This window comes from Barbus barbus, assembly GCF_936440315.1.
Source record: "Barbus barbus genome assembly, chromosome: 1".
NCBI classification, from domain to species: domain Eukaryota; kingdom Metazoa; phylum Chordata; class Actinopteri; order Cypriniformes; family Cyprinidae; genus Barbus; species Barbus barbus.
In genome coordinates this window covers 7,003,224-7,125,137 of record NC_136729.1, presented here as the reverse complement: position 1 = coordinate 7,125,137, position 121,914 = coordinate 7,003,224, and the positions used below count along the sequence as shown (strand labels likewise).

Sequence of the window (121,914 nt, the reverse complement as noted above, 5' to 3'; positions counted from 1 at the left end):
CATTGCTTCCTCTATCTATAATTTTGCTTTCTCCTGTGAAAAGATCATCCTGTTTCTATTAGTAGAGAAAAATGCACAGATCAAGCTTGGTTTACAAGCGGAAACAGTCCAAAATAGTTCTAAACAAATATGTTGGTGGATTTTGATGTGAGACAACCACAGGAGATGGACGTCTTCACTGAAAAAAGCGTTATTATGGACTCATATTTTGGTCTGAAGCGATGGTTTAATGTTAAAATGCCTTAATGATGGATTTGTTTCTTTCTAACATGGTTTTCAGGGTAAATCTTCAGTGATCTTCATCATTATTTACAAAACCTACTTGTTAACCTATTAGTTAAAGAACACTTATCATGCTGTTACGAAACATCAATGAAATCAAGCAGGAATGACAGTGAATGCAGCCTTGCAGACTTGATGCGATTGACCTCTGCAAAACATCTCAAGTTTCTCTACTAAACATCTGAGCTGTCGTGCGAGCATTTAGACAGTCTAATCAAAGAGCATCAAGATCCAGTGGAATGCTGAAGACATCTGAAAAGAACTTCTGCATTAAACCGAGAGGCACGCAATGAACGCGATTTAACAGATCTGATGTTTACGCTTCTAGCCAGTCAAGTCATGTCATGCTTCACCCAGAAGGAACTTAACGTGAACATTTTTGACAGTGTACAGAAATGCAATTATATGACAAGCCGATATGGTCTCTTGGCTTCATGCATGTAGAAGAAAACCTGACTTGCTCTCTTCAGGTCATGTCAGAACGGTCATATACAATATGAGCGTGTGTGAATGTTGCCACATGGGTTCCAACATACCATATTACATAACTGGAAATTGCAATTTTCTTTAAAGGAATTCACCCAAAAATGACAATTTACCGTTCCATTTTAGATTAACTTGTTTCTACATCAGAATAGATTTGGAGAAATTTAGCATTCACGTGCTCAGCAATGGATCCTCTGCATAAATTAATAAATTAACCGGCAACAAGTCTCAATCTCTCCACTGATGTTTCTTGGAGCAGCAATAAATTTGTATGTATACAGACCATATAATATGGTACATGTAACTCTATGATTGCTGCATGTATAGGTAAAATGAGAATTAACTTGAATTTTTTGGAAGTAGTCGACATGAAATCAAAATGGATAACAGCCTTTCCAAAACACATCTACTGTATGTGTGTTGAAAAGTTTCATGCACATTCAAGACCCTAAATGAAAAATATTCACCAAAATTCATGAAATTCCCTTTAGTAAAAAATAAATATACTAAAATGAATTTGAAATACTTCCATGTTATGCTAAGTACAACCTGAATTCCAGAAATGTTGGGACGTTTTTTTAAATTTGAATAAAATGAAAACTAAGAGACTTTCAAATCACATGAGCCAATAATTTATTCGCAATAGAACATAACAAATGTTTAAACTGATGCTAAAGAATGCGTAAAAAGATTGTGGAATACTTTAAAAACAACGCTCATCAATGTCAAATTGCAAAAGCTTTGCAAATCTCATCATCTACAGTGCATAACATCATAAAAAGATTCAGAGAAACTGGAGAAATCTCTGTGCGTAAGGGACAAGGCCGAAGACCTTTGTTGGATGCCCGTGGTCTTCGGGCCCTCAGACAACACTGCATCACTCATCGGCATGATTCTGTCATTGACATTACTAAATGGGCCCAGGAATACTTCCAGAAACCCCTGTTGGTAAACACAATCCGCCATGCCATCTGCAGATGCCAACTAAAACTCTATCATACAAAAAGTAAGCCATATCTGAACATGGTCCAGAAGCGCCGTTGTGTCCTGTGGGCCAAGGCTCATTTAAAATTGACTGTTTCAATGTGGAAAAGTGCTCTACGCTCAGACGAGTCCAAATTTGACATTTTTGTTGGAAATCACGGACGCCATCTCCTCCGAGCTAAAGGAGGGAGGAGAGAGACCTTCCAGCGTGTTTTTAGTGTTCAGTTCAAAAGCCAGCATCTCCACTGATATGGGGATGCATAAGTGCATACAGTATGGGCAGCTTGCATGTTTTGGAAGGCACTATTAAATGCTGAAAGGTATATAAAGATTTTAGAGCAACATATGCTCCCCTCCAGACGACATGTATTTCAGCAGGAATGCAAAACCACATACTGCAGCTATTACAACAGCATGGCTTCATAGTAGAATAGTCCGGGTGCTGAATTGGCCTGCCTGCAGTCCAGATCTTTCACCTACAGAGAACACTTGGCGCATCATTAAATGAAAAATACGTCAAAGATGACCACAAGCTCTTCAGCAGCTGGAAACCTACACTGTAAAAATTTTTTGTAAATTTACAAGGAAATTTAACAGTAAAATGCTGTTTTCATACAATAACAGTACGTTACTGTTTTTTGCAATGCATTGTGGGACAAGATGACCAGCAACAGTAAGACACTGTTATTTAACAGCATAATACCATATTTTCCCTTGTACGTGCGCATAGGACGACATCTTAGTTTATCAGCATGAGGTAATTTTGCAGCTCTGCCTTTTATTGTTTAATTTCTTTCACCTAAAAATTCTACATTCACCTAAAAATGGTTATCTCATAATTACTGAACCTTATGCTGTCTCAAACTCTTAGGACTTTTTCTTGGAGGACAGATGAAGATATTGTCATGGAGAAATGATGTCTGTTCTGACCATACAGTGGAAGACCAGTGGGAACCAAACTGTCGAGCTCCAAAAGGAACATAAAGGTATGATTAATCACCAGTCATTTTGTCTGATATCAAAATATCAGACCAAAGGACCACAAATTAGAGAATGGAATTGCAAATACAGTGAAAATTGTTTTCACCCAATTGAATCACTTCAGAAAACTGGCTAAACCATGTGAGTAATAATCTTTATCCTCCATTTACTGTTTGTCTGTTGCTACTTGAAAGTTTGATCCCCATTTTCTTTTGCATCGTAGGGACAAACAGGCATATCATCTTCATTAAAAATCATCTATTGCATCATCAGAGTTTAAATCAGCATACAGGTGAGTAAATGATCAGAAAATTATCATTTTGATTTCCTACTCTGAATCTAAGAGGCTGTAGAATATTGCAACAAGTAGCACATTGTTTTTTGTTTTGTTTTTTGTTTGTTTGTTTTGTTTAGTTTTTTAATTTGTCATTTGCAGATACTGTGAGCCATCTTAAATTGTTTTCTTTACTAATAGATGTCTGCCACTCCTTCTGACCTTGAGAATATGGGTAACCTGCCTTTGATTCCCTGCTTGATCCTTCTTGGTAAGTATATCATATTAGATATGTCTGCATTTTGTTTCACTAAAACAAAGCTCACGCTCCAGACTGACACTAGTTTCTATTATCAGCAAAATATCTACCTTAAAGGGTTACTCCACCTCAAAATGAAAATTTTGTTATTAATCACTTACCCCATGTTGTTCCCGTAAAAGCTTAGTTCGTCTTTGGAACACAAATTAAGATATTTTTGATGCATTCTGACAGCACTCTGACCCTCCCATAAACAGCAATGTAATTAACACCATCAACATCCAGAAACGTAGCAAGGAGATCGGTAAAATAGTTCATGTGACATCATAGCTATGAGAATACTTTTTTGTATGGAAAATAAATAAAATAACGACGCTATTCAACAATTTGTCTCCTCCACATCACTGAAGCACTATTTTGGAGAGTATCTACTGAACGCAAACAGTATATGCTGTTCTGTGTCAGCTGCACCACGTGGATACGTTTTCTACATTTATTTACGCTTTCATTTGAATGAAAACAACGTATCCGTAACTTCGCACACTTACGGTTGAACCCCTGATGTCACAAGGATAATTTTACTGATGTCCTTGCAACTTTTCTGGACGTTGATTGTGTTAATTACATTGCTTTCAATGGGAGGGTTAGAGAGCTGTCAGAACGCATCAAAAACATGTTAATTTATGTTCCGAAGACAAACAAAGCTTTTACAGGTTTAGAACAACATGGGGGTAAGTGATGATTTTCGTTTTGGGGTGGAGTAACCCTTTAATGTGCCTCATATTAGAAACCACTTATTATAAATGCAGTATGTATGACTTATCAAAATCATACACTGGAAAACGTTTAGAATTGAAACTTGTCTACTCTTATTCTTTAGATACTTTGCTGGTATAAATCCAGAAAAATCTTTGAAGATGGCGCCGGTGAGATCGGCTGCCGTCACGACTGCTCTGACCAAACTTTGTCTTCTTTTGGTATTTTTTCGTATTGTAAACTATAAACACCGGTTTCTTTTTGTAAGATGGCCATTCTTACATACGACAGGGCCACTCTTATTTCTATTGGTGCACAATGCACTAACCTTTCGCCGTTTTTGAACCCGGACCCATCCTGGCCGAGCGAGATCCTGAGGAGGAACAAAGGACGCGACCCGTACCGGCGTCCTCGAGGGAAACGAGCCGGCGTCAGGAACAGGTTGAGGGCACGCGCACACCGCGCTCCCCTACCAAGTGTCCTGCTCGCCAATGTCCAGTCGCTGGATAACAAACTCGATGACCTCAGGGCAAGAGTCAAGTTCCAGAGGGACATTCGGGACTGCAACCTTCTCTGCTTCACTGAGACATGGCTGAACCCAGCGGTACCAGACCACGCCATCCAGCCGGCCGAGTTCTTCTCGGTTTACCGCATGGACAGAACGCTGGACTCGGGGAAGACTAGGGGAGGTGGAGTATGTCTGATGGTGAACAAACACTGGTGCGACAGCGCGAGCATTGTACCCCTCTCACGCTCCTGTACACCCAATCTTGAACTTCTGACCATCAAATGTCGCCCTTTTTATCTCCCTCGGGAATTTAGCTCGGTCATCGTCAGTGCCGTTTTTATTCCACCTCAAGCGGACACGGACACTGTGATATGGGATTTACATGAAACACTACACCTTCACCAGACACAGCACCGGGACGCCGCATTCATTGTTTTGGGAGATTTCAACAGTGCCAACCTCAAGCGTGCACTGCCGAACTTCCATCAGCACATCAGCTGCCCCACCAGGGGCGAAAGGACATTAGATCACTGTTACACCCCATACAAGAACAGCTACAAGGCACAGTCACAACCACCGTTTGGGAAATCGGACCATGCCGCCATCTTCCTCATGCCTGTTTACAAACAGAGGCTGAAACAGGAAGCCCCGGTGCAGAGGGAGGTCCAACGCTGGACGGACCAATCGGTGGCCGCTCTGCAGGACGCGCTAGATGACGCAGACTGGGACATGTTCCAGCGCAGCTCTGATGACGTCAGCTTGTTTACGGAAGCGGTTGTGGGATTTATAGAGAAACTAATGGATGATACGGCGCAGAAAACCATCATCAGGACGTTTCCCAACCAGAAGCCGTGGGTGGATAAAACCATCCGCGACGCCCTGAGATCCCGCTCCGCTGCCTACAACACAGGGCTCATCACCGGGAACATGGATGATTACAAGGCTGCATCTTACAGCGTGCGCAGATCGGTGAAGGAGGCGAAGCAGCGCTACGGGAGGAAACTAGAGTCGCAATTCCAACATGGCGGCTCTAGGAGCCTGTGGCAGGGACTTAGAACCATCACGGACTATAAAACACCACCCTCCAGATCGGGGAATGCGGACGCTTCTCTGGCTGACGAGCTGAACACTTTTTATGCTCGCTTCGAGGCTGCAGCTAATCACGCTAGCGGCGCTAGCAGTGCTAACTGCATGCACGCTGAGGAAGCCGGTGAGGACAACGTGTTCACCATCACGGAGCATGACGTGAGGAGGGCATTCAGGAGAGTGAACATCAGGAAGGCAGCAGGACCAGATGGCATCACAGGTCGGGTTCTGAAGGCCTGCGCTGACCAGCTAGCACCGGTGTTCACCGAGATCTTCAACCTCTCCCTGGAACAGTCCATAGTCCCCTCATGCTTTAAGCAGTCCACCATTGTTCCTGTGCCCAAGAAACCCCAGCCCACCTGCCTAAACGACTATCGCCCTGTAGCCCTCACATCAGTGGTGATGAAGTGCTTTGAGAGACTGGTCAGAGACTTCATCATTGCATCACTACCAGACACACTGGATCCACTACAGTTTGCATACAGGCATAACCGCTCCACGGAGGATGCCATCTCACACCTCCTCCACACCACAACAAGTCACCTGGACTGCAGAAAAGGGAATTATGTAAAAATGCTGTTTGTGGACTACAGTTCAGCGTTTAACACCATAATTCCCTCCACACTCACCTCCAAGTTGGAGGTCCTTGGTCTCAGCACATACTTGTGCCAATGGATCTCCAGCTTCCTGAAGGACAGACAGCAAGCCGTACGGATGGGTAAACACACCTCATCCTCCATCACCCTAAGCACTGGAGCCCCTCAAGGTTGTGTTCTGAGCCCCCTGCTGTACTCACTGTACACTTATGACTGTGTGGCCACTTCCAACTCCACCACCATCATCAAGTTTGCTGACGACACTGTTGTGTTGGGCCTGATCTCAGACAACGACGAGACGGCCTACATACAGGAGATTAAGAACCTGGAGAGTTGGTGCCAGGTGAATAGTCTGCACCTGAACATTAGCAAAACTAAGGAGCTGATAGTGGACTTCAGTACGAAGCAGAAGCGGTCATACCAGCCGATCACGATCAGCGGGACTCCAGTGGAGAGAGTGGACAGCTTCAGATACCTGGGTGTTCACATCACGCAGGACTTGACTTGGTCCTGTCATACCAGCACCCTGGTGAAGAAGGCCAGGCAGCGTCTGTACCATCTGAGACGCTTAAGGGACTTTAGACTTCCCTCTCGGGTGCTTAAGACTTTTTACACCTGCACCATCGAGAGCGTCCTGACGGGCAGCATCACTTCCTGGTTCGGGAACTGCACTATGCAGGACAGACGAGCCCTCCAGAGGGTGGTGCGTTCAGCGGAACGTACCATTCACACCGAGCTCCCTGACCTGCAGGACATCTACAGCAAGCGGTGCCTGACCAGGGCCAGGAAGATAGTGAAGGACCTCAGCCATCCCAACAATGGACTCTTTTCTCTGCTGCGTTCAGGGAGACGCTTCCGCTCCATGAAGGCGAACACAGAGAGAATGAGGAGGAGCTTCTTCCCGCAGGCCATTCGGAGTCTTAACCTCTCTCCACTCTAAGCACATCACCCCACACTTCCACTTTGCACATTTTCAATTACAATCTGCACTAATTTGTAGAAGGTTACGTAAGGATAAATGAGTGGGACTTACATACCATTTGTCTTTAGTATTCCTTTTACTCACTTATACACTTTACTGCACTGCACAGCACACGGACACTTTATCACTGACATACACTTACTTTTTATAGAATCTATATAGAATCATATTCTATTTTTTATTCTTCATATCTTTTTTTATTCTCATATCTTTTTTTATTTTATTGCTAGTTTATTTCTGTATATATGTTTACTGTACTTTTTCTATTTGTATTTTTGTAAATTTGAGGTTTTTCTTAATTTTTTTGGACAATTTGTTGGACAGTCGTACAATACATTTCACTACATGTCGTACTATGTATGTATATGTATGTGACAAATAAAATTTGAATTTGAATTTGAATTTGAAAAGAGGATCAAAGCTGCATGGAGAAAAGAAGTGTCTTAAATAACTGGAAAAACTGCAGAAGAAGACCCAAGATGACGAAGACGACCATCAGTCCAGAAGTATCTCATCCTTAACTCAAACCTATGCTGTCTCAAATCTGTAGTTCTTTCTCTTGAAGGACAAATTAAGATATTGTCATTAAGAAATATTTGCCCATACAATGGAAGACAAATGGGAGCCAAACCTGTCAGCTCCAAAAGGAACAAAGTTATGATTAATCAAAGACACCAAAATATCCGATCAAAGGACCACAAATGAGAGATTGCAATTGCAAGATGTACAGTGAAAAGTGTTTTCACCCAAACAAATTGAATCACTTCAGAAAACTGCCTAAGTATTTGAAAGTTTGATCCCCATTTTCTTTTGCATTGTATGGACAAACAGACATTTCACCTCCATTAAATTATCATCTATATCAGAGTTTAAATTGGCTAATGCTGAAAAAACATTAGCTGGTGTTCACTGAAGCTTGATTTGAGAGTATATTTGCATTTTATGAACAAAGACTTTATGTACAGTATGTTTGGATGCATGCCTGTTTTAGGGCATATTGTAAAAGTTTATGTAGTGTTGTATCAAAATAAAAAACAAAACATAACTTGACTTTTTTCTCTTTTGTAATACACGGTCAAATAGAAAATGCAGGGTATAATCTGCATTTAAAATTGAGATCATGGCATTATAAGTAGTATGTAATTTAACAGATATATGCTGCTAAATTACAGTAGTATACTGTAGATGACAAAACAGAATTTTACTGTTAATTTAAAAAACAGTAGCACACTGTATTTTTACAGTATGATGCTGGCAACCTCAGCTGCCAGTAGATTACCGTTTTTTTTACAGGGAAATTTTTTACAGTGATCGCACTTAATGTACTCTAATTGTGAGGAAGTAGTGCTGAAGCCTAACTAAAGATACACTGAAGTATATTTGATTGTGCTAAAGAGGAACTATTGCAAGTGTACTTCAGATACACTTTAAATATCTTGCACTTAACGATAGATATTATTCAAAGATCACACAATTCTCATCAATAGTGACATCAAAACTTAATATTTTAATATAGGCTTAATATTAAGAAATGTGCATTGTACACAAGTGATACCACAAATAAAGTTTAATTAGAATTTTAGAAAGTCTTGAGCGATATGTCAGTAAATATGTTAATAGATTTGAACTATACTTAGTATTAAATGTATTTTAAATATATATATTTAGATTTAGCAGCACAATGAATACAGCACGCTCAGTTTGATTGAAATCCACATATTCAATGAGAATTTATTGTCACAAGCACAATTTCTCATCATAAAGTTACACAAAAATAATGGAACACATTTACACAATTTATACAAACCTAAACTCATTGTACAATGGAGACGCTAACTAAATACCGAGAGTTAAATATGCACTCACATTGCACACAATGATATTAAACCTACACAAGTATATATAGCTGTATGTGAAATAAACCGTGGTCCGACATAAAAAATCACATTATTTACATTAAACATCCATTTGCTTTCCAAAAATGTTTCATGTCAAGGTCTTTCCATCAGTCCAGAGTTGTGTCATGATCATGTTTCCACGTTATTAGTCCAAAATGTAATAGTAAGAATCGCAGCTGCCACAAAGATTACAATGAACAGCGCGAAATGCTTGATATTTATGCTGCATCTGCTCATATGAGGCTGGTGTCGATTACTTCACAAACTGACACTGTTGCTAGTGTTTTCGTAAGAAAAGTCAAAGTAAAAAAAAAAAAAAATTGCAAATGAAAAATTTAAATTCAAATCAAATACTGTTTTTGTCTTTACATCCGTCTACATTTATTATTAGTTAAGCTACGTTATAGACATCACTACATAGACTACATTTTACATTTGCGTAAAAATATCTCAGCGTTGTTTGTCAGCGAGAAAAATGAGGTGCAACACGTGAAGAAAACAATCCTTCACTTCTCGAAAAATCGTGAAAATACTTCTGTACGATAAAAACGTCAAAAAAAAGGAAATCTCATCATTATATTTATGTATGTGTGTGTGAAAACAGTCTTGACTTGAGGTTGCTGGCTGAATCCTAACTTTAACAGTAATTTGACGTCACATTCACATTTCGCCCCAAACCAAACATTATTTTGCCTGCTTTCTATGAAAATTAGGCTTATTATTGATGCTGCATTATTACAAGTAAATTACGCCTTGACATAAATAATCTTGCACTTTTACTGCTCACAAAAGTGACTGTAAATGCAAATTTATTTTAAAAAATGATGTTTACTTACTTTTTTTTGTGATAATGGCAGCAGTTAATCATCAAATGACGGTTAAATGAGGAAGAAGAGCATCAGACTGGGAATTTATTTATTTTGCTCTTTTGTTTGTGTATGAGGGATCAAGGCAAGTGAGTGTGTGAATGCAGAAATGTGTTTCAGCAGCGTCATGTGCATCACATGTGAGATGAAGATACTGCAGTCCGAGCAAAAACAAACAAACAATTAAACAAAAGAGTCTCCGATTACTCAGAGAATGGCGGAAACATGCCGAGGTCGGCAAAGTCTTCGATGTTGTAATTGGTTGCTCCTTGGGTGGGATCTCCCGGCATCGGCAGCATATCCTGCGGGACAGAAACAGAGCGTGATGTTGAATCAGATGCTCAGAAGTGTCTGTGAATGTAACTATAATAGCCGATTCACATCAAGAGATGCTACAATTTGCACAACTAAGAGAAGGTATTAGAATAAAATAATAATCAAATAATGCAAACAAAATTCTGGGGGAAATTTAAATATTTCTTTCTCAAATGGTTTTTATCACAGCTCAGAAATAATGCACCATATTTGCAAATGAGATTTAGGAGCTACAACTGAAGAGATGATTTTCACCCAACCAATGATTTAAATTTCTGTCTCTAAAACAAAACAATCATATGATTTCAGAGGAATTTTTGATATTGTTAACTAAAACTTAAAATAAGGCACAGGCGCTTTTATCCAAAGTGACTTCCATTTAAGGTACAATACATTTAATCAATTCTAGCGAGAAAATAAATATAAGTACAATATAAATATTATATTAAATATTCAATTAATAAATATTGGAAAACAAATGAAAATAAGAAACACTGCCTAGACAACTGACATAAAATATATAAAATTAATTTAAAAAATCTAAGTAGAAATATAAATAATAATAAAAATAAAAATAAAGAAGAACACATAGCAAAATTACAAAAATTTAAAAATACTAAAACTAAAATTAATAAAAAAGAATAGGCAAACCAAAATATGAATAAAATCTAGAAGATTCTATAATAATATTCTATTAAAATAACGCTTTAATAAAAAAATTATTATAATAATACAAAATTAATCAGAGAATAAATAAATGTATTAATTAAAAGACATGAAAATATATAAATGAAAGTATATAAAAATAAAAGTTAATTTGAACTAGTACTTTGAATCCTTAGTTCTTATTCTTTAGTTTTGTTAACTGAAGCTTGTGCTTTTGCAGGTCCATCAAAGACCCTCAAATGTTCAATTTCCCATCAACAGCCCTCTACTCTGTACTGCAGACAGGTGGATAGTGATAGTGCTGTGTAAGACAGTGTGCTCACCTGGAACACCTCGGTCTGGCTGGACTGAGGATGAGGATGAGGGTCTCCTCCCTGCTGGCTGTGGTGTTGACTCTGCCACTGAGACCAGACCTCAGATGGCCGGCCCTGGAACTGCCCTCCACTCTGGCTGCTCTCACCCGACACATCTGCACAAACCAACACAGACGCGTTCACAACGGCTTCTTGAGCTTAAAGATCAATGGACATTACAACGGAAACACTTTTATGGTGTTTTGGTTCTTTTTACAATCCCAGTGAACGGTTCTGGTTTGCAAAAGAGCTGTGAAGTGTTATTATTGTTAAATAAAACTTAAAAATCATTTGTTGATTGAAAGTTGAAATACAATACAATAGAAATATTGCATTAAAAACGTAAACCTAAAAAATTAAACAAAAATTATAAACTGAATAAAATAAGTTATTATTGTCATCATTTGTTAAAATAAAATAGCTGAAATATAAATATATAAATAATAAAAAAAATGTGTTATTACTGTCAGTGTCAACTATTAAAAACATTTGTTAATTAAATTGAAGTTTAAATAAAACACCAAAATTAGATGAAAAAAAAAATAAATTATACAGAAAAATAAATAAATAAAATGTGTTATTATTGTTAACTAAATCTATTTTTTTAAATCATTTGTTGATTGAAATAATATAATGATCTCAAACAAAAGACAAACTTAAAACAAATTATGAACTGAATAAAATGAAAATAAAATAACTGAAAAAAAGCTCAAACTAAATCATTTATTGATTGAAATACAACTGAAATCTAAATATCAGACGAAAAAAAATTTATATAATCAGAAAAAAAAATAAAAACGGAAAATAAAATAAGCAATAAAATGACAAAAACAAAATTGAAATAAAAAATTAAAGCTAAATAGAAATATTAAAAAAGCTAACTAATAAAAATGTACATATAATTACTAAAACAAATTAAAATAAATCAAAAAAATAAAAATAAAGATAATCCAAGATATTTAAAAAAATAATAATATAATAGTAATAGAATTAATACTGAATCCTTAGCCATCTTCAAGAATCGGCTAACACATCTCCTCCATCTTTATTTGACCCTCTAACTCTAGCACGCTCTATTTTAATTCCATTCTTAAAAAAAAAAAAATAATTAAAAAAAAAAAAAAAACTTGCTCCTTTTAGACTTGCACTTTATTGATTTACTAACTGCTTGTATAAAAAAACTAGCTTCTCTATTCTTTTTCTATTCTATCTGTTTTCTTTTTAATTATTATATAATTTTAAAACCCTTGCTACGTGTACTACATTAAACTAACTGAGACGTGTTATAGTACCTGCATATCATTGCTCTTTTGTTGATTTTGATTGCTTCCATTGTCCTCATTTGTAAGTCGCTTTGGATAAAAAATGACTAAATGTACTGCAACCCGAATTCTGGAAAGCCTCTGCTCATCTTTCCTTCTAGAGAATCTGCCTCTCTGAGACATCCCTTTTATAGCCAATCGTGTTACAGACCTGATGTCAATTAACTTAATTAGTTGCTAGATGTTCTCCCAGCTGAATCTTTTCAAAATTTCTTGCTTTTTCAGCCCTTTGTTGCCTCCGTGCCAACTTTTTTGAAACCTGTAGCAGACATCAAATTTGAAATGAGCTCAATTAGTGGATAAAAGTGTAAAATTTATCTGTTTAAACATTTGTTTTGTTTTCTATGTTCTATTGTGAATAAAATACTGGCTCATGTGATTTGAAAGCCTTTTAGTTTTCAATTTATTCAAATTTAAAAAACGTCCCAACATTTCCAGAATTTGGGTTGTACGACTAGTAGTAATAAACTACTAGCACTACTACTAGATGGTAATAGAAATTATAATATAAATAATACTTGTATAGCTGCAAAAAAATCTTTCTGTATTCTAGAGTAAAAAAAAAATCGGGGTGAATAAACGATGGCAGAATATTGTGATACGGGATTCTTCGCCACTTTTCAACAAACATGTTTAGACTTACGGTATCAGCTTCCACATTAACTCCAGCACGTCTACTTATGCAGCATCTCAATTGAGCGTGCGTGTAAAACACAAAGCGTACGACCTCCATTTCGCTCAATTTGTCGCACGGGGGGAGAGACATTTACTACAGGCTGACAGAATCATTTAAACGCATACATCCAGTGTGTCTTCACCCGCGGGGCGTGAGTCTTAGCTTAGGAAAGAGTGAGTGGAGCAGACTAATGCACGGCATGGGTGGCTGTTTCGCAGGATGGCACAGCAGCGCCCTCGGGCTGTTTCTCATATTCTCCATGTGGATGAGGCAGTGATGTAAGGTCAAACTTCTCATTTCCCTACTGTGTTAGCGCATGCCGAGAGTGGCCCTCCTCTGGCTCCGTTTCTGCCCGTCTTTCCCTCAAGATTCGGCCATTTGACGTGCCTCTTAAATCTCTCTATAAATTTTTCTATTCGTCTTTGGTCGCGTTTCTCAGCCCAAGCCATCTTCCTCCGTCCCCATCAATCTGAAATCCACGTACTTCGTGTTCTCCCTCGGTGTCTGTAACACTTATGTAGCGCGTATCCTCCGGTTGCTCCATCAAACGTGATTTTCAAAGATGTAACGCTACAAAAAGTGTGTGAGACAAAAGCAAACGGCATTCAAAGAAAGAGCCGGGCTTTGCTGTTGTTCCCAATCGCTCTTCAATCAATGCGAGGACTGAAAGCCCGTACTCTTGCTTTCATAACGATAAATGCAGCTTTTGAAAGCATGCTGGATTTCACGTAGGCTACACATATAAAGACTGCAATTAAGGCACAATGTAACATTTTCTCAGCATGAAACGTTTGAATAAAGGCGGTGTGATTATTGTTTATGCATTGCATTTGCTGGGAAATTAAGACTACGTTGTACAAACTATGAAGCACAAATGCAAAGAACCTAAAAGGAGCTGTTTTATCTGCAAATATAGAACTGTATTGATTTTGTGTATATTTCTGTAATATTATTTTATTTATTTATTTTTGTGGGGACTGAAAACGTGCGGAAAATTTTTTTATTGGAATCAATAACTAGCAGTCAATTAACTTTCAGCATATACAAATGAAGAGAAATGAGATTTTCTGAAGTTTGTAGCATTTGATAATGACACCTAATAAATCTGCCCTCATTATGTGAAAATGTTCAAATTAATGACATTTCTGATCTTCAAACCGCTGCTCCCGTCACTTCTCATTTCCTTCAAAACTTAATATGAAAATATGGTTTTTAAAGTTCTTTGGGAAAAGTGCAAAGTACAACTTTCCTCATTTTAACACTTTATGAATTTATCATAGAGAGAAAGTTATTAAGTACATTTGACCTAAATTTAGCATTTGAGACTTTTGAGAATTTTATACAGCAGTGTGTGTTTGTGTGTGTACACAAACACACACATATACACAAACACACACATATACACACATATACACAAACACACATACACACACACACACACACACACACATATATACATATATATATATATATATATATATATATATATATATATACTGTTTATACATATGCTGTATAAAATATTTAAGATAAGCAAAATTTTATATAGCATAAATATAATTAGACCTTTCTGTTTTTTTACTATCATTAGTTTTTATTTAGCAAGGATGTATTACATTGACAAAACATGACAGTAAAGACTTTTGCTTTGTTACAAATAAACTATTTCAAATAAATGCTGTTCATTTGAATTTTCTATTATCAAAGAATCACAGTTTCTACAAAAATATGAAGCAGCACAACTGTTTTCAACATTTATAATAATCAGAAATGTTTATTGAGCAACAAATCAGCATAATGATTTCTGAAGGATCACGTGACACTGAAGACTGGAGAAATGATGCTGAAAATTCAGCTTTGCATCACAGGAATAAATTATATTTTAAAATATATCCAAATAGAAAACAGTTATTCTAACTTTAAATATTATTTCACAATATTACTGTTTTTACTGTATTTTTGATCAAAGAAGTGAAGCAAAAGAGACTTAAATTACTTTTATTTGCAACTTTCAACTCAGTTTTTAGGCCAGTTCTTGTTTCTCTTTGGTCACAGTTGTGACCACGAATAAAGCACATACTTACACTAACTAAAAATTAAAATACATGCGCTCAGATTGCTGAAAACTGGGATTAAATGATTTGATTCCAAATACAGAAAAAGACATTGTGTCTTCCAGCAGCCTCAAAGTCCTTCCTACCATTGCGCGTTTAAGTGCCGTCCACGTGAGGAGGCGAAGATAAATGTTCCATTTTCTTTAATGACAGCATATTAAAAAAGAATTATCTGGACACGGCTTCATTTTCAAGCAGCTGGCAGAAGTCTTCAGGGCTCGTAAAGCCATTTGGAGCCTGCTACACTTGAAATGGAAGTGGGTTTTTAATGTCACCTGTTTAACATAAATTACTTATTAAATGGACACACTAATCACAGGTTCAAGGTAGAGAGTTTCCCTCGAGGGACACAACAATGGGAAAAAATGCCATCCTGTAAAAATCTCCATACGCACGCCTTGCTTCAAATTAAATTCGGTTCGTAGACCTGAATGTGATGGAGAAATCTGAGGCGGCTTTAAACAGATGTAATGCAATAACAACGATTCTATAGTTTCTTGCTTTAAGCCGTTCAGCATGTTCTGCCTTCGGTCGAGGAATGTGAAAAGTTGCACAATTGTGTTTGTGTATCTGTGCCCTTCGTGACACGCTGGTCAAATTCCTCACTTTAAAGTGTCAGGATACAGAAACCAGATCTCTCTTGCATGAGTTTAAAAGGTGCAACGTATGACAGATTAATTAAACCCACTGCAGGCTATTTTAAATCCTGACAAAAGAAGCGCATGTCAAGAGCAAGAGTTTGACTGTTGTTACATCAACGTGATCTCCAGGATGGGACAGGAGTGGGCGATGGCTTATATCATGATATGAGGAATTTTATATTGTGAAAAAAGTGAACGCATTAATAATAATAAAAATATTTAATAAACATGCAATATTTAATATGTATTTTTTTCCTGTAATATAAATAGTAATATATTTATAATAAAATTATTTATTATATTACTTTTCTTAATAATTATAAAAAAAATAAATTTATATTTAAAAAATAGACATGTGTAACATAATAAAAAAAACATAATATTAATATGTAATTTAAAGAAATAGTTTAATTTAGCTCAAAGGGAATCATTTATGATTTTATAGGGATTTGAACAGAATCAGTGTTACGGCGATTCACTGAACGAGCCGTATGACAAACTCTGTACTGGATATTAAAATCCAAAATATAGTGAAAACTATTAAATAGCACAGTAACAAAATCGGCAGATTAAGACATTAACTTGTGAGCACAAAACACAAGATACTTCTCTTTTCAATATAAATCAGATTTTATTTATATAAACCTAAGACATAAACTAATCTAACACATGAACACAAGCATTCACACATTCACACGTTGCAGAAAGAGAGAAAGTGAGGAAAGGATGAGTTTAAGAGAATGGAAATGTGAAATCCCAAGTTTACAGCAATATGTTCAATTGCATAGACCTGAACAACCATCAATCAATGGTTTTCTTCTCATAGCAGCTGGCACGTGGGCCAGAGCACGCTCAAAGAGCAGCATCAAAACGTGGTGGCAAAAGAGAAGAAGAGAAGGGTGACCAAGAGAGCATTTTTAAGAAGAAGAGAGAGTTTGATGGTGTCCTGAGTTTTTAAACTTTAGCTAGGGGTGTTCCTTCCATCATAAATCAGCATGTTATCAGTCATATGGTCCAAATTTGACAGGCTCTTGCAAAGTATACTTTTGGACATGATTTCTATAACACGACTATGATGCATTTGACAAAGAATTGATGGGAAGAAACATTTAAAGCATGATTTTTCACACTCATACATACCAAACACGCATCTTGAGCTATTCAATAGTGATTAAAAAAAAACATAATATTTGATTAAAACATGATAATCTAATGTGTAGGTTACAAACATAATATAGGTTATTTCTATCAAGAGAAATAACTCATAGGTCCTTTTAAGATGATTTTTAGTACATATGAACAGATTGTCTCTAGTGTGTAGGTCTATGGATAATAAGAGGCATGTTCTGAGACGACCAGAGAGAGGTTAATAGGTCTCCTTAGGAATTCAAGTCTTTGTCTTGTATGGGGGAAGACCTTTCCAAGAGAGTCTGTAGCTCGTGATTTTCTATCACAGGTTTACATGTGACCATCAGTCTTGATTACTTGCAACAGATTTGACTGTCTCCTTCCTGAATTGGAATTATCAATAAGTGTTCTTTTGTCTCAAGGTTGTAAGCTATTCTGTGAAAAAGGCTTGCTGGTTAGTTTGCTTGCTTCAGACTAGTTGGAGCTAGGAATCTAATTTATGACGTCCTGTTTCCTTGGGCCTGTGGGATTCCAGCTCCTCGTGTTTCAATGTTCTGATCGCATCTTAAATTTGTCTGATTCAGTCTCTGATATCTTACACATGCAATATTTAATTAATCTAGATTTTTGTTATATATATATATATATATATATATATATATATATATATATATATATATATATATATATATATATATATATATATATATATATATATATATAAAAATAATAAATATTTGATCTAATATTATATATTAGAAAATAAACATGCAATATTTAATTAACCTAGATTTGTTTATATATATATATATATATATATATTTATATTCTGTAATATAAATACTATTAAATATTCTAATATAATTTTCTATCATATATATAGTATTCTATCTTATCCAATATTATATATTATAGTTATTTTATTATATTATGTTTATCAATAAATATAAAATATATATATCTATAACATTATACAATATATTTATAATAGTATATATATATATATATATATATATATATATATATATATATATATATATATATAATTAATATTAACAATATTCTAGAAAAATACTATATGTAATACATAAAAATAGTAAATTATAAAAATATCCTGTAAAACTATTTACTGAAAAAATATACTGAATATAATTAATTATGATCATCATTACTAATAAATTTAATTATCATCTTTACCATAGTAAAATACTGTAATGCATGGCCTCACTTGGCCTATTGTATTATATAATTGCTCAGTATCATTTTGAGCGACAGCATCTTACTTAGTTACATTTAGATAATAACTTCATTAAAAAGTAATTTTCCAAACTCATTGAATAAGTTATGCGCATTGTTTAACACTTTCATTATTAATGGTCACTGTTGAGAAGTAATTTTGAGGAGTTTGTAAAACTACGAACAGAAACATCTAATTGCCTGCTGTCCAACAATTGTGATCATTCAAACCACAGAGATCTGTTTTTCCTCACACTGTCTGCTGTTCATGACACGTCTTTCTGTTGAAGACAAAGCACTGTTTCAGTCATTGTCCGTTACTGTCTGTGTTTTATATGGAAATTTATAAATTGTTGTAGATGCAAAAGACTGTTTATACAGGCATCTGAACAGGCTCACGGGAGGACTGGTTTCCCAGAGGTGCTGTAATGTGGCCTCCATATGAAGGTGTGTTAATCTCAGACTGACGTCAGGCTGGATCGGATCACGACGGATCTTCTGTCAATCACACGGTGAGATCATTCAACCGATTCAGGTATAAACAGAGCTGCAGGAGTCTGAGGTTGTCACAATGATCAAATTTCGCTAGCGGATATCAATACTTTAAGATTAGCAGCAGCAGTTGATAAAAGACAAGGAAAATTAGCGCAATCAGAACCAATATTTTGGAACAAAACCAATGTTTCCATAAATGACCATCATTGAAAAAAGATTTAGTTGAAAGTTGTAATAAAGTTTTTTATGTTTCTGTTTATAGTTGTTTCTATAAACAACTATAAACAGTTGTTTATAGTTGTGTTCTTTATAATTTTCTTTATAATTGCTTGTGAAATTATAAATAAAATTGTTTCAAAGTAAAAGTCCTACACAATTTGCGTAAATATTACATTATTTGATATTAATTAAAACAATAAATATACCAGCAAATGTACCAATGAATGTACCACAAGGAGTTGCAGGAGTACCAAAACGTTTGACATGAAAGACTGAATGAACGAATGAATACATGCAGCAAAGCTAGCACAATAAACAATATATGCACCAAAATGATGCAACTTAAGGCACATTAACACCAAGAACGATAACTGTAACTACATTTGTGTCCAAACCAATGCATGATAATGTTATCTTTATTATAAGCATGTGCTGCAGTTTTGTCATCTGCCACTTTAAAGAGTTAGTTGACACAAAAATGAAAATTCTGTCATTAATTACTCACCCTCATGTCGTTACAAAACAGTAAGATCTTCGTTCATCTTCAGAACACAAATTAAGATATTTTTGATGAAATCCGAGAGCTTTCTGACCCTGCATAGAAAGCAATGCAACTGGACTATTTTAACTATATCCTTACTACATTTCTGGGCTTTAAACGTGTCAGTTGCATTGCTGTCTATGGAGGGTCAGAAAGCTCTCAGATTTCATCAAGAATATCTTAATGACAGAATTTTCATTTTTGGAAATGCTCGGAGCTCTTTAAAGTAGGGCAGATTCTGATTAGCCGTCAACGTTTTTAGCATTCATCAGCTGGAAGACAAATGTTCCTCTGTGCTGTTATCAGTATAGATGTGTTGCTATTTCTTTAAACTTAGAAGGCTTTTTAGAACTATCTCTTTATTTTTATTGTTATACAACCCAAATTCCGGAAATGGTGGGACGTTTTTTAAATTTGAATAAAATGAAAACTAAAAGACTTTCAAATCACATGAGCCAATATTTTATTCACAATAGAAAATAGAGAACATAAAAAATGTTTAAACAGATAAATTTTACACTTTTATCCACTAAATGAGCTCATTTCAAATTTGATGTCTGCTACAGGTTTCAAAAAAGTTGGCACGGGGGCAACAAAGGGCTGAAAAAGCAAGAAATCTCTGTGTGTAAGGGACAAGGCCGAAGACCTTTGTTGGATGCCCATGGTCTTCGGGCCCTCAGACAACACTGCATCACTCATCGGCATGATTCTGTCATTGACATTACTAAATGGGCCCAGGAATACTTCCAGAAACCCCTGTTGGTAAACACAATCTGCCGTGCCATCTGCAGATGCCAACTGAAGCTCTATCACGCAAAAAGGAAGCCATATGTGAGCATGGTCCAGAAGCACCGTCATGTCCTGTGGGCCAAGGCTTATTTAAATGGACTGTTTCAATGTGGAAAAGTGTTCTATGCTCAGACGAGTCCAAATTTGACATTCTTGTTGAAAATCACGGACGCCGTGTCCTCCAAGCTAAAGAGGAGGGAGACCTTCCAGCGTGTTTTCAGTGTTCAGTTCAAAAGCCAGCATCTCTGATGGTATGGGGGTGCATAAGTGCATACGATATGGGCAGCTTGCATGTTTTGGAAGGCACTATGAATGCTGAAAGGTGTATATAAAGGTTTTAGAACAACATATACTCCCTTCCAGACGAAGTCTATTTCAGCAGGACAATGCATAACCACATACTGCAGCTATTACACCTGTAGCAGGCATCAAATTTGAAATGAGCTCATTTTGTGCATAAAAATTGTAAAATTTCTCAGTTTAAACTTTTATGTTCTCCATGTTCTATTGTGAATAAAATATTGGCTCATGTGATTTGAAAGCCTTTTAGTTTTCATTTTATTCAAATTTAAAAAACGTCCCAACATTTCTGGAATAAGGGTTGTAGTTATTGTCCTTGGTGCAAACAAGCCTTTATTGACATAAATAAGCAGGTCTTACCAAAAGCAGTGCTGCGGTTGGCCAGGTTGGAGTAGGCGTTTCCAGAGGGCGAGGAGGTGGCGGGGCTGGACAGAGGGCTGTAAGAGGACGGGTCGGCCTGGTAGCTGTGACCGGAGCCGATGCCAAACGGTGACGACTGGGCCTTATTGGACTGAGCGGGAATCTGCTGTTGTGGTGAAGAGACAGGATACAGGACGATGATAATATACAGGTGCTGCTTCACAGGCAGTCTCATTGGTCCAATTGCTGTATATTCAAGTTAATGCAAAAGGTCTTTTTAAGTAATTAATTCCTTTATTCAGCAAGGACGCATTGATAAAGACAATCATAATATTACAAAAGATTTCTATTTTGAACAATTACTGATTTCTTAACTTTCTATTCAACAAAGAACCCTGAAAAAATTTATGACAGCTTTCACAAAAATATTAAGCAGAAACTGTTTTGAACATTGATAATACTAAGAAATGTTTCTTCAGCAGTAAATCAGTATATTAGATTGATTTCTGAAGGATCACGTGACACTGAAGACTGGAGTAATGATGCTGAAAATTCAGCTTTGATCACAAAAAAAAATCTAAACATTTTAACATATATTCAGATAAAAAAAAAAAAAAAACTTATTTGAAATTTTAATAATCTTTCACAATATTTCTGTTTTTACTATATTTTTAAGACAAATGAGATCATAAAAGAAATGTTTCAAAAATATATATTTTTTTTAAATCTCACAATATAGTTACAATCTAACAATACAGTTATTTTAGCTGCAAATTAAATGCAGAAATGTTGTATTTTTGTTATATAAACCTCATTTTCGGATAATTCAGTAAAATATACTTCGTCCCACTTCATTATTTTACAGTTCTGCAAAGTCTCTAGCTCTCTCTCTACTTCAGTTTTCCCTGGAAACTCTGTTAGGACCGAGCGTCTGTATCTGCTTAACAACAAATAGGACTTTAACTCAAAATTAGCAGTAAATAAGATCTTACAATCGGGTTAAAAGTCTTCACACAATTACAGCTGCAGACAACAGGCTTTGCTTTTAATCAACGGAGAACCGCAGAGATACTTGTGGACCAGCATTTCTCTGGTCTTCTGCATAACAATCGGCTTTACATATGTTATTATTTAGGATATTATAAATGTGATATGACTGGTGGAATGTTTTTTTATAATATACATGCATTTTATTGCTTACTAAAGAAATACAGATGACAGACCATAAACCACATACACACACACACTCAGTTCAGAACTGATTAAAAACACACGCCATCATGAACGCCACACGCAAGGCTCTTGATGACCCCGGTAACCCTTTCAAATATATGCATTAAGCACAGCCCGATGGCCTAAAAGATAATATAAAAGCGAACACGTCCTAGATTTTTCCCTCTCTTATACTGGTTCATATTACTTTAATTGGACATTATGTTGCACCCACAATTTGTAAAGTTTCCATTCATACAGCTATCCAGCTTTCAAACTTTTTTGTATCTGGAATAAAATACATTATTTTTAGTCAATTCTCTTTTAATTATTATTATTTAATAATAAATAAATAAATAAATAAATAAATATGATTTCTTATTTTATTAAGTATATATAGTTTCCTGCCACTTACAAAAATGTTTCAAAATATATATTAATATTTACATTTTTATACTAATATTGTATACATGTATAAATGTAATGTTTTTACAATTATGTAATATGTAATAATTTTACAATTATTTTTATAGAAATGATACTTGATTGTTATTTTTGTTATTAATAAATAAATAAATAAATAAATAAATAAATAAATAAATAAATAAATAAATAAATAAATATATATATATATATATATATATATATACACACACACACACACACACACACATATATATATATATATATATATATATCAGTGATTCTTGGGAATTTGGATAAAACAGGTTTTCATTTTGAAAATAAAAGGTTATTTAAATTACAAAATCTGAAGATATATCATTATAGACCAAGGTCTTGGCTGTTCAGCAATGTATCGGTGCAACCTCCTCATTTTGTATTTTTTTTCATAAAATAGGCATTTTTCCAGTTATAACTTTGTTTTTTTCAACACCGTCAGACACAATAAAAAGCAAATAATTTTTTATTTATTTGGTCTAATATGTATTTTGAGTTTTTAAATCATTATCTGGCATTCTTAGTACACATATATGCTGTTAAATGTTGAATATTCACTTTTGTTCATTTTTTATACAGTTTCACGTGCACTCCTTTAAAAGATCTAACATCATACAACGTTTACTTTAAGCCTAAATATAAAAAGTAATGTTTTTTTATTTAACAAACATATTTTTGTATTAAAAGAGATTATTTCTTTAATGACTCAACAGCACTGAAGAAACATATTGTAAGCATATTCATTTAAAACAAATAAAACTCCCTCTGACGGTGGTGACAGTGGCCTCATTACAACATACAATTCCGAAATGTATACCACTCAAGTCAATGGCTTCTTGCTTAACAACTTTATTTAACTATTTGGTCCAAAAAATAACAATCCTGAGCACTGTGATAAACATGTTTCAAGGAATATAAGCTACAATTAAGCAATATCTAAAAGTACCACATCCCCATATCATCAAATATAAAAAAATAAGTAAAAAAAAAATCATAGTAAAAAATAGTCATTACCAGTAGGAATAATGATGCATTACTGACATCATCTTAAACTGTCATCTAGTGCCCCCTACTCATAAAATAACTGGACTGTAAACTGTACTGTATATTGGACGTGAAGAACAGATAACAACAATTGTAACAGCACTGTGGCAAACATTCAATAAGAAACATATAGGTTCAATTAGCAATAGGCTATCATTAATAAAAGTACCCCTTAATAATCATCATAAGTACAAAAATAAATCATTACAAGTAGCAATAAGATTTATCACTGACCTCAAATTTAACTGTCATGTAGTGCCCCCCACTCATAAAATAATATAGTCATATTCTTCTGTAAACTAGACTATAAACTGAAATAATAAATGAATAACTACGTCTTACAGTCTCTTTTCCATAAACTGAAATGTTGCAAAATACAGAAAGCATTCTGTGTAAATACCACAAAACACACCTGGCACAATAATAATAATAATAATAATTCAAATGTGAACTCATGTGAGTATTCCCTGACTGATTTACATCACTCCACCACTCATTTAGCTTTATCAGGAAGTATATGGTGTATATGTTTCTCCTCTATGAAGTCCATGACTTCAGCAGACAGGTTGTATATCTCCCTCGTCCTGCTTGCACGACCTGGTGATGACGGTTCCACAAGTTTGACCAGAATATGGTCAAATGGTATGAAGCACATATCCTTTCCCCCTCCTTTTGGATAGAATCGTGTGTTGGGCCCATGAGGGTGGAAAAACTCCACTTCCACATCTTGATGATGAGCGTCCACAGTGACAGCCTTTGCTAACCACCAGTTCTGGTCATAAATGACTGCAAGCCAATCTCCGCAATGAACTACATCAGCAGATAGATCTGTCACTGTCCCGTCAGGACCACTCTTGGTCAGTGGTTCTTGCTCCATTGGCTCTTGCTCACTTTCCTCCCATTCCATTTCCTCCATCAACATTGTCAAAGGACCCAGAGGGGAAGTCGTGGCCTAATGGTTAGAGAGTCGGACTCGTAATCGAAAGGTTGTGGGTTCGAGTCCCCGGCCGGCAGGGATTGTAGGTGGTGGGAGTGAATGTCCAGCGCTCTCTCCACCCTCAATACCACAACTGAGGTGCCCTTGAGCAAGGCACCGAACCCCCAACTGCTCCCCGGGCGCTGCAGCATGGCTGCCCACTGCTCCGGGTGTGTGTTCACGGTGTGTGTGTGTGCATTTGTTCACTACTCACTGCTGTGTGTGTGCACTTGGATGGGTTAAACGCAGAGCACCAATTTCGAGTATGGGTCACCATACTTGACAATACGTCACGACTCACGACTTTACTTTACTTTACTTAACCTTTCCTCTTTTGCATTGGTATAGGACTATCATCCTCGACCTGTACCCTGGGTGTGTTGGCAGTCAACTGGAATATTGTTGTGCTGAAACACTCGCACATCTGTGGCTCACTGCAGAAACAGGACAGTGATCTGCAGTGGATCTCAGAGTCGTTTCGGTGTGTCGGTGTGACCTGGTGGAGTTTCCTTTTTGCTGGTACAGGTTTTAGTGGTTGAGAAAGGAGTGCATCATATGGCTGCATGTCAGCTTCAGTAATGATATAGAGCTTAGTGCTGCAGAGGCTTCTGCCAACCATCTCATGGAAGATGTTCCCATTCACAATGTCATTCCCCCGCAGTATAAGGCTGTCTGCAGTCCTTTTCACAGTTCCTCCAATGCCGTGTGGGGCTCCCTTCCCATGTGAGGCGGGGAAGAAGTTCCAGGTTGTTCTCTTGAAACCTAGAGTTGGAGGGACACTGCAGAGGAGAGAAAAGTTCTTCTTGTTCTTGTATTGCTTGCTGGGGCCGTCTGACCAAAAGTGAATAGTATCAACTTTTGGAAACTTTAAATGAATATCTGTCAGGACCGGTTCCATGTGAGTCCAAATGGCAGACGCATCCTGTCGCTTGGATTCTGATACTGTGCAAAAGCCTGTCTTCTGTTCTTTTGTATAGTACATGCCAGTGTGCAGGTTGAGCTGTGGGAGGTTCTGACCAAAGTGGCATGACTGTACCTCAGAACTATACTTGCATTTCCACGCCTCGGAAAAGTCCACATGCACAATTACTGTGCTATCATTGCACTTCCTGATCATGCTCCTGTACTCTCTTGTCTGGTTCTGAACTGAGCACACGTGTGTTTTTGTTTCGGTCTTCAGTTTGTCTTCATATTATTCTCTCCCAGTGTGCCACTGTGCATCACACGTCTTGTGTTGAAGTGGAGCCCATCTGCTCTTTGATCCTGAACTCGTTCCCATTGCTGCCATTCAACATTGGTCTGGTCTTGCTGTGGTGTGGGAAGTGTATGTTTGTGGAGACACCGGGTGCAGGAGCGCAGAAGACATGCCTCGCTTGTCTGTGAACAGCAGACAAGTTCAAAACTATCCTCCAGTTTGCTAGACTTGACGACACCATTTTGTCTTAGGACTTCAAGCATCAGCTTAGCATTGTCATGGTACTGACATTGGCATGTCTTACGATCGGACGATCTTGGTGCTGTGACATAGAATGGACGTAAGGCACAGAAGGATGAATAACTCTTGGTTCCTTCTTGGTGAACTCCTTGTGGAGGTTCAATACTGTATCAGTCAGAATCATTCTCTGATGCTTTATTTTCTTGCGTGTGATTGTGTCCTGTTTGTCAGTTGTCATTCGTGCTGCATTATGGTAGAAATCCTGAACCTTCTGAGTAATTGTTTGAATGTATGCAGGTTTTTTGTCAGTAAGCCTCCTCTTCCGCAGTGTGTTATATGTTATGCCAAATTGCCTTGTCTGGCGAATGAGCCGATATTTTTTTACAACCTTGCCTGACAGAGTCAAGTTCTTGTGGGCAGACTTGTTTTGTTTCAATTCATGAATGAGTGCGTTGTGGAACAGCAGAGTTTTCTTGATGGAGGGGTTTTTGAGTTGGCTTCCCCGCAGCAGCTGCTCTGTTTTTTTTCTTGGTGATTCTTGTGTTTTTTTATTCCAAGCTTGTTCTCATACCCAACACTTTTTAATTTTGTTTCTATCCTTTGTTACCTCTTGAAGTTTATTTGTCATAGCTTTCATCTCTCTAGAGTATCTTGCTCTTGTTTTCTTTCTTTCCCTTTCACCTGCTATAGCCTGCCTACTCCGAGCTGGCTTGTGTATGGCCTGATCCACTGGACTGTCTGGGGGAGTTTCTGGGGGATTTGAGCCCTTTCTCTTATGTTCTCTTGATACTTGTTGTCTACGTTTCCAAGCCTTTCTTTGACTTCTCTTTTCCCTTTCATTCAAGTCATTTATATTTTTCACTTTCCCTTTCTCCACCCTCTTCTTCCATCTTTGCCTTTCCGTTCTGAGGTATTCCTCCTTTAACTTTGCCTCACTGTGTATTTTCTCTCTCCTCTTCTTTTGATATTCCCTGTTTCTTCTCCTTCTCTCCTCCACAGATAGCTGCTGCCTAGCCATAACTTCCTAAAATACATTACAGGTCATATTGGTATTTATTGTGATCAACAATTATATTCTAGCCTCCATTGAGGACCATTTGGAGGTTTTTGTTACCCCCGTCAGACTGTACGTCACCACCGTCAGACAGAAAACCTGACGGTGGTGACAAAAACCTACTCTTTCACATGATATGCATGAGTTGTTCACATTAGCCATCTTGTTTCCCCTCTGTTGCTAGCTACTTCAGACCTCTTCTTAAAAAGTATACATTTATGTCATAATCTAATCTAATATTTTTTATACAAAATAGACGGTGTTGACATGTTATGGTTGTGACGGTGGCGGTGTCCAAAAATATGAACAAGTTTATGAGAAAATAGCGAACTTACGGGAGCTTGAGTGATCTTGATGCATGCAGTAGAGCTGAAGGTTTGAAAATGGGGTCCTCAGGAATGTAGTCGACCTTGTAGTTGCCTGATTTTATTGCTTTTTATAAATATCTGACGGTGGTGACGAATATGTGGGACACATTTTGAGCAACCACAAAATAATAGTAAATATTGTTCAAAACCCAGTGTTTGTAGTTTTTAATACATAATACAATGTACTCTTTCATGTGGTAAAGATATTATTCAATTCAATTATTACTTTTAGTTTTTTTTAAGTTGAAATGATTACCTCCTATCCGAGGACAACTGATTTTGTAGGCAATGGGCCAGCATATAATCATTAAATAAAAAAATAAAAAATTAAACCTATAAAAGAACCTTACATATTTGCAAAGGACCCCCTGATTATAACCTTGATTCTTTTTATGCATGACAATTGAATTAGCACTTTTCTTAGTGGGACATGTTTTATCCAAATTCCCAAGAATCACTCACACACACACACACACACATAAACTTTTCAGCCAATTTCTGTCTTACCTTTCATTTCAAGTTTTGCAGAAAATTGTACTGAATCAGCTTCAACGTTTTCTGAGAAGTAACTGTATTTATGAGGTTTTTCAATCTGGTTTTAAGTCTGCTCAGCACTGAGTCCGCCCTTTTGAGAGTGTTAAATGATATTTACCTCTCCACTGATTCCGGAGACTCTGCGGTTCTTATTCTTTTAGATTTATCGGCCACTTTTGATAGACCACTCCTCACTATTATCTAGATTGGAGTCTTGGGCAGGTCAAAAAGCTAACGTTCTGAAATGGTTTCAGTCATACCTGTCTGACAGAAAGTTTTTAGTGAAACTGGGTAATTTTACCTCTTCCCCTGCACCTCTGACCTGTGGCCTTCCACAAGGCTCTATTTTAGCTCACTCTCTATTTTCTCTACACATGCTACCTCTGGGTTCTATTCTACGAAAACATGGCATGTATTTTCATTTCTACACAGATGATACTCAAATCTATCTACCAATCAAAAGAAACAATTCCACTGCAATTACTTCTCTTCTGCAATGTCTAGAAGAGGTTAAATTATGGCTAGCCCAAAATGTCCTCTTCCTAAATGAAGACAAGGCAGAGGTAATTGTTTTCAGTCCAAATGAGAACTCTCAAGTGTATAAGCCCTGAGTTAGAAAGTTTATCCATTTTTATATCCTCACGGGTGTGGAACCTAGGTGGCTCTTGTTGACCAGCATTTAAAATTTGATAAACATACCTCTTCTGTTATCGGATCCAGTTTCTATCAGCTTCGTTTACTGTCCAAAATGAAAAACTTTCTCACTCCTAAAACTCTAGAAATGGCTGTTAATGCGTTTGTTACGTCTCGTCTAGATTACTGCAATTCTTTATATTGCAGTATATCTAAGTTTCAAAATTGTGCGTCTTCAGCTTGTTCAAAACGCTGCGGCCAGACTTCTTTTAAAGTGTTGTAAACATGAACACATCATTCCAGTTCTTAGATCTTTACACTGGATGCCGGTTTGTCAGAGAATAGACTTTCAAATTCTCCTCTTTGTATATAAATCCCTACATAACCTAGCTCCTGTCTACCTCTCTGAACTTCATCTCTACACTCCGTCTAGAAGCGTCAGATTAGATTTAAGCGTAGAGGGGAGCGTGCATTTGTAGTGGCAGGGCCACGACTTTGGAATACCCTGCCTTTAGAGATTAGAATGGCCCCTTCGCTGTCTGTTTTTAAGTCCTTGCTAAAAAAAAATTGTTTTCCTTAGTGTATTGACTACTATGATATGGTAATTTGTAATTTTTAAACGGGTTGTATTAAATTTTTTTCTGGTCTGTTTTCTGTGTATGTGGTATAATCTTGCTCTTCTGTAAAGCACTTTTGTCAGCATGGTGGCTGTTGTAAATGTGCTACACAAATAAAATGAACTCGAACTTTCCCCCTTAAACATACCAAAATGTGTTGCAAAATATGGTAAAACTAGTGCTTGTATGTATGTATGCATGTATGCGTGTGTGTGTGTGTGTGTGTGTGTGTGTATGTATATATATATATATATATATATATATATATATATATATATATATATATATATATATATAAATAAATATAACATCTATCTATATCTAACACTAGCGTTCCCTGTTCTTTTTCTATTTTATCTACTTGTTTATTTTTATCATATTTATATGCTGCTATATGTATGTATGAACAGATATTTTTATGCAAGTATGAACTAATTACTGAGCCCTGAATGACCTTTTTCAGCCATTGCGCCACGTCCAGACATGGATCTGGATCCGGTTCTCTCATCACACCACTAAAGAGGAATAGTCCATTACTGTAATTAAGCTTATGGAGACTAGAGCGCCAGTGGGCAGCACAGTCACACAAAGCCAATGATGGGATCGTTCTCACCTGGCCGGAGAAGGGAGGTCGGCTTCCTGTCCAGGACACCTGGCCGGCGTTGATCTGCCGGGAGATCTGGGTCAAGTTCTGTCCAGCTGAACTGGCTGTCGACTGGATGTCATTGACTCCTGGGACGTGGATCACAGATGAGCTGAAAGACACACGCACATAATTATCTGTAAAACATCTGAAGCCATTTTCAACCAAGTACGATGCTTGATTACAGACCCATTTACACCAATGCTATTTTAGCATCTTTGATATGCTATCATATTAATATTTTGAATTTGATATTTTTTTATATTTTCTGTCTTCATTTTAATGTTAGAAGTTTTGACATTTTTATCATTTTTTATTAATTATTATTCATTAATAAAATAATAATTATATTTCTATATTTAGCTATATATATATATATATATATATATATATATATATATATATATATATATATATATATAAAAAAGCATCTACCTTAAAATAAGCCCCTAAATCATGACAGGCCTCGACATTTTGGTGGCAGGTGGCATTTTGAAGCCCGTCTAAAGTATGATGTGAGTGATGTAAAAATGAACTATATTTACTCTGTAAAATGTCTTCTTCAAAATCACATAGCGTAAGCATTTTAACGCAATGACGACACAGTTTTATGGGCAACAAGAAAATTGTGACTAACAAATGTTCTCAATTCATCTACCATTCACTCCAAAGACATATTTTGTAGACAGCCATAATTAACATTCTTCTGTAATATACTGTATAATATATCATTCCAGGAAAGTAACAACAAACACTACATATATTTTAAAAGTTTATTAAGTATTTTATTAAGTTTAAGTACAAAGACACAATAAAAACAATAATATTCTGAAATATTACTACAATTTTCTATTTAAATATATATTCAAACGAATTAAAATTATTCCTGTGATGCAAAGCTGAATTTTCAGCATCATTACTCCAGTCTTCAGTGTCACATGACCCTTCAGAAATTATTCTAATATGCTGATTTTGAGATGTGCTGCTTAATATTTTTGTGTAAACTGATACATTTTTAAAGATTCTTTGATGAATAGAAAGTTTAAAAGAACAGCATTCATTTGAATAAATATGTATGTCTTTACTGTCACTTTTGATCAATTTAATGAATCCTTGCTGAATAAACGTATTAAAACAACTGAACCCAAAGTTTTGAACAACATCGTATCAGTAACGTTTTTTGTGATTTTGCATGTAAAAACTGTGCTATTCATAACTTTCAGTCACGTCACCGGCTCGAAGACCTGGAGGGCAAAACATTCATAGAACTGCAGCACAAGCCTGTCAATTTTCCATCTGTTTCACAGCCGCAAATATTTAGATCACCTCTCAAAAGAATAAAAAAAAAGGTATGTGAACAAAATGCAAGTTTTGGTCTTTTGCAATCCATATTAGACACCAGCGGCAATATTTCAATAATTAAACAGTGCGACAAACACTTAAAGTGTTTGTAAAAACACTTAAAGTGCCTTAATATATTTAAAACAGTAATATTAAAATATAAAAATTCCGTAATCTCTACAGTTAATGATGCATAGTTTACAAAGGCAAGCAGATGAGGCCGGAATATGAACGCAATCCGCTTAATGGTTCAGTGTTTTCTTTCTAATGGTTTTCAATGGGAAAACCATTTAACGTGAAACTTTGCACATTGCGTTTATATTCTGGCGTTATCGGCTTCCCTGTACAAAATATATATCATCAATAAGATGTTTAGTGAATCTCGCCTTTAATATCTACGTTTTACTACATTACTACTTAAATGCAATCTACATAAAAATAACTGGCGTTCAGTGGAGCAAAGCTTCATTTTGCCCTCCAGGTGGCCGTTCCTATAAGGGTGTGACGTCACGTGAAACCTATTAATTGGTGCGTCTAGAGTTGTATTCTGCATTAAAGCAATCAAATGATCCATACCTGAAGCTTTTGCCGGAGTGTCCTGGCTGGAACGGGCTGCCTTGAGAGTATAACTGCTGGCTGCCAGCAGTGGACGACGGCACCATCATCTTCTTATCAGCTAAAGAAAACCCCCACCAAAAAAACACAGATCCTTATCGAGCTCACACTGAATGACTATATTTAAGAAAGACGACACAGTCACACATCACAGCAACATCTTTAAAAAGAAAAGCGGAACAGAGTCAAACTACAGACCAAAGGCATGTAAACTTATCAGAATTGCCCAGATTGAACCAGCTAATGACCCTAAACAACTGGCTTTGACCAGCTAGAAATCTGGGCTTCATGTGATTATGCTGGAATTTCTGAAGGTTGTCATAATATCTACCAAATGCACCAATCACAGATTGTATACACTTCATATCAAGCACTAAAATAGCGTACAAACTCAAGTTGGCAGACATGTGCGGGTTGTGTAATTACATTAAGCAAAATTACAGTAAATTGCATGTTTAGATTGAAATCAGTGTGTTATGCAGTGTTACTCAGATGTGATATCTGTGTTTACATACATCCAGAGATGCCAGTGTACATGTCGCTGAAGCGTGGGTCTCTCTCCTGCGAGAAAAGGGAATCGGTTTTGTTAATGGTCTTTCCTGCCTCGTGAACGCCGGCTGGGATGCTGGCAACTGGCACCTGTGAACATCAACAAGAGCAGGTCTGTTTGTGATTGACATTTCAACTCATGAAAACTGATTAAAAATGCTAATAAATGCAAAATTAGAAATTAAATAAAAGCCACAATGAACACAAACCACAAAACTTTACTTAAAGTATGAAACAGGCCTTTAAAAAAAGAACATATTTCCTTACATATTAACAATCGGTATATACAATTTATCGTATAATGAAAATATCTAGAATAATATGTTGTGTTTATATATTACATTATATTGTATACGTTGAATAATACACAAGGAACTGTTTTTTTCATACTGAAAAATGTGATATTTACGTACATATATTAATGCATATTCAATAATACACTTAATAATAAACAGATGTACATGTAATTAAATATGTTCCGGTGTGTATAAATATTAACAAATATGTAGTGTATGTGTGTGTATAAATTATATTTTCCACATAATTGTGCACATATATTGCACATATGTAATATAATCCTAAAATGTTCATATTTGTTTCCAGTAAATTATTTTTTCTTATATACCATCACACACATTCTCATATATGAAATGTGTAACTATTCAAACAATAAAGGGAAATAAATGCTTATTAAGTAAACCTATGCATTAATTTATGAAAGAGAAATTAATTAACTGAGATCTTCAATAAAGCCATTACATGTAAACATTTCTACCCACTTCAACATAAAAACTTAAGTTCAGTTGCTGCTTTAAAGTTTTAAGTACAGTCTACTTGGTTGTACAAGTCATTTCAAACTTAAATTACATTAAATCGACTACATTAAATCAAGTTAAATTTCATAAAACATATAAAAAACATAAGTTGCCATGATTAACTGACCATATCATTCTTATTAACAGTGTACATGCAAAAGTGCCATCTGAAATGTTCTTCTAAAAATAGCATTTTTATCAGGCACCTATATTTATGTTCAGTTATTTCACTTTTATTGCATAGAAATTGATCTATACATTGCCATTACAGTAAAATTACTGAACCTAAACATAGGAGCCTGATAAAAATGCTCATTTTAGATGAACATTTCAGACGACACTTAGACGGCTTTTGCATCTGAACTCTTCATATATTTTTATATGTATCATCCATGACTTATGCATATACTGCAGTGTATTGAAAAATACAAGCACTAGTTTCCCATATATGGAAATGTATTATTTCATATAATCACATTATATTATTTTCCAATATATTCCCATATATTTTTGTTTTGTAAGGGCAAATGCAGGAATCATTAATGACGGTCACTTTCTAACACTTTCTAAATTGCAGACAGGCGTTAAACACTCACAGACTGTAAACGCTGATGGGTGCTACCCAACATCCCATGTGTGAGACGTTGTCTGTTTTCAACAAACAATCCTCTCTGCTTTATTAAGACTGACTCAAATGAACCCTTTAACAAAAACAACATATGATATAACATAACAAAATCAACACTTATGACTAAAAGCAATGTGTGTTAAGTTGTAAAAGTTGTTAAAGAAAGATAAAGACGGAGGGCATATACCAAATGTGTGACTTCACCTCATAACTATGGCCTATTTTTGTAGCACAGATCCACAGAGGGGGAGTTAACGCTCCATGGCTGAAATGACTACAATTATGCAGATTCTCTATCGCATTTATCAGTCATTAGCCACGGTAGCATACAATGCCGTTTCAGCATGCATCTCATCCACAAAGCATCAAGTGCACAACAGTGACCTCACACTTAGCACTGGAATCGATTCTGGATGATTAAGAATCATTTTTTTTACAGGGTTTACAGACTTCTGAAGACTCAGAACGCTGCCTTTAGAGTTGGAGATGAGGAGGGCCTGAAGACAGCTAGGGCCAACCTTTCCCGCGGCATCAGAGAGGCCAAGAGACAGTACTCCAGGAGGATAGCCCATCGTTTCAGCGACAGCAGAGACACTCGGAGCCTGTGGCAGGGGATACAGACCATCACGGACTACAAGCCCCCACCACAGACCTGTGACAGCACCATCCACCTGCTGAACGAGCTGAATGCCTTCTTTGCTCGCTTTGAGGCACAAAACAGCACCACTGCACAGAAGACTCCACCTCCTCCCGGCGACCAGGTGATGATGCTGTCCCCGGACAGTGTGAGGAGATCCCTCAGCAGGATCAACGCACGCAAAGCTCCGGGTCCTGACAACATTCCTGGGCGTGTACTGAGAGACTGTGCAGTGGAACTCACTGATGTCTTCACAGACATCTTCAACATCTCACTAAATCAGGCTGTTGTCCCCACATGCTTCAAAGCTACCACCATCATTCCAGTCCCGAAGAAGTCATCTCCATCCTGTTTCAATGACTACCGTCCAATAGCACTCACTCCTATTTTCATGAAGTGCTTCGAACGGCTAGTCATGCACCACATCAAGTCTGCCCCCCCCCTCCCTGGACCCCTTCCAGTTTGCATAAAGGTCCAACCGCTCGACCGATGATGCCATCGCCACTGCCCTCCACCCAGCCCTCACACATCTGGACAAAAAAGACTCATATGTCAGGATGCTGTTCATAGACCTCCTCGGACCATCAACGGTGCGACTGTGGAGAGAGTGAGCAGCACCAAGTTCCTGGGTGTGCACATCACAGAGGACCTCTCCTGGACTAACAACACTGTAGCACTGGCCAAGAAAGCACAGCAGCTTCTCTACTTCCTCCGCAAACTGAGAAGAGCCAGAGCCCCTGCCCCCATCATGTGCACCTTCTACAGAGGCACCATCGAGAGCATCCTAACCAGCTGCATCACTGTGTGGTATGGTGCTTGCAACGCATCCTGCCGCAAGTCACTTCAGCGCATAGTGAGAGCAGCTGAGAAGATCGTTGGTGTCTCTCTCCCCTCCCTCCAGGACATTTACAGCACCCGTCTCACCCGCAAAGCCCTCCGCATTGCAGGTGATCCCACCCACCCGACACACAGCTTCTTCAGTCTGCTGCCATCAGGGAGGAGACTGCGGAGTCTCCAGGCGAGGACCAGCAGACTGAAGGACAGCTTCATACATCAGGCTGTCAGGAAGCTGAACTCCCTCCCGTCCTTGCCCCCCCCCCTCCCCTTTTTTACCACATGCAACATTGAACTCTGACACTATGAGCCCCCCCCTCACCAACTTAAAAACTGTGACCAGCACCTGTGACTTGTGCAACATTGGACTGATCACTACCTCATCCAGCATTGACTGCAAACTACCTCTTTGGATAGTCTGATACAAGGACTGTTCTCCCTACTGACAAGCTCTTCTTGCACTACACATATATCTGCACAGTTTTTGAATGGGCCGCCTCTTGTTTGACATGTTGGTCAAATGGCCTCATGGATGGGCCTTAGCCAATAAAAGCGGCCATCTATTCCAGACCTTCAGCTGTCAGTCTGGAGTCTACATGTATGCGAGACTACATAGCCTCTAGACCTCTGTTCTCATGAAAAAAGACAGGACATTTCAGTTGACAATATGGGACCTGTAAACATTACAAATTCAGATTTGAAGCAAACAAGCATTTGAAAATCTGGAAAACAGACCTAAAGTTGGCATGAAATGGAAGTTGCAAAAGACTTTATTTCTAGCTTAACAAACAAGAAAATAAAAGTAGAGCGAAACTTCTTTCGTTTGTTGATTGCTATGTAAACAGTGAGCATTGTATACCGGAATAGAGGCAGAAATTACTGCAATTTGCTTTTATATGTCATCAAGTGAACATAGGATGAGCAAGTTATGACTATTTGAATGAAGATGACTTTTTTTTGTCATAAATGCATAAATGCATGGATGAATTGTTGCATGCAAAAAACATTAAAAAATAATGTTTAATTTTGATTTCATGCTGGCTTTGGATTATTTTATGAGATAATGAAATACACATCCCATGAAGCATTGCAAATGACAATTTAATGAGAAACAACAGTGTACAATATACAATAGTGTAATATAACTGTTTATCTTTTCACTTATTAGTATAGAAAGAATGTATTTTACTAGTTGTCTAACATGTTTTTTGTTTGTTTATTTTTAATGCCACACCAGCTTCTTTGCATATTTTCATTATAAAAACTTGGGTTGCTAAAATTACAATTTTAATAACTTTAAAGTATTAACTTTAATGTAAATAAAATATTTAAGAACATGTTTTTCTTAAAATGTATAAAATTGACTGAATGAACCTTTTCAAGGGTGTCAACAGAATAAAACATCTTTGATACACAAAACAGAAAAGCTAAAGGATCAGATCAGGCTAATGCTTGTGAAAAAAAAAATGATGTAGCATCTCAATATATCAACTGTTTCTCCTAGACAGCAATGAGATTAAACAGAGAACAAAACGGAGACTTCTTCAAAAAGAGGAAATTAAATTCATTAAAATAAATAAATCAATAAATAAAATTAAAATTAAATTCAATTCAATGAAAATAAAAATAATCATTTAGATAATGCAATAGTCATCCCTACCATACACAGGACAAATGGTTTGGAGAATCAAATATTTGATCTTTTTTAGCACACAATTATTTGTTTTGATTTATTTATTTTTATGATTTATTTAAAAACAGAAAAATTGGTGTACAGTTTTTGTAGATTTAGAGAAACATCACAGATCTCAATATCAACACTGCTCATCAAATGAAGACCAAATAATCTGAGCTGCTATTCACATTCATTTCATAACTCTATTTAGTACAGAGTATATATAGTATGACAACAATCATCTAAGACAAAGCCGATGAAACACATAGTGTTAACTCCATTAAGTCTCTGGAGCTATTAAACAGCACTTCTGGAGAATAAAATGTTCCTCTGGGAGCTTCATTGGCTGATATTCAATTTGAAGTATAAATCTAAAACAGCTTCAGCTGTGACACTGATTTAAGAGGGACTTGCATTTAAAATGAAGGAGGATAAATTATACGTACTACACCAGCTAAAGAGAGTAATGCACCTGTAAGGGTTAGGAGACTAAATGATGGACTGAGAGAAAAGTGTGTGTGTGTGTGTGTGTGTGTGTGTACGCACCTGCGAAAGGTCATAAGCAGTCAGTCCGTCTCTCTGGTGAACCTCCAGCTCAGCCTGCTGTTGCTGCTGAAGCTGCCTGCATTAAAACAAACACAACACACAACTTTAACATCAACACCTGCTGTTTATCACACTCCCCAAGAGTAAAAGCATCATTAACTGCTCATGTAGATTACACGCATATATACCAGTCAGATAAACGACCCCAAATGAATATTTGGTTTCAGTGAAAACAGATCAATCATTTGCGTAACACTCCAATCCATATTCTTTATACATTGCCTAAGTTCATCAAAGCCAAAAATCAGCCTTGGTGAAATAGTGTGGTAAATTACATGACATTATGATGAATTTAGCACATGCTTTTTAGCACACACATTTCACTACAGCAGAACACTACTTCTAGAGTTTGAACCTAAAACCTTTGGGTTGCCAGACAGAAAATTGTATCACTAAGCCACAGAATCTATATTCAATCATAAAAATAATCTATTTACAATAATATAGTACATAATAGAGTATTACATAATATACATGATCTACTGTCTACGTATGCAGCTGTATAGGCAGCAAATAGAAAACTGTGTGCATGATTTTAATAATACTTGCTTTTACAATGTAGCTGTGGTAATGACAAGACCAATAAGCACTAAATAGATAAAAATAACATTATTTATTAATATTTGTAATAGTATTATTATAAATAATAATAATAATACACAGATACTCGTAAAAATTGTTATAATAACATTCGCTTTTAGCATGTAGCCATGCTACTGATATCATCAGTAATCATCATCATCATCTTAATAATCATGGATGTAATAATATTTCATATAAAATGTAAATTTTTTATTATTAGTTGTATTTGTTATTGTTGTGTTTGTTAATAATAACAACAACAACAACACCCAATCTTATAACATGAATACATTAATAATAATAATAATAATAATTATTATTATATAAATAATTATAATTATAATTGAGTACGTTTAAATTAATAACAACAACAACTATCCCTATTCCTATAATATTAATTTATAATTTTTAATTTGTATTATAATTACTATTGTTATAGCACTAACTATATTATATAATAATAATAAATAATAATTTAATAACAGTTTAAATTAATAATGACAAAAACAAACAAACAATTATTCAAATGATTACTGTAATAATGAATAATAACAATATTAATAATAATAATAATAATAATACACAGCACATACAAATACTGCATTGTCCATTTTAAATTAGCCCGAGCTTGAAAAGAATATATTTCCAATCAACATTTCTCGCACTTCATCTGCCATCTTTGGTGGACTAAAAGACAGTGAGCATGTCGCAGTGCACTATAAGGTTGTGCTCTCCACAAAGCAGACATGCACTGGTTTCTCAGCATAATCACACAGCCTGCCTTTTGAGTCAAAAATGCATCTTTGATGCGTTAAAATCCTGCCTACGTGGGCAGCTCACTAGGTTTGGAACCAAGATTTTAAAACCGATTCTCTGGCCGCTTTTGAGCTGAATGGAAATTCTCTTTTGAGAAGCAACGATGTCTTTGTTCAGTTTCACTATCAATAAGATGTGCCATTGAGCTTCAAATATACCTGCAAATTAAATAAGGGCTGCTTTCCTTATCTAAAGGAAAGCATATTACCTCAAAACAAAAACAAAAAACCTATTAAATCAAGAGCTGGTAGGAAATTGCCCATGAAAACACACACGGAGGCAGACATTAGCGGTCTGAAATGCACGCACACATTCTGGGATCACACCAGGACACCTGGAGCAACAGAGGATTGAGATGGATCAAACTCAAAACATTGAACTGCATTTGAACTTCTTGAGGACAGAAAGAACGGAGGGGAAAATCTGAAACAAAAATGCAAAAAGAGCAAAAACATCCAAGCATCCAAGTTTCCAGAGGAACCCAAACTCTCCCCTGCCTCCCTCTGCAATTAACTCACTACGTCTCTAAATGTGAAAAACCATTACAGAATGCCACAGCGCTCTCATCTCAGCATGGGAAATCATGAGCCGGTAACGTGCCACCGGTGATGTTTCTGAATGGGAAGAGTCTCAGAGGACGCGAGTGTGAGAGCGAGACCTGGCCAAATCCCCGGAGCACCTACGGGACAGATCACGGTTGTCATGGTAACAAAGGAGACGTGAGCAGCGCAAAACTGGACCGTGCATGCTGAGAGAGATGGATATAAATGGAGACAGCGGAGAGACTGAGAGAAAATAAGAGACAAGAGAACAGCATGTACCGACTGATTATTTCCAGAAACTCAGCATCTTTGCCGAAACACACAGAGACCAACATGAATGTGTGTTTTGAGGGAAATTTTTCCTGAATTAGGGTCATACCCAACAAACACTGACATTTTTTTGGTAATATAATACAAAAAACAGTCTTCTACTACTGAATAAAATGAGAAAATGAAAGGAAATAAAATAATAAAACATATGACAAAAGATTTGGAGAATGGATGAATTATATTAGGATGAATAATCTTAATTTCTATACACAGGAAAATGTATTTTTATTGCACAAAATTAAAAGATAGAAAAACTAAATAAATGCAAAAATGGATGGACGGATGATAATCAGGCAAAATCTTATTTTTTATAAACAGAATTATCTTTATTGCTTAAAAAGTCAAACCAAAACAACAACAACAAAAATCTGAAATCGGCTCCAGCATCCCCATAACCCTGCACAGGACAAGAGATTTGGAGAATAGATGGATTATAATTAGACAAAATGATCTTAATTTCTAAAAAAAAAAATTATAATTAACATGGCTGGTGAAGCAGACTCAAACGCATGCTCTTTCTAACCATTCTCAATGGTTAAGCAAGTGAAACAGTTCTGCACACTCACATCCAAAACACAGATGCTGTTGGTCTTGTGGAAGTGACTTATGCTATAATTGGGCTGCATAGTGAGACAGAGCATCACCTTCCCTTCATTGGCACTTCAACAGAACAAACTTTCATAACAGGAGTTCCATCTTTACTAAAAACTGCATCTGGATCAGTTTCTGTCTGTCTGAAGGAAGAATAAATAACTTTGGCAAACAGTATTTTAGTTGTGAAGCTGGTTTTCCACACAAAACTGTATTTATGGTTTCATGTCAGCCAAGTCCATTTCAAGTGCATTTGTCTTTCTAGGCTGTACACTCTTTACTTTCATCCAGCAGCTTTGACGGTGGCGTGATCTGTGTGTCTGTCTGGCGCCTATAACAAAATATTGAATCTTTTGTTTCAGAATTGCTAATGATCTGTCTGTTTGTTCTGGGGATCTAAAAGCTGTACGTCCTTTATATGGAGACGTCTGTAGATGGATATCTAGGTTTTGTGGTGGTGTGGCATTACACTTAAAGCACACAAAGACTGGAGATTCAAACCCTAGATGAACCCCAGTGATTCATTACCATCCCCTTCAACAATACGGCTTACAAGACAAACACGGCTGGTCATTTTTAGGCCAAACAATAGAGCTACAAACAAATCTTTATTTTTTTTTTAGCCTGTTGTTGAGATGGACCCATAATTTCAACAATCAGACTCTGTAAAATAGTAATAATATGCACTACATGCAATACCATCCAACTGGTAAAAACGTTAAAGAAATGAATGATTTTATTGATCACAGATGCATTAAATTAATCAAAATTGACATTAAAGACATTTATAATAATATGAAATATTTTTCAAATAAATGCTGCTATTTTGAACTTTCTATGCATCGATAATAGTGATTTTTTTTAAATAGTTTTCAACACTGATAATAATCAGAAAAGTTTCTTGAGCAGTGAATCAGCAATCATCACGTGACACTGAAGACTGGAGTAATGATGCTGAAAATTCAGCTTTGATCAAAGCAATAAATTACATTGTAAAATATATTTAAATAGAAAACAAATATTTCAAAATGTAATATTTTTTTCCTTTTTTTTAACAGTATTTGTGATCAAATAAATGCCAGCCTTGCTGAGCATAAGAGATTCTTTCAAAAAGAAAACCCTTTTGAACAGTAGTGTATATTTTCACTAAAACCTTTCAAAGCATGCAGCAGCATTCAGCAAATAAACCACTGAATCGATATTTCACTGAAATGCACAGTTCTAATATAGGAATTTACAGAAATGAACTGAGCTTCCAGACTATATCTGCATTTTTTATACCGATTTTATATAGTGATAATCTTCCCTTTCACAGAAACTCCGAAATCTCATGTGCAGTTGCATCGAGACTGACATAATTAACACCAAACATCATTAGTTCTCGTCTATGATCAAATATATAGAATGAAGAATGAGATTTGAGAGCCACCACACAAGGGATTCTCCATAAATAACCTAAATTAGATGTCAGAACTTGAATATAGAGCACATGAACTACTTTTATGGTGTTTTTGGAGCTTGACAGATGATTATAAATGGTCATTGTGCAGGAAGAGCTGCATGAAGATTTACATGGAATGACAACATAAGTGAAAGTAAATAATGCCTGAATTGTCATTTTCTTAATCAATTCCTTTAAACGGCGCATGTCAGTCTGTAACACTGAGCATTTGGCTCCGTTTATGCTCTTTACGTCTTATCTGCTTACCTACCACTCGGTCTATCTGAGGGGTGAGTGTTTATCGCTCTCTCAATGCCCTCTCTCAGCCGCAGCGTCACTGTCTATTCTGCAGGCAGTTTGCCAGTCTCATCTCACCAATACCCGCTGGTCTTATTATTTACCCATAATCTCAATACGGAGAGAATGACATCTAATGTGAGAAAGCTTTGTTTATTTCTGCCCATTTTTCTGGATATCCGTCACGCTGGGATTTCTTGGCTTGTGCGCTGCAAAAACTCATTCGCTTAATCAGTATTTCTGTCTTGTTCTCCAGTAAAAATATCTAAACGCCCCTAAAACTATATTTAATAGATTTTACATTTAACAGATATTAAAAGTCATTTTCAGAAAATGTATCTTGAATTAAGCTTGTTATTCTTATGCGATTGGTGAATTGTTTTTTCTTGTTTCTCCCTCTGAATGTTTATGATACAATGCACAAAAAAGTAAATCAGAGTCAAATCAATCTGTCATTAGCCAAACACAGTATCAGTTTAGTTTAATTTAGTGTTATTATAACTATAACTTTAATAAAAACTAAAACCATAAAAGCATTTTTTATCTAACATAAAATGCACAAAATAAAATACATTTTAAACATAAATGAAAACATATTAAATTAAAACATAAAAATAAAAATTATAATTTCAATCATGTTTAATTTAATGTACTAAAATAACTAACATTGAAATAACAAAAACTTTTGTAACATTATAAATGCCTTTACTTTAGATATATATCATTCAAAAATGACCAAAAATTACTGCATATTTTTGTAGAAATCGTGACTTTTTAGGTGTCTTTGATGAAAAAGTTCAAAAGAACAATGTTTATTTCAAATAGAAATGATAAATTGTCATTATAAAATGTATTTACTGCCACTTTCAATCAATTTCATGCATCCTTGCTGAATAAAATAATTTCTTAAAAAAAAATGTAATTAAATCGTACTGACCCCAAACTTACAAAAACTATATACACACATTATATTATTATACACACAAAAAAAAAAACTACTAAAAATCCCCAATATATATATATATAGTGGCGGGAGGAGCAAACGACAGACAACGTGGGCGTGGCGTCAGACCTCGGAGAGGTTTTTATTAAACAATAATCAAAATAAAGTGTCCAAAGGGGGTAAAAAGTGTCCAAAATAAAACAGGGAATCAGGGGGCTGTTCCATAAAAGACACTAAGAAAAGCGGGGATTAAAGTCCAAAACCTGACTTGAAATAACCTAACAAATGAATCGGGACTAAAGCGGTTCCATAAACGACAATTCAAGTTGACGCAATCTGACTAATGCTATCCAGGTTCAGTGAGTCAGGATAATGTGACATACACGCTTAATCTGAAGCAGCCCTTAATGTCGATCATGGATCAAATCGATCCACCATAGCAAACAGCGAATATTTGTGCTGTTTAACGCATTTGAAACATTGTGTTTTCCTCAGTGCATAACCGATACATCACAGGTATATTTTTTACATCTGTAAATGTCAGAAAGCCATGCAAATATATCCATTTAGCTGTCAGGAGTGGGCGGGGCTTATGCGAGAGAACGAGCGCCGCGGCGCGCATGCGCGCTACACAGACGGAGCAGAATAGAATACTAGCGCAAGAATTCTGAATAAAATATACATTCTGCTAAAATATTTGTTGTTGGACATTAAATGTGAAACATAGAATTTTACTACATATAAGTGTATTTTTATGATAGCAGCAACTGTTAATCACTAGCTCAAATGAGTTAAATGTGTGTTCCTCTTATCAGTTAAAATGTACTCTGATTTCTATTATAAATTTACATTTTTAATTCAGTGATTTGAACTTTTGATTGTGTTTTTATGCTTTAATGCTTTAAAGAGACATTTTAGATTGTAGTGTTTTAATGTTCTAATAACCATAAAAGGTACAGCTGTCATAAATTCAGATAGAAAGGCTGCATGGCTAGAAACTTCTGATCAACTTCTGATTTAACCATGTTAAAATGTCATTCGCCAACATTTTGGGCACAATACATTAAATACAGTTGGTTGTAGCCTATTTTTTATTTATTTGATTATTTGAGGTGTATTTTCTGTATACTTTTATTTTTGGACTGATAATAAATTAAACTGACTGTATGTGAGAGAGTCAGTGGTAATATCGATGCGTTCCTATTGGTCAGTGTTAGAGGAGCTCAGCTTAGCCGGACAGTTAGCCTGCTCCGGACCAAGTTAGTTTGCCAGCATAAGTTGCCGGGGTAACTGAGTTTGAACTTTTTTAAGTTTGATTTATGAAACCGAATCTACCAAAAATAAGCCTGACTAACCGAAATAAGCCTGGCTTATACTCTAATCTTGGTTTATGGAACAGCCCCCTGGTGTCCTCGTCGTGCTACGGGGTTCGTGAAGGAGGGCAGTGTTCGGGAAGGACGGGTCCAGGTAAGGGGCGGAGTCTGGTGGCCGCACACGCTCCCCTCTCGGGACCGGGGCGCGTGGGTCGGCGGCTTCTTCTGAGCGGCATCATCCATCCCTTGCCCGCGGCGCTTCCGGGGGATAGAACGGCCCGGCATCCTGGCCCGTCAGCCGTCAAACGGGTGCGGAATTCCACCCATACTCTACGGGTCCGGCAGCTCACGTCTCCGGTGGTGCGGGAATCCCTCAACGCTCCCTTCCTGGACCCGCGAGGACACCAGCATGCATGCACGGGGAAGAGACCGGTCTCCCGAGGAGAGGCACGCTCGGCATTTAAATGGCGGCGGTGATGAGGCTCTATTCACATCAGGTGCGCCTCATCACACGCCGCCAGCCCTGGCTGTTTCAGCGCCCCTCCTCTCACACACACCCACTCCCGTCTGGAGCCTGGTGAAGGGCGGCGAATACGGGACGGGGCGGTGATGATAATAAGGGGGGAGGCAGCCGACTCGTCACAATATATATATATATATATATATATATATATATATATATATATATATATATATATAAATAATATATTCACACAGGGCCATGTGGGTTTGGATTTTGTTTTCCCTTCATAATAAAAAACTTCATTCAAAAACTGCATGCTGTGTTTACTTGTGTTATCTTTGATTAATATTTAAATTTGTTTGATTATCTGAAACATTAAAGTGTGACAAACATGCAAAAAAAAAAAAAAAAAAAAAATCAGGAAGGGGGCCAACACTTTTTCACACCACTGTACATGTATATAACAGTATCTCAATGACACTAAAATAACATTACACAACACCTTTCATTTTACTGTTACTCGCCTCACATTCACGTCATGCCATAAAATCTCAATGAGAACACAAACTCAAAAGAGACAAAAAAAAGACTCCACCTCCCTCTGAACCTTCATCTGTTGATATTGCTTTCTGAAGATGATTTACACACAATTTAATTTCTTATTTTGCAATTCTTGGGTTTTTTTGGTTTATTTTTGTGAAACTAATCATTTTCTCATCCAATTTTACTTAAGGCTTTTGTTAGGCTGCATTAATTAGATCAACCGGAACCGAGAACACTCCCCATAACACGATGTACTCGTTACATCATAAGTAACTAATATTTGTCTGTTTCTATTCTGTTTCTCAGTCCGTGTCCGGATCAGATGGTGGATCGGCGCCGGGAGCATGGTGCATGTGGCCCTGATCGTCGGCGGAGGCCGGACACCTGGATGAGCCCCGGGGACATATCCCCAGTCACCGTACCCACCCGATCCAGTCCGTATCCAGCCCAGATGGTCACTGCAGTCACCAGATCCAGTCTGTATCCAGATCAGATGGTGGATCAGCACCCAGAGATGACCTCTACAGCCCTGAACGTCAGCGGAGACCAGGACTCCGAGATGAGCGCCAGAGACAGATCCCCAGTGAGGACCCCGCCACTTAGACAGCCATCGGGAAAGACCACTGGAACCAGTTGAGCCCTTAAACTCTGACTTCGCTGCAGTTGGAATTGAACTGCTGGTTCATTTGGTCTCGACTGAGCCTGGTTTCTCCCAAGGTTTTTTCCTCCATTCTGTCACCGATAGAGTTTTGGTTCCTTGCCGCTGTCGCCTCTGGCTTGCTTACTTGGGGACACTTAATTTCCAGCGATATCGTCGACCTGATTGCAAAGACACTATTTAAACTGGACTGAGCTGGATGATGGCATCACTGAATTCAATAATGAAATGCCTTTAACTGAAAATCTTTTTTAATCTTTTCATTTTTACATTATTGACACACTATTTTCCTTTTTTGATATTGTGCAGTTGCTTTGACACAATTTACATTGTTAAAAGCGCTATATAAATAAAGGTGACTTGACTTTCTAGCTTCCTCAGAGAAAACGCCCCCAGGGCGACTTATTCCGGCATTCTTCCATGTGTCATGGGCTGGGGAGTCTGGGATAGATGATGCCACGTGTGATGAATGTCTATATATCCCATATATTCACACTCTCCCAAAAGTAAAACATGCGCACACACAATCACTCAGGTGTTTCCAGGCACACACACACACACTCGGTGTTGCATCCACACACACATTATTCCACCAAAGTCAGACTCAGACTGCCCAAAAATGCCTTGAATGAAAACAGGTGTGGTATGCAGTACAGTCTAAAACCTTAAAATTGGCTTTATATATACACACGTTTTTATATCTATATCATAAATTTGCGGTCTGTAAGGTCTCTGATGCTAACTAAGGGTGGATCTATTTGATACAGAAAAACAGTAACATTGTGAAATATAATGACCTATGATGAACTATTTAAATATATTTAAAAATGTAATTTATTCCTGTGATTTCAAATCTGAATTTTCAGCATCATTACTCCAGTCTTCAGTGTCACATGATCCTTCAGAAATCAGTCTAATACGCTGATTTGAAACATTTCTTCTTATTATCAGTGAGAACAGTTGTGGTGCTTCATACATTCGTGGAAATGGTGATACTTCTTTTCTTTTTTGATTCTTACATAAGTAGAAAATTCAAAAGACCGGCATTTATTTAAAATAGAAATCTTTTGCATTATTCAAAAGTTCACACTGCATAATTTTAGCCCCGATTTTCACTCGCCGACAGGTTTTTCAAATTTGCCACCAAATGCCTGAAATAAGAGGCAAATCGGTGCTTGTTCACGCAAATGACAATCACACAGTGTAAATTATCAAAGATGTGATCTCAGAGAATAGCTGACACCCATGAAATATTATGGCATGCTAAATATCTGGACCTGTCGGCGATTCAAAATCCTGCTGTGTGAAATGAGTTCTGACTGAAAAATACATTTGCGATGACCTACAGTCAATGAGAGAGCAAGATGCAGGGCAGCAGGAAGTTCGGGGAGGAGTTATATGAAACGTAGTTTGCGGACCAGACAGAATTGTTGGCGATTCTCCCCATTTTAAAGTCATAGGTGTAATCTCCTGTCGCCGATCAATCATGCAATGTGAACACAGCAGCAACTGAATGCTACCCCAGATAGTCGTGCAGTGTGAAAACAACGATGATCAGTTGACTTTGAAAATCGTGCAGTGTGAACTCGGCATTAGGGGTGTTCCCAAAGCATGAATCCGTATTTGGTAAGGCACGGAAACTGCATGAAGCATACTACAGAGCCAGTTACATTACAATATATAAAATTTCACTTACCACATAAACGGAGTAAGGACAGATGACTGATAGGATGACAGAAAATGATTTGCAGATCCTGAGCACCACTGACAAATATCTAATCTTGTCAAATGTGTGGTAAGTACGTGTGATCGTGAATCTTGGAACTGAATGTAAAAAGCGAGCACACATTCAAAAGTAATTTCAATGCCCTGCATATTAATATCAACTCCCTGATGCCTGCAATTTATTTACAGTATAACAACCCACTGATATCACGATTCCGGCTCATAATCGTGATATCTGTCAGCCACCGGCGATGAACAACAACAATGTCTATCAGCCCAACCCTATTTCAACCCCGACCCTTTGGACAATACTGTAGGATTGCATCACAAATCACAGCAAACAGTGACATAAGTCCTCATAAATATAAAAAGACATATCAAAATACTGTAGCCACTCAATTCCCAGAGTTAATTTCAGCAACCTGATCTCACGAACATAACTTTTCATAATATACGCAACCTAAAAGCAGGTTCTCGCAAGGACGACATAATTGTTTTCTCCATGTTCAGTAGCGTGGAAATATAGAGCAGTATATGAACACTTATTCCACACACAAAACAAACACGCAGTGAACATAATGAGAGCTCAAACATTACAATGTGCAAAGACTCCCTTGTTTTTCATTGTGTGAAGAGAATTACTGGTGAGGAAATTATGAAATGATGCGAAAGTTTATTGACCATGGAAGAGGGGAATGTCCGCTTTGTAACAGACCCGATTTTATTAGCATTCATTAGCAGTGTTGCGGAAGCTACTTCGAAACCAAGCTATAAACTTCCTATAACACAAATTAGACAAGCCATATTTTATCTACCCTTTAGATGTTCCCATGCTAAAAATACAAAAACAAATAAAAATAAATAAAAACAGAACAACCCAACTAGCTTGGTCTGGGAGACTACCACAGTTTATATAATTGTTCTATTGTAACTACAAAAAAGTCAGTACTACACTAAAAAGTCACTAAACTACACTAAAGCTATCATTTTATTTATTAATGTAAAAATCACCCTGAAATTTTGCAGTTTGCCATGCTACATCATGACTCGGCTAATCACCGGGAAGCTATGTTAAATGTTACACAGCTAGTGTTACTGTTCAAATAAATGACGTTAAGATCAATATTATTTTCACACAGGGTTTTTTCCTCAAACTGATTCTGGATCTTAAATTAATCATTAATAATAATATCATAATTAAGAATTGTTTTAGTCAATAATTATATCAAAATATTGCATTGTTAGCTTAGAAACACTAAACTAACAATAAAGCTAAAAAGGAGTCTCTCATATGATTCAAATCAAATGATTTTGCCAAATCAGTCACTTATGAGGTTTAATTTCAGTTAGATGCTCTCTTAATCCACCTTTTCCAACAAACAACAGATCACAAGTCATTTATTTCAAATGGAGAGACATTTGTGGCTAGACTGCGTGCAACCACCACGCAGGATGTGATGTATGCTAATCAAAATGATTTGCATTAAAAGTGAGAATTTGAATTTTTTACAACAAAACATACATTATTGGGCAGTCGTGGCCTAATGGATAGAGAGTTGGACTAGTAACCTGAAGGTCGTGGGTTCAAGTCTCTGGCTCGGTCTGGCAGGGATTGTAGGTGGGGAGTGAATAACCAACACTCTCTCCTCCCTCAATACAATCACTGAGGTGAGACCCTTGAGCAAGGCACCGAACCCCCAACTGCTCCCTGGGCACCGCAGCATTGGCTGCCCACTGCTCTGGGTGTATGTTCACTACTGTGTGTACACTTGGATGGGTTAAATGCAGAGCACAAATTCCGAGTATGGGTCACCATACTTGGCCACACACCACTTCTCCCTTTCTTCTTTCTTTCTATTATTTCTGCAAAGGGGCAGTATGTCTGGAATAATTATTGTATAATTATTTACATTGATAAGCCCTAGAAAACCTCTTTTCTTTCAAACGTATTGGTGGTCAATTGTTTTGTGTGGATACATGCATTCATTCATTATTTATTCATTTTACAAAGTGGAGGAAACTTCACAACTAATCTGAAAGCCGGCATCAGAAGGCAGCTGCCTATATAGGCAGTAGACAACTAGTCAGCTCTATAGGTTTTGTAACAGTACACTGACAGATTAGAATAGGGTAACTAAATATGTACTGTGAATGGTCTCATTTGCTATTTTCACCTCCCTGGACCATATCCTTAGACCCCACCATAAAAGACAAAAGAAATGCACCCAAAGTTGCACCTGAGGGCAAAGTAAATACAGCCTGCTTTAAATGCACATCTACAAGTTCACAGGACCTGTGTGGGCATAAATCAAGACCATTCTGCCAACACCAGATGAACAGGCAAATACTTCAGAAGTGTTAAACAGAAGGAGAATAAATGATATTGATTTCAGGCTCAAGGCCACAGAGGCCCAAACATCTCGAGGCAGGTCACATGGTTGTGGCTGACTGGTGCTAATTACAGAAACCACCCAAAACCATCAGTCATAAAAGAGCACTTGTTTGCATACTGCTATTAAAGTGTGCAATTAGTGATGCACTAAAATAGATTTTTTTTTTTCCTTTAGCAAAAAACCAAAATCAAAACCAAAACTAAAGCGAATATAATAAATCAAGTGATTGCATTTATTTAATAATCAACACAATTAAAAGTATACCTGTATATAGAGTCGTATATAAAATTATATAATGACATGATTATGTTTCTACTCTAATTTGCTAAAATATAAACATTTAAATGGCGGCTGTAATAAAAACTTGTTTTCATGACAGATTCATTCAGACTTGCATTAAATAATGACAACTAAGGTTAAGGAAAAAAATGATGTAATACAATCCATACTGGAGTTATATACTTCTCTGGAGTTATTTTTTTCTAGCTCAGTACTGAGTTTGTGTATGTTTATGTGATCTCGCTGAGGTAAATGTAACATTCCATGACATATTGTTTACAAGCTCTTTATTGATTTTTAAAAAAAAAAATCAATCTTTTTAAAAACAAGAAACCCCTTTTCCTAAGGTAGAGCCTAGTTTCAAACCGGTTCTTTGTCTTTCGACACTCAAAGCACCAGCTCCGAACCAGGAAAAGCGGTTCGTAGGTAGCACCAAAACATTGCTGGGCTAGAAGGAAGAAGCGCTTGCATCAGGGGCTGGGGGTAGGGTTACCGTGACCAACAAGACGACAGAAACTTTAGACCGCCATATTTGAAATAGAAGTTAAATACGAACACGTTGGATTCGCCGTGTTTGGATGCCAATGTAGGTTCGCAAAGACATGAACATCAATAGCAACGCAACGTCCACCATTGTTGATAGTTTGTTTAGGCTTGCTTGGGATGGATCGGCGCTGCGCGGACCGGTTGTTGCGAGGCATCGGGGTGCTGCGGGAGCGATTGGAAAGCAGACGGCTCTTTATGCTTTTGGATCGCTCTCATGGTGCTTTAGTGTGTTATGTGCTGATCGATCGATCTGTCTGTTGTGTTTGACGCTGCCACGCTAGTAAACCGAAACATGAAACGTATTCAGTGACTTAAGACCTGGCTCTGTATTGCTCTCTGCCTGTGGAAAAGCAACCGGTTCTTAAAGCGCTCGCCAGTTGAACCAACTAAGAACCTGCAATAGCACTGGCTCTGAACTAGCACCTGGTTCCTGCTGGTGAAAATGAGAAGGTTGTGCATACTTGACATTGGTGTTGGTGCAGATGATGTATTCGATCTCATCTGAATAAGGGTTCTGGAAGGTGAAGCTGCTGGTTCTGAAGAGCATCCACTCTCGGTTCTTCATCCGGAAGCGGTACATGACCGAGAGAACCTGCCCTTTGAGCTTGACCACCTAAACACAACAGAAGAACACAGTTCATATCACATGCATTTACATCGTAGAAATTTAAATCTAAGAACCAGCAAATACAAACAAAACTAAAAACAAGAAGTCTAGTTACACCAACAAGCAACAGCATAGCCTAGTTACGACATAAAGCCACAACTTGCACACTACTAAATATGTTTGCATTGCATTATTAAACATGAAACATCTATTTATAAACAATATATGTACAGAAGCTTTTCAACCCCACTGGGGTCTTTATTTTAATGCTTGACAAGAGTGACTGTAATCAGTGAAAGAATCAGCAAAATATGACCAATCGGCTCCTACAGCAAATTCCAAAGCTATTATCAAAGTCCCCCACTAGGATATAAAATTAACGCTTGTCGAGTGCCAAATGTGAACACAAATTGGCTTTAGGAATTAGAAACATGAGGAATATTACATGCTTTATGCAAGAATGGTAATCTGTCCCTCATTGATGCTGGTGACATGAGTGATTCAATTGAGAAAACAATCAAACCCGATGCACTACAGACACCATCAATGACTAACAATGTTTAGCTCAGTGGAAAATCTGCCATCATTGGTTTTTCTAGGATGCATAATGGTTTTTCCCTTTCAGATCTAGCAATATTCCTTACATTACGATGCAAAAAATATGTATGAGAAACAAGATCTCAATTGGTCTTCATGCTTTTGTGTCAAGTAAGACTGGCTCAGACTCTGAACCCATCCACATGCTCTCCACACAGTCACCTCTATTGTCACTTAAAGCAGTTTTCGCCCATCCAAATACAGAGATTGCTTTAAATAAAAAAAGCTGTGTTCAGACAAAACAACTTCCCACTCAACAGAGACAAAAATGGCTCTCTTAAACAAACAGCACAGACAGTCGCACTTCGAGTAAAAAAAAATACAGCGAGTTAAAAGAAAAAGAGAGAAACTTGACTTTTTTGGATGTATATCCTGCTTTGAAAGAGGAGAGAGGATATGGGATTTTATTCTTGGCGACAAGAGGCCACTTTCCTTTTCAGCTTGAGAAAGGACCCTAAGATCTCAGGAGGGAAAGAGACCAACATTTTAACTTCTTAAACAGATCCCAGAGTTCACTGGGTCTCAAACCCGAAACTGAAGTCACACGACTCACATCAAGGCTTTAATGCACTTCTCAACAGAATCACCTCACAATGCTTTGACGTGAAAAGAGCTGCAAACGGAGTCACTGAAGGGCAACTGGTAGTAAGAAACTGAGAACTGAGTTAACATAATTAAACAGTAAACACCTGAAATGGAGCTGAGAACAGAAAAACACCCTAACGATTGCTTTTTGACATCACAGAAAGGATAAAAAGCTCACTGACAGTGTCCTCGAAACTCACAGAGCGCTACAGAGTTAAATATATTAGAAAACATCAAGGTAAATCATATCTCAACTTTTCGTTCTGTGATAAGATTAAACTGCAAACCATTTTTTACTTTATTGTAATCTGATGTAATTCTGAGAAACAGAATGTAAGGACTCACAAATATAGAAATTTTAGCCAATACTGATAATTATTTACATTTTAAAGCCAATACCTGATATATTGACAGATAACAGATACCAATCTACATTGTGAGACTAAATAACAAAAATATATGCTCAAGTTCAGATCTCATCAGTGTCATTTTAGAATTATTTCTACAATACTATAGTATTTATTAATATATTGAATTAGCTTTTATTTTTAAATCAGTTTTTTTTTTCTTTTTTGCTTTGTTATGTGCTTTTGTCATTTTTATTAGCTTTTGGATTCTTAAATATCATAAATAACTTTATTTATGTTTTAGTAATTGTAGTACATCAGGTTATTTTATTTCAGTTATGTGCCAAGGCAACATTTCCAATTTCTGTTTAGCTTTTATCTAATATTGTGTTATCTGATATTTACACTTATATTTCAGCCTGATTTCAATTAAACACTGAAATCCATTTGCTTCTAAATGACCCCAAGCATCACGAAAAGAGAAAAACTGCTTTTAATTTACAACAGGTGCAACTGCAGAAAAGTATTAATTTAGCAAATGAATGGATCTATGGCAATACAAAAATAGTGCATGCATGTGTATAACAAAGAACAAAAATCATTTTATTTCATTTATGTTTAAAACCAGCAGGCCAACTAGAATTGATGTAGGTCTATAACTTATTGGCTTAAATACACCCATTTTACTGAAGTTACAAGTCACATGACCACTGATATACTGCCATTGTGCAACCCTAGCTGTGATTTATCCATCTGGAATTGATTGGATTGTGAATGAAGCTGGGCGGTTGAAGGGGAGACACTAAAAAACAAAGAGGGATTTAGGAAAGTATTTTTAATGGTAAAGCAAGTTATTAAAGATTCAATTATAAAAGCAGGAACGTGTATTAAAGGGTCAATTTAAAGTTTAAGTTGACTTTAGACAGAGAATTTGGGATTGTGAAATCAGGGCAGTATCTTAGATTTATATCTCTCTATGGTTTTCTTTTTCCATTCTTTTATGACAAATGGTCTCTTCATCTTCACGCGGTAAAGAATCTGTCAAGTAAGAATCCAGTAGTCCGCAACATCAAGTGATTTCGAGCAACCCCGTGAATGTATATTGTTCTAGCCTCTGACATCTGCCGGGACTCAGCATCGAAACTACAAGCCAAGAATAACACGCTTTCACGGTCTCGCTACGCATAAATTGTCGGCTTTTGTTCCACTTGGCTTCAAAAGTACAAGATAAGACGCAGATAAGACTCAGAAACAGGTGTGTGTTTGCGGACGGCGCCACGCGTGTGTGTGGTCTCGAGTTTTGAAGATGTCCAGTTATCTGAAGGCTTTTCTGGATGTCAGCCAGAGGGGTCTTTATCAGCCGTCAACAGACGTACGCAGCGAAACAGGCGAAAGTACTTTGACAAATCTCTTTGTGGCGTACCTGACCACTCAACCTTGGCCTTCCGGGAAAAGCGAGGCGGAGGATTTGAGGGGCTTTTAAGAAGCGAAGCACGTAATATAGAGGGCACGATCATCTAGGGAGTAAAAACACTGCACCCACCCTTCAAGTGCCCACAATATCATCCCATGGGGTGGAATACCAACACACACACGGCTGGCATAAATGTGTGTGGATATCAGGATGTGAAGAGAATACTAATGATAGCTGTAAACTCCTAGACGGGAAGTTGGAGACAAAGAAAAAGGGGCCAAAAAAAAAAGAGCAAAAGCTGGGGGAATAAAGAGCAGGATAAAAGAAAATCAGAGAGTTTTTGTAAAAAACCAAAGATAAGGAGACAGGATGAGGTAAAGAGCAGGAACAGAGGTGATGCGACAGAAGCGAAAACTAAAACATTTAAAATGAATTTTCACTCACTTAAATAAAGATTAAATAAAATAAAATATAAATATTAGATGGAAAAACTTGAAACTATTTAGTTGCCTGTTTAAATTAAAATAGCAAAATTACTAGAATTGAAACTAAAATCAAAGCTAAATAGAAAAATAAAAAAACAAAATCGCAAAAGTGAAAAAGTGAAAGTGACGTGACATACAGCCAAGTATGGTGACCCATACCCTGAATTCGTGCTCTGCATCTAACCCATCCAAAGTGCACACACACAGCAGTGAACACACACACACCGTGAACACACACCCGGAGCAGTGGGCAGCCATTTATGCTGCGGCGCCCGGGGAGCAATTGGGGGTTCGGTGCCTTGCTCAAGGGCACCTCAGTCGTGGTATTGAGGGTGGAGAGAGCGCTGTACATTCACTCCCCCCACCTACAATTCCTGCCGGCCGGAGACTCGAACCCGCAACCTTCAGTTTACAAGTCCGACTCTCTAACCATTAGGCCACGACTTCCCCCATAAGGTGTCATTTGTTAACATTAGTTAATGTATTAACTAATAATAACAAACAATGAACAATACATTACACTATTTATTAATCTTTGTGAATGTAAGTTAATAAAAATAGAGTTGTTCATTGTTTGTTCATGTTAGTTCACAGTGCATTAACTAATGTTATCAAGCACAAATCGTGATTTTAATGCATTAGTAAATGCTAAAATTAACATTAACTAAGATTAATACTGTAGAAGTATTGTTCATTCTTAGTTTGTGTTAACTAATGTGAACGAATGAACCTTATTGTAAAGTGTTACCAAAATTTATATGGAAATTGAACATATAAAATCTAATTATAAAATATTAAACCATTAAAAAACACTACAATAGTACACAAATAATATGATAATAAAATAAAAAGAAACAAAACACCAGAAAAATAAACTATTAAAAATGATTGAAAACTTAGTTGCCAATGCAACATTTCTAATTTGTTTAAATCCAAGTAATAAAATTACTAGATTGAAAACTGAAACAATTTAAATTAAACCTAAATAGAAATATATACAATAAAAATTTTAATAGAAAATATAAAAATAAAATATCTGAAGAAACACTATAATAGCATATAAATAATACAAAGAAAAAATACCATTAAACAAGGAAAAAGGGTCTAAAAAAGACCAAAAGCATGAGCAATAACAAGCAGGATAAAAGAAAGATTTTGTAAACAACCAAAGATATAAACAGAGGTGACCTGACATGAAGAGCAAAAGCTAAAAATGAACAAATAAAAATGACAAAAGCAAAAATTTAAAATATAAAAATAAAACCTACATATAAAATATTAAAAATATGAATAAACACTATAATAGAACATGAGCAACACATAACACAGAAAACAAAGAAACAAAATGCCAGACGGGAAGTTAAGAGTAAAGAAAGGGGGCTGAAAAAGACTGAAAGTCAGGAAAACAAGGAGCAGGATAAAAGAAAAACAGCAGGTTTTTGTAAAAGACCAAAGATAAAGAGATAGGATGAGGTAAAGAGCAGGAACAGAGGTGATGCGACAAGAAGAGAGAGAGGAGGAAGTCAAAAGAGCTTCTGAAGAGCACCAGCTTGCGGTTTAATTGGCGACGGGATTCAAAAACAGAAAGACAAACAACAATAGCTGCAACAGAGAAAACCTCTTCAAATGTCCAAACAGAAGACTGTGGAAGTGACCAATCAACCACTCTTCACCGTTCTCCACAGGTACTCGACGGACTCGGAGAAACTCTCAGCGGTAGCCAATCAACACCTACTAACCGATGGAGACAAGTTCACTTCCTAGCACTGACTGTAGTGGGGAAGCAAAGGATTGTGGGGCGAGTTGAGAAGAATTTGTTTTTCTTGGCAAGCAATGTACACATATTGTCACCCCAGAGCTCCGAGTTTGCTCTTCCACAGCTCTGGAGTCTATCGAGTTCACTATGTCACCTTGTCTTAGATGTTTCTCCTAAAATTCCTGAGAAGAAACAAATATAGTTCACATACAGTGAGACTTGAACTATAAAATTAATGTGGTGACCATCTCAGATCAATGCGCTGTGATTTTTAATGGTTACTTTTAAAGAATCTGTCTGTTGTATTCATTTGTGCTTTGTCTTTATTCTGCTAGATTTATTAAAAAGTTTTAGGAAGTTTGTACAAATGTTCCCAATTACAAATAGCCTGACTATATGGCGCTTTTTGATTAAAAAATGGTATCATCTGATCATATGATGATTCTTAATTTATAAAAGGAAGAATATTTTTCTTAAGAATGTTTTGTAAATCCAGCCCAAGTAGACTCAATTAGCTCTCAGTTCTTCTTTAAGAGAAGAATGGTCATTTATGATGTTTCTTTCCTACAGGATCACGTGCTGATGAATGTGTGTAGGACTGGATCACAGCTGGCGGCTGGGCTTGCTTTTGTTGTTGTACCTGTTGGAAGCTCTCTCGCAGGTGGCTCTGGTCCTCCGGGTGGCAGAACTCCAAAATGTCTTTGCCAAGAAGATCCTGTGCAAACCCAAGAAAAGGAACAATCATATGAACGCTTGATTCATACAAACTCTTTGTACTTGTTAAACCGAGCACAGACAGCATCAGGGTCATAATGAATAATAACTGGAATATGTTGACTATTTCAAGAATATGCCTCAACATTCTCTAGTATTCAGAAAACAGCCTGCCTGACTTGTCATGAATCTACGATTGAAGTCATATCTGAACTAAACAAACAGGACATAAATATCATCAATACATTGCGTTGGCTACTGTAACTGTGCATTAAAGGTGCAGTATGTAATATTGACAGATGGCGGTAGAAATGGATACTGGAGTCTAAACTCAAAATATTGGAGTGAATTGTTTCTCCCACCCCTCCTCAGACTCGAGGCTCAAATGGGTTGCCAGATTAAGGACACGCAACAGGAACGAAAGCAACTGACAACGGAAGGCAACAAGCCTTACATGGTAAGCTAATGAGTTGATTTATCTGCAGTTTAATATGCCTCTGGTCATAGAGATCTTTACATGGATACTGAGGCTTTTTAGGTTGCAATTTCTGACACAGTTTATTGGCTGCTGTGTTTTCTGACAACTGGCAACCCGGGGTGTCGAAATACTATTGGTTAAATTGGCAGAGGGCGGAATTGCAAAGACAAAAACAAAAACTGATATTCCGACATGGAATGAACATTTCAAAGTAGAATAACTAGTTGTAGCCTTGTTTTTCGGAGAAACACGTTTGTGAACTTAGCATGTTTCCTAAATATCTGCAAACATATTATGGAAATGTTATGCTTTCGCACAGTTAAAAAATTACATAAAGCACTTTTAATATTAAGCTGCACAGTCAGTGAAACTGACCTGAGGCTGGTAGCCAATCACGTTGATGCAACGAGGGTCCACGAAAGTGATGATGCCATCTGAGTTGTGGCGGGACAGGAACTCCGTCGGCACAGAGAGTCCGTTCATATCCATAGAAACTGGAGAACTGGTCACCTGAGAGACGAGATAAAGGGATTTAAATGCAAGACATATAAAAAAGACATGAACTAGACACATTTTGAAACATTAAGCATTCAAAAGTTGCAGAAGAACATTCTAACAACTAGAACACCCTAGCAACTGCATGGCAACATTCTAACAAATAGAACACCTTAGCAACCGCTAATTCAACATTATAAAAAAAGTACCTTGTCAGCTCTCAAATAACAAACTCACTTTTTACACTCAGGGTGACTATTTAGACTATATATATATATATATATATATATATATATTATTGCACTATTTATACTACAAAACGTCATAGAATACTGCCTAAGTACACAATTTGGGACAAACCTTAGGATGTTCTAGTTGTTAGAATGTTGCTATGCGGTTACTAGGGTGTTCTAGTTGTTAGAATGTTGCTATGCGGTTACTAGGGTGTTCTTGTTGTTAGAGTGTTTCTATGCGGTTACTAGGGTGTTCTAGTTGTTAGAATGTTTCTATGCGGTTACTAGGGTGTTCTAGTTGTTAGAATGCTGCTATGTGGTTACTAGGGTGTTCTAGTTGTTAGAATGTAACCATGAGGTCATTGGGATGTTCTTGTTATTAGAAAGTTGCTATGCGGTAGCTAGGGTTTTCTTGATAATTGCTATGCTGTTCTGCTTGTTTGCTCAAATGTTACTATACAGTTGCTATGGTGTTCCAGGGAGTTGCAAGCATGTTGTCATGCAGTTGCTAATTTTGTTGCCATACACATCAGAGATCCGGACATACCTGCAATCTTCCAATCGCAACCAAGCAGTATTTGCTGGTTTGACCTGCTTCCGTGTCTTCATCCGGAATGGTCATGCCTGGAAAAGACACAAAAACAGTCATTTGTCCGAACAGCAGACTGAAAACATGTGGAGATTCTGATGACTAACATGTTTATTCCTACCACATTTTCTAATGAGACGCTCTGTTGCAAGAGTGCACAAGGACCTGTTTGGGAATCTTTGCGCAAAAACGTGTTTGATCCCACTGATAGCATCTGCTCAATATTTTTGTCCACGTCTCCCTGACTCACCAGGAGTTTGTTCATGCATAATGATTTAGTTTAGTCGTCTAAAACCAGTAGCAAAGCAGTTATTGTTCCTGGATGTTGTCGTGCCGTGTTTATGTGGAGTAAATGGGACATGAAGTCACGCCAGATGGGAATCAGGGCAGAGGAGCGATTCCTGTCCTGGAGTTTGTTTAAGCAGGAACATGAAGCGTTTAATCTCCTTTTAATTACATTAACAATTTCTCTTTGACACACTTCCTTCTTTGCCTTGACCTCATTATGGTTGGTGGCTAAAAAGCTTTTCAGGATACAATGATCTTTGTGAATGACTCGAAGAAGAGAAAAAACAAATGAGAAAGAGAGAATAAAAGAAATAAACCATACTCTCACAATTTATAAGAACTGCTATAAAAAGTTGTATATGTTTCCTAAAGAATTATTTTATCTTACTTGATCCTTAAAAAATATTTTACAATACAAAAAATTAGCTCGACCAATCATGTGAGTGAGGGGTGTGGCTATTGGTTTGCTCAGCCAATAGAGTGCAGCAGTCCCAAAAGTATCTAGTCCATATCATTTTCTTCATAGAGGAATTAATTTTGAACAATAACTTATAAACCTTGAAAAACAGACCTACTCTGATCTCAGACATTGTTAAATGATGGTTTATGCTTTTATTGAAGCCATTAACCCACGTCATTTCAACTTATTGTTTAAAGAATCATGTCTTACAGCTGAATTCCTGATGAAAAACTACATTACCCATGATTCTGCAGCGATATCTCCACCAATCAAAGAACTGTGACAAGAAAAAAACACCAAAAGAACACTTTTCCCTATTCTCTCAAACTACTTATTTTGCATTAACAAAATATATTGATTACCTATATATAATCAATATTTTTAAATTAATAGAATCAATGGAAAAATATAAAATCTATCAATGTCATTCACAATGCTTCATGGGATTGTAGTTCTTTCCTTACCCTCATTAAAGCTTGTATACAGTCTTGTACCCTTGTCTTTTTGTCTGGTTTTCATATACTTTTGTGTTTTAATTTAAGGTTCATAATGTTGCTATTCACCTTGTAAATGGTTGGTTTGGTTCATAACTATTTAACAAAGTTTTTTTTATAAAATCCTATGGGAAAAATGAATGAGAAAAATACACCCAGAAACAAGGGAACTGAAAAACTGAAAAACATACAGCAGATATATGCAGTACAGAATAATACAAATACAGAATAGAGTGACATATGGTCAATTTATTGTCTCATTGTTATTATTTCATGGTCTGTTCCCACATTCACACTGCAAACTGTCACCTCAAGTAAAATACAACTCAATTCATCAGCGGCGGATGGCTGTGCAGGGAACACTAGTTTGCAAAACGAATTACTCTGTGCTACAAATAAACAGGAATGGTATATCACTGCATAAATGTCACATTCAGGGGAAAAAAACTTCTCTGCAAACAGGCTGCATACTATGGACAGATGCACCGATGGCTTGAATTAATTTACTGCCTTTAATTTGCACAACCTGACATTATACAAGCAGATAGAATTCATTTGGTCGCATATCAAAGTAATAAAGAGCACGTAAAGTCTTATTTGTTTTGCAAACGCTATGAAACTGATCAACAATGCATATCAGGGCCATCTGGTGTGGCTAGAGCTCTTTCTAACCGTTAATGCACTGATTACCATTCGGTGTGATGAAAATGATGCGAGATGTCTTTGTTTAGATCACTGCACTCCAGTATGACACCATAATGGCTGACAATCAAGCGTTGCGGGTTATTTATATCCGTACTTTGTGCCATTATGCAACAAACAGGATGTCCAACATTGTGCAATTAATTTTTACGACACACACATACCTGGACAACCTCCAGCAAGGCGAAAAGTTCAGGTTTTTGAGTTCAGGGTTGCTCAATTTCTTCCTTTCTCACTGCACACATGCTGTTGCGCTAATAGTAATCGCAGCGGTGGGGGGGGGTCTAGCGTGCCGGTGTAATATGGGAGTCATCCAAAACTCCAGACAGTTCTGCAGACTGAAGGATTTTAACGGAATTCCAGAGTTCTGATAGTTCAAGAAGTTCAAACACATGTTCCAAACAACTTGTTCCATTAGGCTTCGGAGTGTAAGTTGAAGGTTACGTTAAGCAAAACACATCCATAATATTGCTTCTCTTTATCTGTACTTAGAAACGGAGTAAAAAAAAATTAAACTAATATTAACAAGTGGAACCTTGTTGTAAAAAAGTTACCGATACAAAAAAATTAACTGGTTCCTCTGAATCATTTGCATCAGTACATGTTGATGTTGAATGTAACTTAAAGGGATAATTCACCCAAAAATAAAAACTGTCAATATTTAATCACCGTCATGATGCTCAAAACCCATACAATGTTGGTTAGTCTTTGAAACACAAATTAAGATTTTAATGAAACCTGAGGTCCAGAATCAACGAGCACAGGATGCATGGATGAGCTTCAGTGTTGTCTATATGCGTTTATTCATTAAATCTGTTCATCATATTAAGTGACTGTATCTGTTCACTAGACTTGGATTAAACCACTTGATTCATATGGATTCATTTTATGGTGCCTTTATAATTTTTTTCAGAACTTTTAAGTTTGGGTGACCTTGACTTACAAATCCTCAGACATTAAAAATGTCTTTCGGCGAATTGCAAAGGCCGATTCCAAATCATCAGTCCTCATTCTGCTGGATCTTTCTGCTGCTTTTGACACTGTCAATCATCAGATTCTCCTGTCTACCCTCTCATCACTGGGCATCACTGGGATTCCACTTCTCTGGTTTGAATCCTATCTCACCGGTAGAGCTTTCAGGGTGGCCTGGGGAGGGGAGGCATCCAAACCACATCAACTGGTCACTGGAGTACCTCAGGGATCGGTTCTTGGACCCCTCCTCTTCTCCATATACACTACATCACTGGGTCCCATCATACATGCACATGGCTTCTCCTATCACTGCTACGCCAATGACACACAGCTCTCTCTCTCTTTTCAACCAGATGACCCAACGGTAGCTGCACGGATCTCAGGCTGCCTGGCGGACATCTCGGCATGGATGAAAGAACATCACCTACAGCTCAACCTGGCAAAGACGGAGCTTCTTGTCTTCCCTGCCACTCTGACTCTACAGCATGACTTCACGATTCAGTTAGGCTCATCATTGATTACCCCATCAACTTCGGTCAGAAATCTTCGTGTAATCTTTGATGACCAGCTGACCTTCAAAGAGCACATTGCAAAGACTGCTCGATCCTGCAGGTTTGCACTACACAACATCAGAAAGATCAGGCCCTTTCTGACAAAGCATGCTGCACAACTTCTTGTCCAGGCCCTTGTCATTTCTAGGCTGGACTACTGCAATGCTCTTCTGGCTGGTCTGCCATCAAACACAATCAAACCTCTACAAATGATTCAGAATGCAGCGGCACGACTGGTCTTCAACGAGCCCAAAAGAGCCCATTTTACACCTCTCTTCATCTCCTTGCACTGGCTACCAGTGGCAGCTCGCATCAAGTTCAAGACACTGATTAGCTTGTCCCTTACTAGCTTGTACTTATTTGAACAATGACTGAGACTTGGTGTTACAAGCACTTCCTCTGTCTGACTGCCTCTTCAAGATGAATCGCTTTTTGTATTCCCCTATTGTAAGTCGCTTTGGATAAAAGCGTCTGCCAAATGACTAAATGTAAATGTCTCAATTTGTGTTTCAAAGGTTAAATGTCTTTGGAACAACATGAGTGTAAATAAATGATGACAAATTACAGTTTTTGGGTGAACTTTTCTCTTTAAATTTCATTTAGCATCAAAATCACATGCAGTGATTCAAATTATTCAATTAATCTTTTTTGGAACCAGCTAATTTCCATGCATCAATAATAATAACAAGTTCCACTTGCTAATGCATTATTACATGTAATAAATGTATTAGCAGGAACTAAAAACTAAACCTCAATAAACAAACCATTTGTTTTAATAACTAACATTTAGAAAGATTTTCTGTAACAAACGTGTTGCTCATTGTTAGTTAATACACTGATGTTAAGTAACAGGATCTTATTGTTAAGTGCACTGTAAAAAATATTTTTTTAAGTTGCAAATAAAACAACGATCATTGTAGTACATTTTACATTAAATTACTATTTCAATTTTTCTACTTCAAAATTTCATGTTTAAGTTCGTGTTTCTTTGTAATAGTTTTTATTTTTTTATTTTATTTTACTAGCAATTCCTTAGTGAAAGTTGTTTCTACACCTATTTCCTTTCGGTTTTTTACATTTAACATCAAAATGCAGAAATGCAAATAATTCAGTGAATCTTTTTTTGTAAACAGTTTCTTTTTTGATAGTTCAATACTGGTACACTTCTGTGCATTTGTTTGGGTTTAAGGAGATTAAACATGTTCATTGTGTTAAGTGAGGCTTCAGATTGCAAGTCAAAGTTTAATGTTAACCGAAACACATCTATAACTTTTAACTACTAATTTTTTTTTCTCCCCAACACTGGTCCACTTCTGAATATTTGTTTGTATATTTGTCTGTTGCTCTCTGATTCAGTGGTTTTGAACTGACTGTGTTTGAGTGTGTTTTTGTGTAAGTACCCGCTGGCGGCCAGGCCTTGATGTAGCCGGTACAGTGCACAACCGAGTACTGCGCCTCCCCCTCCTTAGACGGCCCAAGACCATTCCTGTGAACGAAGAGAATGAAACAAAGAAAACACGTCTGGTACTCATGTTTGGTACTTTAAAGTTGGCATTCAGGTCATATGAGGATTACGGGCAGCAGGATCTGATTTGGAAAGCCAGCACGAACATCAGCAAAAATGTTCCCTTTTGTATCTCACATCAAAACAAAACACAGAAGCACAACAACAACATGACTCCATCTGCACACATCAAGATGATTGCAGATCTCCCTTCCTAAAGCTTGATTTCAATATCACTACAGTTGAAAAGTTTGGGGTTGGTAAGATTTAATGTTTTTGAAAGATGTTTCTTCTGCTCACCAAGGCTGTATTTATTTGATCAATATTACAGTAAAAACTTTAGTATTCTGAAATATTATTGCAATTTCAAATAACTCTTTTCTATTTAAATATTTTAAAATGCCATTTATTCCTGTGATGCAAAGACGAATTTTCAGCATCATTACTCGTTAACACTTTTTTAGGATTTTTTTTCCAGATTCTTCAATGAACAAAGTTTAAGAGCTTGTATTTGAAACGGAGCTCTTTTGTAACATTCTAAATGTTTTTACTGACACTTTTGATCAAATTAATGTATCCTTGCTAAATAAAAGTTAATTTCTTCCAAAACAATTTTACTGACAAAAACAGAGTACATTCAATTCTAGCTTGGATTTAGTCAACTTTAGCTTTTGTTCAACATTTCTATTTAGGTTTTCTATTTTAGCAATTAGATAAAAGTAATGTAATTTCTGTGGAAATAGCACCAACAAACAGAACTGTAAATCATGACTATTTTATATGTCGAAATGTAATGGATTGTAGCACTGACACACTGAAATGCATCTATTTCTAACACTGAAACCAATGTACAGACTTTAATTAATAACATGAAGAACAAAATAACATTTCCAGAAATCTTCACAAGTGAAATAAATGTAGTCTACTGGGAAACCAAATTTGCTCAATATCCTTGGACTGTGAATCAGACTCACTCCATCCATTAACACGAATCACTTGTGTGCCTTTCTCATAATGTTCTTCATGCGCTCTGTGCACAATCCCATCCCCTGTCAAATCAGTTAAGATTAGATTTAGATTTTCATTAATTAATTTATTTCCGTTTGCAAGCTCAACTGCTAGCTATGCCATGGCATTTAGTTTGCATTCGTTATTTAATATTTGTTTATGAGCTCAACTGCGTGAGAAACATCAGGTCACGGGTTCGATTCCCAGGGTAAACACATAATGATAAAGCACATTCTTTCCTTTAATGCACTTAATGTCATTTTGGATAAAAGGATCTACCAAATGGAAACAAAAAACAATATTATTTTGTTTTTAGATTTAGTATCCAACAATATCCCTCATTCACATTGGCCCTTCTCACCTCTGTGTGTTTTGTGAACTGTACAACAAGCCTTGGTAATTTTTGCATAAACACTTGACACACATGTGCCATTTATCAATTAGACATCTGCAATCTCACAGATGCTCCTGGAAGAGGTGATTCCTGCATTCCAGAGCTGTCAAAACCCGCAAAATACACAGCGCTGCAAGTTTGATGCAGACGAACAACACTGTTGCCTGCTGCAGAGAGGAGGGCATCGGGTTAAACATCAGGGGTCAAAGGGCAAGTTACAGGAGGAATTAACAAATTCTAAGAATTTTCTTAAGGAAACAAAATTCCTAGAAGTCGTTCATGTAATGCCAAAAGTTCTAACTCACACCGAAAAGTGCCGCAAGCCAACTAAGATAAGAGTTTATTTAATAAACTGTGTGCTGTTATACTTTCTTTGTTTTAAGACTTACCATTATACCATGTTCAAATAAAAAATAGACACTTAAATGTGAAACATGCAGTTGTAATTTTTCTTTTGTTTGTTGAGTTTTTAATGGGTTTGATTGTAAGTGTACATTACAAATTAATTAGCAATGCTAACTCCTACTGTACAATTTGTGTTTTGAATTACAGGATGTTTGGTTAATAGATTGGGGTTTGAATATCTGCAGAATTGGGTGCAAATTTGAAAACTGAAAAAGGATTCATACCTGTATCTCTTTCTCATGCTGGACAACCGATTCAGTGAGATATGATCCAGTGGAGCACTGCCACACCTAAAGAAACATTTGAAAACCGTTAAATTATCACCATACATGGATAAGAATACAAATACATGTACATTTATGTTCAACATTAAAGTCTGGAAACCTCAAATTAATTACATTAGGTTATTTATGATAATAAAATATTTTTATTTGTTTGTAGAGACAAGAAGATTCAGATTAAATAAAACGTATTCAAGGGCTGCATTAACTGTAAAATGATGTAGCAAAAAAAAAAAAAGGAAATACTGACAATTACATTTTTTGGTTAAACATTACACTTTGGAAACCTCAACTTTTAATGGCACAAATGATCACTTAGGTTAATTAAAAAAAATTGCATTATTACAAAAACAATGATAAAAAAAAGTTTAAAAGAGCAAAGATTCAATTAAAATAATATGTACTCAGAGGTTGTCTTAACTAAAACTAAATAAATGTATTTATTTATTTTTAAAGAAAAGACTGACAATTCAAATTTTTTGTTAAACTTAAAACCTCAACAACTTAATTATTTTAAGTTATGGCACAAATTATGACTTATTTTAATTAAAAAAAATAAAAAATCATATTTATGTTGATAATAATACAAACAAATCATTTATAAAATTTTTGTGGCACAATCAGCAAAGAAGACTCGGATTAAATAATATGTATAACAATAACTAACTAATAAATAAATAATTGAACATTCAAAATGTTGTCAGTCATTTTGACAGACAAAGAAAATACTATAAAAAAACTCAAAAGCAAAAAAAGAAGTCATTTTTACAACTAATATTAAAATAATAAGGATTATTCATAGCACAAGCACTGATGACATCTAATTTTCTAGTTACCGTGTTATGACTTTATATAGCTGTTATCATTTGAATCCAGCTAGTAAAGACAGTAACGACTATACGAGTGACCTGAAATATCTGACCCTGTTGAGGGGTAAAATAGTTCACATCTGTTCCAACTTGAGCTGTTTATCTCCCAAAATCACTTCCATTCAACCTGGCAAGACAGTCTATACTCCCTCGGGTCTTTGTCAAATAGGCTGTAGTGTTCATGAATGCAAGGTATGCAAATAAACAGCATGCACGTTTGTGGATCACAACAAGCAAGTAACGCTATTAGACATGATTCAACTCTGAAGGCCGCTTAAAGCATAGTGTAAGAACTTTTAAGAATGACGCTCATGTTTTTTAGGGGTTCTGTTTATCTCAAGCGTTTAAACACACACTCAACAGATGTGCTCAGCTGCTAGCATGCGGATTCAATCTGTCAAAGAGCCGCAAATAGAAAACATTAAGCATGAACAAAGTCGCTAACGCTCATATTTATGTGCTGAAGGAAGTACAAAAACATATGTGGCTTAATCGTGCATTATGTTGGAACTTGCTCGTCATGGTGTGTGACAAACTAGCATGGACCCTCGAATCAAATTCGGGAAGTGCATGTTTTCATCTGCTGTTGAATATAGACCAAACAACATTTCAAAACAACATTATGAATGAAAACACATTTTAAACATACTGCGGGAAGCACAGGAATGTTCAGCAACAACAATAATCAAGTTTCTGTTCGGCTCATTGCTAAAAAAATCCAATTATTATTGCATTTTGTTGTATTGAAAGTTCATGCAGGCTTTAAAATCGAACAGTAAAATTATACTGTTATAGTCAGAATAAAAGATGAACAAAAACACTTGGATAAAGAGGAAAATATTTCATAAAGGATCATAATGAAGACTGAAAGATGCAGAGACTCAGATCGATAGTGATTTCTACACTTGTGCAATTAGTTCATAAACATATAGGTGTGAATGTATTTATAAGTAGTGATGCTAATCAGCTCACCTAAATATGAACCTTTTTAAACATCATACAATATATATATATTTCTTATATATATATATATTGTATGTGTGACATAAGATCTCAAAATCTGATCAAATCGAACCTGAATGGCCTCCATATGCAAAGACTATGGTGTGCCAATATCTAAAAAATGGACATGATGGTTCAAGGCTTGTTTCTTCTACTGGGAACTGAACTTGCATTATCACCTTCCATTATCAGTCCTGATCGTTAAATCACTACACCACACCACACCTGTGATCATGAGATCTGTGAGCTCACGGAAAGCATGGACTGTACCTCATTCTGCAGATGAAGGAACGTCTGGAGCCCATACACATTCTCATAGAGGACTGCTGTCCTTCCTTCTTCACCGTCCCCGTCTTCAGATCCAGGATACGCCCTGGCCATCAACACACACACACACACACACAGACAGGAAAGAAGTTAAATTAGGAATTAGCATTTTAAGTTAATTTGTGTACAGGACTCTAACAAAATCCCTTATTACATGACATTTAAAGCAGACATAACACACACACACACAGTTTCTGACAATCTCATGTTAATCTTGATTACCTATATAGTTTTATTGCATCCTTCATATCTCCGAGTTTTATTAGATTAATAAAAGACAGCTACAGCTTTACGCTTCTCTCTGAAAACTTTGGAAGCCTCCACTTAATGATCACTTAGGTTGATAAAAAAAAGATTGCATTATTACAATATAATGATAATAAGTTTAAAAGAGCAAAGATTGAGATAAAATAATATTATGTATTTATTTATTTTTAAAGAAGAATATTTTTGTTTTTAAAGAAAAGTTAAACTCAACTCAATTATTGGCACAAATCATCACTTATTTTTTTTTTTTTTTTTTTGATGTTGATGATGAAAATATATTTATGTTATGATATTTATTATATTGATAAAAAGATTAAAATGTTTTAAAATGTCATTTATTTCTGTGATACGAAGCTGAATTTTCAGCAGCCATTTCTCCAGTCTTTGCATGATCCTTCAGAAATCATTACATTACACCAATATATTAAATAGAAATATATTAAGAGAGAAAACTGTTTTTAATTTTTATATTTCACAATCACTTTTTAAAAAAAATTATATATAGGCTATTTATCTCAAACAAGAATGTTTCCATTTGTATCACTCCGTCTGCAGTATTGCTCACAGCAAGTGTCATGGCAGACACCCAAAATCTGTTTTTATGTCACGGAATGTAGATTTAAGAGGTTTTTTTTTAAGTGAGAATGTAGTTGTTTAGACTTCACAAATGCAATTTGTTAATAAAAATGACTCCTATTTGAAACTTTCGCTGGCTCTGTGGCTTTGCACCTATGACTAAATCACAGCCATGCTGATATAGAGCAATGTCAAACAGCTACTCGTCTTCACTGGTTTACAAGAGACTTGGTTATAAAGACTTAAAGGCACAATATGTAAGTGTCGCCGCTGGAGGGCACGCATTCAAAACAAAGAAACAAAGGTGTAGTTTGATGATGCTGTGACTGAGTGTGGGATCATGGGAGCTGTCATCTTCATCCCCACAGGCGATGAAATCCGACAGGACTCGGGCAGAAATCATGTTCATGGATGAGCTAATGTGTTAAAGATTTATTAACGTCGTAGCATGAAGCTGAAAGCCGTCAAAGTGAAACGAGGCCGCTGAACGAGCGTGACACACGGCTCGAAATCAGCGGAGCTTATATTATGCCACATTCGACCGCTTCCGCTCCTTCCGGTCGAGCGTATGTGGGGTAAAGCAGCGCTGTTTTATCATACTAGATACATTTGAAAGTTCTGTTATAATGCTACTCTGTGCGGCCGTCAACCTGTCTAATAAAACGCATAACATATTAAAGCGTCTTTGGCGTTTCCATGTCTTCTACAAAACAAAACCGGAAATCGAGGGTGTATGACGTCATTGGCCAGGGACGAGTCGCTATTTAAATTGCTATTTCTCTGGATTTAAACATTCTTTGAAACATTTGGGATAATGTAAGTACACACATCAGCAAAATATATAACACTGTCCTAGTGGTTTTTGGAGATTTTAATAAAAAATCTTACATTTTGTGCCTTTAACCAAATGTTTTTTTGTTTGTTTTTTTCATATAAAATTACTTTTAAGTTTTAACTATTAAGGTGCATCATCCGCTGGGATGCATGAATATATAAAGCATCAAACGTACCAAAAAGAAATGCAACAGCTATTAAGCTATTACTTCATATCAGTTCAACATCATATATCCACAGCAGCACCCAGTATATTCATTTGACTAGATTTATGGGAGTGATTTAGCATGGCTAATTTTATTGTGTCTTTGCCTGCTGTAGAGAACAAATGTGCATTGTCTAAAATTGTGCTTTCACTAGTATAGTCGATTACTCGTACACATCTCTAATTTGAATCATGGCCATAAATTACAAAATGCATTTCTGAGATGCCGCAGTAACAGTTTGCAGAAGTGCCTTTCAGGGACCGTTCAATCCTAATAAATCCCATAACAAACAAGCGTGCCCACAAACACATACAGATGCACAGTAAACATTATGACCATCTCATCTCGCTCACCGCTACAACATCTGCTTGATTACAAGGCACAGAAGACCGGCTAAAATAATCCAATCACAACCATTTTAAAGTTGTTTTCCCCCATCCAGCAGAGCTAGAATAAGGGAGGAACACAATCAGAAGAAGCCAAAAAATGTTATTGGCTTAACAAAACACCCACAACAATAGCCAAATAGTGAGTTATACTTCTCGGAATGCTGATACCTATAGGACAAAATGGGATTATTGGGATTATTGAAGCCTGAAGTTATTTCCATAAACAAATTAGCTGACATGCCTTTCAGCGGAGAAGAAGCAGTTTGATCGAACTGATCTGGTGACAGCTGCTAAAGCCCCCAGGAGCAGATCTAAATGTCGAGAAGTCTTTCCACTCTGAAGGACAGACGTCAAGAACGTTGGAAGCATTTAAAAGCTATTAATAATCCTCTCGAAGACGGATAACACGACAGCTCAAGAACATCAAGAAAGAGGCCCTTGGTAGTTGTTGTTCAACAAACAATTGGGTGAGAAACCATATGGAGATGATAAACAAAGCAGGACTATAATTGTAAATTATCCAGATGGCGACCCACTGCCCTACCAACAACCCAATAACACCGAAAAGGTCAGTCGTGCTGTAATATAGGCCTTTCAACAAGGCAAAACCTTGCTAGAAATGGAAAATTATTTCAACCGCAAAAAGGTTTTTCGACGCCAATATAATAGCAGTTTAGTGATGTCAAATTAGACAGGATTTTTTCCAGACTTCAAACGTAATCACCTCCAAAATGACTCCCCAATGCTGAACTTTTTTGACTTTCTGACTTCTTCCAGCAGTCAAAACAGGATTTTGAGTATCTCTGAGATGATGCAGCATGACACGAAATTGTGATAAGGCAAGTTTATTTATATAGCACATTTCATACACAGTGGTAATTCAAAGTGCTTTACATAAAAGAAAGTGAAATAGTCATAAAAAAAATTATAATAAAAATAAATCACAAAAAAAACAAGGAATTAAAAATAATAATAATAATGATGATCACAACAATAAAAACAAGGAAATGACTTAAAATTAATTTAAAACAGTTAAGAGTGGAAAATTATTATACATAAAATACAGTGCAGTGCTCATTCAGTGCACATTGAACGTCTGCTGTCAGTGTCTTAAATGTTAACTGTATGCACCAAGGGTCTGAGAGTTACGCAATTTAAATTCTCTGTATGTATGTGCCGTACATGTGGAAGAATTGACAATAAAGCAGACTTAACTTGACTTGATTCAACAAATGCACAGCTAAATAGATGAGTTTTGAGTCTTGATTTAAATGTGGCTAATGTTTTAGCACATCTGATCTCTTCTGGAAGCTGGTTCCAACTGCGGGCCGCATAATAGCTAAAAGCGGACTCCGCTTGTTTTGTGTGAACCCTTGGTATCTTAATGATCTGAGTGGTCTGTTAGGTTTATATTCAGTGAGCATATCTGCAATGTATTTAGGTCCTAGGCCATTGAGTGACTTATAAATGAGTAAAAGTACTTTAAAATCAATCCTAAATGTAACTGGAAGCCAGTGTAAGGACCTGAGGACTGGTGTGATATGCTCAGATTTTCTGGTTCATTCTGGATGAGCTGCAGTTGTCGAATGGTCTTCTTGGGAAGGCCGGTGAGGAGACCATTACAGTAATCCACCCTGCTGGTGATAAAGGAATGAACAAGTTTCTCCAAGTCTTGAAGCACCAAAACTCTGAATACTTCAATATAAAAGAGGAATACAAAGAAACATCTTAAGCCATGTATATAAAGACAATCATATAGAGATCTAAAGCTGGGATGTCATCAGATGGGGAACCAGATGCCAAAACGAGGGCAACAATAAACCAAAACAAACAACCATTTGCAACAGACAACAGATTTCTTCTTTCAAATTCAATTGACTTCATGGTTTGAACTTGGTGGAGGACACAAAAAGCCACTGACCAGTTACATGGCAACTCTCTTTTAATCGCATATCAATCTTCTTGTTTGCACTGGTATGAGTATATATATATTGGTCATATATAGTGTTGGGAATCAAAAATCGATTTCAATTCCAGAATCAGATATTTCTTGTAAAATTTGAATTTCAATTCCACCTATCAATTCCTGTCTTATTTAGGTGGCGAAAAGGAGCTGTTAAACAATTTATTTGTCTTTGAATCATTCATTCAAGAGATTCATCCAGTAATGAAACAAGTAAATCTTGAGTCATTGAATTATTCCATTCATAAATGCCATGAGATTTTGTTTAGTTGTTTAATATTTTTTCTTCCGAATTGTGAGAGAACTACAACCTCCATAAAAAAAAAAGTCTCAATTTATCCAGAATCGTGCAGCTCTGTTTTTGCAGATAAACAGCTCTTAATCGAGTCCAGCTTTTATGTAGCCGGATGATTTTTGTTCATGGTATTCAGCAGCAATTAAATAACAAGCAGTCAGTGTCAGAGTTAGACTCATCAGCTTTCTTCTTACATGTGGGGGTTTGGCTTCATGACGGCTTTGTTTCCAGGAGGATGTTTGAAGAACATGACACACACACATCTCCAAGAAACCCTGTAGAATTCAACTACACAGATGACATCTTCAAAACTTCCGAAGTGCCTCCCATTTTTTGTGCCATATCAGATGCTCAGACAGCAATCTGTGGGCATGGTGTCTAAGTCTGAGACTAAGTGGAAACAGACGAGGACAACAATAAACCAAAACAAAAAACCATTTGCAATAGGCAACAGAATTCAACTTTTGAATTCCATTGACCTCATGGTTTGAACTTGTTAGAGGACACAATAAAAGTTTGACAGTAACTATTTTGGATCGTGCCTCAATCAATCTTTTTGTTTGCTCTGGTATAATTACATGCACAATGGTTTGAGTTTTGGTGCAGAATACTTCAAGATAACAGAGGAATCTAAAGACACATTTTACGCCATGTTTATAAGACAAATGTATAGAGATTGAGAGGTGGGACGTCATCAGATGGATAAGTGTAACCAGACACTTCCAAGACAAAGACAACAATAAACCGAAACAAACAACCACTTGCAATTGGCAACAGAATTCATCTTTTGAATTCCATTGACCTCTTGGTTTGAACTTGTTAGAGGACACAATAAAAGCCATTGACCAGGTTTACGGTAACTCTCTTTGATCGTGCCTCAATCAATCTTCTTGTTTGCACTGGTATGAGTAAGTGCTAGTCATCTATGCATGATGGTTTGCTGTTTTGAAGACCTGCATGGGTTGGATGACCGTTCCTCAGCCTCCTGCATCCCAAAGCAGAGCTCAGCAGGTGGGGTTTGCTTTGGACCACTTTCCCTGGATGCTTCCGCAACGGAGAACTTTGGTTGATCTTTCAAGAAGCCCAACACCAGGCATGGGAACATAACCTCCTGACAAGACTCCTCCAACTTCAACTCCATGACCACCTGAAGGGGATCTAAGGACAACGCTTGGAGGAATGAGAAAATGTGAGCCAGAACTCCCAGATCGGTCCCAGAACCGCAAGGACATTCCAGCAAAATCCCCAAGTCCTCTGAGAAGAAAAAGGCACAGTGTGAAATCTGGGCAAAGGGCCGTTTCATTAGCATCAGAGAAGCTGCTGTGCCATACACATATGCCCCGTTCTGCCACACCGACTCCATTGTTTCTCCTCTGTGGTGGGCAAGTGTATCATTATTATTATAAAAATGAACAAAGCAACAAAAATGGCAAATATCCCAGACCACCAACCCCAGCCAAGTTAAATATTTAGGCGGCAGTCGCCGTCGACAAGACCATCATAGATGGAAGGACAAACAGAGAGTGTTGCCAGAGAACTAATCGCTGTCCTTCAAGGATGAATATGAATAAAAAAATAAAGCGTGTAATGAGAATGTTATCTTAATCAGTGAAGTATGTTTATAGAAATAAACTCTGGAAAAATGGGTCAGTTTAGTCATCGACTACAGAATGCTCTTCTGAGTTGAAGTCCCATTAAGATACTTTGTGTTTAATTGCCACAGAGAATTTCAGGCCAGACATCGCTTGAATCTATAACCTTAAGCAACACATATCTGGGCTGCGTTTCCCAAAAGCATCGTAAGCTTAAGTACATCGTAGACCCATTGAAATCAATGGAGCTACGATCAACTTACACTTTACACAGAAACTTTCATCCAAAGCTGATATTGGGAAGTCGTGGCCTAATGGTTAGAGAGTCGGACTCGTAATCGAAAGGTTGCGAGTTCGAGCCCCCGGCCGGCAGGAATTGTAGGTGGGGGGAGGGAATGTCCAGCGACTACCACGACTGAGGTGCCCTTGAGCAAGGCACCGAACCCCCAACTGCTCCCCGGGCGCCGCAGCATGGCTGCCCACTGCTCCGGGTGTGTGTTCACGGTGTGTGTGTGTGTGTGTGTGTGTGCATTTGTTCACTACTCACTGCTGTGTGTGTGCACTTGGATGGGTTAAACGCAGAGCACCAATTTCGAGTATGGGTCACCATACTTGACAATACGTCACGACTTTTTAAAAAAAATATTCATTTGATCAAGCCATGCATTCCTTTGGAATCAATCCCATAATACTGGCAAACACTTGCACCATGCCTTACAAACAATAATACATATATTATTTTTATTATTCAAATCACCAGCGTTCTCATATATCTGAGTTCATTGTCCTAAGATCAGTCATTCCTTTTCATTTCATGCTACAGCTTATAGCTCACAAAACTTGTAAACAAGTTTAGATACGTAGGCTACGGGCAAAAAAAACTAATTTGTGCATTATTTGCATGTCGCAATGCATGCTTTAATAATTGATGAGAAAATATTTCATTTTGTCATCATGAAGATGAATTGCATTGCAAAAATTCTGATAGTTCAACAGAATTTGTGACTCGTGGCATTATGTGCATAACTAATGTTATGTAAAAATGGCTCTAAATGGCAGAAATGCCCTCCGTGGGCCATTCATTATGCTTTATAATTCACATTAGAATTAGTTTTATGTGCCAGTGAAACATGGTAACCAGGGCTAAAATGCATTTCAAATACTTTCCTTTTCATAGATACAGCTTTAAAGAGTCTGATATCTCATGTGTTATTTATATCATTATACGGTTTGCATTTCAGAACACTCTTTAAAAGCATAACCATTAATGGGTTACGTGATTACAAAACAATGCAGCACAATGTATTGTATATAAAAATCACAGTGCATAAAGCAAACTATTATGATGCATTCATTACAAATGCAGGCTTCAAGTGAAATGTGTCCATATATATGATTATGTATATGAGACAAGAACAGATTGTGAAGTTGTACACAGGTGTGTGGTGTTGTGTGGTCTGATGGATGGTGTGCGAGATCTCACTGATGTCTCCAGCCATCATTTCCCACTTCAGGGAAACACACACACACACACACACACACAGACACACACACACATGAAAGACCATATGAAAGTTCTAAACTATCTAAGATAATAGATAGATAGACATAGCTGCTTTGCAACGATTTGTATCGTAAAAAGCGCTATACAAATAAACTTGAACACATACGAAGCAGCCCAAATCACTCTTAATCAATTATGTATGCAGACATTAGCGGAGGAGAGTTTGAGGAGACATGGAAAATATCTCCCTTGGCCGCTTCATTTGATCGCTTTATCACTAAAACATATGAGGTTATCAAAACCTCATCAAGAGCTCCATATTTCACCCGCAATATTTTATCTGGACCTTCTGCAAGGACGGAATTTTAGATTGGAAAAGAAATTCCTTACTGCCCTTTTCTGACGAATTTTTATATGATATAAAGCTGGATCTGATATCCCTTGTGGAAATGCTTCAATTTGGTGCGATTTTGTCATTACAAATTACACTACAGTTCAAAAGTAAGATTTTCTTTTAAAGAAATAACACTTTTATTCAGCAAGGACGCATTCAATTGATTAAAAGTGACAGTAAAGACATTTGTAATGTTACAAAAGATTTCCATTTCAAGTAAATGTTGAACTTTTGAACTCTCGGTTCATCGAAGAATCCTGAAAAAAAAAAAAAAAGTATCCGCTGCATGCAAAGTGACCCACATTTGGTTTTTGACTATTACAAATGTGTACAATTTGCCAAACTGAAATCCCATATCTCTGGAAATGAACCACAAAGGGCTGTAAAAAATAGGATGCTAAAATAGGATGCTAAAATATTATACGGGGTGGTGATGGCGCAGTGGATAAGACACATGCCTTTGGTGTGAGAGACCCGGGTTCGAATCCACTGTGAGATACCAATGTGTCCCTGAGCAAGACACTTAACCCTAGTTGCTCCAGAGGCGTGCGACCTCTGACATATATAGCAATTGTAAGTCGCTTTGGATAAAAGCGTCAGCTAAATGAATAAATATAAAAATATAAATATAAAAGAAAATTTTGTTAAAAACCAGGATATTAAGATATTTTTTATACTTATTGAGGTACAGGCATGCAAACTTTGGGAAAAAGACGTAGTACCTTTTCCCTGTTGCCTTTAACGCAACAAAGATTGCTAAAGTCAACAGATTTTACTAATAGACCCACCAATCTCTGTGTAAAAATAAAATAACGATGCTGCCATCTTTCTAAAGTCAATTTCCTTCCTGTAATTAATAGTAATAAATCTGGCTCTACAAAATAGTGGATTACTCAGCATATACACATCCACGGCATTTCATATTTTGCTTTTCTTCTTTATGTATTTCTTTCACTAGAATCATTTATTTATATATTTAATTTAAATTTGATTTTATTTTACATTTTTTACCTCTGGTTGAGTTTACATGCAATGACTGAACAGTTATTGAAAAAATTTAATAATATTACTGTTCTTACTATTTGATCAAATGAATGCAGCCTTCATTATGCTTTATATTACACATTAGGATTAGTTTTATGTGCCAGTGAAACATAGTAACCAGGGCTAAAATTCATTTCAAATACTTTCCTATTCATAGTTACAGCTTAAAAGAGAAAAATGCATTAAGATCAACACTTCATCTGATGTCTCATGTGTTATTTATATTATATTATACGGTTTGCATTTCAGAACACTCTTTAAAAGCTCATTAATTTATGAGCATTAGAGACTTCTTTCAAAAACATAAAAATTTGCTTACAGGTTTAAATGAAAGAAAATAAATGAAACCCCAGATGTGGTCTCATATTTCTGGACCCCACTAAATTATCATTTTTCATATTACAGTCAAGCACATTGGTGTGTTTCATGTCATAGCCAAATCACTGGATGCTGGATGTGCTGAATAAAATTACACAACTGACTCATGCCGAGATGAATACAGCTGCCTCTTTGCATTTCAAGCGAACTCCGTGAGTCCTGACAGAGCTCATATTACTGTGGCGGATAACAGCAGGTACTTTGACCCCCGGGTCTCATTTAAATGTGGTCTGGGCCATATCAACGACTGGTCCTCTCAAAATAATCATCATATCATGAGCGGTCGACATAATGAACTGTGACAATGCCCTGCTTGTGCCTTGTCTGACTGTAAAGATGTTTTATTACGTGGGTGGATATTCTCATATGGCTCACTGAAACTTTTTAATAAAAGGAAATCAGACAAGAAAGACAAAAGGGCTGCGAGAGACCACACTGGTTCATTCCAGCTATCGCTATAATTAAATTATACAGTCCTTGCTAAATGTATCCCATAATTCAATTAACTTAACAGATAATTTCCATTGTTGTGATGCAAAAAATGTAAAATATTTCAAATATTCAACAAATTTTTCAGGCTTTTCAAGTTAGTTTTTAAATTTTGTTAAAGTTTTTTAAATGTAATATATAAATAAATTAAATATGAAAATATAGGTAATATTAAATCAAATATATATAATAAATAAATCTAACTACAAGACTAAATCTGAAACTAAAAAATACAGATAGTAGGAGGGGAAAAAAAAAAAATCAAAGTATTGAATCAGGGAATGTGTGAACGGATTAAATTCACTAATTGAATGCAATGCAAATTTGGATAAAAAGTTTGCTTTGGTCTAACAAATGTATTAACATAAAAAAAAAAATGCTTAAAATGTGTCCTTGAGATAAAAGCTGAATTAGAACTACCAAAGCCATTGCAGAAACGTGAAAATAAATTAATTATATTATTAAATTATTAATAAAATATTCCTTTTTTTTTTTTTTTTAAAAAGGAAAAACTACCATAACCTTGCCACTGCACATCTGAAGGAATATCTGACAGATTATGTGTTCAAAATTACATGACTCCTTCAAAATATTCAGCTGCATTTCAATGAGGACAAGATGGAAAGGTTGCCCACAGAAAAACTGTTTTGTTCCTCTGTATCTGAGGTGAATATTTCATCCTGTGGTCTACTCAAAAACGTTGCGGGTGTCCACAAGCAGAGAAGAGAGGCTGTGTTTGTGGTATGTGTCTAGCGCCTTCTAGTGGAGAAACACAAAGTGAAACATTTATTGTGTGCAAGTTCAAATTATTAAGAGCATTTGAGGACACATGCACGATTCAGGAAGCAGGTATTTGAATTGCACAATGGTGAAGCACTTGAACTCCCTATAATATGTAAAGACCATTTGAAAATAACTTGCATTAAAAGGTGCTGCAAACAATTTTTGAGAAATACCATGCATAAAATACCAATCTATCTGACAGATATCACTGAAACAGGTGTCTTGAGAAATCAAACCAGTCTCTGTGACAGCACCAGCCTCAGTAAACAGCAAAAAGAGTCTCATGAGTGCTCTGCCCAATCAGAAACACTCTTTGTCTTCGAATAAATTTGCATGTCTTCAACTACAATGAAAGGAATAGTTTGCACAAAAATGACCATTTCTTTATCAGAACAGATTTGGAGAAATTTAGCATTAAATTGTTCACCAATGGATCCTCTGCAGTGAATGGGTGCCGTCAGAATAGGAGTCCACACAGTTGATAAAAACATCACTATAATCAACAAAATATCTCCTAAAAGTTCATTAAAAAATCATCATTAAGGGCAACAAGCCCTCTATCCATAATATTGCTTTCTCCAGACTGAATCAGGAGAGAAATATGCACAGAAATATGCTGCTTACAAGCAAATGCAGTCCAAAACAGCTCTAAACAAATACATTTACTGGAGAAAGCGTTATGGATTAAGTGACAGTTTACAGTTAAAAATACCTTAATGATGGATTTGTTTCGTATAAACACACAGCTTTTCACTTCACAAGATGTTAATTGATGGACTGGAGTGGTGTGACTCGACTCTCATTCTGACGGCACCCATTCACTGCAGAGCATCCATTGGTGAGCAAGTGACGGAATGCTACATTTCTCCAAATCTGTTCTGATAAAGAAACAAACTCATCGACACCTTGACTATATTTTCTACAAATTTTCATTTCTGGGTGAACTATTTCTTTAAGATGAATGGGAATGCTGATGGATAGTTTTCTCCTGGTATTATACAACTCCGTTTGTGGTTGAAAATATGGGAAGCAGTTCAAACGTCACTAAGGAGGTCTTAGAAAAACAAACACCTAAAACTTGTGATCTAACCCTCATCTAATAACAGCAATCATCCGCAGTGCTATATCAAACCTAAAATGGTCACTCCAATAAAAGCAGTCCATTTTAATCACAGTCAACTATTTTTCATCTTGTTTTTTCATTGGTGTAATAATGACAAAAATACTGCTCTCCAAAAAAAAAGCTTCTCTCTGTCAAAGTGTGTTAAACATCATCAAGATCTTGCATGAACAATGTACAAATAAAATTAAAGTTTCTGAAGCACAAACCAAGCTTAATGTCTGCAGAAAACAAATCAGTGCATACCAACACCAAAACCTCATTGGAACGTGGGGTTTAACGGAAAGGGAATATGTACTTCGCATTGCAAACATTTCCACAGAACCATTCAATTCTGCCAGTACATTTAGCAGAAACGAAACATCTGTCTGTGATCAAAATCCCAAAACAGTCTTTGTTGCATGACCCATCATCTATGATATTAAACATGAACAGAGTGAGTTTCCATGTCTGAGAGGGCCAAGTCAAAGTCCTGACCTCTGATGAGATCGAAACAAGCCATTCAAGTAAAGCAAAACCTATATAACCCATCTAGTTTAAAGGACTCATCTTTGCTTGAACGTTACAGTGCAACATCTGTATATGATCCTGCCTCAACATTGACTTAAACGTCCATCACATATTTATGCTCACGGAATCTTTTGACACTAAACTAAGTTGAGGATTCTGATCATGCCAGCACTTGTTTTTGTTCTATTTTCAAAAGAAAACAAAAAAAATCAGCAAATTTTTGCAATTATGATCTCATGGAAAGTTCATTAGCTCGATTTTCAACTGTTTGTTCAAACTTCGACTGCAAGTTGTCATAAACAAGCAGCGGTTCGTTTGAAAAACTCACAGCTGATTAAAGTTACCGCTGACTCAAATAATATTGAGGCGTCTACACGCGTATGAAAGAGAACACATTCGTAGCACTGTTTATTTTCCCTTGAAGTCCACTTTAAATGCTTCTTGCACCAAAAATAATAAATAAATAAATAAAAATTCAATTTACTTTTACCCTAGTGTGTTTTTGCTACCTTAACTCATGAGCATCACTCTGAATTCTTGACCTTGTTACTTCATACTGCATGAAGAAATTCATACTTTTATTCAATAAGGATATATTAAATTGATTAAAAGTGACAGTAAAGAGATTTATAATGTAACAAGATTTTCATTGCAAATGAATGATGCTCTTCTGAACGATCAAAGAACGATGATTAAAGTGCATCACTGTTTCCACAAAAATATGAAGTAGCACAAATGTTTTCGCTGATATACTAAGAAATGTTTCAAATTAGCATTAGAATGATTTCTGAAAGATCATGTGACTCTGAAGACTGGAGTAATGATGCTGAAAATTCAGCTTTGCATCACAGGAATAAATGACATTTTGAATATGTGACCCTGTTTGTGAAAACCCAGCTAAAGTCACTTGTGCTCCGGACATGTTGCGCTATGACACTCAAGCCTAATAATTCCCTGTTCCCCAGAGATCAATCAGTAGCTATTTTTCCATCCAAAGTTTTGAATTAAAATGATGCGCAAAACTGGAATATCGCATAAACCATTTGCGAATAAAGCACAGTTTCCAACCAACGAGTCAAAGAGAACAAAATCGTCACTTCCTGGTAAACTTGCACTAAATAACACTAAGAAAACTAGGAGAAACCACTGAATATAATCATTTTTGAAAAATGACTTGCGCCTCAGAGCGAGGAGACAAAACACAATAAATGCTGTCAATGCTTTCGGAGGTGGATTCCTGCTGTTTGGGAACAAAGACAATTATACAGAAATACTTTGACGGCAGACTTTGCTCGGGTATTTCAGAACGACCATAACAACATATAGATGCTGTAAACGAGATCGGTCCGCTGCTAGTCAAGTTATCCCGTCTCACAGCGCAAAGTCACATGACTTTTTCGATACACATGGAGAAAATTAATTCGGTAAATGTGTTTTCATCGTGGTTTATGCACATTTTTTCTTATCGGATAAAAAGTTTATCCGATTCAAATGTGCGCATAAGTTTTAGAATTTACGTGTTTCTTGGCATTTCCATCTAGCTTTTTTTTTTTTTATGCGATATTCCAAAATGCGCATAAAAATAGGTGGATGGAAACATAGCTAGTAATGAGTGTCAGACTCTCACCTGTCATTGAGTTCTCAGATGTGCTCAGCTGTTCTCTCAGTTTGTCCACGTCATCCGGATGGACCTGCTCAAAGAGCGTGCTGCCAAACCACTCGGACTGCAGCTGGTTCAGAACGGGAGCGACAGAGTCCGACACATAGATAACGCGACCCGTCTCAGCCGCCACCACAAACAGGAAGCCGTCAGCCGCCTCCAGAATTAAGTGCTTCAGTTCCTGTGACAGCAAACAGAGGGTTTCAAATGATGTTTTAAGGACTTTCAAGTGATATTTAGAAAGTCAGAATTTTCCTACTCAACTTTTAGTTGTTTTTTTGGTGCATTTTGTTAAACATTTGGCTAAGGTATGGTGCATATGGCATATTTACCCCGTAAAGCCTGACATATAAAAGTCTGAAAAAACCTAATTTGGTTTGCTTAGAACAGTTCGTCAAAATCAAAACCAAAAGTTTGCATGTGTTTTTTCTTGAGCATCGTATTTGCAACATCAGGCTTGTATAGCTCATATATTATGATACAGTGAGAATATGGAGCTCATCCTCAAACATGAACAAAAAACAATTCAATTTTATTCTAAAAATATGCATTTTGTGCAGATGTTAATATTTACACTGCCAAAAAGTATACATATGAATATCAGTCTCCCAAAATATGTCTTAATATTTAAATGCTTGGTTTTATGAGCAAAGCTCTGTAGTTTCAAAACACATTATGCAATGCAATGCAACGATGATTGAGAGATGAACAAATAAACGATCCTCAAAAGCCTGACGATCATATTCGATGCTCACATTTTAACAAGATTATTCAATAAAATTATAATAACCTAAATCGCTTCAGTCTAGTAAGTGTTCATCTTGGAATATTACTACCAATATAAAAGTTATTCTTGTGTTCACGTTATAAAGATCAGTAAAGATTTCACAGCAAGAAGACACATGAAACAAGCTGAAAGTGGACATTTTTACATTTATACTAAAAGGCCTTTTACTCGCTAAAAGAGAATAAAGTATCAAATCGGATGACAGAAGGCATGGAACAGATTGTGAGTTTTGATCATTTAGAGGCCTAAGAAAATTGCACATCTAGTATGACACAGTAGACTTTATAGGATGAAAAAATGGCAATGTCTGATTTTAAGGCCATTTTTGTCCTTTGCTAAGTGCATTACTGATATATTGAATGCTTCAGGCGAGTTATTTCTCACCTGTTCAGTCAGGAAGGAGGGTTTGTAAGCGCCGTCAGTTGACGTGTTCCCTGTTCCCCTCATGGACTTCATGTGTGAGACGGCCATGCGCAGGATGGTGAGTTTGTCTGGTTTCCTGGCTAGAGCGCTGCAGGTGGGCACCATGTCCGACAGCTCTGTGATGTACTGGGTCATCTTATTACGCCGGCGACGCTCAATCTCACTGTGGTTCTCTCTGGATGAAAAGAGGAACAATACTGCCATCATTAGCATGCAGTGAGAGTTCCACAGCACTCTTACAACTACAGCTAGTAGATAATTACCATTAAGGATATCAAAACCTCACAATTTTGTTTAGTTAAAATTGATATAATATAATAATTTTATAATATAATGCATTTAATATATTTTATTATATATATATATATATATAAGTATTATTAAATAATATATAATAATACTGTTATTATTATTACTATAGATATAATATAACATTATACAGTATATTATAAAATATAATATTAGTATTAAAACATTATAGCAACAAAATAATAATCATCATCTTTATATGCACTGCCGTTCAAATGTTTGTGATCAGTAAGATTCTTAAATGTTTTTAAAGAAGTTTCTTATGCTCATCACAGCTACATTTATTTGATTAAAAAAACACTAATATTGTGTAATATTATTATAATTTAAAAGAATTATTTTTTGATATACTTTAAAATATAGTCATAAAGAATATAATATAAAAAATGTATATCACCCATTGTTCCAGTCTTCAGTGTGGCATGATCCTTCAGAAATCATCTAATATTTATTATTAATGTTAGAAACAATTGTGCTGCTTAATATTTTTTGGAACCTATGACACTTTCAGGAATCTCTGATGAATAAAAAGTTACAAAGAACAGCATGTATTCAAAATAGAGATCTTTTCTAACAATACAAGTCTTTACTATCACTTTTTATCAATTTAACATATCCCTTTCAAAAAAAAATTGACGGTAGTGTATACTGTTGTAATTCAATAGAATATTATAATATTTCAAAAATGTGTGTGTGTGTGTGCATTTTTGAGATCCTTCTTTCACTTGTATAATTGCAATTGTGAAATTTCAATAATTGCCACCTACCTATGTCTGCTCTCATGTACTTATATATGCATTCGATGTAGACCTTGATTGATAAATACATAATTATGAGTTACTATAGAGGAGGCATTCGGGACCAGAATATACATTTATTTGGCTCATGCTTTCTTTTCAAACTTAGGAAAAAGTTTCTTCCTTGGGACTGATCTGCCGCAACACTTCTTCTTCAACTGAAACGCTCAGTTAAAAAAGTGCCAGAGAGGATAATTTAAGACTTTTTTACTTCATTTCTGTGATTTAGCTGAGACTCCGGCAATAAACTGAACGCTGACAGATGCGAACCAATCTTTTGAGTGGAAAATGCAAAACGATAAATCTTCGGAGGCCAGGCCGCTGTATTAGTCCATGGAGCGCAATGGCTCAAAGCAATGCGACAATTTCAGATAAGAGTGTCAGCTGAGGATAATTAAATACCCATTTAAGATTAGATCTAGACCGAGTCGCTCGTGTGAGGCCAAGGTGAGAGAACGAGGTCGCTCCTGGCGGCGGCAGGGGCCTGATTTCTAGCTATCCTCAGGGAACCTCCTCAAGACAGCCCTACCTGGCATAACGCTCCTTATCACCGGGAATCTGATCATCGTCATACCTGACGGGAGAGAGAGGAGATCAAAATAAGACAAATGAGCCTGAAAATCTCAGTTACATCAATTTTAGGTTTTATGATTGTGGCTCAAATGGAGTGATCATGAACTGCATTTATTATGCCGCACGGTTTGGATTATACTGTGTGAATATGGTAATATAATAATGAATTGTGACCACTGGATAATGAAAAACAACAAAAAAGACAAACTAAACAACCTGAGGTGTCTGTATCCCAAGATATAAACTCACTTTTGTATGAACGGTTTCATAAAAGTGCCTCCAAGGAGTATTTGGACACTTCAGTCGAGTTTTATTTTAGTATCACTGAGATTCTATTATTAGTATCATCCAGTTTTATAATCTATTAATATTATTAATGTATTGTTTTATATTTTTAATTAGTTTTTCTGATGGCACAAAGTTAAACAGATGTGAAAATGTGTCCAAATCCAACTAACATATCTATTTTATGGTTTTAGTTTTAGTTTACATGAATAGCTCATTAGATACGAACACTAGCATTGCATTATATTATAAAATATCAAAACAAAGTAATAAAAAAACATATTTGTAATTATGCCACTTGTCAAGCAACACATTTGCCTGTTTGTCTTGTGCATTTCAGACAGTAGACACAAAAAAACTGAATATTATATAAGTCTACCATATAACGTTTAGCATAAAAGTTCACTACAAAATTTGAATTACGTCATCAATTAATCACCCTCATGTTGTTCCAAACCCATATGTTTCTGTTTGTTTAGATAAGATTTGATGATATTTTAAAGCTTTAGGTTACTGACAACATACATTTCAGAAACAAAGTCTTAAATGATATATAGTGCATTGTTTTGAAGAAAGCAATGCTGCTTTATCTTCGGAGCATATCATTGTGTACACTGCAAAAATGAAAAATAAACATTTCTGATGTACACTATTTCATGTTTAATCAACGTATTACTTGCTGTTCCGTTGGAATTATTTGTGAAAATTACTAGCAATTTCTGAGTGAAAATCCTACACATTTCCAGTGTATCATTCAATGTGGCATGGAAAGCAGCAGCATATACAGTGGCATGCGAAAGTTTGGGAACCCCTTGCAGAATCTGTGAAAATGTGGATAATTTTACCAAAATAAGAGAGATCATACAAAATGCATGTTATTTTTTATTTAGTACTGTCCTGAGTAAGATATTTTCCATAAAAGATGTTTACATATAGTCCACAAGACAAAAAAATAGCTGAAATTATTAAAATAACCACATTCAAAAGTTTGGGAACCCTTGGTTCTTAATACTGTGTGTGGTTACCTGGATGATCTACGACTGTTTTTTTTGTTTTGTGATGGTTGTTCATGAGTCCCTTGTTTGTTCTGAACAGTTCAACTGAGCACTGTTCTTCAGAAAAATCCTCCAGGTCCTGCAGAATCTTCAGTTTTCCAGCATCTTTTGCATATTTGAACCCTTTCCAGCAGTGACTGTATGATTTTGAGATCCACCTTTTCACGCTGAGGATGATTGAGGGACTCAAACACAACAATTAAAAAAGGTTCAAACATTCACTGATGCTCCTGAAGGAAACACGATGCATTAAGAGCCGGGGGGTGAAAACTTTTGAACAGGATGAAGATGTCCAAATTTTTCTTATTTTGTTGAAATATCATATTTTTCCATTTAGTACTGCCCTTCTGACGCGACAGAAGATACTTGCATGTTTCCTGGAAGACAAATGAAGTGCAATTTACCTTGATCTTCAAATTTAAAAAGTTTTCACCCCCCGGCTCTTAATGCATCGCGTTTCCTTCAGGAACATCAGTGAATGTTTGAACCTTTTTTAATTGTTGTGTTTGAGTCCCTCAATCATCCTCAGCGTGAAAAGGTGGATCTCAAAATCATACAGTTACTGCTGGAAAGGGTTAAAATATGCAAAAGATGCTGGAAAACTGAAGATTCTGCAGGACCTGGAGGATTTTTCTGAAGAACAGTGCTCAGTTTAACTGTTCAGAACAAACAAGGGACTCATGAACAACCATCACAAAACAAAAAAACAGTCGTAGATCATCCAGGTAACCACACACAGTATTAAGAACCAAGGGTTCCCAAACTTTTGAATGTGGTTATTTTAATAATTTCAGCTATTTTTTTGTCTTGTGGACTATATGTAAACATCTTTTATGGAAAATATCTTACTCAGGACAGTACTAAATAAAAAATAACATGCATTTTGTATGATCTCTCTTATTTTGGTAAAATTATCCACATTTTCACAGATTCTGCAAGGGGTTCCCAAACTTTCGATCCCCACTGTAGGTTTGGAACAACATGATGGTGATTAATAAAAGACAGCAATTGCACCAAGCAGGAGAGGAATTGCTGGAGTCTGTCCTGTATCTCCAGCAGGGGTCAGTGTCTCCATTCCAACGCTACAGCTAAATGTGAAGCATCTTTACCGTCAGGCAGTGCAACTATGGATACAGCTCCTTTAAAAGAACATGAACTGAAAGGAAACCATAAGTTGAGGGCAACAAAACATGCGCGATGTCTTGAAATGGCACAAACGCTGTGGCACAGCTGAAAGAGATGGTCAAACAACAGAAAATATAAAAGAAAGGACATGGCGCGTGGTCTGATTTGTTTGTTTGGAAAGCTTGCAAACAACGGAAAAAGTTTGCCTTGAAAATTTGCTGGGTCCCTCGCCGTCCTCGTCATCAAAGTCCATCCTGAAACAACAAAACAAATACACTTGCTCATTTAAAACGTTTATATATGGGCAGCTTGTGCAACAGAAAAACTGATTTAGTTTATATAAATCATAAGGAACTTGAACAGAGAAGCTAATCAACAAATCACAACACTGTAAATAGAAAAGCCAATCAAACTAAACACAGATCAGTTATGTCAGTACTGGAGATCCATGAGGAAGATAATCAATAAATGAAATGTTCTTATTTCCTTTCATTAACACCGAACACCTTTTCAATGGCAAAACAAATAATAAAGTGTTACATAAGAGACAATGAAAACAAATGAGCTCTCCTTCATAATGGGCTCTGAGAGACGGCCATATTTCATGAGCTCATTAAAGCTGCGTTCAACTGCAAACACTCCTGATTCTTGATGTTTCCTGCTGTATGCTTCACATAACCTTCAATAGACTAACAAACATGTGTAAAACACACATCTGATGCAATAAGAAATTATGTAGAAAGAAAATATAAACACAGAATAGAACAAAATATGTATGCATATAGCTTCATTAATAACAATAATCTCAATGTATTCATTCAAATAATAATAATATATGGCTGTTGATGCATTAATTATTTATCTATCAGTCTTACACATTATATTCTGATGATGGGATATTTTTCACATTTGATTTTTTCGACATACTTTTTATATTTTTTTTATTTTTTGGGGGCAATTTCTGAATTCTTTGATTAATGGGCTATTAAAGAAACCCATGCAACTGTACCCAATTCCCCTTGAACAGATAAACAATACAGCTGAAAATTGGTAATTCTGACTTTTCTATTTATATTTTGTCATTTGCAAGACACTATATTGAACTGTTAAGTGTCATATTAAAAAGAGCATCTACAATTATGAAAATAATACACTGTTCAGCATAATAACTCACCCCGCTGATCTCCGCTTGCCTCCTCGCCCCGGCATGGCGCCCGCCATCCTGACCTGACTCGCGCCCACCACAGTGCCCGGCATGGCCACCGGCCCCGGCAGATCCGTGCCCATTTCTGAGAAACAGAAAACATCTTCACCATCAGCCACAGAAACACTGACTTCACACACATACAGCTGGTGTATAAATGATGATCTACATGCTAGATGACTTTTAGCCCACAAATAAAACAGCAAGAATTAACACATTTTGAATAAACCGTGAACATATCATCTACTCTTTGTCAAACATGTATTCGCATTGTAAATTCTCCATCAAAGCTGATGAAATATAATCAGAGCAATAACATGCACATCAAATTTCACAGTATTCAAACGTTTGGGGTCAGTACGATTTTTTTTATGTGAAAGAAGTCTCTTCTGCTCACCAAAGCTGCATTTATTTCATCAAAAACACAGTACAAACAGTAATATTATGAAATATTATTGGCATTTAAAATGACTGCTGTCTATGTGAACATATTAAAAAATGTAATATATTTCTGTGATCAAAGCTGAATTTTCAGCATCAATACTCCAGTCTTCAGTGTCACATAACCCTTCAGAAATCAGTATAATATGCTGATTTACTGCCCAAGAAACAATTCTCATTATTATTAATGTTGAAAACAGCTGTGCTGTTTAATATTTTTGTGGAAACAGTGATGCATTTTATTTTTCAGAATGTTTTCCGATGAATAAAAAGTTCAAAAAGTACCAAATTTATTTGAAATAGAAATATTTTAGATCATTATAAAGAGAATTAATTCAATGCATACTTGCAGAATAAAAGTATTAATTTCTTTTTAAAAACATCTTACTGACCACAAACGTTTGAACAGTAGTTTACACACAAATATAAAATAAAAAACTATGTATTTGTGTGATGCTGGTCACAAAGCAAGGCAAAATGCATCAAAGTCCATTGCACTAATTAAACAGTATCAGTTTGTGTGACACACACACACACACACACAGACTAATATCGCCAATTTCTGACATTTTCAGCCTGATGATTGCAGAATTATATTAATATTTGATAAAGTCTGCCTTCCACTTCTCCTGTACTCTGGAGCTGAACAGACCCTTTTGCTGAGTTTCATTATTCATTTATGAAGTTTACAAACTTACACCTCAGTGCATGTGAAGGTACAAGATGTGTACATGTATGTATGTATGTATGTATGTATGTATGTATGTATGTATGCATGCATGCATGCATGCATGTATATATATATATAGCGTATATTTTCTGTTTCTACTTTAAGTTAAAGTTTTAGTCATTTTGTTTGTATTTTTTTAATTAATTTAAATTTATTAGTTTTAGTTTTTTTAGTTTTATTTGTGTTTTTTTATATTATTTTGTGGTTCACATCTTTTTTTGCTGTAGAATATTTACTGGTTTTATAAAGTAAACGCAATAGTAACATTTAAATGGTTAGTAATATTTCAAAATAAACACTTACTGGACTGAAGCAACATAGGTTTACTTGATTATCATACATATTTTAGAAAATGATCATCAGGTTTTTGAGAAATGTTTATTTGTTCATTTAGCAGTCATCATTGTATTGCACTGCATTACATGTTAAACTACAAAGCATTTAAATAACATATTGTTGGGAGATATAGAGTGACATTAGCCTATATATAATAGTCTATTATACAGATCTCATTGTTTTCCATAACAAGCTATCTGAATTTCATCTAACTTTTTGGCCATATAAATATCAGCATCTGCACCAAATTGCATATTTTTGCTCAACTTGAGACTAAAAAAAAAAAAAAGTCAGTTTTTTCCTCCATATTCTTATAATCAAAAAGATTTGTTCATTTAGATGGGAGATTTGTTCAATCTGTCTAAATATAAAAAAAAAACTGTTATTTACAAAAAAAAAAAAAAAAAATTATATATATATATATATATATATATATATATATATATATATATATATATATATATATATATATATATATATATATATATATATATATATAAAGCATTTAATTGGATATTTTTTTAAATATATATATATATATATATATATATATATATATATATATATATATATATATATATATATATATATATATATATATATATATATATATATATATATATATATATATCCAATTAAAAGAAAATTTGTTTGGAATACTATTTCATAAGACAGGCTGTACAGGGTTCAAATGTTGTTTTTTTTAGTGCTGGTCATTGTATGCTTTCACCGCATGGAAAAAGCTGTGCGAACATTCTTCAAAATATCTCCTTTTCAGACACCTCACTGCTTTGCAGATCTTTCTAAAGCTCCCTCATCCGATGCCGTTCTTTGTCAGAAACCCCTCAGGTCAAACTCATTAATCTGTCTCGGGGACATGAAGGCTGGAAGACAGATAGGACACTGCTGTCTCTCATTTTAAATCACGACTCCTCTCGCTCTTCTCTCCTCCGAATCATTCTAATGAGTAGAGGCATTTTCATTCAGATCTGCTCGAAAACAAAACATCCACACGGCACTCGGTAATGGGCCCCGTCCCTTAGGATCATGTGTAATGTCTGAGCTCTTTATAAATGTGGACAGCATGTCTCATTTCGTGTTTTGTGTGAGAAGCAAACTCCATTGAGACAGAAACGGGCCAAATGAGCAAATTCTTTAAAGCGTAAAGAAAACCTTCCCAGAGCACCACTGAGCCGTTTTGGACCGCGACCCAACTTTACAGATCTGTGCTGTGATGGATAAACTTAGATAAATTGATTTATTTTGAGATATGATTCAGATCTGGATTATCAGGACTTGAGATTCAGCACAGCATTGTGGGTATGCTATGCGGCAGAGGCTCAGTCGATTTTGGCGTTTCAATGGCTGATGCATTAGAGTAGGGTTCTTGAATTAATGCATACAGATTACTGTTTGAAAGTTTGGGTCAGTAAAACTATTCCTTTTAAAATAAATGTATTCTTTTATTAAGCAAAGATACTTATAATTGATCAAAAGTGACAGCAAAGACATTTATACTATTACAATAGATTTCCATTTCAAATAGATGCTGTTCTTTTGAACTTTTTATCCATCAAAGAATCAAGAAAAAGCGAAGCAATAGGAGCACTGAGGATGCAGTATGCACAGTACTGCACTCGGTACTCACACACTTGGATAACAACAACACATATGTACGGATGTTGTTTGTTGATTTCAGCTCAGTATTCAACACAGTCATTCCCTCCAAGCTGACCACTAAACTTGGAGACTTGGGTGTTAACACATCCCTCTGCAGCTGGATTATGGACTTTCTGACCAACAGACCTCAGCATGTTAGGTCAGGCCACACCTGCTCCACCACCATCACACTCAATACCGACGTACCACAGGGCTGTGTGCTGAGCCCATTTCTCTACTCCCTCTACACCCATGACTGCAGGCCTGTGCATGGATCCAACTCCATCATCAAGTTTGCTGATGACACCACAGTGATTGGCCACATCAGACACAACGATGAGACTGCCTACAGGGAGGAGGTACAGCACCTGGCTGCATGGTGCGCTGACAATAGCCTGCTCCTCAACACCAGCAAGACAAAATAACTTATTGTGGACTTCAGGAAGAAGAAAAGTGGCACGCATGACCCCATCCACATTAACGGGATGGTTGTTGAACGTGTCTCCAGCTTCAAGTTCCTGGGAGCCCACATCTCGGAGGACCTGACCTGGACCACCAACACATCCAGCCTAGTCAAGAAGGCTCACCAACGCCTCTTCTTCCATAGGACACTGAAGAAGAACCACTTGTCTCCAGCCATCCTGGTGAACTTCTACCGGTGTGTGATTGAAAGCATCCTGACCAACTATATCACAGTCTGGTATGAGAACTGCTCAGCTGCTGACCGTAAGGCACTGCAGAGGGACACCACAACGCATCACAGGGACACCACTTCCAGCCATTGAGGACGTCCAGAGAAAAAGCTGTTTACGTCGAGCTTGCGGCATTCTTAAGGACTCCTCTCACCCTGACCATAGACTGTTTAACTTACTGCCCTCTGGGAGGCGCTTCAGGAGCCTCTGAACAAAGACCAGCAGACTCAGGAACAGCTTTTTCCCCACAGCTGTCTCCCTACTGAACCCTGCCCGATGATACCCCCTCACACACCACTACAAACTCTTCACCCCTCCCCATCACTAAATCAGGTTAAAAAATAAATAAATAAATAAAAATCCATCTACACACTGAGTACTATGTACTGGATACTTTTATTTTCTATGCACTTTCAGTGTTCATTGCACTAGTGTTTATTTATCTTAATGTATAGCTTAGTCATATCCATTTGTAATTGTTCATAGTTTTTGCTCATAGTGTACATACATTTACTGCATAATCCATCTGTATAGTATGTTCATATCACCCATCTGTATGTCATACTGATAGTATTTAAAAATTAGTAAGCTATGTCCATAGTACTGCCTTATCTGTATATTTCTGTACATATGTAACATATTGTATATCTGTATATCCTGTACCTCTGCTTATTGCACTTCTGGTTAGATGCTAACTGCATTTCGTTGCCTTGTACCTTACATGTGTAATGACAATACAGTTGAATCTAATCTAATCTAATCTCAATCAATTAGAATGTCATAAAGTTATTTTTTTCTTGTAACGCATTTCAAAAAGTGAAACTCATATTTTAGATTCATTACATGTAAAGTAAAAACATTTCAAAAGTTTTTTTTGTTTTAATTTTGATGATTAGAGCTTACAGCTGATGAAAGTCAAAAATCAGTATCTCAAAATATTAGAATATTTACATTTGAGTTTCAATTAATGACCATCCCTACAGTATAAATTCTGGTTATCTCTTGTTCTTTGAAACCACAATAATGGGGAAGACTGCTGACTTGGCAATGATCCAGAAGACGAACATTGACGCCGTCCACAAAGAGGGTAAGTCACAGAGGGTCATTACTGAAAGGTGTGGCTGTTTATAGAGTGCTGCATCAAAGCATATTAAATGCAAAGTTGACTGGAAGGAAGAATTTGGGTAGGAAAAGCAACAAGCAACAGGGATGACTGCAAGCTTGAGAATACTGTCAAGCAAAGCGGATTCAAATACTTGGGAGAGCTTCACAAGGAGTGGACTGAAGCTGGAGTCAGTGCATCAAGAGTCACCACGCTCAGACGTCTTCAGGAAAAGGGCTATCAAGCCACTTCTGAAACAGAGACAACGTCAGAAGCATCTTACCTGGGCTGTGGAGAAAAAGAACTGGACTGTTGCTCAGTGGTCCAAAGTCCTCTTTTCAGATGAAAGTAAATTTTGCATTTCATTTGGAAATCATGGTCCCAGAGTCTGGAGGAAGAGTGGAGAGGCACAGAATCCATGTTGCTTGAAGTCCAGTGTGAAGTTTCCACAGTCAGTGATGATTTGGGCTGCCATGTCATCTGCTGGTGTTGGTCCACTGTGTTTTCTGAAGTCCACAGTCAACGCAGCCATCTACCAAGAAATTTTAGAGCACTTCATGCTTCCTTCTGCTGACAAGCTTTATGGAGATGCTGATTTCCAGCAGGACTTGGCACCTGCCCACACTGCCAAAGGTACCAAAAGCTGGTTCAATGACCATGGTGTTACTGTGCTTGATTGGCCAGCAAACTCGCCTGACCTGAACCCCATAGAGAATCTATGGAGTATTGTCAAGAGGAAGATGAGCGACACCAGACCCAACAATGCAGATGACCTGAAGGCCGGGTCTTCAGCAACCTGGGCTTCCATTCCACCTGAGCAGTGCCACAAACTGATCACCTCCATGCCACGCCGAATTGAGGCAGTAATTAAAGCAAAAGCAGCCCCTACCAAGTATTGAGTACATATACAGTAAATGAACATACTTTCCAGAAGGCCAACAATTCACTAAAAATGTTTTTTTTTTTTTTTATTGGTCTTATGAAGTATTCTAATTTGTTGAGATCGTGAATTGGTGGGTTTTTGTTAAATGTGAGCCTAAATCATCACAATTAAAAGAACCAAAGACGTAAACTACTTCAGTCTGTGTGCATTGAATTTATTTAATACACAAGTTTCACAATTTGAGTTGAATTACTGAAATAAAAAACTTTCCCACAACATTCTAATTTATTGAGATGCACCTGTACAACCAAATTATTGCACACGTACACACTAAAAGTGGCAATATTACCAACTAAACGTTCACAAACTAAATATGAACACAAACTATTTCATAAAACAAGTTTATCAAATAAGCCAGGCTTATTTCAGTTAGTCTGATTTATTTTGAATCAAATCAAATGACAATAAGTCAGACTTATTTGGCAAACTTGTTTTATGAAACAGCCCCCTGGACTTTGAAACTAAGAATAAAGACAGCCAATGCTAGTTTGTTAATTCATCAAACCAGCATGGTCATTGGCCACTGATGATAATCTCAAAATGGACAAATATCACCCAATAACAACTCATCTTTCATCTTACTTCTCAATTTTTGCTATATAAAATTATTAGTAAATCAAAAGCTTTTCTCTGCAGACCTTGAAAGTTGTCAGTCTCTGAGTGAACTGATAGTCAAGTACATGACCGGCCATGAAAACACATTTTCAGGGCTGACATTTACATGGACTTACAACAAACACCTCATGAAATGAGAGAAAAACCAACTCTTTGAGGAGTTTTGACAAGGTAATTTTTTGTAACATTTGAGATTTCTCTCTTGCACCATTCCATGAAAAAATAAACTAATCATTACAAATTACATACAAAACAAATTTCAAAGCAGTACATTTTGCTGAGTTTGCAGCCTTGTGTATTATTTTAATCTGAGCAAACCATAGAAATGTAATTGAGAAACTGACTAGCAACTTCAGAATGGGCTACCAACCCTTTTTATATAATTGGTAAAGCATTGTAAAACCAGAAGCTGTGAGAGAATAAGATGGAATCATGCCAGTCCAAATACAAGGATGACCAAAAACGAAGAATGGAAAATAACCCGTTCAGAAGTAAAGCATTTAGTTCCTATATTCTCCAGCAGCACTTAAAAGAGAGTGAAAGGAGCAATTCAGTGCAACTGAAGCAGTATAATCTCTGGGTGCCGATGAGGTCGAAGCGACACTTGGCACATTTCCATGCAGAAAAGAGTTTCTCAATTGAGTGCTTCCGAGCAGGAACGGTTCAAAACCCTACAACTTTAAAGGAAGAAACTACTGAATTAACATCCTTCCTCGATAGCACGCACATGTGAACAATGACTCTTCTCTTCTGTCTATTGTTACGCAGCCAAAGAAAGTTCACACTGCCAAACGTTATGGATATTTCAGGCATCATGGTCAACAGAAAAATCGAAAGCATGCTTCAGTAATGCATGTGTAATTGTCCTCAGTGACTTTTTTAGCTTTATTCTCATTTCAAGCGCTTACAGAAACTGACGAATGAACACAATGCTGTATTTCTAGACAGAAGTCCAATCACTTGCAAATGTTTCATGCAAGGATGGACTCAGCATGCACATCAGAATTAAATGGGCCATATTATGAAAATTGATTATCGAAGTGTTCAACAAGCTATGAAAACATATTGCAACTTTCAGAACCCAAAACTTCTGTTTGTTACTGAAACTAACCTGCAAAAATGATTCGTTCTGAATGCAACTTTCTAATTTGGCAAAACAACAAACAACTTGTCAACAATGTCTATTTGGTGATTAAAAACTTGGACTTGATGGCAAACGCATTGCATATAAAGATGCAAGTAAAAGTTCAGCGAAATGACATGTTGCTTTATTATTGCAGAGGGGTATGTACATAGATAAAGCAACCCATTTATATATATAATTTTTTATTCTTATTTTTCTCACAATTTCATGTACAAATATCTCTTTTGCATAATTTCATGCACAGTATTTATGTAAAGTTCTTGTACAGTATCAGTTTGGGTATGTCTAGGCAACTAGGTATAGTAGTTATAGTATTTATAGTATACACTCACCTAAAGGATTATTAGGAACACCTGCTCAATTTCTCATTAATGCAATTATCTAATCAACCAATCACATGGCAGTTGCTTCAATGCATTTAGGGGTGTGGTCCTGGTCAAGACAATCTCCTGAACTCCAAACTGAATGTCAGAATGGGAAAGAAAGGTGATTTAAGCAATTTTGAGCGTGGCATGGTTGTTGGTGCCAGATGGGCCGGTCTGAGTATTTCACAATCTGCTCAGTTACTGGGATTTTCACGCACAACCATTTCTAGGGTTTACAAAGAATGGTGTGAAAAGGGAAAAACATCCAGTATGCGGCAGTCCTGTGAGCGAAAATGCCTTGTTGATGCTAGAGGTCAGAGGAGAATGGGCCGACTGATTCAAGCTGATAGACGAGCAACTTTGACTGAAATAACCACTCGTTACAACCGAGGTATGCAGCAAAGCATTTGTGAAGCCACAACACGCACAACCTTGAGGCGGATGGGCTACAACAGCAGAAGACCCCACCGGGTACCACTCATCTCCACTACAAATAGGAAAAAGAGGCTACAATTTGCACGAGCTCACCAAAATTGGACGGTTGAAGACTGTTGCCTGGTCTGATGAGTCTCGATTTCTGTTGAGACATTCAGATGGTAGAGTCAGAATTTGGCGTAAACAGAATGAGAACATGGATCCATCATGCCTTGTTACCACTGTGCAGGCTGGTGGTGGTGGTGTAATGGTGTGGGGGATGTTTTCTTGGCACACTTTAGGCCCCTTAGTGCCAATTGGGCATAGTTTAAATGCCACGGCCTACCTGAGCATTGTTTCTGACCATGTCCATCCCTTTATGACCACCATGTACCCATCCTCTGATGGCTACTTCCAGCAGGAGAATGCACCATGTCACAAAGCTCGAATCATTTCAAATTGGTTTCTTGAACATGACAATGAGTTCACTGTACTAAAATGGCCCCCACAGTCACCAGATCTCAACCCAATAGAGCATCTTTGGGATGTGGTGGAACGGGAGCTTCGTGCCCTGGATGTGCATCCCACAAATCTCCATCAACTGCAAGATGCTATCCTATCAATATGGGCCAACATTTCTAAAGAATGCTTTCAGCACCTTGTTGAATCAATGCCACGTAGAATTAAGGCAGTTCTGAAGGCAAAAGGGGGTCAAACACAGTATTAGTATGGTGTTCCTAATAATCCTTTAGGTGAGTGTATGTATAGTCAGATGGTCTATTTTTGTCTATAGTCAGAAGCTCTACTGTTTGTTTGTTTTTTCTCTTATACTTGCATTGTTGTATGTTTATCTTATGTTTAACTAGTATGTATCACCGTGGTCCTGCGAGACACGACATTTCGTTCCACTATATGTCCACACATGTAGCAGAATGACAATAAAGCTCAACTTTAACTTGATTTAACTCCACTGATATAAATGTGTGTCTTTTTATAAGGTCCTAAATCCCTTCAGAAAACAAAATAAGCATCGCGATTCGCTAAGACAAACTGCAATGTTATGAACCATGTGCATCATTGTGATTTTAGTATTCTTTATATACCATTTACTAAAAATTTTGATTCAAAGGTATAGTGCACACAAATATAAAAATTCTGTCATCATCAGTGTTGGGTGTAAAGCGTTACTAAGTAACGCGTTTCTGTAATTAAATTACTTATCCACTGAAAAAGTAAAGTAAGGGATTACTGTTCATTTTTAGGTAATTTAATTACAGTTACTTATAAAGTACTTGCGTTACATACAGTAAATAATTTCAACAGTTCTAAAAGCAATATTGAATTTGAAATCTAAATTTACCGTCTAAAGATATTGAATGCAGCGGCTTTAACCCTCCGCGTGCGGGTGCGTTCACTTTCAGATTTTCCTGATTCACAGAGAAACCTTAAATACTCAAATCAGGGCCGGCACCAAGAGTGGGCATTCGCGGGCAGAGTTACGGTGCCCCCCACTTTCCATCCTCTCCCCTTCTTGCTGAACGTGATCGTTTCGAAAGCGAAAGTGAAACCGGTAAAACAGCGCACATAAGAAAGCGATTGCACGCTTTAGCGAGTGTCAGAAACTGCACGCAATCACAGATTGCACGCTTCCCATCCCACCCCGAACCCCCCCCACCACCACCACCCGCCACACACACACACACAAAACGTGATTTGTGCCCCCCCCCCAGAAATTCAAATGCCCCTCTGATGGAGGTGCCCTGGCGCCAGCTCTGACTCAGATACATATAAGACTAAAATCAATAGAATCTAAAAATCTTGAAGTGTCTACTTGACACTTGAACGAATTCAAATTAAAAACTAATGTTTCTGATTATGCAATCCGTATGAAACTAAAGCAAGGTACAGTCTTTCCCGTGTCTGAGCTCATTATATGCAGTCACCTGCGCGCATATGGCCTCACCTAGATACAAAAAAAAAAGTAAAATATTAAGAAAAAAAAAAAAATCATCTAATATTCATCATTTTTGAAAGAAGACCTGCTATGAGAAATTTACCTCATAAGAACAGCGCGATCTGACATTATTCAGCAGAGAAGATCATTTCTGTAATTTATTCTTTAGTTAACGTGTTATTTTGACATAAACCTGTACAGATTTTACTAGTTGGGGTTTTCCTGAACATCTTGCCAAACTGAAATGTATTGTTTAACTTTTAAGCCTTTTTGTTATTCAGATATTTTGCAGAGTATTTCTATTTGTTAACCAAAGGTGGTTACATGTTTTTCATAAAAATGTTTAAGTATTACAGTTGTTTTAAAGCTAAAAGGCTAAACTATTCTATGTTTGACTCGAATTGAAAGAATATAGAGTTTAATTTCTATTAAGGTTTATATGGATTTTAAGATGTAGCCTAATTAGCGATTTGAATAATTAAGTTACTTATTGAGTAACTAAGTTACTTTTCAGATAGAGTAATTAGTAAAGTAATTTAAATACAATATTGATATAAGTAATTAGTAACTGTAATTAATTACTTTTTGAAAGTAACTTACCCAACACTGGTCATCATTTACTCACCCACAAATTGTCCCAAACCTGTATGAGTTTCTTTCTTATGCTGAACACAATAGAAGATTTTTTTTGGAAGAGAAGAATGTTGGTAACCAAACAGTTGCGGGTAGCCATTGATTTAAATTGTTTTGTTTTTTTTCGTCCAAATGTCTCAATGGCTACCAGCAAATGTTTGGTTTTCAGAATTTTCATTTTTTTCATTTTCCATTATTATTTTTACTTTTTGGTTTTAATTTTAGTTTTAGTCATTTTAGTACTTTAACTTGCCCGTGCAACATTTCTACTTTCCATTTAAGTTTTTCATCTAACAATTAAATTTTATTTCACTTACCAAAAATTTAGTTTTAACAACACTGATGTGCATTTTACAAAAACAGCAGATTATATATAACAAATGAATAGCTTCACATGATGAGACACCCAAAAACATAAGACTCAAAACATTATAAAACAGGTAGTTCTGACTTTAAAATGATAAACAGTCAATACACACACATCTGTAAAATATCAGCTGAATACGGTATAAACAGTATAGCATATTTCACACACTTATACATCAAGTATATATCATCATATATCAATCTCAAAGCCCAAATCCAGCAAGGAAGAAATGAAAAAGAGAAAAAGTAAATTCTTTAGCATTTGCTAGCTCACGCAGCACACCATATGCACATAATTCCTTCTTAGCAATGCTACACTTCTGGTCAGTCGTGTTATCCGTCACTGCTTTCAACAGAAAGGCTTCCTTCACAAACACAAGAGGTCGGCAAACAGTCCGAACTGTGGCTAATCAACTGTGCCTGTAATCCCTATTCACAAATGTCTACTGCTATTTGTACGAAACACGTTCTTATCGTGGCCGTGCTGCTGCCGGGGCCTTTTGTTAAGCATTGTGGGCATAACGGTAAAAGTACAGATGGCCTACAGATTTGTTGAGCAAGTGAAATAAAAGCTAGCTGACTTTAAAACACAGTGTCCTTCAGTTCAACTACAGTCACGTGACTCCATCCCAGAATGCTTTTGTGCATTTTAAAGCGTGCTTAGCAGCTCGGCATGTCAACCAGGAGCTAGTAACGCTCACATTCTTTATTCATTTCGACTCATTTGCATTTACAATGAGGTGGTGGGGAAGGAATTGCCTGCTGGGGGGAAAGAGTGTTCGTGGAAGCAATGAAGTCATGGAGTGTAATTTACTTTAGCAAGTGACTAAATAAACTGAGCAGCAGTAGGCTTCTCTGACATGTTTCCAGTGAACAATCACTAAACAAGTTTGTTTTATTGAAATGCATCAGATGATTTTTTTTAAACAGAGTATCAGTTTTACCAGGACATTTCTAGAAGCAGATAATATTGTGCTTTACTGTATGTAAAAATAGCTGATGCGTGAATTTCTAAGGCCTCTAAATTATCAACACGATCAAAACTTTTCCAAAAACCTGTTGCACATAATCTTCTACATGCTTTCTGTCATCTGATATGGTTCATACTTTTTCAGCATTAAATACATTACAGTATTTATTTGTAAAGCACATTTAAAAACAACCAAGGTTGACCAAAGTGCTGTACGGAGTAGAATAAAAACACAAAAATAAGATGGATAGAACAAGACTATCAAATTTAAAATGCAGCACTAACAAAACAACAATTCAACCAATAATCAAGGGGTACTGAAAGCTAGAGAGAAGAGATATGTCTTTAGAGCAGACTTGAAAGCAGAAATAGAGGGGGCTAGTCTGATATGAAGAGGTAGACTATTCCAGAGTTTCGGACCTGCAGTCGCAAAAGCGCGATCACCTCGTTTTTTTAAGTCTACACCTATGCACGATGAGTAGAGATCTCAATGTTCTAGATGGGGTGTATGGATGAAGCAAGTCTGTCAGGTACTGAGGGGTCAAATTGGTGTGGGCTTTATGCACAAATAGAAGACATTTTTAAATCAATTCTATATTTGATAGGTAGCCAGTGCAATGCCGATAAAATAGGGGTTTCTGGCTCATACTTGCGGGTACCAGAAAGAGGTCTAGCAGCTGCATTAAATAAACATTTTATTATTTAAAGTTTTTAAATAAACTGTGCATTAAATAAACGGTTCCCTTTTTAAAAAGTTAGAAAAATTTAAAATCTAATTTCATATTTTGGGCTTTACAGAGTTGCCTGAATCCACTTGAAGCATGACTTTCCAACATTTCTATATCGGTGCATCTCTGCTATTTTAAATATTATTTACATTCATTTCTCATAACGCTTTTCGGCTGCTGTTCTGAGCTGGTAAAAACATGAGACAATTCTGTAATATCTAAAATAGACCACAGATGCCCACAGCATCGTGACTCTGGAGGCAGGACAGCGGCATTAAAACCTAAAGCAGGAACAATGGCCTTTCTCTATTCGCTGACTAAACTAAATGAGAATGAATGAGAATGAGCTTTATTGGCCAAGTATGTTTACACATACAAGGAATTTGTTGTAGTGACAGATTTAACTCCATTAAACGCATTCGTGTAAACTTGCATTAAAAAGTTCTCTGCATGAGCTCATGACAGTCTTTCACCAACTCTCTGTGCTCATGTTTACATCTCGCACTGTCAACTTTACCGTTTTGTCTCATTCATGCTACTTATTAGTAAATAATGATCGTTATTTGTCGGTCTGTTGTCACAGAAGCATCAAAATCAGCGTTACATTTACAAAACTCATTTGTACGACAATAAACTTCCCCGTCTATTTCGCAATGAATCAACAGGCAGAGGAAGTAAAGCGGTTGAGTGTGTTGTTCGCTCCATCTCTTGCCAAAATTACCTCACTTGACAATTACAGACCCATAAACAACGTATCAGATCCAGCAGTCGCGTATCAAGGAAATCAAAGCACGTACTAGCTGGTGGCAAATGTATTCAGGATCTAATTTGCATTAGCAACAAGCCGCGACAGAATAAAGCCAAATGTGATACATCACAATACACTCGCACGACTTTCTATAAAAGAACAAACGTTACGTGATGATACATTGTAGCGTTTAAAATTCTAAATGTCTCTGTTGTTACTCGCGTAGGGGGGAGGGGGTGCTCGCTTGCGTTTAAAGCGTCGCGGTTTCTTTTGTTAGAGCGAAAACACAACATTGCGTAAAAAGCCGACGTTCGGTTTCCGTTGAAACACCACAAACACACGTTGTTTTTAAAAGCACAGGGGTAAAATCGCTACTCACCCGATGGGTTTACAGCGGCGGGTGTTGCCATATTGCCTTGGTGGAAACGCAGAAATGACGCACAATGGAAATAAACGCTACACGCGATCCTCTCCGAGTGTCTCGAACGCGCAAACTCAGTTCAGCCCCGCACGTGAAGATGTCATGCGATCGAGCGATGCTGGATGGGATTTTGCTGCGTTTCTGCTCCTGCATGTAGCGGTCTGACAAACGCAAGATGTCTGAGAGGTTGCGTGAACACCGCGAGACTTCGCTGAATTAATGAATGCATGACCCACGCAGCAGTTTCTGCCCTCCAAGAACTTCAAACCGGGCTAGAAGCCACTCTGGCGTTGTTGCTTTGATATGGTCATGAGCACAGACATCACTGTTTGTACTGAGATCAAGTCAAGTCAAATCAGGTTGAGCTTTATTGTCATTCCGCTACATGTGGGGACATACAGTGGAACGAAATGTCGTGCCTCGCAGGACCACGGTGCTACATAAATACAGACATACAACAGTGAAGTAAAAAACACTATAAACCTATACACAACTAACCTACTGACAGATTTAACTATAAGCATACTATATATAAGTATTTACCCTATACAAACTAAAAGAATAAAGGATAAAAAAATACAAACTATATGAATGCTTCACATAAATGTTTACCCTATACAAACTAAAAAAATAGAGGATAAAAAATACAAACTATACGAATGCTTCACAAATACTGTACATGTGCAAAGAGAGACATTTGAGTCAGCAGCTGGTTGGGGAACAGTGCGGGATGATTTGTAGTGCATGAGTATGTAAACATACATATAGAGTCTTTTGCGGGATTGTGTACACGCAGCAGTGTGTGTAAAGTGTCCATAGTGTAAAGTGTCCATAGTGTAAAGTGTCCATAGTGCACATGTAACCAGTTGGGAAGAGAAATAATAATTTTACTGTATTCTTTGTGATGAACTTCCCAAAACTTATTTTCTGTGGAGCCAAACGACAATTGTTATGTATTAAATGCCTATAAGGGTCATTCTGTGTTTTTGCGTGTAGGAACTTTAATTATGGTGTTTTGTGTAAATGGGACTCTTATCTGTGTTACGCGCTATGCCTTGGGGGAGTGCGGGAGTTACGTCAGCCTCAGACCGCAATTGGATGCTGGCGAGGCAAGACGCAAAAAGTTCTCCTTATCTCCCGGTTGTTCTTGGTACGTTTAACAGTGTTCATTTGACTAAAGTTAATCTAATTCTAAACTGAATGTGTTCTGAATCGATTTTGAGTATGTATATTTGTATATTATGAGATTTATGTGAGTTTTACGTGAATTGTATCTGACGCACGTGGAGATAATCAATCGATGGTTTGTGCAGTGTGTGACGCTGAAAGAGGATAGCGTGGAGAATGGTTTTTCTGATTAAGTGTCCCATGTGTTCCAGGTATGTTCAGTTCTTTAATTCAAACAGTGAAAAGTGATTTGAATGATAATGTATGTGAACTGGTTTTGAATGTTTTATTATTTTTCTCTTTCCCCTTATTCTGAAAAATATTCTATTGCTTCACATTTGGATTGTACACCTAATTCATATCTCTATAGTGTCGTTGTGAATGTGCATGATATTTTGGGGAATGTTTGTTTGCTGGTTCATGCGACCATTAATCTTATACATCATTAATTGTTGATAATGTATGTGAAAAGAACAACATACAACCAGTAACTTTATTTCAATTTCTTTATTTCTTATGTTTTAATGTATTGCACGATGTTAACATAAAATTGTTGTAATCGTCAGCCTGAGACCGCAATTGGATGCTGGCGAGGCAAGACGCAAAAAGTTCTCCTTATCTCCCGGTTGTTCTTGTGTGTGACGCTGAAAGAGGATAGCGTGGAGAATGGTTTTTCTGATTAAGTGTCCCATGTGTTCCAGGATTAATAAATGGAAGTGATGTGAAACCGTCCCCGCCATCTCTGGTGTGAAGTTTCTTATGTGCAGATCTGGAACTGCTACATAAAACTGGTGCCGTGACCTCCTAGGATACAACCGATCAGCCGCCGCCGATCACCGGGGTTTGACCATCTACGTGGGATTTTCACTGTAACTTCCTGGATTCAGCAAGCCGGCCACAGTTACTTGCCAGGTGTCAAGCAGAGTATCGCGTCCTGCCTTCCAGTGTCAGATAATTCACTTCTCTCATCTCAATTACATTCAATTTTTCCTGACATTCTGAGACATTGACTTTTGAATCGGACCCTGAATCATTAAGACATTGAATCAATTTATTGCGCTTATACAAGTGATCAGTACAGACAGTAAGATGTATAACATGTCTACACCAGTCCTGGGGAGGGGTAGAGGGTTAATCAGTACAGATGGTGTTGTGAGACGTAAGGAAAATGATCAACCTTGTAATGTTAATCCGCGTTACTCACAAGAGGGGGAAAACATTAATTCTGGTGCTTCTTTTACTTCTGCTCCTATCATTGATGATTCTAGGCTGCAGTTAACAGATCTTATTGAAGAGCTGGGTAGCCAAATTGGCGACAGTATTTTGGATAGGCTTTTAGCCGTTCGTAGTCCTACTCTGGGGCATCAGACCAGCCCCATGACAGTTAAAAGTGAGCATGCTAGCACTTCTCTTGACCTATCTAGGTTTAATCTGATTGTACGATCTGACAATAGAGAACCTCCCATTTTCCGTGGTGATGGTACAGACAAACACTCTGTTCATGAATGGATAGAGTTAATGGAGGTATACTTACGAAAGTGTGACTGTCCTAAAGCAGAGCATTCCAGTGAGGTTCTGAACCACCTTTTGGGTAGAGCTAAAAACATAGTCAAAGTAGGACTAAAAAGTAACCCCTCACCTGACATGGTTGTTACCCCTGAAGTTATTTACAAAATTCTTCTACGCTATTTTAGTGAAAGCCCAGAGTCTTGTCTTCCACTGGCAGACTTCTATTCTACACTGCCATATGCCAAAGAAAGCCCTGTCGACTACTGGGTCCGTCTTAATAATGCAGCCGAAATTGCTGATAATCACCTGCAGAAACAGGGTAGTCAAATGAAGAACATCTCGCAGGAAGTCGCGATGATGTTTATTAGAAATTGCCCTGATGATGGACTTTCTAATGTGTTTAGATACAAGCCTGTTACCAAGTGGTCATCAGCAGAGGTGCAAGAAGTCATTGATGAGCATCAAAGGGAGTCGAGAACAAAGAAACTGCACTCTCACTCTCTTCCTGACCGCTTGTTTCAAGTAGCGACTGCCGTTGTCAGCCATCCAGAAACGACTACTGTGGATAACACTGCGGTGAATGCAGCAGCGTGCATTCCCAGTACCCAGACCACAAAGCCTGAGACTACCACAGCACCTCCGAACACGGCCTTGACTGACACTGGCACATTAGAGCGGGTGCTCAGCATGCTGGAAAGGGTTCTTGAGCGCACTAATATACAGGCTGCCCCTGATAGACCACAGTTACGCTCTTGGTCTCAGCCATCCAGATGTCGTGTCTGTGGTGAGAGAACCCATTCAACACGGTCGCATTGCATGTCAGAGAAAAGATGTTTGATTTGTTTAGAAGTTGGTCACCAGCGCAGTACCTGTCCTAGAAGGAGTGCAGAGTCTGTCAGCCATGCCCCGATTCAGGGAAACTGACACACCCGCACTGGGGAGGGGGTAGTGCGGGTGAAGGAATTCAGACCCTCCAAGAAGATGCATCAAGCATATACGAGTCGACGTGCAGGTCAGTGACAAGTGATAATGTAGTTCTGTTTCAGAATGTGGCCCAGCTGGCACGGGCAGACAGCCTTTTCTACACTGATGCTTTAGTCAATGACGCCGTTCCTTTAAGAGCCTTGTTGGACAGTGGCTCTATGGCCTGCACTATCAGTGAAGTTGCAGTGTCCCGTCTACTTGACGCAGGATTGACTCTGGATCCGTGTGAGATGCAAGCCAATGTTATGCTGGTTGGATGTGGCGGAGTTCAGGTTGTGCCGAAGTGTATGTACCAGCTGAAGATGAGAGTGTATGAGTATGAAGTCAGTGTACCTACGCTGGTTGTTACGGGACAACGAGACGAGTTGATACTAGGCACCAACGTTCTTAAATTTATCTTGAGTCAGTTTAAGCAGAACCCTACGTACTGGCGTGTTGTAAATAGACCTGAATCGACAGAAGAGGCAGAAGCTGAGCAGTTCCTTAACATGCTTTCTGGCCTTAATAGATGGAGAGGTGATGAGATGCCTGATGTCATTGGAACTGCCAAGCTGGTTCAGGCTGTCACGTTGCTGCCAAAGCAGGAGCACCTGGTGTGGGCCAAGCTGCCTCCTACATCACCTATTTCCGAAGGCAGTGCGGTGTTAATTGAACCTACCAAGTCGCCAACCCATAAGAAGGATATCATAGTAGGACGTGTGGTGGTTTCTATGACTGCTGACAGGTGGGTGCCAGTTAGAATGCTGAACCCATGCGACAAGCCCATCACTCTGAAGAAAAATTCCAGGGTAGCCAACGTTTCTCCCTGTGTGGCATTGGAGGATTTGGAAACGGATGTGGAGCGACCCTTCGAGACTGTAAAAGCCCAGAGTCAAGCTGTGCATAACGAAACACATGATCCAGACTTGCGTGACATTCTGCTGAAGATGGGATTGAGCGACTTGGACATTGACTCTTGTGAAGTGTCATCTCAGTGGAAAGGTCAGCTATTGAGCTTGGTTCGGAAGTATGAACATGTATTCTCAAAGCACAAGCTAGACTGCGGGAGAGCAAAAGACATTGTGCATCACATCCATCTCTCTGACAACCGGCCTTTCCGTTTGCCTTATCGGCGTGTGCCTCCAGGGCAATTTCAGAAACTACGCCAGGTATTATCAGAGATGGAAGAGCGGGACATCATTCGCAAATCCAGCAGCGAGTGGGCCTCTCCCTTGGTTCTCGTGTGGAAGAAGAGTGGAGATCTCAGAGTCTGTGTTGATTACCGTTGGTTAAATTCACGCACTATAAAGGACGCACACCCTCTTCCTCATCAAGCCGATTGTCTCGCTGCTCTGGGAGGGAATACGTTGTTCAGCGCAATGGATCTCACGTCTGGCTTCTACAACGTCCCTATGTGTGAAGACGACAAGAAACTGACAGCATTTACCACTCCTCTAGGGCTTTACGAATTCAATCGTCTTCCGCAGGGACTGTGCAACAGCCCGGCGAGTTTCATGCGGCTTATGATGAGTATATTTGGTGACCAAAACTTCCTTACCCTGCTGTGTTATTTGGACGATCTCCTAGTGATGGCTCCCTGTGAAGAAAAGGCCCTGGAAAGGTTGGAAATGGTCTTCGAGAGATTAAGTGCTCACGGGTTGAAGTTGGCACCCAAGAAATGCTATTTCCTTAGACGGAGTGTCAGGTTTCTCGGCCATGTTGTGAATGAGCACGGTGTTGCAACAGATCCCGACAAAATTGCAGCCATTACCACCATCACTGAAAAGGACCTCATGATGGATGATGGAGTTTCACCTTCCCCTAGGAAGATCAAATCCTTTTTGGGTATGGTCATGTATTACCAACGGTTCATCCCCAATTGTTCCAGTATTGCCAAACCGCTCTTCACATTGACTGCAGCAACCAAAGGAAAAAAAGGTTATTCAAGAGGTGGTGCTGTCTTCAGGAAACTCAGCTCGATAGATTGGACTAAAGAATGTGCCCTGTCCTTTGAACAACTTAAGTCAGCTCTTCTGAACTCTGTAGTGTTGGCGCACCCTGACTTCACCCGTCCATTTATCCTCTCTACGGACGCCTCACTGGATGGAATAGGGGCAGTATTATCACAAGTTCCGGTAGGGGAGTCCAAGGCGCGGCCAATCGCCTTTGCAAGTAAGGCGCTTACTCGAGCTCAGTCCAACTACCCGGCACACCGTCTTGAATTTCTTGCATTAAAATGGTCTGTCTGTGACAAATTTAGCCATTGGCTAAAGGGGCACTCTTTCACAGTCTGGACAGACAATAATCCATTGACTTATATTTTAACAAAGCCGAAACTAGACGCGTGCGAACAGAGGTGGGTGGCTAAGTTGGCCCCGTACACATTTGACATCCAGTATATACCCGGCACCAAGAATGTGGTTGCTGATGCACTGAGCCGTCAACCGTTTGTCCCTGGTCATGTGAGCCATAGACTTGTGGCTGAACCCTACGATCGCCTGCTGGGACAGTCCGAACTGTTACATGAAGAAACGGTACAGGATTCGTTTAGGCTCAGTGCGAACAGCCAGTATGCTGGACATCCATTAGAGCAATATTCATTGTCTTCTGATCAAGTTTCTGCTGTCTTCGATGCTCATACGAAGTGGGAAATGGGAGCAGAAGGTAGAGTAATTTCCTGGCTTACTCAAGAAACCCAACGGATGATTCCTGCTGGTCAGAACCCCTTACCTGTCTACTCTTTGGATGAGCTTCGAGAGAAGCAAGAAGGTGACCATGTGCTCTCGAGAGTTCTTCTTTATGTGTGCCGAGGTAAAAGGCCGTCTCGGAGAGAAAGAGCCAAGGAACCTTACAAGGCACTGAAACTGTTGAAGCAATGGGACAGATTGAAGCTGTTGGATGGCATACTATACCGTGTCTGCAAAGATCCAGTGACTAAGTTTACACGTTACCAGTTCATAGTTCCTGATTCTCTGATCAGTGAAGTCTTGTGTGGCATCCATGACGAGGCAGGCCATCAAGGCCAAGGAAGAACGTTGTCTTTAGCTAGACAGAGATTTTCATGGGTTGGGCTGGAGAACGATACCCGAGATTATGTGAAACGCTGCCAACGCTGTGTGGTCAGCAAAACCCCTGAACCTGAGGGAAGAGCCCCTTTAGAAAGTATTCGAACTGTCAGGCCATTGGAACTAGTCTGTATAGACTTTTGGTCTGCCGAGGATTCTTCTGGCAAGAGTGTAGACGTTCTTGTGGTAACAGACCACTTTACAAAAATGGCAAATGCATTTCTGTGCAAGAACCAATCAGCATCTCAAGTCGCTCGTCACTTGTGGGATAAGTTCTTTTGTGTTTATGGATTTCCACAAAGAATTCATTCAGACCAAGGGGCAAACTTTGAAAGCAGGCTGATCAAGGAACTGTTGCAGATTGCTGGCATACAGAAGTCACGAACCACGGCATACCACCCAATGGGCAACGGTCAAGTCGAAAGGTTTAATCGCACCTTGGGTAATATGATCAGGGCGTTACCCCCGAGAACCAAACAGGACTGGCCGCAAATGCTGCAAACCCTGACGTTCGCTTACAACAGTACTGCTCATGAATCAACTGGCTTTGCTCCGTTTTTCCTCATGTTTGGTCGTATTCCCAGATTGCCCGTCGATTTGATGTTCCAGAGTGTGGATCGTGATAATAACGTCACAGACTATGATCAGTACGTGAGGAAACTGAAAGATAATCTCAAGGAAGCTATGTTAGTTGCTCAGGCCAACAACACCGCGAGTCAACAACGGCAAACTGACTATTATAACAAAAGCATCAAAGGACGAGACATTGAGGAAGGTGATTTTGTGCTGCTCGCCAACAAAGGGGAGCGTGGACGGCGCAAGCTAGCCGACAGGTGGGACTCAACATTGCATGTTGTGGTATCTGTGGATACAAGATGTCATACCTACCGTGTCAGAAACACTCGGACCAATCAGGAGAAGGTGGTTCACAGGAATCTGCTCTTACGAGCTAACTTCTTACCCATTGAAGACAGGGAAGGCTGTTTAGAACCAATCTCTGATGTATCAAACTCGGATTATGAAACTGATGAGTCTGTGATTGATGCTACTTTTAATGGATCAGAGGACGTTGGTAATGAAGTTGTTGGACCAGTTCACCCCCCAGCTTGTTCAGTCAGTTCATCAGTGGAAGAGGGAACGAGAGATCTACGTTCTAGTGCAGGATTTGAGGATGTCCTTGATGGTTCAGTTCTCGGAAGTGAGAATCGGGAAACTGTTCAGAGTTCTGAGCCTAACGCTGCTTATACAGATGTGGATGAAATTGAACATGACATGACAGAGTCAGTACCGTATGACAGAGTCCCTGAGGAGATCGTTCAGCCTCCTTCTGCAACAGATCACTCCGTAAGGACGAGGGCTGGCAGATTGGTAAAACCAGTTAATAGACTTATTCAAATTATGACCCAGAAAACCCTCCTGCGTAGCCCCTCGCTCAGCATTCTCTGGTCAAAAGCTTCTTAAGTAATGATAAAAAAATTCCCCTTTGGTGTTATTCATCTGGGGTATTGTTTGAGTGTGATCATTTTAAGTATCTGTGAAGTAGTGTTTATGGCACTTTTCTTTCGCGGGCAGACACTTGAGAGTCTGGCCAACTTTCTTTTGTCGCCCTCCCAGTAAGTTGGGTAACACATATGTTGCATGAAGATACTAGTTTTGAATGAGTGTGATCACATCCCCAGTGTCCATTAGTCACTAGTATTAGACTAGTTTTGTGAAGTTCAGGGGGGTGAATGTAACCAGTTGGGAAGAGAAATAATAATTTTACTGTATTCTTTGTGATGAACTTCCCAAAACTTATTTTCTGTGGAGCCAAACGACAATTGTTATGTATTAAATGCCTATAAGGGTCATTCTGTGTTTTTGCGTGTAGGAACTTTAATTATGGTGTTTTGTGTAAATGGGACTCTTATCTGTGTTACGCGCTATGCCTTGGGGGAGTGCGGGAGTTACGTCAGCCTCAGACCGCAATTGGATGCTGGCGAGGCAAGACGCAAAAAGTTCTCCTTATCTCCCGGTTGTTCTTGGTACGTTTAACAGTGTTCATTTGACTAAAGTTAATCTAATTCTAAACTGAATGTGTTCTGAATCGATTTTGAGTATGTATATTTGTATATTATGAGATTTATGTGAGTTTTACGTGAATTGTATCTGACGCACGTGGAGATAATCAATCGATGGTTTGTGCAGTGTGTGACGCTGAAAGAGGATAGCGTGGAGAATGGTTTTTCTGATTAAGTGTCCCATGTGTTCCAGGTATGTTCAGTTCTTTAATTCAAACAGTGAAAAGTGATTTGAATGATAATGTATGTGAACTGGTTTTGAATGTTTTATTATTTTTCTCTTTCCCCTTATTCTGAAAAATATTCTATTGCTTCACATTTGGATTGTACACCTAATTCATATCTCTATAGTGTCGTTGTGAATGTGCATGATATTTTGGGGAATGTTTGTTTGCTGGTTCATGCGACCATTAATCTTATACATCATTAATTGTTGATAATGTATGTGAAAAGAACAACATACAACCAGTAACTTTATTTCAATTTCTTTATTTCTTATGTTTTAATGTATTGCACGATGTTAACATAAAATTGTTGTAATCGTCAGCCTGAGACCGCAATTGGATGCTGGCGAGGCAAGACGCAAAAAGTTCTCCTTATCTCCCGGTTGTTCTTGTGTGTGACGCTGAAAGAGGATAGCGTGGAGAATGGTTTTTCTGATTAAGTGTCCCATGTGTTCCAGGATTAATAAATGGAAGTGATGTGAAACCGTCCCCGCCATCTCTGGTGTGAAGTTTCTTATGTGCAGATCTGGAACTGCTACACACATAGAGGAGAGTGTGGTACTACAGGTGGTTTGTACAGGCCCACTCACCTGTGTGTAGCACACTACGGATTGCACATGGGGGTCCATGTTTCAGGAGGTAGGGGTTTGCATGGGGTTTCAGAGGGGGGCGGGGTGATTTGAGTTCAGGGCTCTCACAGCCTGGGGGAAAAAGCTGTTGAGCAGTCTGGCGGAGCGGGCTCTGATGCTCCGGTACCGTCTTCCTGATGCTAGGAGCTGGAACAGACTGTGGGAGGGATGGGTGGAGTCCTTCATGATGCTGTTGGTTTTGCTGGAGCATCGTGTAAGGAAAATGTCCAGGATGGAGGGGAGAGGGGCACCGATGATCTTTGCAGCTGTGTTCACTGTCCGCTGGAGGGTCTTGCGGTCAGCAGCACTGCAGTTCCCGTACCAGACAGTGATGCAGCTGGTCAGCACACTCTCAATGGTGCCTCTGTAGAATGTGGTGAGGATGGGTGGAGGGAGACTTGGTCTTTTCAGCCGGCGGAGAAAATGTAGGCGCTGTTGTGCATTTTGGAGAGTGACATGGTGTTGGTGGTCCAGGTGAGATCCTCTGTGATGTGCACCCCCAGGAATTTAGTGCTGCTGACTCTCTCCACAGTCAAGCTGTCGATGGTCAGTGGGGGGTGGTCAACAGAGTTTCTTCTGAAGTCCATCACATCCTCCTTTGTCTTCTCCACATTGAGGGACAGATTGTTTGTGCCACACCACTCAGCCAGCTGTGCTACTTCCTCTCTGTAATGCGTTTCATCGTTGTTGCTGATGAGACCTACCACTGTTGTGTCATCAGCAAACTTGATGATGTGGTTGGAGCTGAACTTGGCAGTACAGTCATGGGTCAGCAGTGTGAAGAGCAGCGGGCTGAGCACACAGCCTTGTGGGGCACCTGTGCTCAGTGTGGTAGTGCTCGAGGTGTTGTTGCCGACACGGTTAGAAAGTCCAGGATCCAGTTACACAGGGAATTGTTAAGGCCCAGCAGGTTTAGTTTATTTATGAGCTGTTGTGGGATTATTGTGTTGAATGCCGAGCTGAAGTCAATGAACAGCATTCTAACATAGGAGTCTTTATTTTCTAGGTGGGTAAGAGCCAGGTGGAGGGTGGAGGAAATTGCATCGTCCGTAGAGCGGTTTGGACGGTATGCAAACTGGAGCGGGTCGAGTGTGTTGGGGAGGCTGGTTTTGATGTTATGCATGACTAGCCTCTCAAAGCACTTCATCATGATTGGAGTCAGTGCTATGGGACGGTAGTCATTGAGACAGGACACAGGTGATTTCTTTGGTACCGGTATGATTGTTGTGGATTTGAGACATGTGGGGACGACTGCCTGGCTCAGCGAGGTGTTGAAGATATCTGTTAGGACATCTGTCAGCTGTGCAGCACAGTCTCTCAGAACACGGCCAGGTATGTTGTCAGGACCCGCAGCCTTGCGTGGGTTAATCCTAGATAGGGTCTTCCTAACGTCGGCTGGAGACAGACAGAGCGCCCGGTCGTTGGGAGGTGTGTGGGCAGTTTTTGTGCAGGTGTGTCATTCTGCATTTCAAACCGTGAATAAAAGTGGTTGAGTGCATCGGGGAGGGATGTGTCCTCATCACAGGCCTGTGGCGGGGGCTTGTAGTCAGTGATGGTCTGAATGGCTTGCCACAGGCTCCGTGTGTCTCTGCTGTCTGTGAAGTGATTGTTGATTTTTTGGGCATATGACCGTTTTGCATTTTTGATGCCACAAGACTGCTTTATCTCCTGATCTGAATGCTTCATCTCTGGTCTTTAGCAGCCCACGAACCTCTGCTGTCATCCATGGCTTCTGGTTTGCACGTGTGGTGATGGTCTTGGTGACTGTCACATCATCAGTGCACTTTTTGATGTAAGCAGTCACATTTTCAGTGTACTCATGCAGGTCTGTGTGGTTGTTGTAGGTGGCTGCCTCTTTAAACATGTTCCAGTCTGTGTCCTGGAAGCAGTCCTGCAGTGCTGAGGTGGCATTGTCTGGCCATACTGTGATCTGCTTCTGAACCGGTTTGGTGAGTTTGAGAAGTGGTCTATATGCTGGGATTAGCATAACAGTGATGTGGTCTGAGTACCCGAGGTGGGGTTCAGATGATCTATATAATAATAAAATGCAGAGTGTACGCACTGTGTCTGTGAGGTTTTCGAGCCAAAAGTCACATTTGTTTTCTCTGAAGTACCTTTGTATATTTTAAACTCATTATTCAAAACTGTCTTAGATAGATTACAATGATATTTGTGAATTCTTCTAAACTAAGAGCATCATACTTTTGCCCAAAATAGCAATTTTAATATTTTGTTTCAATTAAATTCATTAAAAATATGTTTTTTAATTAATGGCAGGGTTCATTGTGAAAATATGCCTCGTAATAAAAAGCCAAAATATATTTGCTAAAATGTTTTCCAAAATGCATAAATAGCTCATATGTTCTATCAATAGCCTATATTTTTGGCCTTTTTTTAAAACATTAAAAAATATATGACTGGCCTCCATATATTTCAATCCAATATAAGTCACATTTGAAGAACAACCTACTGTAAGATTAGAAACTGCACCTGGAACCAATTGAATATAAACTATTTTACTGTTTACAACATACATTAAGCATATACTTAAAATATATTTAAATAATGCACAAATCTGTACATAAATCTTTTGTTCCAGATTCATTCACGTTATTATTTATTGTTAAGTCTTATTTAAATTATGTTCTCATTTCAGATAGGCCTATGCAATAGCTCCTTTAAAAACCACAACAAATTCCATGTGTGTTTGCACACACTTGGAGAATAAAGCTAATTCTCATTCTGATTCGGATCTGATTTTGGCCATAATATTGGTTGTATGGGATGTTAAATTATGTAACAAACATATGTTAAAGATTTCTGTTTTTGTAGCCTAGTCAAGTCAAGTCAAGTCACCTTTATTTATATAGCGCTTTTAACAATGTAAATTGTGTCCAAGCAACTGCACAATATCCAAAAAAAAAAAAAAGGAAATAGTGTGTCAATAGTGTAAAATGAAAAAAGAAAAAAAAAAAAAAATCAGGTCGACGATATTGCTGGAAATGAATTGTCCCCAACTAAGCAAGCCAGAGGCGACAGCGGCAAGGAACCAAAACGCCATCAGAGACAGAATGGAGAAAAAAAACCTTGGGAGAAACCAGGCTCAGTCGGGGGCCAGTTCTCCTCTGGCCAAACGAACCAGCAGTTCAATTCCAACTGCAGCAAAGTCAGATTGTAAGGTCTCAACTGGTTCCAGTGGTCATTTGGTAATTCTGTATGTTGTCTGAGCGTTGGCATCCTCCGAAATCCTCTGAGGGGTTGGCATTATCTTTTCTCAGGTGTTCGGTCATCTCAGATCATTTAGGGGTTGGATCCAGACTGAAGCTTCTGTCATTCCTAGTTACCACGGGATGTTAATCCCGTGGCAGAAACAGAGACAAATAGAGACATAATTAGCGTAGCTGCTGTTCCATCTAAGCAAAACATTATTTGTTCAACCCAAGCTAAAGAATAATAATAATGTACATTTGATCAGATATACTACAGTACAAGATTATAAGATGCATTATGTGAATGCTTGGCTAAAGAGATGTGTCTTTAATCTAGATTTAAACAGAGAGAGTGTGTCTGAACCCCGAATGTTATCAGGAAGGCTATTCCAAAGTTTAGGAGCCAAATGTGAAAAAGCTCTACCTCCTTTAGTGGACTTTGCTATCCTAGGGACTACCAAAAGTCCAGAGTTTTGCGACCTTAGGGAGCAGGTTGGATTGTAGCGTGGTAGAAGACAAGTTAGGTACGCAGGAGCTAAACCATTTAGGGCCTTATAGGCAAGTAATAATATTTTGTAAATGATACGGAACTTAATAGGTAGCCAGTGCAGAGACTGTAAAATTGGGGTAATATGATCATATTTTCTTGACCTGGTAAGAACTCTAGCCGCTGCATTTTGGACTATCTGTAGCTTGTTTATTGAAGATGCAGGACATCCAGCTAGCAGTGCATTACAATAGTCCAGTCTAGAGGTCATGAATGCATGAACTAGCTTTTCTGCATCAGAAACAGGTAGCATGTTTCGAAGCTTGGCAATGTTTCTAAGATGGAAGAATGCTGTTGTTGTAACATGGGAAATATGATTTTTAAAGGACAAGTTGCTGTCTAATATAACACCCAGATTTTTGACTTTAGAGGATGTGACGGCGCATTCGTCTAGTTGCAAATTGTAATCCAAGAGATTCTGTGTATTGTTTTTTGGTCCAATAAGTAATATCTCTGTCCTATCTGAATTTAATAGGAGAAAATTATTGGTCATCCAATCTTTTACATTTTTTACACAATCTATTACCTTAGATAGTTTAGAAGTTTCATCTGGTTTTGTTGAGATATATAGTTGAGTATCAACAGCATAACAATGAAAACTAATCCCGTATTTTCTAATAATATTGTATATTGAAATTAGAAGAGGACCTAGGACTGATCCTTGTGGTACTCCATACTTTACTTGTGATAATTGTGATGACTCTCCATTTAAATGAACAAAGTGGTAGCGATCGGACAGGTATCAGATAAAGTAACTAGCGAATGACACGGAAAGCCTTGTACATTCAAGGTAGGCCTACAAATGGATCTTATGTGGGGGAAAACAAAATATATGTTGGATAAGTGAGCTATAGAACATCAAGGGTGTAATACAATTTTAGTATTATTTCCATAGGGCTTTTCCTGATTAATCTGTGCCTAGAGGAAAAATCTGAAGATGAATTCCATTAATAGATTTCTATTGAGGTCAAGGTCCCAAGGAATGCCACTGTCTTACAGTGAGTGACCCGTCATATCACAATGCTCCGAAATCATTTACCATCACTCATTGTTCAATGCAAGTTCGTCTAAATTGGATCTAAAATCCCAAAGATAGTGTTTTAAGCTTTAGGTGTTATCTTTTAAGCACATATCCTTTATCAGGCCAGTGGTGACTGGTGAGGTATAGGGCTACGTTAATGCTCCACCGTTTCGGACACAAACAGCTCTAGGACTTCATCAGGTTATATGCATTTCTTACCCCAACACTCTCACAGAAGTGATGGTGCCCTTTTTATATAAAGATGATGAAATACAAACACGGTGAAAACGTTAATCTTCCAGTGTTCCAGTACAGTAACGCTTTTGATGATTTATGATGAAGTAAAAACCAATTTCCCTCTATAGATGAAGTGAGGGTCAAACAATGAGTGATTTACACTGGAGGAGGTCGGGGGGGTTCTTATGGTGAAATATAAAGAAAATGAACAAACATGCACACCATCTACCTCCACTCCTCCAAATTACAGTAACACAGTGTTTGCTTGTCTTAGATTGATTAGCCTATGTACATTTTAATATATATATATATATATACAGCTTTGAGTTTCATATGAGATTGCGAATTTTACAAATATACAGATTTCTCAGTCACTTTGGTGCATTTCTCAGATCAGAAATTACATTTTCAAAACTACTTCAACCTCCATCATCTATTCACTTGTGCACATCATACAAGCAGTTTCTCATTCTTTTGAACAAATTGCAATTGCTTTGGTACATTCATGCAACTGATTATGTACATTTGTCTGCGTTTTCCTACATTTTCAGTTGCCAATATCATATGTTGCTCAAAATGTATTATATAGTTCTCTGTGCTATAGCCTTTCCCCTCAAAACATCTAGTCATTAGTTCATCTTGTCATCTAAGTCATTAGATGCAAAATGGTTGATCTAGTTGTCATAAACTGTCAATCATATTTTCTACATATCTCTATTAGACTTGTTGTAAATTTGCTATGAATTGTGCAGGTGAATCTTGGCTTTCACTAAAGAAGAGAATATAGATCAACCGATTATAAACCAGTTCTCTGAAAAAGCTCAAAGGTGACAGATAGAGAGATAGATAGATAGATAGATAGATAGATAGAATTATATAGATAGAATTATATAGATAGAATTATATAGATAGAATTATATAGATAGCTAGATAGATAGATAGATAGATAGATAGATAGATAGATAGATCTAGATTTTTCTCCTCTGCTCTCTCTGCAGTGCTGCTCTGCCCTGGTTTAATAAGCCACTTGCTCTGCAGACTCCTGCATAAGAAGTTATGCTGACCTCTACTTTATTAAATATGCCTTCCATGCAAAGAAAAACTGGCCTGTGCTTTAACAACAGACAGAAAAGGCAGAGTTGACAGATCAAACTGAAAAGCTAAACTAAATGTGGCGTGTTCATTGAATTTTAATATTCAGCAGTCAGAACAAACTTTTAGCCCTGTAAACTTCAAAAGTAAAATTCCCAAAGCACATCATTACATGACAACCATCAACGTCTTCACCTTACAGGCCCCTCTGTAAATTAAAAAAATAGCCATAGTTTTATACTCATTTTAATCTTTAGATTATAATTATAATTATAATTTAGTAATCAAAGAGCAGCTTTGAAAGAGGAATTCCGTTCTCATTTTTTGTTCCAATTCTGAGCCTTTTATAATTGGTCTTTCTGAGCACTTCAAAAGGATTTCAAAGCAGTTGCTTCAGTTATTCACCTAAAAGCTTAAAGGAACTGTTCACCATACAATTAAAATATATTTTCTTACCTATATGTCATGACTCCAGTCCATCAATCCTTCATGTCTCCAGTCCTTCACATCTTGTGAAGTTAAAAGCTGCTTGTTTGTCAGAAACAAATCCATATTTGAGGCGTTTTAATTTTAAACTGTCACTTCTGGCCAAAATGTGAGTCCATAATCCATGATAACACTTCCTCTCACAACATCAACCCACATATGTTTTTAGAACTGTTTTGATCCATGGTTTCTTATCAATGCATATTTCTCTACTGATTGACTTTTTCACTGGAAAACGAAATATCATGGATAGAGGACTCAGCTTTTCACTTCACAAGATGTTAATTGATGGACTGGAGTGGTGTGGATTACTTGTGGATTATTGTGATGTTTTAATCAGCTGTTTGGACTCTCATTCTGACGGCACCCATTCACTGCAGAGCATCGTTTGGTGAGCAAGTGGTGTATTGCTACATTTCTCCAAATCTGTTCTGAAGAAAAAACAATAGGAGAAACGTTTTTTTTTTTTCCTCAATAGAAGTAGTTTTATGCATCAGTATGGAATACCCTATATACAAAACAGTAAAGTGGAAACACTAGCACTAAATTTGCCATTAGTTTTGAGCGATTTCAGGTAGAGCTCAAAATGAGCCGTGAAAGCTGACATGCTTGAGCAGATGCATTTTATTACAAACTTTATATTCCACATCAGTCCATAACAGTTTCCATACAAATATTGGCTGAATGTAAGTTTATCAAATGACAAAGTGCATTTAAAGCATCTTTCTATGCTGCACCAGCTTCACTTGTTCACAGCTCTCTTGTTTGTCTTTGTTAGGCAGGGTGTTTATGGGACAGTCAGACACTGTGACAGTCAGTAGAGAGCGGCACACCAGTACCGACAGCACTAACTGCTGACAGAAACATCCAGATTGCAGGAGGAAGGTGAGAGCACCTCTTCTGCCTGTCTGCTTCCATTAGCATCAGCGGACTCTTACTGATACGTGTGACTGCTCATAACCTCGTGTTCAGTGGATCTATTAGACCATAACAGTCCAAATCCCCGCCACCTTCCACAGAAAAATTGATTTACAGCAATAAAGTGTAAACTTCTCAAGACTGTGTAAATATCTTATTTATAGCTGAATTCTCAGCAAAGAACTACACCGCACTGCTAAAATGACTTGAGTTTAATTAGTTTTTTTAAAAATCCATAAAACATATCAAAAACTGTAATTACTACAAAATTCCAACATAAGACGTTTTCAGAGAAATGTTATTTTAATACATATTAAGTACAAGTCAACAAAGGCAAACTCCACTTACATTTGCACATACAAGTCTTATGTGATGCTCTTCCTCAAGTCAATTTTTGTTTAAATAATGTTTAGATAGATTAACTGGAAAGACATAATAAAATGAATAAATAAAATACTTATGGGGCTGTTTGCACAGAACACGTTTATGCATTCCACTGCTCTGCATTTCAATATTTTTCTATTATGAAATATTAATATATATTTTAATATTTTGCAATAAACTGTATGCAGATTATTGCAATAAATTGTACATTAATCGGTTTTACTATATTCCAATACTTTACAAAATAGTTGAAGAGTTCAGAAATCCTTATTATTATTATTTTTTTATATTTATAAAGAAAATAAGAACAGAGGCCACTTTGTCATGCGTCTCCTAGCAACAGTCTGGTAGTGTATGATCTTCAGTCATGTAGTGGAGGAAGTCGTGGCCTAATGGTTAGAGAGTCGGACTCGTAATCGAAAGGTTGCGAGTTCGAGCCCCCGGCTGGCAGGAATTGTAGGTGGGGGGAGGGAATGTCCAGCGCTCTCTCCACCCTCAATACCACGACTGAGGTGCCCTTGAGCAAGGCACCGAACCCCCAACTGCTCCCCGGGCGCTGCAGCATGGCTGCCCACTGCTCCGGGTGTGTGTTCACGGTGTGTGTGTGTGTGTGTGTGTGTGCATTTGTTCACTACTCACTGCTGTGTGTGTGCACTTGGATGGGTTAAACGCAGAGCACCAATTTCGAGTATGGGTCACCATACTTGACAATACGTCACGACTTTACTTACTTTAGTGTATGATGCCCAGTTTTCCTTTGTCACTATTTACAA

At 37.4% G+C, this 121,914-nt stretch overlaps 1 protein-coding gene across 2 annotated transcripts; it reads right to left on the bottom strand.

The window, feature by feature from the left end:
- Window positions 1–8,896: 8,896 nt before the first annotated feature.
- Window positions 8,897–103,987, bottom strand: LOC306857216 (aryl hydrocarbon receptor nuclear translocator 2-like). Of its 2 annotated transcripts, XM_079397038.1 has the most exons (19): window positions 103,589–103,987; window positions 89,340–89,454; window positions 88,372–88,419; window positions 83,983–84,196; window positions 82,779–82,992; window positions 68,751–68,853; window positions 66,553–66,618; window positions 64,418–64,503; window positions 59,509–59,585; window positions 58,609–58,743; window positions 57,682–57,756; window positions 51,712–51,863; window positions 37,729–37,804; window positions 32,560–32,683; window positions 32,006–32,105; window positions 30,059–30,200; window positions 21,114–21,279; window positions 11,263–11,408; window positions 8,897–10,260 (listed from the first exon to the last, which is right to left on the bottom strand). In XM_079397038.1, exons 1-19 carry the CDS (start codon window positions 103,617–103,619, stop codon window positions 10,162–10,164), a joined length of 2,169 nt encoding a protein of 722 aa, XP_079253164.1. In that variant the 5' UTR covers window positions 103,620–103,987; the 3' UTR covers window positions 8,897–10,161. The 2 variants fall into 2 exon arrangements, with proteins under 2 accessions (XP_079253164.1, XP_079253165.1); XM_079397039.1 differs by lacking the exons at window positions 88,372–88,419; window positions 89,340–89,454; window positions 103,589–103,987 and adding an exon at window positions 85,530–86,013.
- Between the last annotated feature and the right edge of the window lie 17,927 nt (window positions 103,988–121,914).

Excerpts from the sequence above, each read along its gene's own strand:
- LOC306857216 (XM_079397038.1), bottom strand. The coding sequence starts at position 103,619 with ATGGCAACACCCGCCGCTGTAAACCCATCGG. Across the intron at positions 51,864-57,681 it reads TGCGAGAGAGCTTCCAACAG|GTGGTCAAGCTCAAAGGGCA; the intron begins GTACAACAACAA and ends TGTTGTGTTTAG. Across the intron at positions 30,201-32,005 it reads CACTCCGGCAAAAGCTTCAG|CTCATCTGTGATCCACGTCC; the intron begins GTATGGATCATT and ends TGTGTCTTTCAG.